Below are 144,179 nucleotides of genomic sequence, written 5' to 3' on the forward strand. Positions count from 1 at the left end.
CTGATAGTAAAGAATATGCTATTTGGTATTTAAGAGTGCTTATCATAAAATTTGATTAAGAAATTTATTTGTATTTTGGAAGTAGTGACTGGACTTTGGATTAGATTAGAATTTCAGTTTTCCGGTTTCTGTAAGCAAGTAGAAAATACAGAAAGTGGAACAAGTATCATTGTTCTGTAGTCACATTGCTCAATGTAGAACAAGAGCTTATATACACTTCAATAATTAGAATGTAATTGTTGAACTACAAATATATATAGTTATGTATTGCTACTTGATACTTGAGCTACAAATGTATGTAGTTATGTTGGTGTCTTTGAGAAAGAACAGGAGTTGGTCAGATGCAGAAACTTGCATCACTTACATATAGTGAAAACATTGAATAACACAATTTCCTCTGCTTTCTTTCACTTATTAGGCCTTGTATTGTAATTGTGTGTTTCTTACTTTTGTGTCCTTAACATAAAGGAAAGTTTAATAAAGGCTTCCTAGGATACAAAAACAGAGAGAGAATTTTTTTTAACTGTTGGCTTTTGCTGTTGACAAAAGAGTTTGGAAGTGATAAAGGTACACCTACTGACATCCATAAACACAGCAGGAGATAAAGTATATGGTATTGTACTTCAAATTTTTATTAAATAAACTATATTAAAATAATAGGCATACACACATTGTGCTGTTGAGATGTGAAGAAACAATTGGGATGCTTAGTTTGGGAATTTCAGATAGATTAATTTGGTAGAATTTTAGTAGATAAAAACACAGTATTTCAAAAACAGAATTATGCTGGATTGATATATGAAATCCTAATTTATAGATAGTCCACTGAAGAACATGAATCCTTTGTAACTTGGGGATCATCAAAATATGCTAGTAGACCATTAAAAGCTGTGGTTTGGGATTGATGGCTTAGAACTGCAAATGATAAGACAAGAAAGAATGAGTAACAGACATTAAAAGAAGGGTCACTAAAAAACAGAGGTCTAGCATTCTAGAAGACTCCTTCACCAAAGCAGAGATCAGTTCTTCAATCACAGAAGCAACCAGGAGCAAGCTGTGGAGTCTTTTCTTAGTTCATTAAGGGTCTGGTAGACATCTGAGAAGCAGTTACACGAGGGGCCTCTCTGTAATGTTCTGTAATGGTAAATACCGTCTCCCTGGAACTGAGTCCCAAGTCAGGAGAGGAATCAAGCAGAACTGGGGCTGGGAGGATGCACTTTAGCAGAGAAGATGGTGCTCCTAAAGCGATCTTGTTCAAACCAGTTCTTGATAGGTCTGAAAAGGGTGACTCTATTGACTTGTTAACATCAATTAACATCAGATGACAGTAAAGAAATGGTGGACCTACAACTTACTGGCTTCGTGACACACTATTATAAAAGCATGTTAGCCAGAAGTGTATTTCTTACCTTCAATTATTACAATACCCAGAAGTCCCTGACTGAGTGGAATTTTTAGTAGGGACTCCAGCTCTCTCACCAGGCATGTTCAGTATTTGCCAGCAGTGCGTGGATTTGTGATTTGTAACAACACTTTCTTTCCAGCCTTTTGCTTCATCTCCTAGCCTCTATGTTACTCACCCAACTCCACTGAGGGTTCTGGTGCCCAGCTCATCAAGTTTTTCTCTAGTTCAACTCCTAAAATGACCTTGGGTGGACACAGCTGATGCTGTCAGTGCCAGAGCTCTATCCCTTGGCACTCTCTGCTCTAATGTCCACTGGTCATGCTTACTACAATCTCCTGTGCCTCTCCTCTAGAGCCAGAAGTGCCAGGAAGTTACTGCTGCGGAGAACTGCCCTCAGTCCATGACAAAAGGGAGTTTGAGAAAGAAATACTCTAAAGCTTTCTTACTTTTAGAGGGAGTGTGGATCACTGTGACAGGTAGTCTGTGCTCTCTTCTAGAATTACCCAGAAGGATTCAGCCCCAGTTGCCCACAGCAGGAAACTGCTCAATAATGTACCCTAATACTGGCTTTCTTCCTTTTCCTCTGTCAGTCTCCCATTCTCCTACCACTGCTTCCTGGGATCACCTTCCAAACAAACTTCTTGCACTCAAATCCTTGTCTAGGATCTACTTCAAGGGGAACCCAATTAAAGAGAATAATTTCAAAGTCCATATAGACAACTCCTCTAATGCACTTGGATCATATGAGAGCCCTTATCGTCCAGTTACTTTGGTCTTCAAGGTCATGGACTCTCTTATCCCCTGGGACTGCTCCAAATTTGAAATCTTAAACTTCAGAACTCCACTCTGAACAAACCTGTGGAACCACTTCTCCCCTACTTAACTATTCCAAACCTACTCCTTGAACTTAACAACACTTACAGCCTGAGTCTCCCCCATTTGATGTCACTTTCTCCCATATCTACATCCACTGTTGGTTGGTTCAATTATGCTCACTTGTGTTCATATCTATTCTCTTAATCCCTTAATCGCTTTCTACTCTGACCCTGAAAATCCTCAAACATAGATTAACTGAACCATCTTATTTAGATTCAACTTCCCATCACCAATCTCACCCATGTGCTCAATACATTCCAGCTACATAGACTTTCTCATTATTCACCAAAAATGCTGTGTTCTTGCATGCCACTGTATTCATGTTACTAGTGTGTTCTGGTCTTTGGAACTCCCCTCTTCCTCTGCTTAAAAAACACTCTCTCAGTGATGCCTTCTCTGATATTCTCAGGCAGAATTAATTGCTGTCTGTTGTGGTTTTCATACCATTTTATAGAACAATCATCACATAGAATTGTAATTACTTGTATGTCTGCCTTCTCAACCAGAGGATGAACATGAGGGCAAGAATAGTCTTTAATCTTCAATATCCTGAACTCCTAAGGCTAGATTGGCTGGAAGATAGCCGGTAGTAATTTAATATGTGATAAATGAATAGAAGTTACTCATTAAAGTCACAGCCCTCTTTTCCCAATACTCCATCTGATTTTCACAGAAAATAAATTTATTGCCTGTTATTTCTGTGGGACCTAGTTTTGCAAAGTCCTTTTAATAGCTTATCTTAACAGGTTAGTAGGTGTCATCCACAATTCTGACATGATCTGCCCGCTGGTTTCTTCCGCCCACACGTCTTCCACTTCAGCTAGGTGTTTTCAGTTACTAACTCAGCCTAGTCTGACAGTAATCAGATTGGTTTCTGCCACCACAGAAACCATAAAACAGCTTTGGGTCTAATTTGATCTGCTGCCTCCCAGGCACAGTCCTACCTCCAGACTTCTGTTTAGGTAAACAGTAGATATCCTTATGGTTTAAGTGACTGTTAGTTTGGCTTTTAATTAATTATGCTAAAAGAAATCCCAAATGATGAGCATATGAAATAATAATTTTAAATTGCTTTAAGGGAAGGACATATTATTTAGAGAGGCAGACAGGAAGGAGGGGTAGAGGAAGGAATTATTGGAGTGAAGAGAAGTGAAGAATGAGGAAAAATTAGCCTATAGAGGTTTTATGTCATTGACAAGTCTTAAACAGAGCATTAAATAAGACAGAGGCATGGTTTGGTAAAAAGAAGAAATGAGCATTCTTAAATAGGCACGTTCAATGACCTAGAGTTAGGAGAGAGTAAGGGAACTCATTTTCCCATATAAACAACAAGCTACTTAAAAACAAACATTTGGAACACAAGTGTACATGAGTTCCAGAACTCATTGTTTCTGACTTATGGAGGACGCTATTTATCTGAATAGTAAAACATTATTTCTGCATAAGGGAGGGACAATTTTATTAGGCACCATGATGGTGTTATTAGGGAACAGAGTTCAATACTGCTATGGACAGTGACTTAGGAACAGCCCAGCATCACCAAGATCATATGTACAGGCGTGTATAAAGCAGATCTGAACAGTCCTGGTTACACCGACAAATTACGGCATGACCTAGAGCTAGCCACTTAATACTGCTCAGTTTCTTCATTTTTGGAAAAAGGAGAATGAGTCTGAAGATTCAACATCCTTTCAACTCTACGTCCATTGCTTAAGGGTCCCAAAGTTGAAGATTTCTTTCCTACAGGTCTATCTTAATGCCCTTATATTTTCTGAATCTTTGTCAAAAATTTGCTAACTAAAGTTGTTAAAATTACAAAATAAAAGTGTAAGAGTAGGGCCTTGGAGAAGGTTATCAAGAAAAATTATATTTCATATTCAGTAAATTTTCTGAACCAAATTGCTTCTGACAGAGAATTTTCTACTTTTACTACTTTTACTGTTTGTTGCTTTTAGCCCAATAGATAGATGATTAATGCTCTGAGTTGTATTTCAAGCACTAAGTTTTGTCAATACTAAATAAATAATGACAATATTTCCTTTCTGCTTCTGGGCTTACGGACCATGATCATAAAATTTTTTAATTTTCAGAAGAGTCAAAACATGTCCTTTTCTCAAAGAGAAGACAGTTTCAAGGATAACATGTGCAATATGCAGTACACTCTTTTAGAAAAATAGCTTCTTTGTAGTAGAGAAAAAAATGGTGGCCTATGATGTGGTAGACAAGGTTCTGGTTCCCGTGGAAACCAATGTTCCCAGATTCTGACAGCGCATGGCCACCTGATAATCTTGGATCAAATAGCTGCATAAAATCTCAGTTTACACTGTCAAATGGAAAATAACCCAAAACTTACAACTGAAAATTCATGAGGCAACTTGACAGATGTTGACAATGGCCTTGGACACACTAGTGCAGACATGACTTAGAACCACCTATGAGCATTAGAAGATCTTGAGATATTAAATCTATCTGCCTCCCAAATTGTATTTGTGAGAATAAATAAATTATACTTTCTCTTTTTAAATTATATGCATTAAAATTTATTTGACTGGTTGGCTCTATTTAGAATGTCCTTTTAAAAGCAGGATGTGTTTCTCTGAACACCAGGTGTCTTCTTAAGGACTGCCCTGTGTACTCTTTGCTAGTATTTAGCTTTGTAATGTATATGAACTACAAATATTTCTTAGACTACATAATAATATGAATGATTAATTCCAATATGACTTAAAAGCTTTTGGTTTTAACCTTAGGGAACATACTTGTATTGAGGGTTATGCTTAGTTGTTATTGTTTTGTTGTATTTCCTTTTGGTCTGAACTTCATCTCATTCTTTTACCCTTATGGCTATGGTGTGAAGGATAATTAAATTTGTATTGAGTTTTGTGAACCCTGTGGAGAAAAGATTTATATCCACCTAGGAAATCTTGGAAGCATGAAGTTTGGTACACAAATTCTGGGATTTCTGTTGTTAGCTTGTTAGAAATCTTGAGATTTAGCCAAGAAATAGAAATATAGAGCACATCTAGAGAATCTGGGGAAAAACTGGCAAGATTGAGATGGAGAAATGTGAAATGTTTAGGCTTTTACAGCATTTACCCTGAGATAGCTGAAGTCAATTATCTAGATAAGATTGAATAGAAGCACACTAAGAACTGATTTTTGAAATGAGAAATACAAAGACTCTGATGGTATATAGTCATAAATGACAGAGTTTATACATAACTGTTTTAAATATTTAATCATGAACAATATTTTTATCAATCATTTTTACCATTGGCGAAATTTGAGGTAGATATACAATCAGATTCAGTAGGAAAAAACTATAAACTGAAACTATAGTAAATTCCTTAAGCCTTTTCTTGTGTATGAAATGGGAACGCACATTCAGTACGACATTTGATGGTTAAATGACCCACTAAGTGGTGAATATACACACACAAAATGTTTCCAGAACATTTAAAGAACACTAAAACTGTGTGTAAACAATTATTTTGTAGAAGCTGACTTTATTAGTCAGTGAAACATTTTTAAGAGTGAAGTGATTCATAAGAAACATTATTGTTAATTATTAATAAAGAGTATCATCTGGAAAAACACAAAGTTTTCTATGGAATACTGAATATATCGGTGTAATGGTAAGCTGGGTCAGCATAGCCATGTGTTAAATTGGAAGGCAGGAAAGAGCATACGGGTAAAAAACAAAAGCTCTTCTTTCCCAAAAAGGTTCATATGCAACTTCCTGCTGGCTAGCTATTGCCAGAAAGAAGAGCTACAGATTGATCCTGTTGATTTGTATTTTGGTGAAATTCCCCAACTTTTTACTGGTTTATTAAAGACTAGCCTTTTGTGAGTTACTTTGATTGATATTTTTGCAAGTGCACCTTCCTAGTGATAAGTTAAGCCTTGGAAAACATTCCTTTCCACTTAAAACAAAACAAAAAGATTAGAGAGTCAGCACAGACCATTTTCTCACAAAAGCTGTCCTTGTCTGAAATCTTTATTGAGTATAAAACTATTATCATACTCATCACTCCATGTTCGTGGATTGGAAAACTTGGTGTCAGTTTTACCGAAACTTGATTTCAATGAAAACACAATAAAAATTTCAACAGGTATGTGTGTGAAAATGACAATCTGATGCTAAAATTTATATGAAATGCAAAGAACCAAGAATTACCAAGACAGTCTTGAAAAAAAAGAGCAAATCTGGAAGCCTTCCACTGCCAGATATCAAGACTTATTGTAAGGCTACCAAAATTAAGACAGTGTAGTATTGCAGCAAGAATAAACAAAGGGTCCACAGAACAGAATAGAGTTTCCAGAAACAGAACTAAACTTATATGTCACCTGACATATGATTGCTTGATTCATGACAAAAGTGACATTGCAGTGCAGAGGGAAAAGGATGGTTTTTTTCAACAAATGACAAGAGGTCAATTGGCTATCCATAAAGGATAAAAGTTTATCTTAACCCCTACATCACACTAAACACAAAACTAGAGACACAAAAATCATCTCAAAATGAACTGAAGACTTATGTAAACATAAGACCCGAAACTGTGAAACTTCTAGAGGAAAACATAGGGGAAAGATTTTTTAAATAGGACACAGAAAACAATAACAATAAAGGAATAATTTGAAAAATTGGGTTGCAATAAAATTACAAACTTCTCTTCCTCAAAAGACATCACTAAGAGAGTGAAAAGGCAAACAACAGAGAGGGAGAAGATTTTTTTCAACATGTAAAACTTCTGAAGAGCTCATATACAAGGTAATCCCAATAAATCAATATGAAAAAGATAATAAACCAACCCATTAGAAGAATATGCAAGCGACTTGCACAGGCATTTCTCAAAAATAATATACAAATGGCAATAAATATATTAAAGATTTTAACCTCGTTAGTCATCAGGAAAATGCAAAAAACAAACAAAAAAAACCAACCATAGTGATTAAAACAGCTTCACACCTGCTGGAATGGCTAAAATGAGAAAGACTAATAATATCAAGTGTTGACAAGGATATGGATAACTGGGACTCTCATAAACAATTGGTAGACACATAATTTAGTAGTATTTAATAAACGTGGATATAATCATACTCTATGACCAGCAATTTTTACCCCTCGATATATGCAAAAAAGAAATTTGTATATATGTTCACCAAAATACAGGTACAAGAATATTCTCAGCAGCAGTATTTGTAATAATGTAAATGTGAAAACAATGCACTGTTCATCAACATTTGAATGGACAAATAAATTGAGTCATATAATGACAACAGAATAAGAAAACTGTCACTACATGCAGCAATATGGAGACTATCACGAACATAATGTTTAACAAAGGCAGCCACAAAAGAGTTACACGCTCTGTGATTCCATTTATATAAAGCTCAAAAAGTGACAAAGCTAATGATGGTGTTAGAAGTCTAGATGATGGTCACCTTGTTGGGGTAGTGGCTGAGAGAGGGCATGAGAAGGACTTCTGAAGAGTTAGTAATACCGTTTCTTCATCTGGGTGCTGGATACATGGGTATGTTCACTTTGTGAAAATTCAATGCTGTACATTTATGAGTTATTTACATTTCTGTATTATGTTATATTTCAATGAAATTTCATTTTAAAAAAGTCATTATCCTATCTGCACATAATTCAAGGTTTATGGAAGAAAGCTTGGCAATCTCTATTAAAATTTTAATACATTTATAGCCTTCAATCAAGCAATTTCACATTTAGGAAATTACTCTACCAATAGACTTGAACAAAGGCACAGAAATTTGCTCACCACCCCATTGGTCATTCCCTTCTATTGGCACACTGTCATTTCCCAACTTTCATGGCGGCACATTCCTCTAGTTCCCCCCTCCCTCTCCAGTATTTCTTCTTGGTCTTCTTTACTGGTTCTCCCTCCGCTTCCACCCCTCTAAACATAGGAGGGCCCCACAGCTCTGCTCTGCGCCCTCATCCTTTCTTGTCTAAGCTCTTTCCCCATCTGACCTCTTTCAGTGTAATGGCTTTAAGTGCCATCTGGTTGCCAGTGGCTTCCAATTTTATTTCCCTAGTCCCTATCTCTCCTCTAAGCTCTAGATTCATATATCCAACTTCCAATTTGCCATTTCTACTTGGCTTTCTATTAGGTATAGCAGATTTAATATATCCAAAGTGGCATTCTTCATACCTAACTTAGTGAAAATTTGTCTAGTCTTCCTCATCTCAATAAACGGCATCATCACCCTCCCAGCTGTTTGGCACCCAGATCTAGGAGTCCTTCATTACACATCCCCTTTTCTTTACTGTCCACTCAATCCTTCACCAAGGTGATTGTTGTACTTGAATTTGTTCACCTCTCTTCATCTCCACTGCCATCACAGGAGTCATTAAATCCCAATTATGTGGTTTAAATAGGCCCTTAGCTGGTTTCTCTAATTCAATTCTTCCCTTTTAATAGTTCATTTTCTAGCCAAAGTAATCTTTTAAATCGTAAACCAGATCATGCCACTCCCTTCCTTGGGAACTTAAATGGTTTCCCATTGCTTTTAGATTAAAATCTAGACTGTTCCCCTCAATGGCCTATGAGGTGCTGCCTTCTCCAGTTCCTGCCTTACATGATGCACCTCTTAGCACCCACTTTCCCTCTTGCATTCTGTGCTCCAGTCACACTGGCCTCCCTTCTGTTCCTCAAGCACCCCAAGCCCTTTCTCTCCCCTGGGTCTTTGCATTTGCTTTTCCCTTTGCTCAGAATGGTCTTGCTCTGCAGATAGCTGGCTCATTCTTATCCTTTAAGCCTCGGCTCAATTGTCCCCTACCCAGAGAAATCTTCCCTGACTGCCCTATTGGAAGTGGCCTTGCCAGTTTCTCGTTGTCTCACCCCTTTATTTTCTTCATGGCATTTATCATTAGCTAAATATATAGCTATTTACAATCTGTAATCACTTTATTTATTTATTTACATATTTTCTTCCTCACCGAGGTGTAAGCTGAACAAGGGCAAGGTCCATGTTTGTTTGCATTATTCACTAGTACCTAATACAGTTGCTGGTAACGGTAGACATTCAAAAAGGTTTTGTTGAATTAACGAGTACATAAATTGCAACACTATTTGTAATTATGAAAAATTGGAAATAACACAATGTATAGGTTAAATAAACTGTGTGTATTCATATAACAGAGTACTATGAAGGCGTTAAGAAGAATAATATCTGAATATACAGAGGTGAAAAAATATATATATATGGGTTATATCATATCATACAGCTGAGAAATTCAGAAAGCAATATCCCTAAAAAGAATTGAAATGGATTTGGTTAAAAACATATTCTACCACAGAGAGTATGCACATAGGTGGATTCCAGGGCCTCAAGTCGTGAGTCCAAGTTTTCTGTTGGTCATGGTTCTCATCTGGGGGTGATTTGGCCCCCCCAGGAGACATTTGACAATGACCAAACACATTTTTGATTTTCACAACTTGGGGGAAGGGAGGAGGTGCTATTGGCATTTAGTGGGTAGAGACCAGGGATACTGCTAAGCATCCTGCAATGCACAGAACATCTCCCAGGAAAAAGAATTATTCAGTTGCCAATAATGCTGAGGTAGAGAAACTCTAGGTGAGGGGATGCGATGTATCTATCTGTTACTATCTGATGTCTGCCTGGAGACCCGAGCTATATGGAGCGGTGGTTCAGCTTCAGGTCTTTACTTTTTTAAAACTGCCCACATCCAGCAGCCATCATGAGTGATAATTGACATTTTACTACCAACTATTACAATAGCCAGGATTTTCCTAAGTTACTCAACCTGAGTAATTTCCTAATTTTTAGTAGTTTTCTGCATAGTTCAGACTTGGGACATATTTCTAAAATATTTTAGGAGGTATTTGCTTTGTGACGGCCCTTCTGCTTCTCTTCTCTAGCAGATAATTAGAAGGATTTATTCTCTGGAGATGTCAAGTAGGCACCTTTCTCATTACCCCAGTTCACTTAGAGAAAAATAAATCAGCATCCACATGAAAGTGCAGGAAGTGTCCAAGGGAGCTGTTTCAATCCAGAGAAAATAATTTCTATTAAGTATAATCAGAAAGATGCTGAAGAATTCTTTACCTACTCTCTTTATAATAACCTTCCTACATGCCCAAAACTGTGTTGAGGCAGAATTTATAACTTGCTTAATTTACAGTGCAAAGAAGAGCCTCTACTCCCTAGTATTTTTTTTTTTTTCAATCAGTGCAGGCCAAGTTCCAGGGTCATGTGAGGTGGGAGAGGATCATATGTTTCCCAAGATAGAGGGAAGATATCAGTTTGAGTAGAAATAATGTTTTCATCTATCTTTTAGAAGGCTCCAATGAGAGAAAATCAAATAAGTGCCAGGGAACAGCACATTCTGGAAGTTGCTGCATAAAGAGAAGAAAAATACTACAGAAGGTGGAAAATAAGACTAGAATGATGCTTCTCCAATTCAAAGTCATGGCTCTTGAGTTGAGAGGGACATGTCACAGAAAGACTCTTGCAATATGTGGATGTCACACCCCTCCGCATCTTAAGCATGGCCAGGGAGGAGAGAGGGCAAGAAGCTCTCTCTCGGGTGAAATTTCATTCAGGGCCCTTGTCTTAGTCATCTTAGGCTGCTATAACAAAGTACCATAGACTAGGTGGCTTATAAACAACAGAAATTTATTTCTCATGGTTCTGGAGGCTGAAGTCCAAGAGCAGGGTGCCAGCATGGTCGGGTTCTGGTGAGAGCCCTGTCTCAGGTTGCAGGTGGCTGACATTGTTGTATCCTCACATGGCAGAAAAAGAGGGCAGCAGGGCTCTCTGGGGTCCCTTTTGTGAGGGCACTAATTCCACTCACGAGGGGCTCCACTCTCATGACCCAATTACCTAAAATAAGGGCCCCATATCCTAAAACCATCACATTGGGGGTTAGGATTTCACAGTGGTTGGACACAAACATTCAGTTCACTGCAACCTCAGCCCTAGGTTTTGGGCCCTGGGTTAGGGAAGAAGCACCAGAGGGAGGATCTTAAAATTTGCTAACATGAGACAAGATAGTAGAACTATACTTTTCTGTATCCATTCCCACAAAGCAACTATTTGGAACTTCTTTTTCCTTTCTAAGATGGTGGGAACACATTGGAGGTGGTGAGTGTAGGGTAAGGAATCTCAGTTCTGAAAGTCTCTTGGAATCAACCTGAGCCCCTCATCCTTCTCAGAGGGTAGTGGAAGCATTACCTCCCTACACATCCTCATTTAAACATGCCTGCTCTCCACCATCTCCAAATAGTGTGGGCAAGTCAGGAGGCCTGAGCTGAATGGGTCTAATCTCTCTAACAGGGAGTGAGTGCAGGCTTGGGCACCAGGCTCCTGTGGTCAGCGCCCGCTTTAACACTCATGCCTGTTTGATCTGGGGGAAGTTACTGCCTCAGCTTCCTTATTGTCAGTGATCGTTATCTACCACTCTGGGTTTAAGGAGGATTAAATGAGTGAATGCATGTAAAGCACCTAGCACAGTGCCTGGAACAGAGTAAACGCTCAATAAATGTTATCTGCTGTTCTTATCATTATTAATAATTCCAATGGAAACAAAGTATCTACTCCCAGATGGTGAATAGGAAGTCAAGGAGGTAAGGATATGTCAGTTCTACTACAATGCAAGTGGGCTCAGCGGTTAAGACCAAAGGGGGTTAACAATAACAGAGAACAGTCCGTCCTCTATCTTAAGGGCTACTGAGCTCATTCATACCAAGCCTACCTTGGAGAAGACTTGAGCCACACCCACCTCACTACTATGCCAGTTTAGGGTCTTCCAAAGGCACGCTGCTCTCTGGAGCTATGTGTCCTCACTGGCTGCCAGCCTCGAGCAGCATCCTCCCTTTTCCTTCTCTGACTCCACCACTTAGATGCCTAAATCCTACTCCCTCTCTCTTTAGAACATCACTCAAAGCTGTCCCTGTTCCCTCCCCCTCATTCTGATCAGCCGGCCCTTCTTGACACAACACTTGACTCTGCTCCTCTGGCCCCAGGTCGCTTAAAGGCAGAGGATATACCTTTACCCACAGCAACTATCTCAGCACACAGCAAATAGTTGGTTCTCAACAGGCATTGGTGGAACATGGTGCCCACATATCATATTCCTGAAGACACTGCCTCAGATAATCTGGTATTGTAATTTAATTCTTTACATACATGTCGTATCCCTCTAGCCAGAATGGAAACTCCTTGAGAGAAGGAAAATATGTTTATTTGTCTTCGTCTAATGATACTATACATATGCCACCAGTGCCCTGCTCCTGCATCCTCAGACATTACCATTGTGTGCACTCAGGCCCAGCTTCCAGATCCCAGCATCTCATCTCTTTGCCTGAGGGCTTTCTTTGGTAGCCGGCACCTAGTCCACCAGATCCCAGTGTGCCTGTGCACATGGCAGGCCAGAAATGTCAGAGGATTAATATTCACCATCCAGGACTAGCCCTCAACCACTAACTGATGGAATTGGTGTATAAATACCTCATCCCTTGGTGAGACAATTCTAAAGTGAATGTTCTTCACCAGCTGCCAGAAATCCCAGAAAATTAAGCTCCAGTTACCAAAAGGGTAACTTGATATTGCACAATTCATTGGCTATTGTCTTAGTCCTTTCAGGCTGTTATAACAAAATAGCACAGAATGGGTGGCCTATAGACAACAGAAGTTTATTTCTCACAGTTCTGGAGGCTGGGAAGTCTAAGATCAAGGCACCAGCATGGTCAAGTTCTGGTGAGAGCCCTCCTTCTGATTCATAGCCAGGGCCTTCTCACTGTGTCCTCATGGCGGAAAGGATCTCTGTGGGGTCTCTTTTATACAAACACTGATCCCATTCATGAGGGCTCCACCCTGATGACCTAAGCACCTCCCAAAAGCCCCACCTCCTAATACCATCATGTTTGGGGGTTAGAATTTCAGCATATAAATTTGTGGCAGACACAAACATTCAGATCATAGCAGCTGCCTCCCCTTCCTTGACTCCCCTCCCAGTGTTTACCAAGATTACCTTCCAAATAAACTACCAGCACTGAAGCCTTGAAAATCAGGATCTGCTTCTGGGAAGACCCAGACTAAAACAGACATGGCGAGAGATGTACAAGAATCCTGCCTTCCAGGCCGGTGGGTTGATGGTGCCAAAGACTGAGAAAAATAGATGGAGCTGCTCTTCTATGAAATAAGAAAAACAAAGTGTTTGCTCCAGAAAAGTCATAGGAAGGGTGAGAGAGTGCCACAAAGCTGTGCACTGGGATAATGGAAAGAGAAGAGGAGGAGGAAGCTTGAAGGACTGAGAATCTAGAAGGGCCAGGGAGAAAAACCGTGTCAAAGGGGGTATATTAAACTGAGGGCTGTGATAGGTGTGAAATAAACTCTTTCTCTGCCTCCCTGATAGGATCTTCAGTAAACTTGACATTGCTGGCTAAGGAGCTCACTAGAAGTGGATTCTATTTGCGGGTGGTCAGAGGTGCTGAGTGCTATTTAGTGGTGGGGGGTCACGTATCCACAGCTGGACATCTGACTTCTATTTGTTTCATTCATAATATCTAGCTCAGGGCTAAGGCACGCAATAACTACTCCCTGAATTCTTATTGAATGACTGCATAAATAGATGTACCTTTTTATCTTTTGATAGGCACATCAATTATTAATCACTGATAACCATTTTCTGTGCTCTTTGGTTGAAATTGCCTCAGCTTCAAAGCATAACTATTTATATTCATTTATTTCCTCATTCATTCTACCCCTAGATCAGCACACACACCCCCACACACACCCCCAGACACAGACAATATAGCACAGCTCTCCTAATACAGTCACTTGAACACTCACAGAATTTCCTTTTGGTGCTGCTCAGGAAAGCCCAGGAGAATAAAACTCATTTAATCACTCAACAAATATTTATACAACAAATATTTATAAGTTATTGGAGACTCAAAGATGCAAAAATAAGGTTCTTGTCTTCAAAGAGGTCTCAGTCTGAATTATGGTCATTTTTTTCTCTCCAACACTCTTCCTTCAGTGTGAACCACTGGTGAGTCATCCTGTGGAAAATGCCTGAGTCTCATTCAGTTCCGCTCTTTGAGGACACACTTGCTGTGCCATTAGTGTATCTTCCTTCTTTAAAGAAAACTTTTGAATACACATATCTTTATCCTGGGAAGGTAGGGGTATGTGCCAGAATGTAAGCACATTTATTATTATCTTTCTCATCCCCAGGCTTTCTTTCAACCATCCACCTCCCCTGATATCCTACCCAAAAGGAACAGCAGAGTTTCTGGACATTTTGTAAAAAGGAGTTGGGTAACACACAGGTTTATTTATTTGGAAAGCACAGCCAATGTGTGTTGACGGCTATTACAATGTAAGGCAGTTACAGGTCAAAATTGAGTCAAGAACTCTACGCAGGGCTGGAGGAAGAGGAACGGAGAGCAAAAGGGGATGGGGACAGTCTTGAAGTACAGTGTGAGAGCTTTGTGAAAATCTATAAGCTTTCTATAAAGAAAGATAATTTCACAATGTAATTTATTACTGGCTTTGGGAACTGTCAGTGTCATTCCTAGGAAATTACCCATTTGGACTTCTCAGAAAATCAGATGGATAAAATGAAAAGTACAGAAGGGAAAATAGTAAAGAGGCTTAAGCTGTAAGTCACAAATATAGTGATTCTGACTTAAACCTTCAGAGAAACAAAAATAGTTTCTAGCTTGAAAAAGAACAGTTATACACTCCTGCCTGTTTTACAGACTCAGTTCTTCTGTAAGCCCTTAAAAGAGAAATCCAAGTATAAATCACCTTGGAAAATGGGCTTGGAATCTGAGTGGGACTTATTGTTTGCTTTTTGCTCCTTTCTACACTTGATTTGTGTTTAAAGAAGAGTTATTTGACCCTAACAAATTCATCTAATGGATTTCAAAGTATGTCTCACTAATGTACTATGATTTTTTTAACCCCTATATTTAACAGTAGTTGTTTCTTTGAATAGCAAATATATGAAATATATATGTTTAAAATATATTATATGTTTATATATATTTAATATATTTATATATATAAAGGCAAGCCAACGGATATTAAAGCAGATACTAGGTTCTTTACCATGTAGTATAGGATGCCCAGGGTTGCCTTCCTTCTCTCTCTCTCTCTGATTTTTTTTTAATGGTGAGGGAGATTGGCCATGAGCTAACATCTGTTGCCAATCTTCCTCTTTTTCTGAAGAAGACTGGCCCTGAGCTAACGTCTGTGCCCATCTTCCTCTATTTTGCATATGGGAGGCTGCCACAGCATGGCTTGATGAGCAATGTGTAGGTCCACACCCAGTGCCTGTGCCGTGAACCCTGGGCTGCCGAAGTGGAGCATGTGAACTTAATCACTATGCCACTGGCCGGCCCCGGTTTGATTTTATTTTAATGCCATTTAAAAAGACACATACAACATTGTCCCTACCTTAAAGGAGTTTACAGTCTTATTGAAGAGATTATATTTTATTTACACATAACAAATGGAAAACAATTCAGGGCTCTTTATGTTTGTTTTGTTTTTTAAATTAAGAACTACAGGAACTCAAAGAAGGGCAAGATTGTTCTAGCTTATAGGAGTTTGTCAAAGATTAATTAATTCAATATTCATTGATGAAATGACTAATAGAGGATGATGGAATTGGAGCTGGGCATAAGCAAGATACATAAAAAAGGTACTAAACATGTGTTTACTACAGGAGTGTGTTGGGGGGTGGCGGGGGGTCAGGGTAGGCTATGGTTAAGAAAGGCAAGTCCAAAGAATGAAACATAATCAGAGAGGGAAGGTAGAGCTGGTGACAAAGGGACTTGAAGGAGTGAAGTGACAGGGTCATTTTCCTTGTTGTATCTGAGGCAAGTAGTAACTCATGTCTTCAAAGAAGCTATTATTACAGTTTTTATTGATGTAAGTGATTAAATCAGTAAAATCTCGTCTTTAATGAAAAAAAAATCTGACTTTCTCTAAATGAAAAAAAAAATTTCCTGAGGTTTAAGTAAACACTGAGGTGAGAAATCCAGTCATTTTTCCAGCCATGACTAAGTGATGAGTCATTCTCTTCAAACATCATAATATATATTAAATAATATAGTATGGTTTTCAGGCATCTTAAATATATGAAGAGCTAGTATTTTTCAACCCTACCATAGGAAACTAAAGTACGTATGGAAAGAGGATTATTTTAAAAATACAGGCCCAGACAAATGCTGTCTATCTCTGCTTTCTAAGCTAATATAAAATTAATGCAACTTTGGCTAGGGATGAGAAATGTGCTATATACAAAAGATTAATTAAGTTGTATTGTAGAATCAGATGACTGATTTGAACATTCATGTTACCCAAACCAATTTTGTTTGATTATGGAGAATCTTAGGTAGAAAATTCAACTAAATAAACCCTAAAGTATTTTGGAATTTTTCAATATTTATCTTTACCTCAAGTTTCCCCTGTATACAAATCTAAAACCAATAAACCTAGTTAACTGTTATCTTTAAATCTATGTAAAATTTGTGGCTTCATTTTAAAAATATACTGCTAGAACCAGCCCCAATGGTCTAGTGGTTAAAGTTTGTCTGTCTCACTGCTTTGGTGGCCTGGGTTCATTTCCTGGTGGTGGAACCATGCCACTCATCTGTCAATTGCTATGCTGTCAAGATGGCTCGCATAGAAGAACTAGAAGGACATACAACTAGAATATACAACTATGCACTGGGGGTTTGGAGAGGGAAAAAAAAAGGAGGAAAACTGGCACAGATGTTAGTTCAAGGCGAATCTTCCCAGCAAAAAAAAAAGTTGTTTTAAAAAATAAATTAACAAAAATAAAAATATACTGCTAATTTGTTGAAGGGAAATAACAAGAAGCATCATCATTTAAGCCAGAGGTTGGCAAACTTTTCCTTAAAAGGCTAGATAATAAATATTTTAGACTTGCAACTATACAACTCCACTGTTGTGGAGTCAAAGTAGCCATTTACTAAACAGAAAAAAAAATGGGTATGATTCTGCTCTAATAAAACCTTGTTTATAAAAACAGGCAGCTGTTCCAGGGTCATAGTTTGCCTACCCCTCATCTAAATGATATTGCCACCATTAAGATAATTTCTAAGCCTCTTCCATCTTGAACACCAATATAAGCTCTCTCACCTCTACAACTACTGCTTGGGGTAGGGAGTTAATACATGGAAATGGGGGGATAGAGGTTATTGTGATAAACAACTGACATTTTATCAATAAATATTATGTAATCCCCTTCAATTTTTCATATTTTAATTTTTAATTCTGAAATATGTCAAACATGTAGATAAATAAGAAAATAATATAATAGACACTATTATATGTACTACACAGATTTAATAATAGTTAATGTTTTCATATTTGCTCCAGATCATTTTTTACAGAAACAAAATGTTACAAATATAACTAAATGCTTATTCCACTTCCATCCTCCTTCTCCATGTCAAGATGTTAACTCTTCCCTTGTAGATCATCTGTCTTTTCTCTCTGGTTGCTTTTAGGATTTTCTTATCATCTTTGATGTTCTGAAATCTGTGGATTCATATCTTTCATCAACTCTGAAAAACTATTCAGGAGTGTCTCTTTGAATGTGATATCTTCCCCATTCTCTATTTTCTCTCCTTCTGGAACTCCTATTTTAATATATGTTGAATCTTCTATCCTCTTTGTTTCTACCTCTGTTTTCTACTTTTTCTTTTTTTTTTTTTTTTTTTAAGATTTTATTTATTTATTTTTTTCCACCAAAGCCCCAGTAGATAGTTGCGTGTCACAGCTGCACATCCTTCTAGTTGCTGTATGTGGGACGCGGCCTCAGCATGGCCGGAGAAGCAGCGCGTCTGTGCGCGCCCGGGATCCGAACCCGGGTCGCCAGCAGTGGAGCACGCTCACTTAACCACCAAGCCACGGGGCCGGCCCTCTACTTTTTCTTTATCTCTCTGTGCTGCAATTGGTGTAATTTCCTTAGGTCAGCTTTCCAGTTTATTAATTCCCTCTCAAATTGTCTAATCTTTATGTCAACTGAATTTTTAATTACAAGGATTTTTCTTCATTTCTAAAGATATATTTTTATTTTTCAAATCTACCATATATATATATATATATATATTTTTTTTTTTTTTTTTTTTTGCTCAGGAAGATTAGTCCTGAGCTAACATCTACGACAATCTTCCTCCACTTTATATGTGGGTCACTGCCACAGCATGGCTGACAAGTGATGTAGGTCCATGCTCGGGATCTAAACTCACGAACATGGGCCACCGAAGGGGAGCGAGCTGAACGTAACCACTACAGCATGGGGCCAGCCCCACCATATATTTTTATGGTGTCATATTCTTTGAGATTTATTTCTATTTCTTCTCTTTTTTTCTTTAATCATTTTGTTTTATAGATTATTTCATTGATTATATCATGTTTGATTGGGGGGAGAGAGGGTTACATAATTCTCATATTTATTGTGTGTACTTACGTTCCCTAATGGTTTGTTATTTATTTGTGTGTGAGAGCTCATTATAACAGAAGAATTTTCTTTTCTTTATATATTTTGTTTTGTTTTCCTGCTGGAGTCCTTGTACTTATGGAAGTGGTATGCTGGAATTGTTTTGTGTTTGTTTTTGCTGGATGCTCCAAGGATTTCACCAAACCTGGGTCAGTCTTATTGCTAATTTCTCAGATTGGGCATGTCCACACCCATGGAAAATAAAAATTTGGACAGGCTTAGAGTTTTCATTTTTCATAGATGAGGTTTTTTTTTTCTCCTCAGAATCCAAGACAAAGACAAGTTTCCTTCTTGCTTTCTTGTGCCAGTGGGTACAATTGTTCTATTCCCCCTTTCACTGAGAGAATAGCCCTTCCATTATCCCAGCTTTATAGAGGCTATTATGCTTTAGCTCAGCCACCTTGCCTGAACCCAAAGACATGTCTTCTCTACCCATATGGGCATTAAAGCACTTTTAGGTACACCTAAAGACTTCAATCTTAGGCAATTTTACTCTTGGTTGCTGCAGTACCAGGTCTTGAATTTCCCACTTTAATTTTCAGTATCCCTCTTATGTCTGTCATTGGCCTGCTTTTGAACCCAGGTATGTAATTACACATTATGTTATTATATTTATGCATCATTTCTATATGTTTGTAATTGAACTACAAAGCTCTGACTTATCTTATTCTGTCATGTTGCTAGACCCACTTTTTAAGTTGCCATGGTATCATTCCCACGATTTGTAGATTTATGATATAGTTTTTAAATTATGAAGCTATTTTCTGGTCATTTTTTAAACATCGTAAAAGATATTTTTAATGTTTGAATACAAATTATATGTTTTCTCATAGAATTTGTCCATTTGGGTTGGGTCTGAACAAAAAGCTCTGTTTACTAATTATTTAACAACAGAAGGGTCATTTGAAAAAATTTTGAGTTTAGGTACTATTTCCCATGAGTATATAATATATAGTATTAATGATGCTATACATTCAACTCTTCTTAAAAATCTAATAGATTTCACAATTTTCTCTTGATACGTAATTGAAAATGTTATTTACTGTTGTGCCAAAAGAAACACATTCCATGATCAAGGTTGCTTTTGAAAGTATATTTGGAAATTGCTTTTTTATGATGTAGGAAAATGCGTGGCATTACACATTCACAAATTACACCCACACTGCCAAGAATCCAAGTACTTAACGTGACTTGGAAACAGATTTTGCATATTATATGTATAATTTTGCTAATTTCATCCCAAATAAAGAACAGCATTGCAGCTAATTTTCTGCTTAAGCACATATTAAGGCGCTTCTTTCCAATGACTAGACCACATACCATAGTCCCCTGAAACTGTGAGCACAAGTAAAAGTTGCATGCTAGTAGTCCTTAATATCCTCTCCTCTTCATCATCCTACAAAATAGGATTTTTAGAAAGTGCTTCTGAATTCAATTGTTGTCACGTGGTTGGGACTGTGCCTACGGAGTCACCCTGTGCTGAAATGCTAAGCCCAAATGAATGTTGACGCTAGTGTCTTCCTGGAGGAGGTAACAGAAAAATACTACTTCCTCCCACCCCCGCAAAGAATTTAAAAGAGCATCTAATAAACATCACAAGTGTAAGCATTTTCAAACCAGAAATTAAAAAATCATGTGACAGCTAGAGTCAGTTTGTTAATACATTTAGGCACTCGTGGTTGTCTGATTATGGCATGGATAAAGCAGATCATCTATCTGGGTAATTCAAGTCAACAGCCAGCATTTCTGGCAAAGAGATTGGCCCAATCCTCACTTGTTAAAATTTGTTCCCAACTCTTAGCTCATCAGCTTCTACTTTTCTCCTGACCTCATCCTTTTGTGTTTTCTTGATCATTGTAACGCCTCCCTTGGAAATTCAGATTTCAGTCTGCTCTACACAGAGCTACAGAGAAAGGGGTAATTCTTTTATCATGTTTTCTTTAGTCACTGGGTGAGGCTCAATTTTTCCCCTCCTCTTGATCTAATTAGCAATGTTTTAAGAGTGACCTTTCTTCTTTATTTCTCATAAGACTCACTCTACCTTGGGTATGCGTTGAGAGGAGGCGAACTAGGGCAACAGATCTCTGCAATCTGGATTAGGGCAAAATACTTTCTTTCCTTTGATTTTTCTCAAGAGATTTTAGTTCCTTCCACTGAACTGTATCTCATCTGATACCATAAAAGTTTTCAAGCTCTACAATGCTAGGAGTTTACAGAGGTGAGTGATTTATCAATTTAAAACGTTTTAGAGTTATTTCTAAGTCATGTCTTTTCTGCTTTAGAAGTGTTTCCTGATGTAGTTCCTGCAAGTGAACTTTTCCCTTTCTCTTTCTACCCCTAAACTCAAACCATAGCTCTATCGCTATAAAAGACGGCACTGACCTACTTCCCTTTTTGCATACAGAATCGTTTGAGCTTGACCTTGACATAAAGAGTAGGTAATAAACTGTGCTATAAGCTGGTTATTTTAAAGGAGTTTGCAAAATAAGTTATTTACCAAACAGTGATGGATGACTGTAGAATGACCTTACTAAACGATCAGCATCAATATTTAGATGTAGCTATCCTGAGTCCTGCAAAATGCATAGCAAAATAAAAGGAAGTACAACCTCTCTTAAACTTATCAAGATCAGTAGATGTACACAAATGTATATATCACTTTTCCTCTAAGAGGCAATTTCAATTCACAGATCAAAAGTGTTGCTTCCTATTAGTCACAGATTTCTTCTAGTAATTTTCCTTCTGAGGTTGGCAAAGTCACCCACATTAGTGGTTATACTTTCTCAAATGTTGACTTATAAATCAAGGGAACCAAAATGGATCATGAATATTTAAAGACAGTGAAAACTGCAGAGCAAGAAAAGTCACTTGAAACTTAAATAAGAAGAATAAAAACGATATATGTGGATCTGGGCTTCTGACCACTTGGGTTTATGCTTTTTCAAGCCCAGGAAGAGAATGTGTCAGACCAGCATCACATTTAGCACTCAATCAGGGAAGAACTAACCACAAGGAAATGAAAATTTCTTCACTGTCACCTGCAATTCTAGAGAAAGTGTTAGGGTTAGAACAGTCCTCAGACAGATGGACCATTAAGCAAGTGTTATCAGTGGTGGAATATCTGGGGAACAGGGCGGTATATCTTCAATAAGATAATTCCATTAAGCAGGAAAATCTTAACCCTTGAAAATATAATTTATGGCTTTCAAAAAAAATATTAAGCCAAGTTTAACTCTTACATTGGATTGTAGGTAGGACACATTTTTCTGAGCCTTGTCCAAGCCCAGTCTTATTTTTTTTCTAATTAATTATGTGTCAGTGCAGTGTTTCCTACACTTTTCTAATGAAATTTGAGGTAGTGACTATATTTTTTGATCCTTGTGGGCATAAGCATATGTTATATTTTTGTGACTCGTCACTCCTGGAACAATATGTGAGGCATATACACAATAGAAGTTTCATAGATACTTTGTGATCATTTTGTGATCAATCATTCATTGTCACAGAACAAATTAATGTTAGAGCTGAGAATTCCATGTCCCAGTTCAGAATTTCTGTTAGACAATGAGATCACCAATAAATACAATTTGGGGGCTGGCCCAGTGGCGTAGTGGTGAAATTCGCACACTCTGCTTCACACCCCAGTGGCCTGGGGTTTGCAGGTTTGGATCCCGGGCGTGGACCTACGCACCATTCATCAAGTCATGCTGTGGCGGCATCCCACTTACAAAATAGAGGAAGATGGGCACAGATGTTAGCTCAGGGCTAATCTTCTTCAGCAAAAAGTGGAAGATTGACAATGGATGTTAGCTCAGGGTCAATCTTCCTCACCAAAAAAAAAAATTGATTGTGAAAAAGCAAATTGTATTAACCTGAAGAGTTTATATGAGAATTTTGTGTCTTAACGTGTAGTAAAACTTTTTTAAGATCTGAAAATCAACATCTTTCCACTAGAAATAAATGTAGCACTAAATAGTCTTGGTGAGTTACCATTCAAATGAAGAATTTTTACACTGACTTTTTTCGTGATTTACTTTAATGAGTGAATCATCAGCTAGGAGTGCTGGGACATTCTGACATCCATTCATTGCTATTGCTGCTTTCTCAATAAACTCTGAAACATGAGTATTAAATTTGATTAAGGTGGAATGCAAGGGATTGGGATTTTAGTGAAAGATAGCAATTTATGTATACTTGGGCATAAAACCAAAATAAGGAATATTTTCCAGCATTAGCTGCTATAACTACATTGAAACCTTCAGGAATACTTGACATGTATGAAGCAAAGAATCGTTATATGCCCATAGTATCATTTAAAACAAAAATAAGATCATATCACTCCCCTGCATAAAATCTTCTGATGGTTTTCCAAAGGACTTAGAATAAATTTCAAACTCCTTACCATCACCACGCAGACTCTAAGTGGTCTAGTCCCTGCCTACATCTCTTATCATCCTCCTCTGCTCTTAGCAGGCCTCAGCCATTTGCTCCTCAAACATGCCACACCCACACCATCTTAGGACATTTGCACTTGCTCTTCCTCTGCCTAGAATCCTCTTCCTCTTCATCCTGCCTCCTCCCTATTCCTTAGATATCAGCTCAGATGCCACCTCCCCAGAGAATCCTGCCCAAACCACTAAAGCTGAACTTGTATCCCTGCATGTACATGCACACATACACATGCACACCTTCACTCTATTGCACTGCTGGATTTTTATCACGGTACTCATATTTTTCAGAGACTGTCTGTGTTTACTCTAATGTTTCCACTCAGGGAAGCTGCCTCTGGGGCCACATGTCACATCCCCTTGGCCCACCCTGTTTCAACGGTAGCTGCAATAGACAGTTCCCTGCAAGCTCAGACTTACCTCCCTAGCAGCATCCCTTCTCAGCATACTCCACTTGTCTTGCTACTTTCTGCTCCAGGGCTTTCTCTGGCCCCACATGTGCCTCCTCAGCCCAAGCGCAAGCACAGCCTGTGGGACATGGGAATCAATGAATAAATGCTCCAGTCTCCCAGTCTTCAGGTGGACCAGGCAGGCAGGCCTTTTGCAGTTTCTCAGGAGGTTCCAGCAGAAATCAAGCCCCTGTTCCCACAGCAGCACCTTAATATTGCCTATTTTTCTCTCTTCGCGACTCACGCTCTCCTCTCCCTCAATCCATTTTCTGGGATCACCTCCAAATTTACCATCAGTAATCGGTACTCAAGACTTTGTCTCATGCTCTGCTTTCAGGGAAACCCTAATTCAGACATTTCCTATTATAGATTCTTATAAGATCCTTAGGAGCCAAGGACCTTATCTTTTTGTATTTTGCTTTATTCACGATATCTAGGCAAGGACTTGGCATATAGTGACTGCCACATATATGTGTGTATGTATATTTACTGAAAGAATCATAGACAAGAGTAGAGAATATGAGTGAGTTTAGGGAGGAAATGGTATACACAAGAAAGGGGATGATCAGAGAAAAAAATGCAGAGGGTATAGGATAGTATGCTGAAGAATAATACTAACGGAACATAGAGAAGATGTAATACACGCATAGAAATTGCTGGAAAATTCTAATACATTCAATCAGATACAAGAGGATTCAGGATTGGAAAAATCTGGGAATCCTCTGTTATGTGTCAGAGAAGTCAAGTGGTGTTATTGTTTGAGCACTGAAAATTTTATTTTCTTGGAACTTCAAAGCTTTGTTCATGTGATAAAAGGATGATGTTAAATACAAAAATTCAATTTGCTAACTAGTACTTTTTAGAGAAAAGTGCAGGGAGTTCTCTTTACAGCCATGCCAGAGTAACTGGTACCAGACTTGTCCTGCCATAAACAATGAGACAACATACATGAGGCAAGTGTTCTCAGTAATTGGACACAGGGACTACAGGATTGTGAACTTTGAGAGAAGGAAAACACATAAGTTGAGCCCCATATTTGCCCTGGCTTTCTGCCTGGAGACACTTACCACCTGGCACAGGCTGCTGGAGGCAAAGCAAAGAGGGCAGTTTTGCTGAACTGAAAACGCTGAGCTCAGGTGAGTGGAATTAGCAGGAAAAGGATATTGAGAGAAGGAAGCTGCATAGGGAGGAGGCAGAGCCTGGAGAAGCTCCTGCATGGCTGACAGCTAAAGGATGCCAGAAGTCATGCAGTGCTGGATGATGTTGGAGTTCCACTCCAGCTACAGTGGAGAGATCTCATTGTACATCTCAGATAATCAGTTTAAACCTTAGGAAGGCCAAACCTTACAGGTATGCACCATACCCTAGAGTAAGAGCCACATCCTAGGACTAAGTCAAAACCAAAATAGATCCAAACTAACAAAGGATAACATTAAGCTTGACAGGATCAAAATGATCCAAAAGTAACTTAATTAGTCGCTAAAAAAAACCTCAGCACCCTCTAAAGGAAGACAATACAATCTGGACTCCCTACAATGTATTATACATAATGTCCAACATCCAATAAAAAAGTAGTGTTTTGAAAATAATAATTACCCTGAGAAAACCCTAACTAGACAGATGAAGAAAAAGAGAGAAAACTCAAATTACCAATAGCAGGAATGAAACAGGAGATATCTTACAGATTCCACTGACATTAGAGAGATAATCAGGGAATTTTCCAAACGACTTTGTACTAATACATTTGACAACTTAAATAAATGAACAAATTCCTTAAATAACAAAACTCACAAAGATGGACACAAAAAGAAACAGGTAATTTGAAATGGCAGGGGCCTGCACAGTCAAAATTATTCCTATAATAATACTAGGAACTTCTTTGTCTTTTCTACTTTTAGTCTCTCACAAATGGAGTTTTCCATAGGCTACATAATGTGTAGTATTGCAATAGACTGAATACAGATGCAGATGTGAGAACTAGCTGTCTTCTATTAAGCTACACATTAAAGAGACTGGTAAAAAGGTAAAACAGTGCCTCTCTTCTCACAAAATGTTTTTTTTGGAAAGTGTACTTATTTTTCATAAAAATGTTATTATAATTCACTATTTTTTAATAAGTTGATAAATAAAAATATAAATTTTTTTCTTTTAATTTTTAACACAATATATAGGTAGATGTAACCCACATAAACGAAAGCTCTTTAGGGACTCAGTAATTTCCAAAAATTTAAACAGATCTTGAAGACAAAATGTTTGCAAACCACTCATTTAATAAATCTGACATATGCTCTTTCAGAAAATAGAGGTGAAGCAAAACTTCCCAGTTTGTTCTATGAGGTCAGCGTCACAGTGATACCAAACCCCAATATGTTACTACAAGAAATCTACAGACCGATATCTGTTATGAACACACATTCAGTAATCTTTTTAAAATGTCAGCAAATTAAATACAGCAATAATTAAAAAGGATAGTACATCATGATTAAGCGAGCTTTATTCCAGGAATGCAAGCTTGGTATAACAGTTGAAAATCAATCAATGTAATTCACCACATTAACAGAAAAAATATGGCTATGAAACATATGATCATCTCAATAAATGCAGAAAAAGAAATTTTACCAAAATCAACATCCGTTCCTAATAAAAGGTCTCAGCAAAGTAGGAATTGAAGAGAACTCCATCAATCTGATAAAAGGCATGTACAACAAAGCTACACTTCACATTACACTCAATGGTAAGATTGAACACTTGTCCCCTAATATTAGAAACAGTGTAAGAATATCTTCTCTTGCCATTTATAGTTGGCATTGTACTGGAGGTATTAGAACGTTCAACAGAATAAAACAAACAAAAAATAAAACGAAAAGCAAAAAGAGAAGTAAAGGTACCAAATTGGAGAGGAAGGAATAAAATTGTTTTTATTCTCATAGAACATAAATTTAATTTAGCAAATCCTCAAGAATTTGCAAAACAGTGATAGAGCCAATAAATAAATTAAAGCCACAGAATATAAGGTCAATACACAAAATTTAATTGTAGTTTTACATATTAGCAGCCAAGAATTAGAAAAAGAAATTTTAAAAATACCAGTGATAACAGCCTCTAAACCATGAAATTTAGCTAATAAAAACCTCTGTACTGGAAGCTACAAAATATGGCTGAGAGAAATTAAAGAAGAGTTAATAAATGGAGAGATATACTATGTTTACAGATCAAAAAGTCCAACATTGTTAAGATATCAATTTCTCCCACATTGAACTATAAATTCCATGCAGACCCAAACATTTCAGCAGACTTCAATTTTTTTTTTTGGAGAAATCAGCAAGTTTCATTCTAAAATTTATATGGTAATGCAAATGGCTCAGAATTGCCAAAACGATCTTGAAAGAAAAGGAAAATATTAGAAGGCTCACATTATCTGATCTTAAGACTTAGTATAAAGCTACAACCGTTAAGACAATAGTGTTAGAGCAAGTCTAGACAAAAGGATTCATGGATCGTGATGGAGAGTCCAGGAATAGTCCCACACACATGTCAATTGATTTCCAAAATGACACCAAGGCAATTCATGGGGACAAAAAAGTGCTAGAGCAACTGGATAAGTGTATGGCATAAGATTAAATTTGACTGGTATCTCACACCATACATGTAGCAGATGCTGTGGTACACAGCCCACATTCCCCTTTAGGACTGAGGCACTCATTCCTACAGATTCCGGGAGTGTTGCTGTTGTGGGTTGAATTGTGCTCCCCTCATATTCATATGTTAAAGTCCTAACCCACATTACCTCCTCAGAATGTGACTGTATTTGGAGAAACAGTATTTAAAGAGGTAATTAAGGTTAAATGTGGTCATTGACATGTACCCTAATCCAATGTGACAGATGTCCTTATAAGAAAATTAGGACACAGACATACACAGAGAGAAGACCACGTGAAGATACAAGGATGGCCATCCTCAAACCAAGGAGAGAGACTTCAGAAGAAACCAACTCTGCCTACCCCTTGGCCTCAGACTTCTAGCCTCCAGAATTGTGAGAAAAGTTTCTGTTGCTTAAGCCACACAAACTGTGGTTCTTATTTTATTAGTTATTAGTTGCCTATTGATGGCTTAGAGCTGAGTTCTTCCCCAGGAATTGCATTCAGTTTACAATTGCTTCCCCACCTAAGTTTATGTTCCTGCTCAGAGAGCAACTTGCTTCCAATGACTGGATGGCGTGATGGTATAATAGTCCCCAGGTTTCCACTGGGGACAACTTTCTGCACACAATTCTCCATCTCAGATCAGTTTCAATGCCACTAGTTGTAAGCAAATCCTAAAATGGAATTTTGAAGCTGGGTCACTCACTAGCAGACTGGTCATGAACATCCCGTTACTAATCACAGGTGAAGTGCAGATGTCCTTGGGCATGCTGAAGCAATGCAATTGTACTTCTACTGGTTGTGAATTGCAACGTGATACTGTTGGAAAGGAATGCACTGGGGAGGTGGCAGGGGTACAATGTTTCAGGCATTTGAGAGGTTGGGGAGACGTAGTAATTATAAAGATGATAGAATTTGATGGATGTTGCTGAGGGCTATTAATGCATTGGAGAAAGAGAATGAATGATTAAGTGTGATTAATCACTAATTTAAAAGGCAGAAGGCCTACTTGGGAGCATATAAAAAGACTCTTATTTCCCATAGCAGAGATCAGAAATGCTGAGGAAAAGGCCACGACTGAATTATAGAGAACATTGGCTTCTCAACCTGGGCAGGACTGTTTTGCTCAACTCATGGAATTATTGTTGAGAAGGAGTGGAACCTTGAGACTTGGAATACAACATTCAGGTCAATACACTCAAGCACCTTGGAATCCTAGATTCTCTGAACCTTCTGGGCCTGCAAAAGGGGATCTTCCTTCCTCTTAAAGGTCAATGCTCTGTACTTGCTTCCAAGCAATGTAGAAGCCTTTCTTTTGCAGATCAGATGCATTGCCTCCTCTTTCCTTCAGTTATTTCCCATCACCCTTCTTGTCTGAGAGACTAATAACTAGGGTTCTTCACAACATAACCCAGCTAAGAATGTGTCGAGTCTACTAAGGGAGGAAGGGATCAAATATGCTGAAAGGACTGCAACATTTAGCCCACATGCGCCAGCAAGAACCGGGAGAGTGTGTATGGGACTGGATCTCGAATGTGCTGGATTGAGGGAGAGAGAATATAAAGTTTACAAAGGGAGAGTTTATTGATATGGGAACTATCTCTCATGGTACAGTATTTGACATCCTGGCAAGAATCCTGGGAGATAGTGCTATTAAAGATCAGTTCTTACAAGCTTAAAAAAAGTGAGATTGCACATTAAACAATGTAGAAATGCCAGAACTACCTTGGCAAATGGTGGGGAAGGGATCAAAAGGCTTAGAGAAGTAAGCATGCTAGAGTGGATACACTATTTCAGGCCTTGAAGCTGCCAGCAGACTGCTAGTTTGGAGGACCTGGAAGATGCTCCATTTACCAAAAGAGGCACCAGCATCATTGAGGAGGTCAGTGGTAGCTACTCCCTGTTGGCCAGGGCTAATGGTAGGAAATGATGATAAAGAACTAGGATTCTTCACATTAGCAGGGAAGATAGGGTTCAGAAATAATAAAGGCAAGGTAGTGGCATTTAAACTTCAGAAACAAGGTAGCCATAATTATTGTAATGAGAGAGTTATAAAGATGATTAATAGAACATGGCACTACAGAGGGTGAGATAGACAGCCTGGCAACAAGGATACTGCTCAAATCTATACCTACACTATCCAATACAATAGCCCCTAGCCACATGTGGCTATTTGAATTTAAATCAATTAAACTTAAATAAAATAAAAAATGTAATTCTTCAGTTTCATTAGCCACATTTCAAGTGTTCAGTGACCACCTGTGTCTAGAGGGCTATATTGAACAGTGTAGGTATAAAACATTTTTATGAGTACAGGAAGTTCTAATGGCTAAGTTTGGATGATTGGGAGGCTAAGACAGCTGTTCCAATTTTTTAAAATTACAATTCCTTTCCTAATTTTAGCCAGCTTTAGACCCAGAATCTATTGAATATAGGAGAAGTATGTCTCCAGAAAGAAGGGCCCAGCCACATCAAAACAATGTATAGCATAATGATTTACCTAGTCCTTCCCCAAAGGAACATTACAGCCATTTACTCGGGTAACTGTCCATTAGGGAAAAGGGAGTAATCATACATTTCTGACATTTTGAGAATTATGAGACACAGGGTCTAAGTTGACAATGATACCCAGGACCCAAAGCATCATCGTAGTCTTCTTGTTAGAGTGAGGGCACATGGGGTCAGGAATAGATGGAGTCATGACCCAGGTGGATCCACTGGGTCCACGGGCCTCAGTCCCAAACTATATAATTGAAATGAAGATATTTGGTAACTGACTGAACCCCCACATTGGTTCCTTGGTTTGTTGAGTATGAGCTATAGTAGTGCTGGAAGCCAAGTGGAAAACCACTTGACCACGATAGTAAATAAAAAAATAATTTTGTATTACAGGGGTAATGGCAGACATGAGTGCCATCTTAAAGACTTAAGGAATTCAGGGGCAGGCAGTAGTCCTGTTATACGTCCATTTAGCTCAGCAATCTGGCCCCTACCCAGATCAGATGAATCCTGGAGGATGATAGTGGACTAGACAAGCTTAACCAAATAAAAGCCTCAAAAGCAGTTGCTATACCAGATGAAAGTATTTTCTTTGTTGCTAGTGCTCTTGAGTCAATTCCAACTCTAGTGACCCTGTGTACAGCAAAGCTGAACCCTCTCTGGTCTTTTTGTGCTGTCCTCTCACCTTCCAGCATTATATCAGACAATGCTCCCCTGCTACTCATAGGGTTTTCATGACCAATTTTTTGGAAGTAGATGGTCAGGTCCTTCTTAGTCTGTCTTAGTCTGGAAGCTCCACTGAAACCTGTCCACCATGGGTAACTCTGCTGGTATTTGAAATACCAGTGGCATAGCTTTCAGCATCACAGCAACACGCAGCCACTACAGTATGACAACCAACAGGTCGTGTGGTTCCCTGACCAGGAAATGAACCCAGGCCATGGTGATGAGAGTGCCAAATCTTAACCACCAGACAAGGGCTGGCAGTTATTTTCTAGAGAAAATTAATCTGGACTCATGTACATTGTATGGGACCACTGATTTGGCGAATGCATATTTTTCCATTCCTATCAGAAAGAAGACCAGAAAAAAAATGACATTCATGTAGACTGGACAACAGTACTCTTTACAATCTTTCTCCAGGGCTGTTTTAACTCTCCTGTCATCTGTCATATTATAGTATTAAAGGATCTGGACCATCTGGACTTTCTGCAGTATATCACAGTGATCAACTATATGGATGACATCACATTAATTAGACCAGATGAATAAGAAGTGGCAAATATATTGGAGGCTATGGCAATCCCCATGTGCTGCAAAGGATTGATTGTAAACTCTACATAGATTCAAATGACCACCACATCAATGACATTTTTAGGTCTCTTGTGGTCTGTGGCATACCAGAACATTCTTTCCAAAGTGGTGAACAAACTATTGCATCTTGTCCCTATCACCACTAAGAAGAAAGCATGACACCTAGTAGTCTCTCAAACTTCTGGAGGCTGCATATTCCACACTTTGGAATACTCATCTGACTCATCTCCTAAGCTATTTGGAAGGCTAGCAGCTTTGAGTGGGGCTCACAGCTAAAAAAGATTCTTACAGTAAGTCCAGGCTACAGTGCAGGCAAATCATATAGTACTAGAGTTATCTGTGATCAGGAAAAACATCATGAGGAGTTTATGGCAAGACTACAAATGAGAATCACAATGTAGACATGTAGGTGTCTGGAGCAAAGTCACCCCATCTATTGTGGTTAAGTTGACACCATTACAAAAATAATTCCTTGCATTCTCTTGGGGTCTGGTAGAGATGGAGCACCTGATCATGAAATATCAAGTGACTATGCAATCAGAACTGCCCACCCTGAGCTGGGTTCTGTCAGAACTTCCAAGTCATTAGATCAGGCAGGTCCAATAGTAATCCACTGTAGAGAAAAGTAGTACATTGTCATTGGGCACAAGTAGAATCAGAGGGCATATGTTAGCTGCACAAGCAGTTGGGACAGATCATGGTACGTATTCTCATTTCTCCCTTTCTTCACACCCATAGCTGTTTTGGAGATTCCCTATGACCAGTAGACAGAAGAAGAAAAACATCAAGCTTAATTCACGGGTAGATCAGTTTGGTATATAGATGCAAACGAAAGTTGGACAATAGCTGAACTACAGCCCTTGATCAAGGTGAAGGGAAGACCGCAAGGAGGAAAAATTTTCCCAATGGGCAAAACTTAGACAGTAAACCTAGTCAACTATTGGTGAGGAAGGAGAAGTGGCCCAAGGTAAGAATATATATGAACTCATGGGCCAAGGTGAATGGCTTGTTTGGTTGTTCAATTGCCTGAAATGAGAAAGATTAGAAGATTGGGGATAAGAAATTCTGGGGAAGAGACACGTGGATATACTTGTGAGAGTGGGCATAAAGTGTGAAGATCTTTGTATCCAATGCATGAGCCCCCATTTACCAAGCTAGCTACTGCCATTGTAGAATGTCCAATTTACAGGAATAGAAACCAATTACTGAGCCCCTGATATGATCCTATCCCTTGAGAAGACCAAACAGCCACTTGGTAGGAAGTTGATATTCCTTGGCTTGTCTTTCCTGCATGCAGGACCTCAGCCAGCCCCTGAGGAAAGGTTACAACTGAAAGGTCACAACTGTATTGCTCATTATATGTATCTGAAAGGTTATAACTGTCTTCCTTATTATATGAAGTAGGTGAATCCAAGCTATACAAAAGGTAAACTATACAGAGTGCTGCATTATGCACACCCCAATAAGCCTCTTACACGGAAATCTCCATTTAAGAGTCAGTTTCCTAAGGAACATGATCTAAGAAAATACCCCCAAATTAATTTAAGATGATAATAAACCTAAATATAAATACTAAAACTATAAAGTTTCTAGGAAAAAACCCATAAAATATCTCTGTGACCACAGTCAAAGATGTACTAGTACACGATAAGCACTAACGAAAAAAGAAAAAATTTGATAAGCTGACCTTCATCAAAACTAAAAACTTCTAATCGAAAGACCTGTTAACACAATGAAAAGGCAAGCCAAAGACTGGGAGAATATCTTTGCAATACAGATATGTAACACAGGGCTTACATCTGGAATATATAAATCTGGATATAAAGAACTTTTAACAAGTTAATAACAAAAAGAAAAACATCCCATTAGTAAGATAGGCGAAAATCCTTAAAATACACTTCCCAAAAGAATATATACAAATGGCATCTGAAAAGGTGTTCAACATCTTTGATATCGAATTATAAATTAAAACCACAATGAGGGGCCGGCCCTGCAGCTTAGCGGTTAAGTGCACATGCTCTGCTACTGGTGGCCCGGGTTCGGATCCCGGCTGCCAACAACGCACCGCATGTCCGGCCATGCTGAGGTGGCATCCCACATACAGCAACTGGCAGGATGTGCAACTACGACATACAACTATCTACTGGGGCTTTGGGGAGGAAAAAAAAAAAGGAGGAGGGTAGGCAATAGATGTTAGCTCAGTGCCGGTCTTCCTCAGCAAAAAGAGGAGGATTAGTGTGGATGTTAGCTCAGTGCTGATCTTCTTCACAAAAAAAAAAAAAAGAAGAAAAAAAAAAAACCACGAGATACCACTTCACATCCACTAGAATGAGTAAAATTTAAAAGACTGAAAATACCAAGTGTTGACAAAGATGTGGAGCAACTGGAAGTCACATACACTGCTGATGAGACTATAAAATGGTACAATCATGTTGAGAAACTGTTTGGCAGTTTTTAGGAAACCTTCACGTACCCAAGAATTCCACTCCTAGGTATTGACATCTGAGAAATAAAAACAAATGTCCCCCCAAAAGGGAGCTTTATTTATAATAGCCCAAACCTGGACACATCCTACACATATATCAACATGAGAATGAATAAACAAATTGTGGCATATTTGTACAATGGACTACTACTCTGCAATAAAAATGAAAGAATAAACTTATGATGCACATGACATTGATAAATCTCAAATCATCATGGTGAACAAAGGAAGCCAGTTATAAAAGAAAACATATATGACTCTGCTTATATGAAGTTCTAGAAAAGTCAAAATTAATGTGTAGTGGTAAAAATAAAGACACTGATTACCAATGGATGGTGAATATTAACAGGAAGGGAGCATAGGGAACTTTTTATGGTGAGGAAAATTTTCTATATTTATTGGGGTGATAGTTACATGAATATAAATATTCATCAAAACTCACTTGAACCATACACTTAAAATCTGTGCATGTCACCTGTATATAAATTGTGCCTCAATTTTAACAAATAAAAAAACTCTAAAAAATATAATCAAACATTTTGGGGTTTTTCCATCCATTTAATGTAAAACATTGCTCTAGATGTTTGGTATGACATTGATAAGAAAAAATAAAAAATAAAAGCATGGACCAGGTCTTCATGTAGTTTACAGTTAAAAATAATCAGGGGTCAGTGCCAGCCCAGTGGCGTAGTGGTTAGGTTCGCATGCTGTGCTTCAGTGGCCTGGGTTTCACCGGTTTGGATCCTGGGTGAGAACTTATATGCCGCTCATCAAGGCATCCTGAGGTGGTGTCCCATGTAGAGCGACTAGAAGGATATACAACTATGACATACAACTATCTACTGGGGCTTTGGGGAGAAAAAAGGAAAAAAAGGAGGAAGATTGGCAATAGATGTTAGATCAGGGCCAATCTTCCTCCAAAAAAAAAAAAAAGTAATCACTTAAAAAAAAGTGGAGGAAGATTGGCACAGATGTTATCTCAGGGCTAATCTTCCTCAGATAAAACAAACAAAAAAAGAATAGGAGTCATTTGATATGAAAGTCAACCATAAGGAAAATCTTGTGGTATAAATAAGTCCCAAATCACCCCTTCATAAATCACAACTCCCCTAAAAATATTCTTAACTCCACTTGAAAAAGTTAATTGATTCATATATAATTTTAGACATTGGTTCACCAAATCTCTTTGATATGTTTTTAGCCCAAACTAGTTTGGTATATAAAGAAATCTACAATAGTATCTAATAACTCAATAAATTTTAATTTGTGTGTTGTTAAAAATATCTTCTTGTTCTACAAGTATTTGACCAGCATCTTTGTCACATTCCATTGACACATGTAAACTCTCAATGACCCTGGTTAACAAGTAGAGCAGCATAATTTCTGAATGATAAAGGCTAATCCAAAAACTGTTTCTATATGCTTATGCAATGTATTATTTGACTATTTCAGGAAAGAGAGAATAAATTCTCATAATTTTACATTTTTAAGATTATTATTAAAATTCATTTATATTTCTTAAATTGGGGCAGGAGTGGGTGATCCAAAAATGTCCTGGAATATGACATTCAAAGTTTGATATGCAAAATACTTAGATAATTAGGGATTGACTGTACTAAGTATCACCATAATTGGTGAAAGGCAAATGTTCTGATTGCTTACTTGGGTGACATTGTTGAACAAATTTTCCATGCTTTGAGGTTTCTATAACTTATTATTAAATGGTTTGTTAATGCTATAGGTTAAGTCTCATTCTTTGGAACAGCACTGTTACATTTAGAAATAGCAGAAAGGTTATATTAAATGTGAATGTCAGACCTGAACTACAAAGCTATTTATGCAAAGGCAAAGCATTGAATTTAAGGATGAGAAGAGATCTAGAAAAGGTCAAATGATGGAGGTATTTTCATAATTGGAATGATTTTTCTGTAAGATGAGTAAAAACACAAAGATACATGTAAATTGTTCAAAATAATATTTTTCTTCATGTACATAAATCTGTAAATACTAATAGAAAGAGTCAAGAAAAGTGGGAAGAGATGTATTTCACTATCTTCCATTATATTAGCATACTAGCTAGAGAAAAGTAAATGGAGGAATAGTGGAGATGATCCAATTATGATGACCAAAAGAAAACAATATTAGATGATTTCCTTGTAAGTATAATTAAATTTATGTTACAAAAAATATAGTTTATAATACATAATCTTATTCTTTCATTCTCCATCAGCTGGCATTATAGAGAAGTAGTGGCTGTTGATTGAACGCAATTGGAATTAATAAGGATACCAACATGTTAGAAGGGTGACATCTTGTTGGCATGGAATGTTTTCATGTTTACTTTTTCCTGAAATTAACAAAAATAATATCACCCCAATGCACATCACACATTTAACATAGTGGTATTCTTCTAAGTCAAGCTTTGGTGAAAACATCACTTTGAAAAATGATGAAGAAGGAGAGACTTGTGGCATGATAGCTTGAGGAGTTCAGTGGACCTGCTCTCCAGAGAAACTGGTAAAAATTATAAATAAAAACAACCATTTAAAATATCTGGAAATGGTTTTAAGGACATACGGCAGATCAAAAAACATTTATTCAAGAAAATCTAAAATTCATCAAGAACAAAATGAGTCTGTGGTATCTGAAAAACAAGACCTGCTCACTACCTCCCACTTCCTAACTCAGTAAGATGGAAACTCCACTTTAGACTGGTGAGCCCAAGTACATGGGCTCATGTATTTCCCCAGCTCCCATTTAGAGGGCTATCTTCTATGAGGGCAAGACATCAGCATTTCTCATTCTGCCCCCAGCCTACCTGTTGCTGAGGCTAAATTCAGGGTGAATGTGGTGAGACATGGGACTCTCTTCTTCAGCCCAGCCCCTACTCATGGAATAGAGGCTCTAGCTTGGGCATGGTACTGCTGAGAATACCAGGACCCCAATTACCCTCTCCCCAGGTCATAAAGTGGTGATTTTGTGTTGGGAGAGGTAAACTGAGAAGATATGAGGCTACTATACCACCTCCACTGAGCTCTCATCTGCTAAAGCAGGGGTGTGACTCAGAGAGAAGCATGCTATTGTCCCCACCACTCAGTGCCATAGCTGAGGCTCAGAAATTTTGTCTGTGGACAGAAGAGGCCATAGAAGAGATACTTTCTAATTTCTTTCAGAAGGAATTTACTTCATTTGCAAAAGAATATGAAGAAGTTCAAGCCTCAGGACACTCTTAAAAACTGTGGAGGTTTTGGTGAAAGGAAATAAAGAGGAGATTGATATATTTATTAGGCAAATATAGGTTAAAGTATAGGCCAGCTGGATTGCATAAAAGAACTGGGGGAAGAGACAGTTGGAGGGAGTTGCCTGGGGTCAGAACAAATCTCAACACTGACTCGGGAACAATCTCTTCAAAGAAGCCCAAATTTTATTGACTTAGTGTGTGGAGCAAATTATTCCCCAGGAAATCTTTGCAAACAATGGAACAATCAGTGGAGCTTAAAATCTAGGGGTGGTGAGAAAAAGAGACAAGTCAAAGAGAACAAGTTTGTGAGAATTGGTAGACACCTTTTTAGTCTAATGTGCAGACACAGACACAGAGATTCAAGGAAAATGAAGATACAAGGAAATATGTTCCCAAGAAAAGACAAAGTTAAATCTCCAGGACATAACCCTAATGAAATAGAGATATATAATTTTCCTGACAGAGAATTCAAAATAATTGTCATAAAGATGCTTGCCAATCAGGACAGCAATGTATAACCTAAATGAGGATTTCAACAAAGAGATAGAAAATATTAAAAAGTACCAAACAGAAATTATAGTGCATAAGAATACAATAATTCAACTGAAAAATTCAATAGAAAGTTTCAACAGCAGACTAGATCAATCAGAAGAAAGAATCAGAAAATTTGAAGACACATCATTTGAAGTCATCTAGTCAGAGGAGCAAAAGGAAAGAGTGAAGATAGTTTAAGGAACTTGAGAGAGACAATCAAGTGGACCAATATACACATTATGCATGTCCCAAAAGGATAAGAGAGATATAAAGGACCAGAAAGCTTATTTAAAGAAATAATGTCTGAAAACATCCTAAATCTAAGTAAGGAAATAAACATCTAGATCCAGGAAGCCCCCAAAATCCCAAATAAGTCAATCCAAAAAAATCCACACTGAGGCACATTATAACCAAATTGTCAAAAGTCAAAGACAAAGAGAGATAGAGAGAGCAAGAGAAAGCAGCAAGAGAAAAAGACTTGTCTCCTACAAGGAAACCCCCCAACTCATATCAGTGGGTTTTTCAGCAGAAACCTTGCAGGCCAGAAGGGAGTGGGGTGACATATTCAGTGTTGAAAGAAAAAACCTGCCAACCAAGAATACTATAGCCAGCAAAACTGTCCTTACAAAATGGAGAGATAAAAATTTTCCCAGACAAACCAAAGCTGAGGGAATTTATCACTATCAGACCTGCCTTACAAGAAATGCTAAAGAGAATTCTTTAAGTTGAATAAAAAAGACATTAAACAGTAACATGGTAGCATAAGAGACTATGAAACTCACTGGTAAATGTAAATACATAAACAAACATGGAATACCGAATTACTGTTATGGTGGTGGGTAAATCACTTTTAATTCTAGTACAAAAGTTAAAAGACAAAAGTATTTTTAAAGGAAAAACACACTCCTCATCTATTTCCCCTCTACTCACACACTCACAATACTTCTAACATCGGATGTGTGGGTTTTTTACACATCAACTAATTCTCTGCAATGCCAGCAGGGTGTGCTACAATTTAACTCAATTCTGACATTTTCTACCTGGAGATAGTGTCAGAATGCACAGGTTAAGGGCCCAGTCCCACAATGTTGTCTCCCCCCAACTTCAGATGACAATCACAAGTCCCAGGTTGTCACCTGCACTTCTGATGAACCAGCTATAAATCAGGGTTCCTATGACCCTCTCCGTGGGGTCAACAATTTGCTAGAATGACCTGCAAAGCTCAGGGAAACACTTACTTACATTCACTGGTTCATTATAAAGGATATAATAAAAAATATGAAGGGACAGCTAGATAAAGAGATACATAGAACAAGCTCCAGAAGGATCCTGAGTACAGGAGCTCCTGTCCCTGTGGAGTTGGGGTACACCACTCCCCAGCATGTAGATGTGTTCAATAACCCAGAAGCTCCCCAAAACCCATATATTGGGATTTTTATGGAGGCTTCATCACATAGACCTGATCAATTATTAACTCCATTACCAGCTGCTCTCTCCTCTCTGGAGAATGGGGGAGAGGGACTTAAAATTCCAAGCTTCTAATCATGACTTGATTTTTCTGGTGACCAGCTTCCATCCAGGAGCTCACCAAGAGTCATCTCACTAGAACAAAAGACACTCCTATCACTCAGGAAATTCCAAGGAATGTAGGAGCTCTGTGTCAGGAGCCCAGGTTGAAGACTAAATATTAAAATCAAAGGATGCTCATAGTGGTCTTATCATTTAGGAAATTATGAGTATTTTAGGAGCTCTGCATCAGGAACTGGGGTCAAAGACAATATGTTAGAACAAAAGATTCTCCTAGTACCTCTATTTACAAGATTTTTAGGAGATCTGTGTCAAGAACCAGTGGCAGATACCAATATATATATATTTCATATTACTTCACAGTATTAAAAATAATTATAATTAAAAATATGTTAATGGTCATGCAATATAAATAGACGTAAATTGTGACATCAATAACATAATGTGTGGTGGGAGAAGTAAAAGTATAAAGTTTTTGTATGCAAGTGAAGTTAAATTGTTATTAGCTTAAAATAGACTGCTATAACTAAGAGATATTTTATGTAAGCCCCATAGTAACTGCAAAGAAAAGACCTATAGAAGTTACACACACAAAACAGACAGAAACCAAAGCATATCAATCCCCCCCCCAAAAAAAGCGATGAAATACAAATGATGACAGCAAGAGAGAAGAAGAGGGACAGAAGAACTACAAGACAAACAGAAAACATTAAACAAAATGGCAGCAGTAAATAATTCCATATCAATAATTACTTTAAATGAAAATGGATTAAACTCCCCAATCAAAAGATATAGAGTGGCTAAATGGATAAAAACCAAAATCCAACTATATGCTGTCTGCAAGAGGCTCACTTTAGATTCAAGGACACATATAGGCTGAAAGTAAAGGGATGGAAAAAGTTATTCCATGCAAATGGTAATCAAAAAGAGAGCATAAGTGGCTATACTTATATGAGACAAAAAGAAGGAAGGAAGAACATTATATAATGATAAAAGGGTCAATCCACCAGAAAGATATAACAATTATAAATATATATATATATATATATATATGCACCTAACATCAGAGCACCTAAATATATAAAACAAACATTGACAAAACTGAAGGAAGAAATAGAAAGCAATACAATAATAGTACAAGACATTGATACCCCATTTTTGATAATAGATAGATCAACCAGGCAGAAAATCCACAAAGAAACAGTGGATTTGAATAACACCATAGACCAAATGGACCTAACAGATGTATACAGAACTTTCAAGGCAACAACAGCAGAATATACATTCTTTTCAAGCACATATGTAACATTCTCCAAAATAGATCACATGTTAGCTCACAAAATAGGTCTAAAGAAATTTAAGAAGATTGAAATCATACCAAGTATTTTTTCTGACCACAGTAGAATGAAACTAGAAATCAATAGCAGAAGAAAATCTAGAAAATTCACGAATAAGTGGAAATTAAATAACATACTTTTGGGCTGACCCTGTGATCTAGTGGTTAAATTCAGCAAGCTCCACTTCAGTGGCCTGGGTTTGGTTCCTGGGTATGGGCCTACACCACTTACCGGCAGCCATGCTGTGGTGGTGACCCACATACAAAATAGAGGAAGATTGGCACAGATGTTGGCTCAGGATGAATCTTCCTCAGGCAAAAAGAGGAAGACTGGTAACAGATGTTAGCTCAGGGTGAATCTTCCTCAGCGATAAATAAATAAATAAATAAATAAATAAATAAATAAATAAATAAATAAATAACACACTTTTGAACAACCAGTGGGTCAAAGAAGAAATCAAAAGGGAAAATAGAAAATATCTTGACACAAATGAAAACAAAAACACAGCAAACCAAAACTTATGGAAGGAAGTTTGTAGCAATAAATGCCTGCATTAAAAACAAAAAAGGTCTCAAATAAACAAACTAAATTTACATCTCAAGGAACTAGAAAAAGACTAACAAAATAAGCTCAAAGTTAGCAGGAGAAAGGAAATAACAAAGACTAGAGCAGAAATAAATGAAACAGAGAATAGAAAAACAATAGAAATAAATGAAACTAAGAGTTGGCTGAAAATATAAGCAAAACTGACAAACCCTTAGCTAACTAACTAAAGAAAAAAGAGAGAGACTCAAAAAAAAAAATCAGAAATGAAAAAGGAGACATTCCACCTGATGCCACAGAAATACGATGGATCATATCTTAGTCAGTTCAGGTTTCTATAACAGAATATCATTGATTGGATGGCTTATCAAAAACAAAAATATATTTCTCACAGTTCTGGAGACTAGAAATCCAAGATCAGGGTGCCCACAAGGTAGGGTTCTTGTAAGGGTCCTCTTCTGTGTCGCAGACTGCCGACTTCTCATTTTACCTTCACATGGCAGAAAGCAGAGTGTAGGAGCAAGCTGTCTCCTGACTCTTATAAGGGCACTAATCCCATTCATGAGTGTTCCATCCTCAAGATCTCATCTAATCCTAATCACTTCCCAAAAGCCCCGCCTCCTAATACCATCACATTGAGGGGTAGGGTTTCAACATATGAATTTTGGGGGGGACACAAACATGGACTCCATAACAGATTATAAGAGACTATTATAAACAATTATACATGAATAAATTGGATAATCTAGAAGAAATGGATAAATCCTAGAAACATATGACCTATCAATAAGTATGACCTTTTCAATAGAAAACTTGAATAGACCAATAAAAAATAAGAAGATTGAATCAGTAATAAAAAACCTCCGAACAAAGAAAAGTGCATGATGAAATGGTTTCATTGGTGAATTCTACCAAACATTAAAAGAAGAATGGACACCAATCTTTCTTAAAGTCTTCCAAAAAATTGAAGAGGAGGGAACACTTCCAAACTCTCGTTTTGAGGCCAACATTACCCTGATTCCAAAGCCAGGCAAAGACACTACAAGAAAAGAAAACTGTAGGCCAACATTTCTGATGAACATAGATGCAAAAATCTTCAACAAAATACTAGTAAACTGAATTCAACAACACATTAAAAGGATCATACCCATGACCAAGTGGTATTTATCCCTGGAATGCAAGGATGGTTCAACACACTCAAATCAATTAAAGTGATAAACCACATTAACAGAATGAAAGATAAAAATCACATGATCATTTCAATGGATGCAGAAAAAGCAGTAGACAAAATTCAACACCATTTCATGATAAAAAATCTTAACATATTAGGTATAGAAGGAATTTACCTCAACACAATAAAGACTCTATATGAAAAGCCCACAACTAACATCATATTCAATGGTAAAAAACTGAAAGCTTTTCCTCTAAGATCAAAAACAAGACAAGAATGCCCACTCTTGCCACTTCTATTCAACATAGCACTGGAAATCCTAGCCAGAGCAATTAGGCAAGAAAAAGAAATAAAAGGCATCCAAATCACAAAGGAAGAAGTAAAATTATCCTGTTTACAGATGACATGATCATATATGTAAAAAATCCTAAAGACTGCACAAAAAAGCTATTAGAACTAATAATCAAATTCAGTAAAGTTGTAGGACCCAAAATCAACATACAAAATCAGTTGTATTTCTATACACTAACATCTGAAAAGGAAATTAAGAAAACAATCCCACTTACAATAGCATCAAAAAAGATAAAATACTTAGGAATAAACTTAACTAAGTGAAAGATTCGTACACTGAAAACTAAAAATCATTGATAAAAGAAATTAAAGAAGACACAAACATGTGGAAAGATATCCCATGTTTATAGATTAGAAGGCAATATTATTAAAATGTCCATACAAACCAAAGTGATTTACAGATTTAATGCAATCCCTATCAAAATCTCAATGAAATATTTTACTAAAATAGAAAAAACAATCCTAAAATTCATATGGAATAACAAAAGACCTCCAAAAGCACAAGCAATCTTGAGAAGGAAGAAGAAAGCTGGAAGTGTCACACTTCCTGATTTCAAAATATATTACAAAGCTATAGTAATTAAAATAGTGTGTTACACACTACTCTAACCACTTCTATTCAACACTGTATTGGAGTTTCTAGCCAGAGCAATTAGGCAAGAAAAAGAAATAAAAAGCATCATAGATTGAAAAGGAAGAAACAAAACTATCTCAGATGACATGATCCTGTATATAGAAAATCCTAAGAATCCACTAATAAACTATTAGAACTAATAAATGAGTTCATTAAGGTTACAGGATATAAGATCAATATACAAAAATCAATGGTATTTATATACACTTGCAATGAAAAATTAAAAAATGAGATTAAGAAAACAACTACATTTACAATAGCATCAAAAGGAATATATAGGAATAAATTTAACAAAAGAAGGGCAAATTTTACACTCTAAAAACCAGAAAATGTTAAAAAAAATTAAAAAACAATAAATGGGAAAATATTTTATGTGAATGGATTGGAAAATGGAACATTGTTAAGATGGCAATACTCCCCAAACTGATCTACAGATTCAACTCAATCCCATCCCAATTGACATCTTTGTAGAAATTGACAAACTATTTCTAAAATTTATATGGAATCGCAATGATCCTAGAATAGCCAAAAAAATCTTGAAGAAGAAGAATAAAGTAGTAGAACTCACACTTCCCTATTTTAAATCATACTACAAAGCAATAGTAATCAAGACAATGTAGTACTGGCATAAGAATAGACATATAGATCAATGGAATAGAGTTGAGTGTCCAGAAATAAAATTATGTGTACATGGTCAACTGATTTTCTATAAGGGGTCCCCAAGACTATTCTATGGGGAAAGAAGTCTTTTCAACAAATGGTGCTGGGACAACTGGATACCCACCTACAAAAGAACAAAATTGAACCTCTTCTTCACACCATATAAAAAATTACTTTAAAATGGATCAAAGACCTAAATTTAAGAGCTAAGATACAAAATCCTTAAGAGAAAATCTAGAAGTAAATCTTCATAACCACGGGTTAGGCAAAGCCTTCTTACATGCCACCAAACATATAAGCAACAAAAGAAAAAAAAAGATAAATTGCACTTCATCAAAATTAAAAACTTTTGTGCATCAAAAGACGCTATCAAGAAAGTGAAACACCTGTCCACAGAATGGGAGAAAGTATTTGCTAATCATATATCTTGATAAGGGACTAGTGTCTAGAATATATAGAGAACTCTTATAATTCCAATAATAAAAAGACAACCCAATTAAAAAATGGACAAAGGATCTGAACAGACGTTTCTCCAAAGAAGATATACAAGGCCAAAAGTCACATAAAAAATGCTCAACATCATTAATTATCAGAGAAATGCAAATCAAAATCACAATGAGATACCACTTCACACCCACTAGGATAGCTAGGATTAAAAAGTCAGCTAATAACAGTTTTGCAAGAATATGGAAAAATTGGAACCTTCATACACTGCTGGTGGAGATGTAAAATGGTGCATTCACTTTGGAAAACAGTCTGACAGTTCTTCCGATGGTTAAACACGGAATTATGACATGACTGAGCAACTCTCTTCCTTGGTATACATGCAAGAGAAATGAAAATATATATCCACACAAAAGCTTGTACATGAATGTTTATAGCAGCATTATTTATGATAGTTACAAGGTGGAAATATCCCAAATGTCCATCAATTGATAAATGGGTAAATCAAAAGTGGTATATCCATTCAATGGAATATTGTTCAGCCGTAAAAAGGGATGGAGTACTGACACATGCTACAACATGGATGAATTTTCAAAATACTATGTTAAGTGAAAAAAGTCAGTCACAAAAGACCACATATTGTATGATTTCATTTATATGAAATGTGCAGAATAGGCAAAGAGAGACAGAGAGTAGATTAGTTGTTTATTAGGGTGGTGAGCACAGGGGATAGGAGGATAGGTGGGAGATAGCTAAAGGGTAAGATGCTTCTTTATCAGGTGATGAAAATGTTCTAAAATTGACGATTATAGTTGCAAATATCTACAAATAGAGTAAAAACCTCGGAGTTGTATACTTTAAATGTGTGAATTTCTGGTATGTGAATCTCAAAGCTGTGTTTTAAAAAGCAATGGATATTATCTTTTGCACTTTGACACAAATTTAAAAAGTCGACTTGTTTTAAAATTGTGTCAGATATCATCATTATTTATTATTTCAAGACTGAAAATAACTGTTTCGATACTAAATAGTGGAAATCAGGGAACGAAAATCATCAAATAGCCTAACCAAACAGAATTGTAGTCTGTGGACTGAAAATTGTGTCTACTTTATTTCCTTCCATAAAAACTGCAAACCCTATCAATGAGAGGACACACTGGAGATAGTTGGTCATAGAATCATAGAATGTTAGAGTAGGAAGGAAACTTGGAGAGAATTTCTAAGACCAGGGATATTTCGCATGAGGACTCTAAGACACAGGCAGCAAAATGCTTAATGTCACGTAGTAAATGTACGGCATAACTGACTATGGAACTTTTATTTTGGATCCCATGCCATCTCAAATAACTGGTGAGACTGGGAAGAAAATGTACCCCAGTGAAGCAAAGCCAGGTGTAACTGAATTTTCGTACATCCTCAATATAGTAGGAACCAGAGAATCCAAGCTCCATCCCAGAAGAGTAGCACAGCTCAGCCCCTACTGATGGTTTAAAGCAGGACTGCAGGCTCATTGTTGCTTCACCTCCAGAACTGCCGAGAAGCACTAGAAATCCAGATTCCTGTATGAAATCTCCACATTTTTAAATTTAAATAAATTTAAAGACACAGGTGTTGGTTTTGATCTAGAATCTAGCTGTTTTTGACCTTTGGAAGTTTCTTTTCTTTAGATATTGCCCAGATTCTTTTCCTTTGCCTTGAATTATCTCAGGAAACTAAGAAGACTCAATTTGGGTCTCAGTGTTGTCATGGGGTAGATAAGAACTATAAAGGATATGTTCTTATAGGACACACCCAAAGAGTGTGTATCAGTGATTCATTATTATTAAAAGAGAAGATTCTTTTACTTAGATATCTATTACTTAGGATCCCACAAAGGTCTATTTTTCCATTTTCTCCCCAATGGTACATACTTATTAAGTGAGTAGGCACCAAGGAGTTATTTGTAAAGAACTAAATTCCTACTTAGCCTTATTTTTCTTAACCACTTTAATTCCTTGGAGTCAATATGTTGACTTACTTCTGGAAAATTCTCCTGTATACATAATAATTTAAAAAAAAAATTTAAATAGAGATGTATAAAGATGAGTCATTACAATTAACTCTTGCACAGGATATGGATATCCACAACCATACAAGCCAATTCAGCTTTACCTGCTACCAGGCAGGTTAGGATGAATGAAATTGGTAATATTTCAGAAAACATTTCAAAGAGATCTCATGAAATTAGACAAATGATTCTTTACTATGTAAATGGGTCGGTTATTAAGAAAACTCCTAAGGACCTAAAATCAATAAAGGAGATACAAGAAGGAGAAATAGGACCTTTCCTTCTATACCAGACAATTTGTTTCTAAATGCGGAGTGTGTGCAACGCCTCTGCATTTATCCTAGAACACCAAATCCTGTGTTATAGGGTAGCTGGGAGGCTGGGGAGTGCCAAATGCTGAAGCGGAAACAAATGAATCTGTCATAATCCTTCATTTCATGGACTCCATTGCATTAGAGTCTGCTGTCCTCCAAGTAAAGGTTGATTTTATAAACTCTTCTTTTTAAGGCCAAAATCCCCTTTGGAATAAGAAAATATTCCTTAGTTCTGTCTATTTGGGCAAAAGAAATGCTTCTAGCTTATGATAAATTCCTGTATTGCACAGTGCTTTACAAAGTCAGCCAATTTCTGGCCTCTGAAGAATTTCTCCAATAACCTCCTGAGTCCATTCCCTTGAATACGCAGATTTGCCTGACTCAGTCAAAAATGTCATCAATCAGGATTGTGGAGTAAATAATAGTGTAGAGATTGTTCCCTGAGCAGCAGTGAATGATTGTGTCAACACACGGCATCCTGGATTATTAGATGAGAAGAGTCACGGCAGGATGAATTTTGCCTATAGCTACAGGCAGGTGCCTCCTGCTCACTACTGGCAGGAAGCATGTCGTGGGGAAATGGCTAAAATAATATGGACGTGAATTTCACATTGATTTTATTCAACAGGTATAGGTGAATAGAAAGATTAGCAACACATGTCCTTGCCTTTGAAAAGGCTCCACTTTTTACAAATCATAAGAGCCATAGCTCTTAAAAGATGTATTTTCTCTACAGAGAAAATGAAGTATTTTCTCTACAGTTTTTCCAGGTTTGAAGTTAATTTGAAGTTTTTTTTTTTTAATAACATAAAAATTTTATCAACATATTTAGACATCACTGTGAAGTTCTTTTGAATAAGTTAGGTCTGTAAAGTTCCAATTACAACAGTGTTCTCCCTCTCCCTAAATAAGGTCTTGTCCACTTGGCAAACTTCTAATCAACCTTCAAGACTCAGCTTTTTTGTCACTTTCCCTGATTTTGTTTCTTTTCCTCTACCCAAGAGGATGAATTGTTCCCCCAGCTTTGTGCCTGTAATAATAGTGATAGCAATAATAGTTCACAGTTTTCAAGCACTTTCTATGTGCCAAGGACTGTGCTCCAGAGTATTGTCAGTTAATTTCATAAAACTGTGTGAGATGGGTACTGCTGTTATGCCTATTTTACAAATGAGGAAAATGAGGCACAAGGAGGTTATATATGTTGCCCAGGGTCACACAGCCAGTAAGTGGCAGAGCTGCAATGTGGACCCGGGTAATTTCACCCTTTACCACTACGCAATACTCCCTCTCGTTAGCGCTCATATACATCCATCACATAGTATTAAGTTACTGTTGGGGAGTCTATTTTCACTATAGATTGTGTTTCTGTAAGAGTAGGGCTGTGCCTCATTGGCATTTGGGTGCCTAGGGCACAGCAAACCCATGGAAAGATCGTTGTTTGGGCCAAAGCATAGATTTATCATTTGCCGTCCTCGGTTACGTTTTAACTTCTGCATTCTTTTCAAAGCGATACTTTATTAACGCAAAGTACTCTTTTTTAAAAAAAAAAACAGTATTCAGGATGCATCTTGAACTAAGCAGTGCTTCACTGAGAATTTATCGCCGTTCTTCCTAATGGTTCCATTGCTAATTAAAGGCTATGCAGTTTCCTCACTCTTTAAGTCATGAGCCACCATGTAGAAATCGGACTACCTTGAGGCTGCCATGCTGGAGGCGCCATGAGTAGGCACTCTAGGCCACAGCCCCAGCTGAGCCCAACTTTCCAACCATCCCACCAAGGCACCAGACAAGTGAGTGAAGGATTCTTGGACCTTCCAGACCAGTTCATTTACCAGTTGAACGCCAGCAAGTGACTTGGTTTAGCCAAGATGGCTCTGCTTGTAGCCATCTTAAAATACTTAATTTTTGAACAAGGGGCCCCTCATTTTCATTTTGCATTGGGCCCAACAAATTGTTTAGCTGATCCTACTTACACCATTGGATTACTCTTCATTATATATTCTTTGGAATTGTTTGCTCCTATCTCTTGTTCATTACTCTTCTCTCCTCACCTTGATTGTTGATTGTGAGAGTCTTAAAGGCAGACCAAATGTCATCCCTGGCCTCCTCTCTAGTCCTAGGTGTAGGTACCCAGACAATATGTTTTGAGAGAATCAACATAGAAGAGAAAATGGCATTTTCAGAGTGTACAGCCCTCAATGGAGAGCATGCAAAGGAGCCAGAGAGGACCTAGTAAGTGTATTTACTTGCTCTTCTCCACGGCACACTTTCTGCTCGGGTCTCCTGGTGGCTCTTGGATGTCAGATGAGGTAGAGGGTAGATGTAAGCAAAAGCTATGTGTAAACCTCAGTGTACGAAGAGAGCATTTGCCCTCTCTCCACTCCCTTTCCCTTACAGCCCTAGTTGATGAGTTTTATTACTTGGAGGGTTTGAACCAAGCTAGTTGGTTTAGCTGTCCAGGAAGTGATGATAAGAGACTAGGTAGAGTGTCTTACGAAGTGAGTTAGCAAGAAATACCAATCTAAAAGGCACTGAGGTGAGTCTGTTGCCTCATCTTACCTTATAACAACAACAAAATTTTTAAATATTTCTTATAAAAATATCAATAATGTGAATAGAACTGTTGTCAGAAATGTTAACAGAAAAGAATTCAAAAAACAAACTGAAATCACAGAATTAAAGGAAGAGAAGGGAAAAGAAGGGGAGATATGTTGTTATGTCAAAAGAATAAAGTTTCACGTCACTTTGAAATAAGTTTACCTAAAACTCTGTTATATATGGTATCAATCTCCCTTTTTAACTACTTGGCAACATAAATAGACAATAGTAAGTGGGTTCCCTGCTTTAGAGATTGGTTTCTGACATGGTGTGAAATATTTCATTTGGTAGTATCTCCTTCATTAAGGAGGTAACTAGATATTATTTCCTGGTGTACTGCAAACATTTGTGAATGAACTAAGAGCTTGCCCAACTTTCAGATAACAAAGACATGTTACTAAAGTACCTAATAGCTAAGAGATCTGATTCTAGCACAAAAGGATCCATTCTGTGCTTCATTTATTCCTTCACCAAATATCCAAGAGCCTGCTCTGTACCTGGAAATAGTCTAGGCGCTGAGAGAAATGCCGAAACACAAATACGGTTCTATGCCTTTCATGCCCTTCAGATGAGGAAAATAACTTTCTCTGTGTAATGTTCACAGTCACAGACACCTTGTAGAGGACAATTAAACCCAGCCGGGGCAATGAAAATTGAGTAGCATCTGTTGTTCGTTTTTACTTATTCACAAGTCACTGTTTACCCAATTTATTCAACGACCCTCTCATGCCTGACCAGACAAAAGCACTCTTTGTCCTGCCTAGAAGAGTCATCCACTCCAGCATTTTAAAAACAATACACCATTTTCCTCCAGAGAGATTACAGGTTGGGTTTTAATGACAAAGGAAGCACTTTGTGCGAATATTTGAACAGTACCACCTGTTGAAACTTGAAATGTTGCTGCTTGAGACTCTTCAGAATTCAAGATTTAAACTTTCCTCTAGTCGCAGGAGAGCTGGGGTGAGCACTGCCAACAAAATAACGACAAGATCTTCTGTCCCCGAAACCCAGACATTTCTGAGCCCAGCTTCAGAGAGAAACAGCTCTCCACACCAGCAGCTGAGGAAAGTCGTGTCAATAAGATGGAATGTGCCTGATTTCACTTTGCAGTGGACGCTGGAACCCAAACCATGGCAGGATGACTGGCGTGTGCAAAACTCGGGAGCAATGGTAGCATCCGTGCGATGTGCTTGAACGGGAAACAGCTGTCAGATTTGAAGCCACTGTTCGATATGGCCGTTCTAGATGTGTTCAGTGACTGCTCTTGTTCAGTTCCTGTTGGTTAACTATAGCGAGGGTTGAAATCCTTTTTTTCTCAAAAAATGATTATATACATAAGAGATTTTCTGGGAGAGACAAGTTCAAGAAAAAAGAACATCAACTGTTACTGCCTATTATTCAAGAAAATCCAGTCCTTTGGCCCCGGAAAAGTGGTGTTGACCATAACTCTCCAGTGATCATGCTGTGGGATTGTCTTGGAATCCTGACTGTTCCTACATAAGAAGGGCCATAGGCTGGGGTTTGTTCCTTATTCAACCTGTCTATCTTGCTCCCACCAGCTGGTTCAGAAAACATAGGTGTTACTAATTTTAAGAGAAATGGCTTATATTCCTTCAGTTTATAATCGACAATTCCATGGGAAATAGGGAGGAGATCATGGAAAATGAGGGAGCCAATCATGGTGATAAAAAGTGGAAAGGGTAAAATGTCATTTAATTTATCTTAAATAAATGAGAAAATGGGGGCCGGCCCCATGACTTAGCGGTTAGGTGCACGTGCTCTGCTACTGGCGGCCCGGGTTTGGATCCCGGGCGTGCACCCAGGCACTGCATCTCCGACCATGCTGAGGCGGCGTCCCACATACAGCAACTAGAAGGATGTGCAACTATGACATACAACTATCTACTGGGGCTTTGGGGAAAAAAAAGGAGGAGGATTGGCAATAGATGTTAGCTCAGCTCCGGTCTTCCTCAGCAAAAAGAGGAGGATTAGCATGGATGTTAGCTCAGGGCTGATCTTCCTCACACACACAAAAAATAAATAAATAAATGAGAAAATGAATAGAAAAAACAGATGTCATTAAATCTTCTTTCAGGTCCCTTATGGTAATAGAAATAAGGGGGAGGCGAAACTCAAACCATTATATTGTATTTTAATCTAGCTAGCTAGCTACCCGTCTGTCTGTCTGTCTGTCTATCTATCTATTTATTTTTGGTCCTATTCCATGATTCACCTCGTCAAATCCCAAGGACTCCTTTGCCTTTGCATTTAGACAAGAACAAATTTTCATTCATTTTCCCATGTTTTTGAGCATTTTTAAATGATAGCTGAGTTATGAGTCATTGCCAAGCTCTTCGACATCACTGTACCAAAAGCACACAACATGTTTGCTACCTGTCAATGTAAATGATTGCCTGCATGTAGAACTCCAGGAACAATTTGGCTTCCTGCCCACACAAATGCCTTCTCATCGTTCAGGTTTCAATTTAATGCCAGTATGTACTGTAAGATGTATGTTCAATCCTACAAATGAGTTGCATGTGCATTTCAATTTCAGAAAACCTGGACTGAATTTTAAAAGAAGGCATTTGGGATCTATTGTATTAGAGATGCTTCTGAGCTAAGTGAATTCTAAAAACACTGTAGAATCAAAAATAGTGCTAGACTTTGGGTGCTACACTAAATTTTAAAAAAGATAAAAAAGACAAATTTGCCTTCTTTCATCTTCTGACCACTAGCCTACTAAGTCAAATGAACTTGAAGAGAAAAACATCTTAAATAGAAAGCTAAGGATTCAGAAAGCGTTTGTTGCATAGGCAGAATCTACTCCAAGTACAAATCAGAAAGATACTTTTAGACCTCCTTGCTTCCTGTTAGTGGTTCTGTTGGTGGATGAAGATGTATGTGAAGTATTTTAGAATGCACTCCAATTTAATGAATTAAAAGTATTGTCAAATAAGATGCTTTTTTAAAGCGTGGGAAGAAGCATTTATTTCTGCACAGATATGCTAGAAGAAAGGTCAAAGAACATGAAAAAAACATGATTTCCCACAAAAAGAGCATAAAATATAGGATAAATTGGAAAAAGGGGTGTTCTCAGTGACTGAAAAGAAGGAATGTTGCATGTTGTTTTACATTAGCAAAAATAGATGCAGCATTCTACTGATCAAAAGGACACCAGTAACAAGAATCAAGGCAACCTCCTTCACTAGAATTTGTGCACCTCCTGTAAAAGCCATCATCTACTTCTGTCATGTAATCACACAGGTAATAAATATTACATGTTATGCTCATTTAGGCTAAATATGTTTTAATGACTCCTCTTTCCCTCAGCTGTAAAACAGAACCAACAAAGTAAAACAGGGTTTGTAAGTCACCATTTTCAATGTATGAAACTTAAAGAAAAAAGAAAATATTGGCATTACTTAATATAATCCTTCCTTTATTTTCAATTATTTTTCCTTTTAGGAGAATGTTAGTTTAAAGTTTGAATACTGCTGGTGAATACTGGGTTGCAATATTTTCTACTCACCATCATTCTATTTGGTTACTGGGAATCAGTTGTTCCACATGGTACCAGTCTTACGGACAAAGAAAGAGATGCTGGGGCCATGATGGCATTGTTAATTGCAGCTGTTAGTTGTCGGTTATAACCTGAATGCCCTCTTCTGATCCTTAGAATTTAGGTAATGTTTATTCTTACACTTCATTATGTATTGTCATTTGTTTTTATTTCTTTACGTCTGTGATATGGCCCAAACTAGATGACATGTTTCTTGATGATAAGGACCATTTTCTTAACTACTTTTATAGTATGACGTCAGACTCTGATACATCGCCAAGGCATAGTTTTGGCTTTAACTCTGTGTGTTCACACAGAGTTTTGAGTCAGGTCTTGTGCTAGTGGTATCAATATAATTTTTCCCTTTGCTATCAATCATATGTCCACAGAATTGTCGAACTAAAACTTACATCTCATATAATCAAACTTTTTACTTCACAGACAAGAAAACCAAGTCTCAGAGCCATTAAATATTTGGCCCAAAGTCAAATGGAGGATTCATAGCTTTCAAACATAGGAAAAGGGTTCATCTTATATTTGAGTAAACTCTGGCCCAGACACCTGGTGTTTCTTGGCAGCCTGCCTTAACATGGATTATGATCCATGATGAATGGACATTTATGGTTTATTCAAATTAAGATAAATCTCACTCATCAGTTGGCATAAGGTAAATTAATTCCTAAGCATAATTTTTAGAAACCAAATGCTTTGGTGCAAATAGGGAAGCAAGATCAGTAGCTTAGGTGAAGGTGCCAAGCTTTCTAACAAAGTGTCTCTGTAAGGGTTTAGCAAACTACCTAAGGATCATTTAATTACTTTATTCACTCATGCACGCACATATGTGCACACAGCAATACGTCTGACAGCCTCCTTTCTAGAGTTTAAAAAGAGTCATCAAATTCTCTAAAACATGACTGTCAGGATTTTCCAGGGTAAAGAAATTTGATTGAAATGGCATTGACAATGTTTCAGAAATACTTTTCCTTGATATTGAACAAAAATGTTTGCTGAATTAATTGATATATGAATTAGTAAAAGGACTTTGGATAACAGGCTCCTGAACTAAAATTCATATATACATATATAAATAAGTATTAGAAGAAGATTAAGGGCAGAGGTAGAGATTTATAATAGGTACCAGGAATACTGCTTTCTTTTTCTAGGTGGTGCAGGTTGCCTATGGCAATCCAAGAATTTTCGTAACGTTCCACTGGTAAGGGTAGACACAGAGAATTTGAGCTTGGAATTCCTGTCTTAATAGATTTTCCAAGAGAAGGCAAAGCGGTAAGAAGTGATGAGCAGAATCAAGCTGAAAATTATTATAGCACTTTCATTAAATAATAAGTTATCCATTTTTACTTCTGCAATATGTATGGTGTATATTTATGCTCCACATTTTTTTTTTTTTAATTCAGAGCTATATCTTGATGTGAATTGAGACCAAATTATCAAATTAGTTTGTTTGGACTTTCTGTTCTCAAAATCATAACTTGAAATCAACATCAACAATTACCTTCTCAACATTGCTCTCATCAGATCATTTGTTCTGATTTCCCTTCTATAGAACAAGAGAATACTTGACAATGGATTAGGCTTTTTGTCAAACTGTCAGGATAATGGAGGGCTGCATTTTTCTTTGCTAATAAAGTGAGAATATCTTCTCCTCCCACCCATACTCTTTTTTATTGAGATACAATTTTACATATAATGAAAAGCACAACTTTTCATTATATAGTTCAGTAATGTTTGAAATAATCACACCTGTGTAATCCACAGTCCAGAAAATTCCCTCCTATTCCTTTTCGGTTCAATCTCTTTTCTGAGAGGCAACCATTGTTCTGATGTTAAATTTATTTTGTTCATTTAGAACTTTATATAAATGGGATCATACTATATGTACTCTTTTTTTGGTCTGGTTTTTGCTCAACGTAAATTTTTTGTGATTCATCCATGCTGTTGCAGGTATCAGAAATTTATTCTTTTTTGTTGTTGAGTGGTATTCCATTGAGTAAATACACCACAATTTGCTTATCCATTCTCATTTTGATGGTCAATGGGTTGTTTCCAGTTTGGGAAAATTATTTTTTAAAGATCTGCTATGAACGTTCTTGTACAGGACTTTTTGCAAAAATGTTTTTATTTCTCTTAAGGTCATGACTACCCTTAAAATAGAATGCCAAACTGCTTCCCACCAACAACGTATATGGTGTCAGTCATTCTACTTCCCCACTAACATCTGATATTATAAGCTTTCCTAATTTTTGCCATTTTAGTGGATGTAAAGTGGTATCTTGTAATTTTATTTGCATTTCTCTGATGTACCATTTCATGTATTTGTTGGCCATTTGTACTCTTGTTGATTTATGACTCAGCATGAGGTCTCTTTTGGTAATGATCCCATACACAGTTGAGGAGAATCTATGTTCCGCAATGATTGGGTACAGTATTCTGTGTCAGTGAGGACAAGTTGGTTGGTAGTGGTTGAAATCTTGTACATCCTTGCAGATTTTTTTTTGTCAATTTTTGCTCTCAATTACTGATAAAGTAGAGTAAAATCTCTAATTATGATTATAGATGTATCTACATTCTCCACTAATTCTGTTAATTTTTGCATCATATATTTTGGTGTTCTATTATTAAATACATGTACCTTTAGCATTGTTATGTCTTTTTTTGGAATTGATCCCTTTATCATTGTGAAATGTCCCTTTTTATCTCTGGTAATATTCCTTATATTGAAGGCGACTTTTGTCTGATATTAATATAGCCACACCAGCTTTCTTATGCTTAGTGTCTGTATGGAATATCTCTTTACATCTTTTATTTTTTCAATAGACTTTAATTCTTTGAGCAATTTTAGGTTCACAGCAAAATTGATTAGAAGGTACAGAAATTTCCCATATACTCCCTGCCCCTACATGCACAGTCTCCTCCACTACCACTATCCTGCGCCCAAGTGGGACATTTGTTACAATTGATAAACCTACATTAACACATCAGTATCACCTAAAGTCCATCGTTTACATTAGGATTCACTCTTCATGTTGTTCATGCTATGGGTTTGGACAGCTGTATAATGACATGTGTCCACCATTATAGTATTATACAGAGTAGTTTCGCTGCCCTAAAAATCCTCTGTGTTCCACCTATTCATCCCTCCCTTTTCCCTAACCTCTGGCAACTACTGATCTTTTTACTATCTTCATAGTTTTGTCTTTTATAGAATGTCAAATAGGTGAAATTATACAGTATGCAGCATTTTCAAATTTGTCTCTTTCACTTGGTAATATGCATTTAAGCTTCTTCCATATCTTTTTATGGCTCGATAGCTGATTTCTTTTTAGCTCTGAAGAATATTTCATTGTCTGTATGTACCACAGTTTATTTATCTGTTCATCTACTGAAGGACATACTCATTGCTTTCAAGTTTTGGCAATTATGAATAAAGCCGCTATAAACATCTGTGTGCAGGTTTTTGTGTGGACATAAGTTTTTAACTTCTTTGGGTAAAACCAAGGAATGTTATTGCTGGATCATATGGTAAATGTATGTTTTATTTTGTAAGAATCACCAAACTGTCTTCCAAACTGGCTGCACCATTTCGCATTCCCACCAGCAAGAAAAGATAGTTCCTGTTGCTCCGCATCCTGGTGTTGTCAGTGTTTTGGATTTTGGCCATTTTAACAGGTGTGTAGTGGGATCTAATTGTTCTTTTAATTTGCAACTCTCTAATGACATATGATGTTGAGCATCTTTTCATATGCTTTTTGCCCTCTGTATACCTTCTTTGATAAGGCATCTGTTAAGATTTTGTACCTGTTTTTTAATCAGATTGCTAATTTTCTTATTGTTGAGGTTTTAAAGTTCTTAATATATTTTGGATAACAATGCTTTATCAGATATATCTTTTGCCATTATTTTCTCCTAGTCTGTGACTTGTCTTCTCATTCTCCTGACAGTCTCTCAAAGAGCAGAAGTGTTTAATTTTAATAAAGTCCAGCTTATCAATTATTTCTTTCATGGATCGTGCCTTTGGTGTTGTATCTAAAAAGTCATTGTCATACCCAATGTCATCTAGGTTTTCTCCTATGTTATATTTTAGGAATTTTACATTTTGGTCTATGATCTATTTAGTGTTAATTTTTGCAAAGGGTATAAAGTCTGTATCTATATTCAATTTCTTTTCTAGTGTTTGTCCAGTTGTTGCAGCACCATTTGCTGAAAATATTATCTTTGCTCCATTGTATTGCCTTTGTTCATTTGTTAAAGATTGGTTGACACTATTTATGTGGGTCTATTTCTATTACTGTAGCTTTATAGTAAGCCATAACGTCATGTAGTGTCAGTACTCCAACTTTGTTCTTCTCTTTCAATATTGTGTTGGCTATTCTGAGTTTTTTGCTTCCCCATATAAACTTTAGAATCAATTTGTTGATACCCAAAAATAACTTGCTGGGATTTTGATTTGGACTGTATTGAATCTATAGATTAAGTTGGGAAGAACTGACGTCCTAATGATATTGAGTCAACCTATCCATGAACATGGAATATCTCTCCATTTATTTAGTTCTTCTTTGATTTCTTTCATCAGAGTTTTATAGTTTTCCTCGTGTAGATATTGTACATATTGTGTTAGACTTATACATAAGTAGTTCATTTTTATAGGTGTTAATGTAAATAGTATTGTGTCTTTAATTTCTAATTCTATCTGATCATTGCTGGTATATAGGGCAGTGATTGACTTATGTATATTAATCTTGTACTTTACAACCTTGCTATAATTGCTTATTAGTTCATAAGTTTTTCATTGATTCTTTCAGATTTTCTACACAGACAATTATTTCACCTGGGAACAAAGACAGTTTTATTTGTTCCTTCCAAATCTGTATACCTTTTATTTCTTTTTCTTGTCTTAGTGCATTAGCTAGGACTTCTAGTATGATGTTGAAAACAGATGATGAGAGGGGACATCCTTGCTTTGTACCTGATCTTAGTGAGAAAGCTCGAGTTTCTCACCATGAAGTATAATGTTAGCTGTAGCTTTTATGTAAATGTTCTTTATCTAGTTGAGGAAGTTCCTTTTTATTCATTTATTTAATTCTCTTGCTGAGCAAGATTAGCCCTGAGCTAACTTCAGTGCCCAGCCTCCTCTGTTTTGTATGTGGCTTGCCACCACAGCATGGCTTGATGAGTGGTGCATAGGTCTGTGCCTGGGATCTGAACCTGCAAACCCTGGGCCACCAAAGCAGAGCATGTAAACTTAATCACTATGCCACTGGGCCGGCCACAGGAAGTTCCATTTTATTCCTAGCTTGTTGAGAATGTTTATTATGAACATGTGTTGGATTTTGTCAAATTCTTTTTCTGCATCTATTAATATTATCATGTGATTTTTCTTCTTTAGGCTATTGATATGATGGATTACATTAATCGATTTTTGGATGTTGAACCAACCTTGCATACTGGGGATAAATCCCACTTTGTTGTGCTGTATAATTCATTTAATACACTGTTGGATTCAATTTGCTAATATTTTGTTGAGGATTTTTGCATGTATGTTCATGAGAGATATTGGTCTGTAGTTTTCTTTTCTTGTAATGTCTTTGTCTGGTGTTGGTATTAGGGTAATGCTGACCTCATAGAAAATATTCTCTCTGCTTGTAACATCTAAAAGAGATTGTACAGAATTGGTATAATTTATTTATTAAATGTTTGGTAATTTTTGGTTATTTCTACTTTGGAAGGTTATTAATTATTGACTCAATTTCTTCAATAGATATAGGCCTATTCAGATTGTATGTTTCTTCTTGTGTGAGTTTTGGCAGATTGTGCCTTTCAAAGAATTGGTCCATTTCATCTAGGTTAACAAATATGTGAGCACAGAGTTGTTCATAGTATTCATTTATTGTTCTTTTGCATCCATGGGATTAGTAGTGGTGTGCTTTCCATTCATATCTGTTATTATTCATTTGTGTCTTCTCTTTTTTTTTTAATTATCTTGACTAGAGGCTCATTAATTTTATTGATATTTAATTTAGAGAACTAGCTTTTGGTTTTATTTATTTTCTCTTGATTTCCTGTTTTCAATTTTATTGACTTCTGCTCTTATTTTTATTATTTCTTTTCTTCTGCTTACTTTAGATTTAATTTTCTTTTCTTTTTCTAGTTTCTTAAAGTGGAAGTTTAGATTATTGATTTTAGATCTTTCTTCTTTTCCATTATATGCATTCAATACTATAAATTTCCTTCTAAACACTGCTTTCACTGCATACCACAAATTTTGATGTGTGTGTTTATTTTTATTTAATTCAAAGTATTTCTTTACCTTAAAATTTCTTTTTTAACCCATGTGTTATTTAGAAGTGTGTTGTTTAATCTCAAAGCATTTAGGGATTTTCCAACTATCTTTCTGTTATTGACTTCTAGTTTAATTCCACTGTTGTCTAACAGCATACAATGTATATTCTTATTTTTTTAAATTTGGTAAGGTGTGTTTTATAGCCCATAATGTGGTCTATCTTGGTGAATGTTCTATGTGAGCTTGAGGGATATGTATATTCTGCTGTCATTGGATGAAGTAGTCTATAGATGTCAATTTTATCCAGTTGATTAATGGTGCTGTTGAGGTGATCTATATCCTTAATGATTTTCTGCCTATTGGGTATCTCCATTTCTGAGAGGAGTGTTGAAGTCTCTAACTATGATAATGGATTCTTCTATTTCTCCGCGCAGTTCTATCAGTTTTGCCTTATGTATTTTGATGCTCTATTGTTGGTTGCACATACTTTAAGGATTGTTATGTCTTCATGAAAAATTGACTCTTTTACTGTTTTATAATGCCTCTCTTTATCCCTAATAGTTTTCCTTGGTCTAAAGTCTGTTCTGTCTGAAATTAATATAGCTACTCAAGTTTTCTTTTGATTAGTGTTAGCATGATATATATCTCATATATATCTTTTTCCATACCTTTATTTTTAATCTATATGTGTCTTTATATTTAAAGTATTCTTGTAGATAACAACTAGTTGGGTCTTGCTTTTTGATCCACTATGATAATTTTTGTCTTTTAAATGGTGTATTTTGACCATTGATGTCCAAAGTGATTATTGACATAGTTATATTAATGCATATCATTTTTGTTATTCTTTTCTATTCATCGCCCTTGTTCTTTTTTCTATTTTTGTCTTTCACTCTTTTTCTGCCTTTTGTGGTTTTAATTGAGCACTTTTTATGATTCCATTTTCTCGCCATTCTTAGCATTTTGGTTACACCTTTTTTTAAATTTTTTTTTAGTGGTTGCCCTAGGGTTTGCAATGTATATTTATAACTAATCCAAGTCCACTTTCAAATAGCACTAGACCACTTAATGGATAGTGTGAGTATCTTTTAATAATAAGATAATCCCAAATTCTCCCTCCTGTCCCTGTGTCATTGCTGTCATTCATTTCACTTACACATAAACTATAATCCTTGAATACACTGTTGCTGTGATTATTTTGAACAAACTGTTTGCTAGATTAAGAATAAGAAAAATAAAATTTTTTATTTTACCTTCACTTATTTCTTCTCTAATGCTCTTCCTTTCTCTATACAGAACCAAGTATTTGATATCATTTTCCTTCTCTCAGAACAACTTCTTTTAACATTTCTTGCAAGGTAGGTTTACTGGCAACAAATTTTCTCAATTTTTGTTTCTTTGAGAAAGTTTTATTTCTCCTTCTCTTTTGAAGGATAATTTCACCATATACAGAATTCTAGCTTGATGGTTTCTCTTTCTTAACACTTTAAATATTTTACTTCACTCTATTCTTGCTTGCAGGGCCTCTGAGGAAAATTCTGATGTAATTCTTGTCTTTGCTCCTCTATAAGTAAGTTCTTTTTTTCCTCTGACTTCCTTCAAGATCTTTTCTTTATCTTTGATGTTCTTTAGTTTGAATATGATATGCCTATGTGTAGCGTTTTTGTCATTTATCCTGCTTGGTGTTCTCTGAGCTTCTTGTGTCTGTGGTTTGTTGTCTGACATTAATTTCCAGGGGGAGGGTGAGAGATTCTCAATCATTATTGTTTCAAATGTTTTTCTGTTTCCTTCTCTTTTTCTTTTCTTTCTGATATTCCCATTACACATGTGTTTCATCTTTTGTAGTTGTCCTGCAGTTCTTTGATATTATGTTCCCTTTTTTTTCAGTCATTTTTTCCTTTGCCTTTCAATTTTGGAAATTTTTATTGACATATCCTCAATCTCAGAGATTCTTTCCTCAGCCGTGTCCAGTCTAGGGCCAATCAAAGACATTCTTCACTTTGTTATGGTGTTTTTTATCTCTAGCATTTCTTTTTGATTCTTTTTTAGAATTTCTATCTCTATGCTGACATTATCCATGTGTTCTTTCATATTGTCTACTTTTCCATTAGAGCCCTTAGCACATTAATCATAGTCGTTTTAAATTCACAGTGTGATAATTCGGCCATATCTGGATCTGGTTCTGATACTTGCTCTGTCTCTTCAAATTGTGTCTTTTGCCTTTTAATATGCCTGGTAAGTTTTGGTTGAAAGGTATAAACGATATACTGGGTAAAAAAATGGCTGTAATAAGACTGTAGTGGTATAGTGGTAAGGTATAGTGGAGGGAAGTTTTCTACACTCCTATGATTAGGTCTCAGTCTTTTAGTGAGCTTGTGCCCCTGGACTGTGAACTTCATAACTACTTCTTAGTTTTTTTTTTTTCTTGCCTCCATAGGTGGTACAGGATAGCTAGAGGGGACTGGAGATGGGTATTTCTCTTCTTTCAGGTAGGTTAGGCTTTAATAAAACCAAGTAGGTTAAGCTCTGGTAAATAGTTTCTCTTGAGGGTAGGTTTTGTTAAGAAGAACAGAATGCTCTGGTGTATTTCAAAATGACTAATGTCCCCCTTCCCCTGTGGAACTCCTCTGAGGATTTTCTCTTATCTTCACTGTGAGAACGTAGAAGAGTTCCTAGAGGCAAAACTCACAAATTTTGAGGTGGTTCTTCCTGAAGTTTTTATCTCTCAGGCTTGTCCACACTGAGCTTCCAGCAATTCATCAATTACAGTTTAGGTTTTCTATCCTGGTACTGGTTCCAGAGGTGGATTTCTGCTCAAGTAAGTTGTGATTCTCTGTATCCACCTGTCTGTCTCTCTAATTTTGGGGGCAGTGGTTTGTCTTGTGACTTCAATTCTCTGATGGATCTAAGAAGAGTTGATGTAGGATGACTCTCCAGGATGGAGAGATGACTTCTAAGCTCCTTACATAATGGACTGGAAACTGGAACCATAATTTTATTTTTAATCTGTCTGTGTCTTTAGCCTTAAAGTGTATGTCTTGTAAACAGAGTATACTGGGTTTTGCCTTTTTATTCAGTCTGTAATATCTGCCTTTTAATTGGAGTGTTCAGTCCTTTAACATTTAATTTAATTATTGACGTGGTTAACTTTAAATCTAGCATCTTGCTATTTGTTTTATATTTGTCCTCTCTGTTCCTTGTTCCTTTTGTCTGTTTTTGTATTTATTATCTTATTCCATTTCTCCACTGGTTTTTTAGTTATACTTCTTAATGTTATTGTTTTAATGGCTGCTCCTAGGGATTGCAGTACACATCTTTACATTATTCCAATCTACCTTGAATTAATATTGTATCACTTCACATATAATGTAAGGATCTTCTTATAGTTTATTCTATTTACCTTCCTTACAATCCTTTGTGCTTTTATTGTCCTACATTTTATTTTTATGTATATTATATACCCCACAACACATTTCTGTAATTTTTTGTATTTAATTTGCTATTTAAAAATAATTAATTGTTTGTTTAAGAATTTAAGAAATAAAAGAAAAGGCATAGATATGAATTCTTATCTGGTATCATTTTCCCAAGCCTAAAGAACTTTGTTTAGAATTTCTTGTAGTATGGGTCTGCTGGCTGTGAATTTCCTCACCTTTAGTTTATTTAAAAACATCTTGATTTCACCTCAGATTTTCTCTGGCTATAGAATTCTAGAATAACAATTATTTTTTCTGTCATCATCTTAAAGAGATTGGTCCAGTGTTTACTTGCCTCTTGTTTATAATTAGAAATCAGCCATAATTATTAAGATTCCTCCATCTGTGATGTCCTTTTCTTTGATACTTTTAAAAGTTTTCTCTTTAGCTTTCATTTTTAGCAGTTTGGCCAGGATGTGCCTAGGTACAGTTTTCTTTGAATTTTGTGGTTTGCTAAACTTCATGAATGTGGATTTGATGTTTTCAATTGCATTCAAAAGCCAATATTTCCTCAATTTTTTTCTACATATTCTTTCTCCTCTCTTTCTGGGATTCCATTTGTATGTGTATTATATCACCTGATATTGTCCTAAGGTTGAAATATCTTAAGGTTTTTTCAGTCTTTCTTCCCTCAGCTTGTTAGTTTGAATCATTTCTATTGACATATCTTCAAGTTCACTGATCATTTCTTTCTTAGTATCCAATCTTCCAGTAAGCACATTTAGTGATTTTAGGAAGTTTAGATATTGTATTGTACTTTTCAGTTCAATTTCCATTTGGTTCTTTCTTAGACTTTCCATCTCTCTTCTGAGATCCCAGATCTTCATCTACCTTGCCTATCTTTTCCTATATATTTGTTAACATATTAATAATAATTATTTTAAAGTCCTGTATGTTAATTCCAACATCTCAGTCATCTGTGGATATGCGTCTATTAACTTTTCTCTTGCCTATAATTCATATTTTCCTGCTCTTTTCCATTCTTAGTAATTTCTGATTGTATGCTGGTCACTGTGAAGTTTTAGAGATTCTGGATTCACTACCCTCCTCTAAATAGTGCTGAAATTGTTCTACTAGGTAGTTAAATTCCTAGAGGGCATGCTTGTTCCCGTAGAATCTTGGTTTTTGGCTTTGTAAGAGCAGGTGTATTTCAGCTGTGCTTTTGGTTCTAGTGTATATCCCCTAGTCCTGAAACATGGTCCTTACTCATAAATCACTGCTCTCTGAGATTTTATTGGAAAGCCCAAGGTTTTTATAAGCCACTCTAATTTGGCAGACCTTGAGCTCCAAACTCTGTCTGCTCAGAGGCAGGCAGTTTCTGAATTTTGCCCTGCTCTGTCAATCTTCTGTCTGTTGCTTCCCGCAGGGATCCTTGCATTTTGGCTTCACACATGCGCAGCTCGAAAGTCAGCCAAAGTCTCTCTCTCTCTCTCTCTCTCTCCCACTCTCGATATATATATACAGAGAGAGACTTGTTAAGACATTGGCTCATGCAATTGTGGAGGCTGGCAAGTCCAAAATTTGCAGGGCAAGCCAGCAGGCTGGAAAGTCAGGTAACAGTGTAGCCTTGAAGAGAATTCCTTCTACTGCAGGGAATCTAATCTTTGCTCTTAAGGCTTCAACTAATTGGATGAGTTCCTCCCACATTATGGAGGATATGCTACATTACTCAGAGTCTATTGATTCAAATGTTAATCACACGTAAAAAAATACCTTCACAGCAAAATCGAGACTGTACAACTGGGCATAATAGCCTAGCCAAATTGACACAAAAAATTTACCGTCACATGCACTTTGACAAATTCGTAGTTAAAGATATTAACTACTTGTAAAATCACCAAAAGAGGGACAGTAGGAAAAAACCTTAACCAATTACACTTTTTCTGTTATTCTTTCTTTTCTCCGATCTCCAGAGAGTGTTACTTTGTAATATGCTTGTTTCATGTATTTGTTTTATCTCTTCAACTTGACTTTAAGCTCTTTGAGGGCAGAATCACCCTTTTATACCATTGTACATAGTACAATACTACATGGTAGGTGGTATATAAATGTTATTTTAGATAGCTGACAGCTGATGAGTTTCTGTCCTAAAATCTTATTATATTAAATAAAATATAGAAAAGATAATCTCTGCATTTCTTTTCAGATGTTTCTTTCATGAAGTTCTGATATATGTTTGAAGACCTTTGAAGACATAGTCCCAATTATAAGCATTAAAACCAATAATAATTAATATTCTCTATTTCCTCTTTTATGATTTATTTTGTGCTGTGAAATGAACTACTAAATGATGACTTGAAAATATTCTGACACTTTAATGAAGATCTCACAATCATTTTAGGAGTAAAACTGGGCCTGCTTGGGACATACTTGCTCCAGTCTCAATAGGAAGTCACAGGCACCGTAAGTTTCCTTCCTAATGAAAAACTGCTTCTCTTAAAACTTTTGATAAATTATCTAAAGTTTGAAACAACAAAGAGAACATTGGGAAGTGTGGGGGACAGCTTAAGAGAGGATTTGTAGGTAATCTCCTCACGTGGTGTCCCTGAACTCCAAACAGGAATCCTAAACAAGTGAGGCCGTCCAAAGTCAGCTTCTTTTAGCTACTGTGTGAGAGTGAAAGGCTACACTATTGATTTACAATATTGGTTTACCCGAACTCCATCTTGATTCTAGCCCATATTGAAGCCATCATGAAATATTGTCTGAAACCTAAAGATTATGCTACTGACCCTTAAGATCTATTTGAGTGTGACTAGGGGTGTTAGAGATATAAATTGGTTTGTGTATACTTTAGAGATTTTTGTGAGAATGGTTATTTTGGGAGAGGGTATTGCTAAATATATGAAAAATTGGTTAGGCAATGCGTATTGACTGGAGTGTTTTACTAGTAAATCCTTGACATTTAATGTTCAATCTTAGGCTTTACTCTGCAACAACACTTGTACCTAAGGGCCAACCTGATACTGTGTTATGGCAACTTGTCCCTGCTTTGAGTATTGACATGTAGCTTTGGCTGATATCCACTATTTTGGTCCAGGAAGTAGTGGAGGGTACTCACATTTTGGCTGGGTGCAGAGAACAGGTGTCATGCTCCAGCATTGCAGCAAGCCAACAAGGCATCTCTTGATAAAAAAAAAAAAAAAAAAAAAAATTCCCCTTTGCCATCCTTGGTTGGGACAGGTCAGATCTGACATTGCCAAAACCTGAGGGTTTTTTTCTACTCTAATGGTTGCTTGCTTCACAGAATTTTATCTGTAATTAAATCTATTCTGTCTAACTTAAGAACAAACTCTGATAAAGATTATGGCTTTAGTGCGAAAGACAGATAGAATTATTTTTAGCTGCACACACTTCAGAGCTGTATAATCTTTTACTCTCACTCTGTTTAGGTTTTCCAGCTTGACTTTGGGCACTTGCTTTGTGCCTCAATATTTTAATTTTTCAAAGAGGCAGCCAATTTCAAAAGCCTTTGTAAAAGGATATAAATATGTTTTAAAATAAATCTTTTCTAGAGTATTTAAAAGTTGGCTGAACTGTAATGAGATGGATGGCTTAATTTAAGTGCCATAAAATTCAGTTAACCTCAAAGTCACTAAATCTGATGTATGAAAAGAGCATAATTCTACATAAAAATGGTGTTTTACACTTCATTAGATTTGATTGATCTCAATCACAGTTATGTATATACTACAGATTAGCTTAAACAGGATTTAGACTTTTAGGTGGTTCCAGCTTTATATCCCTTAGATTCTAGAATATCTTCATAATTACTTGCCTCCTGATAGATTAAAAATCATTGTACATTGAAGAGATTAAATATTACTGTGCTTTTGAAGAGATTAGGTTCTCTCTGAGAGAGAAAAAAATGGAGCTATTGAAAAATGAAAGCTTATCACTCTGCCTGAAATGTAATCCGGTCCCTGTGCATAGAAGAGTGAGGCATACAGAGCAGTTTAATGAATGTGCTCCTAACAGCATTTTCTTGCAGTCGATCATGTCGGAAAATAGAACTTAGGTTTATTTTTTAAACACCCACATCTAGTTTTAGTGAGTTTGAGTCTGATGTGGAGGGACCCTCAGAACTTACCCCCACAACAGATTTTGCTAGCTCAGAACTCAAGGCCTGAGAAAGAACTAGCTAGTCTACAGTGCACCACAAGCTTGAGGGAGCCAGAGAGGTCTTTTTGCACGGGCCACTATAGTAGCAGTGACTTGATCACTATTTGCTTTTAGTTGCTTCACCGACCAGTATCTTAACAATAAAATCTGTAATATTCCCTTAGTATGCTATCTTCTTAAGTGTGGTGAGCATCCCAAAATTCTTATTTGTAAGATTGATACACTTTCTTGAGTTAGTCCTTCTTAAACCCAGACTTTTGGCACTCTTCATAAAACCCAATAAAACAGCATACTTGGGTTAAAATTCTTTTAGGAAAAAAGGGAGAGATTGTCAAATTAGAAACTTAATAATCACACCATTTTTTATTCCTACATCCTCCTTTGAAGACTTTATTCTTTCCATTCCTGCCCTCTTTCTCCTGATATAAGAACATAAACAAGCAAACCCTCCAAATTGGTCAGAGTTGCAGAAAAAATAAAAATTCTAAAGCATAGAACAGTACAGCAAAGGTGGTTAATGGTCCACCAATACAAATTTTCCTCTTTTTCCATGGTAGTTCAATCACTGATTTTTGTCTGGGAACATGGTTACTCAGAACAAAGATTACTTTTGCTAGCCTTGCTTTCATCTAAATGTGGCTATGTGGCTAAGTTCTGGCCAGTGAGAGTTAAGTGGAAGTGTCACGTAGCAGCATTTGAGAATCTTCCTTAATAGAAGCTAGTGTGCACCTTTTGCTCTTTCTTATTTATCTCTTACTATCTTCTGGATGGAATGCAGATGTGATGGCTGGACCTGATATAGCCAAGAAAGAACCGTGGTAATGGCACCTGTTTTCTTGAGGATCCCTTCTTTGATCCCTTCTTTGCCTACTTCTAGAATTCTACATGAAGAAAAATAAACTTTTATGTTGTTTCACCTACAGTTTTTTGGGGACTTGTTACTTGCAGCGAAACCTATCCTTAAATATTTAGTATTTCTCATTTTTATTGGAAAGATTTCTCCCAAAGGTGTTAATTACAATTACATATTTCAATTACTGTAATTTGCAAGTAAAAAGGTCAACAAATATTTGAAATGTCAGTCTTTTTTATTTTCATGCACCAAAAAGAAAATTTGTGCATTCTGTACTCCAATTGTATTTGTATAAGAATTTTCATCTTTAAAATAATCTTGACAAATAATCAATTCTTCCATCTTCTGAAATATCACTATTGATTTAACAATGACCACACTGATACAAGTGATCATTATATATCTAATACCTCACCCCAACCTTGTAGTCTGATTCTTCTGTGCCTGTATTATTATTTTTCTTTTTTTTTGAAACATACAAAAAATTATGGTCTGGTTTCTGGTTCTACATGTAAGGATCATAGAAGTTACCACTGCATCCTAACAACAAGTAAAAAGCTGAACAAACTGAAAAACCAACAACTCTTGTTGGATTTGTAAGAGATGTGAAGACATAGGACAAACTGCTCCTGATATTGAAGAGAAAGACAGGTAAATACAGGGAGTCACAGCTTACCAGGGCAGAGACTCGTCAGAAACTATTGTGAGAACCAGTGTCAGGGTAGAAAAACCTAAACCGTAATTGATAAATTGCTGGAGATGCAGTGTGAACAACTCTGAGAGTTAAAAATGCCAAGGTACCTGGTCGTGGAGGGGCCCACAATATTGAGATTTACCTCCAAGAGTTTGATTGGGCTCCCAAAGTAAATACCAGAGAAAAATCCCCTTGAGCTTCTGGCAGGGGGAGGGGAAAAAGAACCATTTTGAAATATGCAACAGCCTGCTTTTTTGTTAAGTCTGCCCTCATGAGAAACTGGTTAACAAGAGCCTAACCTGTTGGGTATTATCAGAGCCAAGCAGAACTGGAGGAAGGGAAATACCCTACTCCAGGCCACTCTAGCACACTCTAGCCATCCCCCGACAACTAAGGGGGGAGGGAAAAAATTGAGAAATACTTGTGAGTTTCACAATCTGGAGGCACAGGCTCACTAGAAGATTGAGAGCTAAGAATTGGACTATAGGACATTTCCTTCTCCCCACACCTCAGCACCACATTACTAAATCCACATTTACAGCAGCTCTTTTTACCTGATACACCATGTCTGGTTATCAAGAAAAAATTACAAGGCATATCAAAAGAAAAAGAACACAATTTGAAGAGAAAGAGCAAGCATCAGAACCACACATGGCAGGGATGTTGGAATTATCAGACTGGGAATTTAAAACTTTTGTGATTAATATGGTAAGAACTCTAATGGATAAAGTAGAAGGCATGCAAGAGCAGATGGACACGGTAAGCAGAGAGACGGAAATCCCAAGAAAGCATCAAAAAGAAATGCTAGAGACGAAAAACACTAACAGAGGTGTAGAATGCCGTTGATGGGCTTCTTAGTAGACAGGACATGGCTAAGGAGAGAATCTCTGAGTTTGAAGATATCTCAGTAGAAACCTCCAAAATTGAAAAACAAAGAGAACAAAGACTGAAAAAAAATCCAGAAAGGAATATCCAAGTACTTTTGGATAACTACAAAAGGTGTAACAAATGCATAATGGGAATACCACAAGGAGAAGAAAGAGAGAAAGAAGCAGAAGAAATATTTGAAACAATAATGACTGAGAAATTCCCTCAAATTAATGTCAGACACCAAACCATGGATCTAGGAAGCTCAGAAAACACCAAGCAAGATAAATGCCAAAAAAACTACACATAGCCATATCATTTTCAAACTACAGAAAAATCAAAGATAAAGAAAAAATCCTGAAAGAAAAGAGATGAACCTAGAGAAAAAAAAAGTCTCATCTACAGCAGAACAAAGATAAAAATTACATCCAACTTCTCAAAACCATGCAGGCAAGCAGAGAGTGAAGTGAAATGTTTAAAGAGTTGAGAGAAAAAAAAATCACCAACCTCGAATTTTATACCCTGTGAAATTATCATTCAAAAGTGAAGGAGAAATGAAGACTTTCTCAGACAAAGAAAAACTGAGGAAATTTGTTGCCAATAGACCTGCATTACAAAAAAAAAAAACTAAAGAAGGTCTTTAGAGAGAAGGAAAATAAAATAGATCAGAAACTTGGTTATATGTAAAGAAAGGAAGAGCATCAAAGAAAGAGTAAGTAAAGGTAAAGTAAAAACTTTTTTTTATTCTTAGTTGATCTAACAGATAACAGTTCATTCAAACTAACAATAGCAACAATGTCTTCAATTATGTAAACTTATGTATATATCATAGATTTGTTTATAAACGTAAGCTAAGAAATACTTAGGTATAAATCTAATAAAATATGTACAAGGTCTTTACGAGGAAAACTACAAAACTTTGATGAAAGAAATCAAACAACTAAATAAATGGAGAGATATTTCATGTTCATGGATAGATAGACTTAATATCACCAAGATGTCAGTTCTTCCCAAATTAATCTATAAATTCAATGCTGTCCCAATCAAAATTCCAGCAAGTTATTTTGTGGATATCAACAAACTGATTCTAAAGTTTATATGGAGAGGCAAAAGATCAATCTAGTCTTGTTTCTATGAGTTAAACTTGACCTCCCCCCACCACCCCAGATTTCAAACTTAAGTGATACCATGCAGTATTTGTCTTTGTCTGGCTTATTTTACCATTTTACTTAGCATAATGCCCTCCAGGTTCATCTATGTTGTTGCAAATGGCAGGATTTCATTCTCTTTTAAGGCTGAATAATATCCTATTATATGTGTTAAGCCACCCATGTGCGGCTTAACAACAAGGATGCATTCTCAAAATACATCGCTAGGCAATTTCGTCCTTATGTGAACATCATAGAATGTACTTACACAAAGCTAGATGGTATAACCTACTACATACCTAGTCTACATGGTACTAATCTTATGCGACCACCATCGTACATGTGGTCCATCATTGACTGAAACATTGTTATGTGGCACACGACTATACCATGTTTTCTCTTATCTATTCACCCACCAACAGACACTTAGGTTGTTTCCATACCTTGGCTATTGTGAATAATGTTGCAATGAACATGGGGTATATCTTCAAGGTAATTATTTTATTTCTTTTGGATACATACCCAGAAGTGAGATTGCTGGATCGTGTAGTATTCTATTTTGCATGTGTGTGTGTGAGGAAGATCAGCCCTGAGATAACATCTGTTGCCAATCCTCCTCTTTTTTGCTGAGGAAGGTTGGCCCTGGGCTAACATCTGTGCCCATCTTCCTCTACTTTATGTGGAACTCCTGCCACAGTGTGGCTTGATGAGCTGTGTGTAGGTACGCACTTGGGATCCAAACCTATGAACCGCGGGCTGCCAGAAACAGAGAACGTGAACTTAACTACACCACTACACCACTAGGCTGGCCCATAGTATTCTACTTTTAATTTCCTGAGGAACTTCCATATTGTTTTCCATAGTAGTTGCACCAATTTACATTCCCACCAACAGTGTACAAAGGTTCTCTTTTCTCCCTGTCCTCACCAGCATTTGTTATCTCTTGACTTTTTTTAATAGTAGACATCCTAATAGGTGTTAAGTGGCATCTCATTATGGGTTTGATTTGCATTTCCCTGATGATTAGTGACGTTGAGCACCTTTTCTATGTACTTGTTGACCATTTGTATGTCTTCTTTGGAAAAATGTCTATGGAGTTCCTCCAACCATTTTTAAATCGGATTGTTTGTTTTGTTCTATGGTGTGAGTTCTTTATATATTTTGTATTAACCCCGCATCAGATATATGATTTAATGAAATTTTCACCCATTCCATAGCCTGCCTCTTTATTTTGTTGATGGTTTCTTTTGCTGTGCAGAAGCTTTTTAGTTTGATGTAGTACCATTTGTTTTTGCTTTTGTTGTCTGTGCTTCTGGTGTCAAATCCAAAAAACCATTGCCAATACCAGTGTCGGGGACTTTATTCCCTTGTCTTCTCCTAGGAGTTTTAAGGTTTTAGGTCTAATGTTCAAGTCTTTAACCCATTTTGAGTTGATTTTGGGGGGTGTGGTATAAGACAGGGGTCCAGTTTCATTTGTTTGCATGTGGCTGTCCAGTTTTCCCAATATCATTTATTGAAGAGATTACCCTTTCCCCATTGTATATTCCTGCCTCCTTTCTCAAGAATTAATTAACTACATATGCTTGTTTATTTCTGGGCTCTCTATTCTATTCTATTGATCTATGTGTCTATTTTTGTGCCAATATCATACTGTTTTGTTTACTATAGCTTTGTAACATATTTGGAAACCAGGGAGGATGATGCCTCCAGCTTTGTTCCTCCTTTTCAAGATTCCTTTGGTTATTTGAAGTCTTTTGTGGCTCCATACACATTTCAGGATTGTTTGGTCTATTTCTGTGAAAAATGACATAGAAATTTTGATAAGGATTGCATTGAATCTGTAGATTGCTTTGGGTAGTACAGATATTTTAATAATGTTAATTCTTCCAATCCATGAACACAGAATATCTTTCCTTTTATCTGTATCTTCTTCATTTTCTTTCATCAATGTTTTATAGTTTTCAGTGTAAAGATCTTTTACCTCCTTAGTTACATTTATTCCTAATAAATTTTAAATTTATTTAAAATTGCTATTTTAAATGTGATCGTATTCTTACTTTCTCTTCACAATAGTTTGCTGTTAATATATAGAAACGCAACTGATTTTTGTATATTAATTTTGTATCATGCAACTTTACTGAATTCATCGATTAGTTCTAATAGGTTTTGGTGGAGTCTTTAGGATTTTTTATATATAATATCATGTCATCTACAAATAGTGACAGTTTTACTTTTTCCTTTCTGATTTGGGTACCTTTTATTTCTTTTTCTTGCCTAATTTCTCTGGCTAGAACTTCCATTGCTATGTTGAACAAAAGTGGTGAGAGTGGAAATTCTTGTCTTGTTCCTAATCTTAGAGGAAAAGATCTCAGTTTTTCACCATTGAGTATGATGTTAGCTGTGGATGTGTCATATATGGCCTTTTTATATTGAAGTAGTTCCTTCAATTTGGACAGAGTTTTTATCATGAAACGATGTTGAATTTTGTCAAATTCTTTCTCTGCATCTATTGAGATGGTCCTAGGATTTTTATCTTTCATTCTGTCAATGTGATATATCACATTGACTGATTTGCATGTGTTGAACCATCAGATGATGGAATATTACTCAGCACTAAAAAGACATATTTACCACTCCATAAAAAGACATTTAGAAACTTTAAATACACATTACTAAGTGAAAGAAGTCAATCTGAGAAGGCCACATACTGTATGATTCTAACTATGTGACATTCTGGAGAAGGCAAAACTATAGAGATGATAAAAAGATCAGTGGTTGCCTGGATTGGAGATAGTGGGCAGGAATGATTAGGCAGAACATAGAGGATTTTTAGGGAAGTGAAATACTCTGTATGATACCATAAAGATGAATACATGTCATTGCATATTTGTCTAAACAAGGAATGTACATCACAAAGAATGAGCTCTATGTAAACTATGGACTTTGGGTGATTGTAATGTGTCAATATAGGCTCATCAGTTATAACAAATGTACCTTTTGGTGAAGGATGTTAATAATAGGGGAGGCTACGCATGTGTTGAGGCAGGAGGTATGTGGGAAATGTCTGTATCTTCTGCTCAATTTTGCTGTGAATCTAAGACTGCTCTAAAAACAATGATGGTAAGAATGAAAGTAGTTTGGAGTGAGTAGATGATTCTAGCACAAGCCATGCTGTTTGGGTATCTCTACCTGCAGTAACATTTTTACCCAGATGGTATCTGGTTAAAAGTTATGTATCAAGATAAAACATCAATTAGTAGGTATTAGTGACGTAGGGAAGAGTTATAGTCAAGGGCAACAAGCTGTCAGAGGAGATAAAATCAAGGTGAGGGTTGGAAGGAATATATAGGCTGGTAGCAGCAGCTGAGTTTTAGTCTAGCTCTTCTAGCTATTGTAGATCTGGCCCCTCTCCCCATCTCTTTCAAAACAGGACTGTGGTGATTGTCCCCATCTACCAATCCATATAGATGTCTTGGAATACTAAAAATGACTCCCCTTAAAGTCCAAATTCTCAACCTGTCCTACCTAGTCCTTTATGATATGATTACTGCCGATTTTTCCATTTTCCATCTGGGTAACCCCAAGCAGGCTATGTGTCCTCCGAATATACCAAGCTCTTTCATAAATTGGATCCTTGTGCATATTGTTCCCTCACCCTTGAATGCCCCGTTCCTCCTTTTCTTCTGGGTAGATGCCCTCAAATCACAGCTCAAACATCACCTTGTGGACTAATGCTTCTTTCTGTTTCCCTTCGCGTGTCCTTCCCAGGCAGAGGAAAAAACTACCTTCTCTGTGTGCCCACAACGTCTTGTATATATCTCTATTACAGCACTTATCACATTTTATTGTTATGAAGTGTGTATTTGGCTTTCTCTTCCACTAAACTGTGAATTCCTTGGAAGCTGAGATGGTCCTATTCCAATGCCCGTTAGGCTTTCGGAGATTATCTCTGTGGGCTCCATTGCTACAGAAAGTGAAACACGACCCATTGACAGAAACATACAACAGCAACCACATTATTTAATATTGCATTCCTTAAACGATCTGATTCTGGGCAGAAAGTATTTGAAGAATAGGCCAGAGGATCTGGAAATACTCTCTCAGATGATTGTTGGCTCTCCTTAGGGTATAACATCAGAAATCACGGAGCTCTGATAGGGTTGGATATGACCAGATTCCTACCTCATATATTTTGTTTCAGATGCAAAATCCTATAGGAGAAAAATGTTTGTGCAGGTATGTATTTCTAGTATATCCTAACTGTAACCAACTGGGTATCCCCAAGTCCTTCAACTTCAGCAGTCATTTTTGTCTTTAATGTTCAAATGAAGTGGCTCAAACTCCCCCTCTTTCTTCCTCATATCTCTAAGGATTCTTGAGTGCCTGATATTTTTCCTGATTACCTCTGATTCCAATTTCTTATGTTGCGTTTTGATCTCTGATCTGAAACTAACCTTCTATATCCCTTGTCTTCTCTCCTCCACCCCTACACAATCTTCCTCTTGTTGGTATGACCTGGAGTTCTTCACTTCCCTAGTGAACCACTAGCATAGACTTTTGTGTGAATCAGGTTTTACTAAAGTTTGAAGAAAATAGCGTAGCATATTCCAAGAAACAACTTCAAAATTAATATTAGACATCACTGTCCTAAAATAACAGCATCCTTTCCCTTCCAGGGTAATTCCTCACTAGCCAGAATTCCTTAGGCCAGAGCTTGCCACCTTTTCTGGTCTCCATTTCTCCCATCAAGATACTCCAGGTACTGGCTCACAATTTTCTGATATGCTTATATTTATACAGACATATTTAACTGTCTCTATACTCACTCAACCTCCAATATGTTTTCAGTCTGCTTTTGCATCTCCAAAAACTATTGGGAAACTCTAATAAACAAAGAGTGATTATCTCTAGCCTTCAGCAACACAAAGAATCAGCAGAAACATTGAAATTCCAGAGTCTATTCTAATAGAACTAAATTCTTAGGCAGGACTCCTTCCCTACCAGTATGTAAAAGAGAAAAAAATTTCTCTCTTTTTGTACAAAGTAAGTTCCCAGAGGTCATGATTCTCTCTCTCTCACACACACACACACACACACATTACCTACTGTAGGTACTGAAATACTTGGTCAGGTTCTTTCATACATGATTTCCAAATGCTTGATGAAGTGATTCATGATCTTTATTCTAGTCATATTTAACAAACAGATAGTTTCAGACTGGAGGGAGGGTTTTCTTAGCCAGGAATCAGAGACTGAGAATTTCCTTTTCTTTCCAGGAAAGGTGTATACACCAAGCCACTCATGAGGGTATACAAGATCCATCTTCTTGTGTAGGCTTTTCAAGAGCTCACACAAAATTGAGAATATTGTGTACATTCCCAAAGGCTTAGACCCAGAGCAGCCTAGAATTGAGCAATATTATGCCTTGCTATTTTGTACTAAAATTGTGGTCTTGTTTAAGCACCAAGGTACTACAGGACAAGCCTGCTTTGTTTGGCTGCTTCTGTTGGAGAAACATGTTGAGTATTATGACTCCTTGTTCTCATTGTCATTGTCTACATAGTACAAGGAAAGTGCAATCAAAAAGAAAAACAATGTTTTTGTGAACCTCAGCATCTTAATAACAGCTGATTTGATGGGTATACTAGCAGGAATGTGGCTTGGCTAACTCAGAGCGCTAATGAAGACAAGCCTGAGGCCTCTCTCCCTTGATGAGTCCTGTATCTAACATATAAACATTAGCTATTTATTTAACACATGTGAGCCAGTGTTGTGAAGACAAACTAGGTACATATGTACTAATACAAACCTCATAATTATCAAATAGAAAAGCAAGCCAATGAGCAAACTAATGAGGGTATGGAGTGAGCATATTCTTACAGGTTGTTGCAGAATTGTCTTACCAGCTCCATAAATTAATAAGTTATACTGGAGCAGGAAGTGAGGAGAAAGTGGGGAAAATGACAACATATATTAACCCAGCTATTGTTTTACACTTATGCAGCCCTATAGAACTTAAAACTTATATCACTGTCATGTAAATCTTTTCATTTAACCCATGCTATCTCCAATTCAAAGTGGAGGAAAGTACGATTCAGAGAAGTGAGGTAACATGACTTAGTCCACATAGCTGCCAAGCAATGGAGTATGAACTCAGACAGGTGTTATGACCCTTGCCCAGATTTTCTTCCATGGGACTTTGCTGTTTCTGAAACCAGGTTTACCCTTCACATAATACAGAAAATTCTGTTGTCATCTCAACTAATGTCAGCAGTTTCCAGAAACCTCTGTGCTGAACCGTATGTGCAGCTCTTGGGTAAGCTTCTTCCCATCCTTCTTGTTTTTATCTTATATTTTTTCAGAAGTTTACAGATCATTACAGAGTGTTGGAGGATCTTGAATAGATGAAGAAAATTATGGTTTCAAAGAAAATAAATATTTGTTGATTCAGAGCTGAGTTAGAATTGCCCTAGGTAAAGTCATACTTCAAATATGAGACCGTGCTAGAAAAACAGTCATCTCCTTGGTTGTGAGACTTCCAAAGGAAGTGAAAGACACACTAGTGACAGGAGGTGCAGCCCTTATCAGAGCCCAGGTTCTCTGCCTTGTGAATAAACAGGAAAGAAATTGTCCTCTTTTGCACTTGAATCTAGGAACACTTGAAGCTCTTCTATATGTGGATGATGTGGGAGGAGAACGAATTCAGCTGTCTCCCTAAATCTCATCTTTTAAATGAAATTTTTGCAAAAGCAGTCACTTCATAGATGATGTTCCTTGAACTTTGCATATATTCAGGATGGGAAGTACCTTTCTTTTATTGCATAATTCCACTTATTTTAAATATAGTTCTATGGGGGAAAAATAGTTCTTTGAGTCCCAGAATCAACATGGCAAGAAATTTGTCTTCATTATTCTCTTCTAAGAACATTTATTTTAAGGTAAGTTAAATGTGGCAGGGTGGGGCTTCCTGTCTATTCTCTTTTAGCTTTAAGAGTAAGAGCTCACAGCATTAGGAACAGGTGGGATGGGGAGGGGGGCACTAAGGGAGAGAGAGAAGTGAGGAGAGGAAGGATTAGGGCAAAGGGGGATTTACTGACTTGACCACAAGTCACAGGAGCAAATTAAATTTGAATATCCCCTGAGAGAGGAGTTGAAAGGAAGAAGCAGGGGGGTTTTCTGGTATATGTGTGATGAAAAGACTGCTTGAGGCTAGCAGGGAAGAACTGTTCTTTTTTTTTTTTTTTTTTTTTTTTTTTTTTAAAGATTTTATTTATTTATTTTTCCCCCCAAAGCCCCAGTAGATAGTTGTGTGTCACAGCTGCACATCCTTCTAGTTGCTGTATGTGGGACGGGGCCTCAGCATGGCCGGAGAAGCAGCGTGTCGGTGCGAGCCCGGGATCCGAACCCGGGTCGCCAGCAGTGGAGCGCGCTCACTTAACCACCAAGCCACGGGGCCGGCCCCAGGGAAGAACTGTTCTTAACCATCCTATGGACTCAGAATATATTTATGGTCCGTTCCAATGAAGATGGTGATGGACTGAGCTCATGCATTATCCAAGTCTGTTCAGTGTGAGAGCAGGATTATGAATATAACGTTTGCGTTGTTTTTAATTTATTAAGCATTTATTCTCATGGAGGCATTTGAACCCAATAGAATGGTCATCCTAGTGAAATGGTAAGTACCTGGATTATGGAAGTATAGCACCTGCCATATGGTAATGTGTCAGTTTCTCTCCCTTTCCTACAAGTAAAGCCAGTGTTGGATGGCCTCAACAGAACACTAAACATGTGCTAAGGGCAATCAATAAATAGCAGGAGCTAAATTTTCAGCCAGACTCAGGTGTTTGATATGTTTTTAAAAGCATTAAATGCCAATAGGCACGCAAAAAGATGCTTAACATCACTAATTACTAGAGAAACAAATATCAAATTCACAATGAGACACTGCAGATCCCATGAACATAAAAAGATAATAAGGAATATTATGAACTACTCTATGCCCTCAAATTTGACAACTTAAATGAAATGGACAAATCCCTTGAAAGACACAATCTGCCAAAACTCACACAAGAATAAATAAACAATATGAATAGGCCTGCATCTATTAAAGAAATTGAACCAATAATTGATAGCCTTCCAAAACGGAAATCCCCAGACATAGATGGATTCATTAGTGAATTCTACCAAACATTTAATGAATAAATTATACCAATTCTGTACAATCTCTTTCAGAGGATAGAAGCAGAAAGAATACTTCCTAAATTATTCTATGAGGCCGACATTACCTTAATACCAAAATCAGGCAAAGACATTACAAGAAAACTATGGACCTATATCTCTCATGAACATATGTGCAAAAATCCTCAGAAAAAGATTAGTAAATCAAATATAAAAATGTATAAAAAGAATCATATACCACAATCAAGTAGGATTTATCCTAGGTATGTAAGACTGGCTTAACATTCAAAAATCAATTAAAAATCAATCCATCACATCAACAGGCTAAAGAAGAAAAATCATATGATCATATCAATAGATGCAGAAAAAGCATTTGACAAAATCTAACACCCTTTCATGATAAAAACTCTCAATAAACTAGGAATAAAATGGAACTTCATCAAATTGATAAAGAATGTCTACAAAAACCTACAGCAAACATGATTCTTAATGATGAGAAACTTGAGCTTTACCATTAAGATCAGGTATGAAGCAAGGGTGTCCCCTCTCACCATTCCTTTTCAACATTGTACTGGAAGTTCTTGTTAATGTAATAAGACAAGAAACTGAAATAAAAAAATGTACAGATTTGGAAGGAAGAAATAAAACTGTCTTTGTTCACAGATAACATGATTGTTTATGCAGAAAATCTGAAAGAATCAATCAAAAAACTCCTGGAACTAATAAGTTATTATAGCAAGGTTGCAGATTGCAAAGTTAATATACACAATTCAATTACTTTCCTACAACCAGCAATGAACAAGTGGAATTTGAAATTAAAAATCATTTACATGTATCATTTAAATGTATCATTTACATTAGCACCTAAAAATGAAATACTTAGGTATAAATCTAACAAAATATGTACAAGATACATGTGAGGAAAACTATAAAAATCTGATAAATGAAATAAAACAACTAAATAATGGAGAGATAGTTCATGTTCATGGATTGAAAGATTCAATGTTATCAAATTGTCAGTTCTTCCTTACTTGATCTATGGATTCAATGCAATCTCAATCAAAATCCCAACAAGTTGTTTTGTTGATTTTGACAAACTGAATCTAAAGTTTATATGGAGAGGCAAATAACCTAGAATATGCAAGGCAATATTGAAGGAAAGAACAGTGTTGGAAGACTGACAGTACCTGACTTTAAGACTTACTATAAAGCTACAGTAATCAATATAGTGTGGTATTGGCAAAAGAATGGAAAAATAGATCAATGGAACAGAATAGAGAGCCCAGAAATAGACCCATATAAGTATAGTCAATTGATCTTTGACAACGGAGCAAAGGCATCACAATGGAGCAAATGTAGTCTTTTTGACAAATGGTGCTGAAACAACTAGACATCCACTTCCAAAGGTGAATCTAAACACAGACCTTAAACCCTTCACAAAAAGTAACTCAAAATGGATCAAAGATCTAAATGTAAAATGCAAAACAATAAAATTCCTAGAAGATAACATAGGAGAAAATCTAGATGATTTAGGTATGGTGGTGACTTGTTAGATACACCACAGAAGGCATTATCCATGAAAAAAAATTGATAAGCTAGACTTCATTAAAATCAAAAACATCTGCTCTGTGAAAGACACTGTCAGGAGTATGAGAAGACAAACCACAGATTGGGAGAATATATTTGCAAATGATATATCTGATCAAGCACTGTTATCCAAAATATATGAAGAACTCTTAAAACTCAACAATAAGAAAACTAACAACTCACTTTCAAAAAGGGAAAAATACCTCAACAAAAACGTCACCACGAATGGATGAAAAAGCTGTGGTATATATACACAATGGAATACTACTCAGCCATAAGAAACAATGAAATCCAGCCATTTGTGACAACATGGATGGACATTGAGGGCATGATGCAAAGTGAAATAAGTCAGAGGGAGAAGGTCAAATACCGTATGATTTCCTTCATTAAGTAGTAGATAATAACAACAATAAACAAACACATAGGGACAGAGATTGGATTGGTGGTTACCAGAGGAAGGGGAGAGGAGGAGGGTGAAAGGGATAATTGGGTACATGTGTGTGGTGATGGGTTGTAATTAGTATTTTGGTGGTGAACATGATGTAATCTATGCAGAAATAGAAGTACAATGATGTACACCTGAAATTTTTACAATGTTATAAACCAATGTTACTGCAAAGGTTATATGTTAGTTATATGTCAATAAAACTGAAGAAAAAAAAAAAAAACAAAAAAAACAAAAAAAAAACGTCACCAAAGAAGATACACAGATGGCAAATAAGCATATGAAAACATGCTCAACATCATATATCGTTAGGAGACTGCAAATTAAAACAATGAGATACCATTACACGCTCATTAAAAAAGCCAAAATCCAAAACACTGACAACACAAAATGCTGATGAGAATGTGGAAAAACAGGAACTCTCATTCATTGCTGGTGGGAATACAAAATGGTACATTCACTTTGGAAGACAGTTTGGCAGTTTCTTACAAAACTAAACATACTTATATCATACAATCTAGCAATTGTGCTCCTTTGTATTTACCCAAAGGAGTTGAAAACTTATGTCCGCACAAATCCTACACAGGAATGTTTATAGCAGCTTTATTCATAATTGCCAAAACTTGGAAGCAATCACAATGTCCTTCAGTAGGTGAATGGATAAATAAATTGTAGTACATCCGGATTATGGAATATTATTCAGCACTAAAAAGGAAAGAGCTATCAAGCCATAAAAAGACATGGAACTTTAAATTCATATTACTAGGCAAAAGAATCCAATCTGAAAAGGCTACACATTGTATAACTCCAACTATTTGACATTCTGGAAAAGGCAAAACTATGGAGAAAGTAAAATGATCAATGGTTGCCAGGGATTAGTGCGGAAGGACGGATGAACAGGCAGAGTACAGAGAATTTTTAGGACAGTGAAACTATTCTGTTTGATACAGTAATGGTGGATACATGTCATTACACATTTGTCAAAACCCACAGAATATACAATTCCAAGAGTGAAACCTAAGGTAAACTTCGGGTGATACTGATGTGTCAATGTATGTTTATCAGTTGTAACAGATGTACCATCTAGGGAGGGATGTTAATATTGGGGGAGGCTATGCATGTGTGGGAGCAGGGGTTATATGGGACTCTCTGGGCTTTCTGCTCAATTTTACTGTGACTCTAAAACTGCTCTAAAAATAAAGTCTATTAAACACACACACACACACACACACACACAATGAGATACTACTTCATACCCATTAGCGTGGCTATTATGAAAAAACAGAAAATAACAAGTGTTAGTGAGGATGTGGAGAAATTTGAACTCTTGTACACTGTTTGTGGGAATGTAAAATGGTGCAGCCATTGTGGAAAAAGGTATGGTGGTTCCTCAAAAGATTGAACATAGAACTACCATATTATCCAGCAATTCCACCTCCAGGTTTATACCTAAAAGTATTGAAAGCAGAAACTTGAACAGATATTCATACACCAATGTTCATAGTAGTATTTATTATTCCTAATATCCCAAAGCTGCAAACAACCCAATTGTCCAATACATGTAAAATATTATTCAGCCTTAAAAAGGAAGGAAATTCTGACACATGCTACAATATGGATGAACCTTGAAGACATTGTGCTAAGTGAAATAAGCCAGTCACAAAATGACAAATATTGTATGATTCCACTTATATGAGATAACTACAGCAGTGAAATCATGCAGATAGAAAGTAGAATGGTGGGTATCAAGGCCTGGGGGGAAGGGAGAACAGGGAGTTAGTGTTTAATGGGTATAGAGTTTCAGTTGGGGAAGATGAAAAAGTTCTAGAGATAAATGGTGTTGACTGTTGCACAACAATGTGAGTGACCTTAATGTCACAGAACTGTGCACCTAAAAGTGGTTAAAATGGTGAATTTTATGTGATGTATATTTTACCACAATAAAAAAAAGAAGAAAGGAGTTAAAATAGTTATCATGGGGGAAAAATCAGAAATTTGTTGGACTTCCTTGCACTTATTGTACAGTGTGGTATTATTTTATTTTGATTTAAATATGGGTTGGTGGGGTATCAAATATTTTCTGGACTTAGAACTCCAAAGATTTAATTTGGACCTGAATAAATCACAGTTTTCTGGGTGTACACGGGAATGCTAACAGGTTGTCCAGAATCACTCGCCCTGGGTTGCATGGGAACTCATGTCCTTTTCACTTCAAGACTCAAGTAAGTGAGGGCAGTGTCTAGATATCCTTGGAGGTTTCTCACAAGCTTTGATAGTTTGAGAACAGTGCCACACCGGTGTCAGGATGCTTTGTATACTGTTTTCTCAGCTTACAGAGATCCCATCAGAGAGAATCTTTGGTGATGGAGCATACAGGGAACACATCTGGTGGGGAAAAGTTCAGGAAAACAGATTGAAGCTATGCCCAACAAAGTATTTCATACAGAAATGCGAACATTATTCTATTGACGTTATAACACACGTGTGCATTCCACTAATATTTATTGAGCTACAAGTCACCAAGAATAAAACAGTGTACAAGACGCAGTCCCAATTCTCAAAAAGTCCACAGTCCAGGAGGAGAGAGTATCCTTTGCGAAGTGTCTGTGTCTCCGTACAAAAGCAGGGGTCTCCTCTCCTAATTCCAGCATGACTAAGGGACTATTTCCTGCCTCCCAATCCATGTGGATCTTCATGGATTTTCATTTGCAACTACGGCCATTTAAAAGAAATTTATTATTTTTAACTGCAAGTGTACTTTGGATAATAGGAACAGATAATAGGAATACTGTCCCTTTCCACTGTAGTTTAGTGTCCACTGGTTTCATGGAGGGATCCCCAAATGGTCTCCCCAGGTTGGGTCTCTGACCTCCGCGGTGTGGCCAGAAGAGAGAAACAGGGGCTCAAAAAATTTTTCCCCTTTCTCCTTCCTCTTCACCTGACTGACACATACTTGTTCACCTTTAGGTCTCAGACTAGCTGCCACTTTATTCAGAAAACCTTCTCAGATCTAAACTGTGTCCAATGCCCCTTCTAGGAGCTCCCACAGCACCTCACACTTCACCTAATGCACAGAAACTTCCCTGATGATGAGACTCACCTGGGGCATCTATTAAACACTCAGGCTCCCAAAAACCTCCTCTAGAGATTCAGATTCAGTGAGTCTAGGATGGGACTTGGGAATTTATGTCTAACATGTGATTTGTATCACCAGGGAAACAATTGCACTGCATTATAATTCCTCGTCTAACACTCTCTCTCTCTCCCCCTCTATGTGTGTGTCTCTCTCTCTCTTTCTCTCTCTCTCTCTCTGAGGGCAGGGGCTGTTCTTGTTTTGTTTACTGCCCTTTTCCCAGCACGTGGAACAGTGTAGGCATTAATATGTATTTGTTGAATGAATAAAAATGGGCCCTGCCATTCAACCACTGGTTGAGAGGTGCATGTGATCCTATCACCAACACAAGAGAAGGTGGTGAAGTCAACCATTGCAACATTAGTTGGAGATCACTACAGCACAGTAAGATAGGGACATGCCTAAAACACATGGTAACTAATGATCTGAAGTTGGAGAGCAGTGTAGCAGAAATCGTCGGTTCTATAAAAGGTGCATTTGAATCCAGAAGAGAGGAATTACATGCTGGGAGCTTATTACAGTTAGCTACTTCTTTCCTGGAGCCTTACGATAGCCTTCTAACTGGATGCCTCCACACTATCTTCATTGCTGCCAGTGTTTGCTCAACAACAAATCAAATCATGTAATTTCTATATTTAAAATTAAATGATTAAATGTCACTTATTCTCTCTGAAGCCTAGGTTGTCTAACCATAAAATGGTAATTTAAAAAACCACCTCACAAAATTGTTCGGAATATTAAGAAACAACATGTGTAGCAATAAGTGGTAAACAATGCTCATCTTCATTTGGGCTCAATGCCATCTTTGTCTCCACCGCTGAGGGCAATGCTGACTTCCTGATGGTGTCTGGCATCTTCTCCCTTGTTGTAGCTGTATCTTCATCCCTCTTCCTTCACTTATTATTAAAGGAAGGTCAAGAGTCGGATGTAAGTTTGAGTATGAAGGTAAGACTCCAAGGCTCAGAAGACGGTGAGCAGCCCACTTAGGATGGGGGCAGTTGGGTCATGAGATGTAAACTGGCTCAGAAACAAGCTAAACTCATGACACACCTGTCGCTCATTTGCAGCTCCCCAGTCTGCCATGGTACACTGTTTGGGAAAGTGGTATAGTGCATCCGTCAAGGGTTTTTTGTTGTAAACAGCAGAACTCACTCTAGCTGGTTTAAGCAAAAAAGGAATTTATTAAAACTCGTTAAACTCCAGGAGGACAACACTCAGGCTTGGCGAATACAACCAGAGACCATGGCCAAGCTACTACACTGAGGATTGCTCTAGCAAAGACCCCACTGCTTCTGCTGCTGTGGGGTTACATTGCTTGTACCCTGGATTCCGGGCACTGGAAGCCAGAAACTCTTCCCATGAAGCCACCCAAACCAGATGTTTCCACCACCACCTTTACCAAAAATGGATTCTGTGTAGTACCTGCAGATTCACACTCTTCGTCAAATTGAAGTCTTAGTGCATGCATCTAATTGGCAGTACCCGCACCCTCGCTGGAAGGGAAAATGAAAAAGCAAAATCTGGCTTCTAACTTGTGGAATTGGGAATCATAATATGGAAAATTCCCAAACATAAGGACTCTGGTTGGGCATAAACACGATAGAAATCTCTTCTATAGACAATATAGCAGAAGAACCTTGGATTTGGAGTTAAAGACAAGTTTAAAACCCAGCTTAGTCACCTATGTACTATATAAGCTGAGGCAAGTAGTCTTTTCTGAGCCTCATTTTCTCATCTGGAAGATGAAAATGATACCTACTACACCACAATGCATTGTCTACTGTGCTCCGAGCCTGCATAGCTATTCTCAGCTCAACTTCAAATAAACCCTTCTGTAAAATATGTTTCCTGTTCATTCACTGGAAGGACCCCAGAAGCAACGAGCACACCCCAGGGTTCAGACTTCAGTTTCTAAATATCATTTCCCATGAAAAGTAACCAAGGACCAGGAAAGAGAGGTCAGAGGCAGGATAAAAGGTGATCCTGGGATATCTTTTGCTAGAAAATAAGGAGGTCCTAACAGACTAATGAGAACGTGACAATAAGGACATTTGAATAAAATTCCACTGGCCAAATTTTGTTTACTGGGGAGTCATAGGTTATTACTTACATCAGAAAGAATAATGAATGTAAATAATAACTTATGACTGTCCAGTGAAAATTCAAAAAGAAAGAAAGAGAGAGAGAGAAAGGAAGGAAGGAAGGGAGGGAGGGAGAAAGGAAGAGAAAAAGAAAAAAGAAAAGAAAGAAAAATTTTAATAACCTGCTTTGTCATTTTTGGATCAAGCCTTAGGTTAACGCATTACACTGAAAATTAGTAACTAATGAAAATGAATTAAACATTTGCCGTGCCTTTTTTTTTAGGAGTAACAGTCATTCATGCCCAGTTGATAAGGAAAAGCTCTTCTTTACAGAAGAATCTCAGCAAACATATGTAGAAGGAATGAGAGAACTAGAAAAATCACCTTTTTGTAAACTGCAACAGAATAATTGATTCAGGCTAGGAACATCAATGGATGTTAAAACCATTAGGTGTCAGGTTGTTGAGAAACAGGATATGTGCTTAGTTTCAAAGCATTATATAACCACAGTTTACTTGCTAGTGACATAGGAATACATTGCATCTTTACACTAGAGAGGGCTGGAGGTCACCACCTCAACCCAGTCATCAAAACTTGCATGGGAGGCAGCCTGACATTAAGAGCCTCCTGATGATACAATATGAAGGACACAGTATCAAATGTGAACTATTTTTACCAAAAAGGTTTTATCTGAATCTATTCAAGCCTTTGAACCAAATTCCTGTACAGAAAATGCAGTGGAGAGACAAACAAATTAAATGACATAAAGAGAAAATAATCAGGCAATTCCAGAACATGAGGCATGTTACAAAAAGTCAATATCATGAAAAGAAATGTTTGGGGAAAGTTACAGATGAAAAGAGATTATAAAGATAAAACCAAATGCAATGAGCTGTCTTGATTCGATCTTGATTTGGAAAAAAAAAATCTATAAAAAACATTTTGGAGACACATGGAAAATTTAGAAAATGGACTAGATATTAGGTATATTAAGGAATTATTTTTAATTATTGTTATAATGGTATCGTGGATATGTAGAAAATATCCTTATTCTTAGGAAATATATGCTGAAATATTTAGAGAAGAAGTGTCACAAGGTATAAAAATTACTTTACTTTTAAATGGTGTGCAAATAAATGAAGCAAATATGACAAAGCTTTAATCACTGAATCCAGTGATGGGTATACAGTGTTCGTTGTATCATTATTTTAACTGTATGTTGAAATTTTTTAAATTAAAATGTTGGCAACAAAAGGAAACTGAGTTCTAATTCTGGATCCAATATGGATCCAGAACCAAGGGGTGCGTGCCATCCTGGACCTCAATTTCCTCATCTGTAAAGCAAGAGAATTGGACTTGAGTGCATCTTTGGTCCCTTCTAGTGTTCACATTCCATAAGTCGAGAGAAGTTGGCTTCCTTTATGACAGATTGTATTTCCAATAACAGTTTTCTACTTTGAAATCTGTCACTCTAAGATCATGGGGTGATTCATCCATCTGGATAACTAAATGAAGGACCACTCTTTCCCTCACAACTCCTCAGATGTCTCAGCCAAAATAGAAGTCAAAGAGGAGGCCTCCCAAGACAGAGAACTGTACTATGGTCATAACCAATTCTACTTTCCAACATAGGTATTTCCCAAGGAGCTTAAGAGGTTGTTTCAAAACCCAGTTCATTCTGTCTAATTTTTTCCCTCATTGTTTTTAAAATAGTTTTAGATGATCCAAAAAGTCACCAAGAGGTACTGAGCGTTCCCATATACTTCACATCTGATTTCTCCTATCATAAATAAGGTACATTTGTTAACAATAAATGAACCAATATTGACACATTGTTATTATTATTATTATTAAAGTTCATACTTTACTCAGATTTTCTTAGTTTTTACCTAATATATTTTTCTGTTCCAGGATCTCATCCAGGATACCACATTACATTTTGTCATCATGTCTCCATAGGCTTTTCTTGACTCGGACAGTTTTTCAGACTTCCCTTGTATTTTGATGACTCGGACAGTTTTGAGGAGTACTTGTCGGGTATTTTGTAGATAACTCTCAAATGGGGTCTGTGTAATGTTTTTCTCATGATTTGACTGAGATTATGGATTTTGGAGAGGAAGAGCACAGAGGGAAAGTGCCACTCTCATAATATCATATCAAGTATACATACTATCAAAATAACTTTTATAGTTACTTTTCCCCTGGGTATATTTCAAAATGGTTACATTTACCCTCCCCCTCCCCAAAACACAAAAGGATTTTTCTCCAGTCATCATGGGCAGAACCTAGTGGGTTCCTGGAGGTAAAACCCATGAAAGTGTGGCTCCCCTCACCCCCTAAAACTGGGCCTCCAGGAGTTTTTAAGTCTAACTGGTCCACATTCAGCTGTCAGCAATTCCAGAAAGTTACCATTAAGTGTTCCTATCAGTGTGTGGCTCCAACACGGCTTCTGCTCCAGGTAAGCAGATTAGGGCTGTGTCTTTCTGGATACACCTGTCTCTACAAATTTTGGGGTGGCTTTTTGCCTTGCAACCTTAGTTCTCTGATGGGTTCAAGAAAAGTCATTGATTTTCAGTTTATCCAGCTTTTTCTTGTTGTAAGGCTAGGAGTGATTCCTTGCAAGCTCTTTAAACGTCGAAGCTGAACAGTTCACTCTGTTTTAATGCAAGTTTATGCAGCATTGCTTTTAAAGGAAATAAAATTTGTGGTCTAAAACCCTTGCTTTAATAGGCAGGTAACCTTTGAATTGAGTTATCAGCTAAGCTGGTTTCACTGTATGAAATTTAGAGTGCCTTGGAAACCAGCTTTCAACAAAAATGTGTTTCTCTCTTGACTAATTTGACCTCATTCTGTTTAGAGGTACATGGTAAAGGGATAAAAGCATCAGATTTTGAGCACAAAGATATAGATTTTGGGGCTCTAGAGTAAAAATTTACTAGACAATCTCTATTTCTCTGAGACTCAGTTTCCTTCTTTGTAAAATTTCTTGGCTACAGGGACTTTGTCTAATTTATCTTTGTATCTTAAGTGTCTAGCAGAAAACCAGGCCCAGAGGAGGCTCACTGAAAATTGAATTGAAATGCCTGCCCAATCAATCTCGTAGTGTTGTTACAAGGATTAAGCAAAATAATGTACATGAAAGCTCTTACCAAACTTCAAAGAGCCTTACAAATGCTACTCCTTTATTTATTTATCACTCCTCAATCTTGAGTGCCTGTCTACATGTAAGCCTGTTTGTGGAAAGGTTTTTTGTTTGTTTTTTTGTGTGTGTGAGGAAGATCAGCCCTATGCTAACATCTGCCAATCCTCCTCCATTTTTGCTGAGGAAGACTGGCCCTGGGCTAACGCCCGTGCCCATCTTCCTCCACTTTATATGGGGCGCCACCACAGCACGGCTTGATAAGCTGTGCGTCAGTGCACACCGGGGATCCGAACCGTTGAACCCCGGGCCACCGCAGAGGAGAGCACGCACCTAACTGCTTGCATCACCGGGCTGGCCCCATGGAGCGTTTTTTTGTAATTTTTTTTTGTTTTTGACGTTGTGTAGATAAGGAGGAAGGCACTATAAAGAGTTAATTTTTCTTCAAATTGTGGGTTGATTTCTGTTATAACAACAATATACATTCCTCAACTTGTTCAATTTAAAAATCTGGCAAGTGTTTTGATACTTGACAGCTCTGCTGTCAAGTAATTCTGTTCTACAATTAATCACGCCATAGCCATTTCTTCCATTACTGCCACAATATAATGGCATCACTGTATATGCATACATAGTACACTCGTATACTGTTTAAAAGGAGGCAGAGAAAATGAACTTGAAAAATTTACTACGCTGTAGATCGCAATTATATTGCCAAGATTTATTATTAAACTCATTCTATTTTAATGCTATTACTGCTCCAATCTGAGCTTAGATAAAACCATTCAGACACTGCAGTTTTCTATTTCCTTGCTTGGGAAATTGAGATTCTGCTTTCTTTGAGATGGTTTGTGTGTCAGGGAGGTGGTGCACTGTACAAACGGCTGGGATCTTTAATGATTGAATGTCAGCTCCTGGGTTTTGATTGCTGTTTTGTCTGGATCAGTGCTAGACACAACGACAGCATCTACTCCCTCGCCTCCCCCACTGTAGTGACTTCCTGAGGCAAATGAGTTTGCCACAAATCAAGATGCTTGCAACAAACATCTCTATGAACCTGTTTCATCTCTCCTTGGCAACTCGCCACTTTGCCTCACTCTTAGCATTGAAACCCTTACATTTGCCAAATGTCTTGGCTTCTTTAGTAGATTAACCATTTCATGGGAATTCTAGCGCTCTATCAGAATCATGTGTTTCTCATAGAGACATCTTACTTTTTAAGCTATCTCAGGCAGTTTTGAACAAATCCATCACCACAGTTTTTCATTAGGATCATTTCCTGTTTACATGTCTAATTTGTCAAGAAATCAGATAAGAAATTATATAAAAGGCAATCCAGAAAGTACAGCTATGTTGGTCAAAAATTCATGTAAAAATAGATTTAATCTTTTACCTTCAGAGGTAATTGCAGCTACTCATACTGATGACATTTTTTGACTTTCAAACTTTCATCTTCATGAACTTTCGTGTGGAACTGTCATGGTCGATACTTTTATGCAACTGCATAAACCTCTGTGACAAGAATGCTGTGAACTGCTATTGAATTGCTCAAGAAAAATGTGATACAAACACAATCACAACTTCATTTTAAGGGTTAAAAAAACCTCATCAACTGAAAAGTGCACTTTAAATACATGCTGATAAACACTGCAATAAGGTACCACAGTCACTTAGGGAAGCAAGTGAATGTAATTATTGAGTAAGCGTAGTCCAAACCACATTGACGAGTGGGTCAGGAAGGAGGGGGTGGCAGTGCCTAAGATTGCATATGCACTGTCAGGATTTTCAAGCTCCTAATTTTATTTTTTTCCCACTGAGTCTGATCTTAAATCTGTTTTGAGCTTTCTTTTTTTAATTAAAACAGATTATTTCTTAATCTAGAAATGCCAGAAATATGTGACATAATTTCATACTTAGAGATTGCCAGCCTGCCTTTGTTAAGAGAAAATGAGCTCAGTTTCATGCAGAAACCTGGCCTGGTCAGAGAGGCTGTATGACATGGTAGACTCACGAGATAATAATAATTCTGGGTAAGGTTATTCTTGCTACGGTCCCTGGTCCTGATGTCTAGTCTCTTCATACCTGTATGCACAACTGCTCATAAACCAATGTTTCTCTAGCTCCACTACTGAAGAAGAAGAAAAAATGAAATTACTCCTATTTTCAGTTTTGTTTTCCAATAGTGAAGATTAACTTTCATTGTTGTGCCCTCTCATTCAGCCCCTCCTGTCACCAACAGCACTTAGTTGAGTGATAACCATACTTTGTAGTCATGGAAAAGAGCAAATTGAAAAGGATCTCTCAAGAGTCAAGTTTACACACATAGCATCATCAGTGCTGATGTTTGTCTACTTAAGGTAAGTAGCAATTTATTAAAATACTGCACTGATTCAGCAATGGAGTCAAAGTCCTTGCATATACCTTCCTAGCTACTCTTTCATCAAGAAAGTGATGAAAGGTGGCTTTAGAAACTTAAATCAATGCTGAAGAAATGATTGGACCCAAAGTAGGTTATACTTAACGTTATCCTAGTCACATAACTTCTCTGAGTCTGAATTTTCTCATCTGTAAAACGAGAAGCCTAATATCTACCCTCTCTGATAATATTAGCTGTCACTTTTTGAGCTTCTGCCTTGTGCTGGACACAATGAGACAGTCGACATTTATCATCTCCACAATCCACTCCATTCTGTAAGCTAATGCTATCTCCATTTTGCATATGAGAAAACTCAGGTGGAAGTTTAATAAATTTCCCCAACGTACAAAGTTAGACAGTAGAAGGACTGGGATTTGAAACAAGGTCTATCTGATGCCAAACCATCATGCTATCCTATGGGATTATTAAAATTTGAGGACATATTGAAGGAAAATTAATATGGCATGTATAAAGTGTCAGAAACATTCTATAAGGCAGTGTTTCTGAGATTTCAGTCTTTTCCCCTCCACCTTTCATGACTTTTGCTAGATCTACTTGCTACATATGTATTACGTATCTAATATTTTCCTTAAATTCACTCGCTTTTGTACTTGAAATTTTTCTAATTTGTTTTCTCTTCTTTTTTTTTTTTTTGAGGAAGATTGGCCCTGAGCTAACATCTGTTGCCAATCTTCCTCTTTTTTTTTTTTTTTTTCTTTTTTCTCCCCAAAGCCCCAGTACGTAGTTGCATATCCTAGTTGTAGGTCCTTCTGGTTCTTCTATATGGGATGCCACTTCAGCACGGTTTGATGAGCAGTGAGTAGATGGGCGCCCAGGATCTGAACTGGCAAACCCTGGGCCTGAAGCAGAACGTGCAAACTTAACCGCTGCACCACCACCGGGCCGGCCACCAATTTTTTTTTATTTTGAAAGGAAATGTTACGACCTGGAAACAAAAAACCCAGCATTAGTGCCATAAATAAAAATAAATTGTAGGAGCCGGCCCAGTGGCTTAGTGGTTAAGTTTGTGCATTCCGCTTCGGCGGCCCAGGGTGTGCTGGTTCCGATCCTGGACACCCACCTAGTCACCACTCATCAAGCCATGCTGAGGCGGGGTCTCACACAGAAGAGCTACAACTCTGCAACTATGATATACAACTATGCACTGGGGCTTTGGGGAGAAAAGAAAAGAAAAAGAGGAAGATTGGCAGCAGATGTTAGCACAGGGCCAATCTTTCTAAAAAAAAAAAATTGTAAAAATAAATAGAATAAGACAAAAACAATATTATTAAAATTTAACTAAATGCCATTGCCTGCCTGCTGAAGGTTCTAAGCCTCAGTAAGGTCTGCTTTTTTTGTTGTTAAAAAGGGATATCTGGGGGCCTGCCCGTGGCATAATGGTTAAGTTCGCGTGCTCTGCTTCAGCGGCCTGAGGTTCACAGGTTCAGATCCTGGGTGCAGATGTAGGCACCACTCGTCAAGCCATGCTGTGGGGGCGTCCCATATACAGAATAGAGGAAGATCAGCACAGATCTTAGCTCAGGGCTAATCTCCCTCAGCAAAAAGAGAAAGATTGGCAAGGGATGTTAGCTCAGGGCTGATCTTCCTCACCAAAAACAAACAAAAAAAAAAGGGATATCAGCAAGGGTTAGAAAACTGTTAAAAAAACACTGATATAAATCTGACTTTATCCTAATATAATCAGAATTTAAAGAAGTTAAAAGGAATGCATTTCTCAATATGGGTTCAGTGTTGTATATGCCACGATCCTGTACCACCTAAATCATCTTGGGTGTTGGCAGAGGAAAGTGTCTCATATTGAGAAACATTGCTGTAAACAAAGCAGGGAGAAAAGCATCCCTCATGCTATCCTCTAGCGTGGATAGTGCCAAATGTCATGCATTGGCTTCTGTGGTGTTTTTGCTAAAGTAGATCCCTCTTTGGCTGTCTCAGAGATTTCTGTGAGTGATCTGATAATCCTTAATAGATCCCTTTCTGCTTAAACCAGCTCTCATGGATTCTGTTATTTGCAAGAAAGAATCTTGCAGACATAAGTAAGTAGAATAGAATATCCCATGTATTTATAGAGAGCTTTATCTTCTTCCTCTTACTCTAGAATGCCAAAAAAGCATACTAATCTATGAGACTAAAATTTTATTTCCTCTATTGGATGGGATGGGGATGACTCATGAAATCATTTAATAATTTTTCACAGGACCACTTGTGAACAGCAGACCTTTAACCATTTGTGGAGCAGCAAGTTGATGGAATAAAATGGGGGAGGGGAGAAAGATATGTAAAAAAATATTTCTTTAGGTGGCCCTAATTCAAATCATGAATAGTGGGAGAAAGGTAAATTTCTATGTCTAAAATAATGTGTCTAACTATTAAGTGTTCCTTGATAGATTTATAAGGAAAAAAATAAGATTACAACTATACCATGTGTAGGACTATGTGAGAAGGGACAATAATGTGAAAATGAAGTAGCTAAATTCATACACTAATGTATGTGAGTGGACTTTCACATTAATATCTTTCAGATGAGTGTAAGTCAGATAGACTGAGGGATCTTCTACCTCTCTTATATATAGTGTCTTTTAGGGACAGAAACTTAAAGAAAGGAGAAAAGATCTTTTCTCTGACACATACCAGTGAGATACAGGCCCATATTCTTCCAAATCATTAAAATTTTAAAGGAATTAACAAATCTAAATTATCTCTTTTTTGTTCGATTAAGACTTGTATTTCCTTCTGAATTTTCTTTTTTAAGCAATAATCCTTTTGGAAAACTTCTGCAAAATGGAATCTCTATGGTTAAAAAGTCATAAGCCATCTCCTTCAAGTGTATAGCTCAACTTCTACAAGCTAAAAGATCAACATTCAGAGAGAAGATTGGAACCAACAATTCTCATCTGCTTCTTCCTTCCTAAAGCTCTTCCCAACAAACCAATATTCTGATACCTAGGTATACTGAAGTATTAATCTAATGCCATATCTGCTACAAACGGATTTGGAGATTCCTTGCTCCAACAGACTTTTCTTCTAGGACATAGTTATTTCTTGGTTAGTAAATATCTACTTTTTAGAGTACTTTGTATTCTTTGGCTCATTTTATTCTCACAGTCACGCTGGGAGGCCTAATAAGTATCTTACTTCCCTATTTCACAGATGAGCAACTTAGGATGACTGGCCCAGTTTCACAGAGCAAACTGGTGATTGGACCAAGTCTAAGTGCAGTTGTAGCTCTAGGTCCATTCTCTTTCTACCACATCACACTGGGTGGTCTAGAAATACAAAAAACAAGTTTCTTCTTTTTTGTTATTTGGGCTGTTTTTCTCCTGTCAAGGCTTTTTAAAAGACTGTTTCTCTGTCCCGAGACTAAAGAAGTAGCAGTCACAGTCCTGAGGCCAGTATAGACATTGTAAATGTCTTCTCGATAGCTCTAGCCTGTGGGGCAGGAAAATGATATCCTCTTAGTACTTTGACCAGTGAGAAAACTTTTATTTTGATGAATTTAAATAGCTTAGGATTCTTAGCATGCTGAAGGAGCCAACTCAATATTTCGATTGACTAGCTATTCCTCTCTGGAAAATCCAGTCATTAGTAAAGAGCAGACTGGAGACCTGAAAGAGTTAATATTGCTTCCAAAGGTGAATTTATAACCTAGAAGTAATTCGCGCAGCAAGAGAAAATGTCTCACTTCGAAGATGGAAATGCCGAGCCATGCATACAAATGTGATTGCTAACTCGTGTGTGACTCAAAATCAGCAACCATGGATTCCAGGGGCTAAAAAGGACCTCAAGAAGCCATCTGGTCCGCTCTTACTTTCTCATACTTGAAGTCTTCTCTTCAGTTTAAAAATGTGGCACCTGAAGCTTAGAGATGTAAGTGACCTGATAGCAAAATGCTAGGGTCAGAGAAAAGATGTCTAGAACCCAGGTCTTCAGTTCCCCAGTTGTAATACATTTCTTTGCTATGCACTCCGTCTCTTTGTCAGCCTAATTTGTTTCAAGAATGAGGGAATGGACAATATATCAGATGGGTTAAATGGTCAAGTAAGAAAAGACCTCAGGGATCCATTACATTTAGCCATGCAGTTTTCCCTAGTGACCTTCGAAAACACAGTTTTAGTGATAGGGTAGAGAACAGAAATCAGAATAGATAATTAAAGACAATTTTTTAAAAACATTGCCTCTGAAGATAAAGGAAGAGAGAGGGCAGCAGTTGGAGGAGGATATGGAGTCCAGGGAGGTTTCTATGAGAATTTTTTTTTAAGAGGATGAAAGAGGGAAGGTTTCCTTTAAGATTGAAGAGCCTACAGTATTTTTAAATGCTACTGGAAGGAATCCAGTAAAGAGGAAAATTTAAAGATTGGAAATACATGTGAGACAGAATAAACTAAGAGTTCCTGAGAAAGTGGCCACGTGTAAGGTCCAGAGAACACAAGGAAGTACAGAGGGAGGGATGCCTCCTGCATTGTAATAAGAGGGAAGAAAGGGGTTGCAAAAACCTCACAGATGGGACAATAGATCTGGTAGATGGTAAATTCAGCAACTCATTGTCTAAAGTCTTCTACTGTTCCTTTGACACAGGAGACAATGTCATATGCTGAGAGTAGGGAGGCACGTGTTGTTGGGGAGTGGTCAAAGGTTTGAAAGGAGTAGAAAAGCTTTGAGGTGGTTGTTGAAGAGAGTAGTAATGTGTCATCAGGCTGCGTGGGAGCCCAGTTTAAGTCAGAGACCATGAATATATAGTGACATCTGTACCCTCAATTGCCTGGGCATACACATGAGGAGAATGTATGGTAGAGTTCCTCAAATTGCTTTTTTTTTTTTTTAAAGGTGAGTGGGATGGAGGGACAAGGTGTAGGAAATTATAGTACATATAAATGTGTTTTTAAATAGAACATGGAATCTGAGCTGTAGAGAGAGGGAAGTAAAGACAAGAGGAGTTTGATAGATTAAGAGAGAGTATAGTTATCAACGCTTGGGAAGTCCTGATGAGGTGAGAGAATACTTGCAGAGGGGGTCCTTTACCAAGCAAGTTGGAAGTTTAGGAAGTTGTTGTCAGAAAGGAGAATGTTCAAATCAGTAATTTCAGAGGTGGAGCAGCAGTGATGACAAGTTTCAAAGTGTGACTTAGGAAGAAGTGGCTGGAACGGAATGGAGGAGACAGGCATTGTAGACGAGGAGTTCAAAGGATTCAGAAACAAGGAGGTTGAGTGGGTTGCCTATATGAAAGGAGTCTTTGGGGAGAGGAAAACTGAACTGTGGGTGTTCAGTGAGTAAGGATATAGGAGAATGACAGAATGAAGGGTGTGGGAAAGAGTGTTATGGTCAAATGATCTGAGTCTCCTGGGAACAGGCATTGCTTGTTTGTTTGTTTAACCAAGGAGTGAAGATCTAGTCTGGGGTAGAAAGTCATTGATCTAGTAAAGGCAATGAAGGAGAGAAGAGAGCACTGACTTTGCCTCCTAACCCTGATGGATGTGGTTTGTGAGAGGACAAGCCACCTCAATCTGAGAGGAATCTCAAAGGGACAGTCAGGTTTTAGAGAAGACAGAAATAGGTCAAGGAGACTGTGAGGATATGAGAGAATTTTTTGATCATGAAGGTCTACTTTAGAGGGTACAGTGGAAGGTTCCAGACAGAGGGGAGGAGAAGCTGGGTCAGAAAGGAGACCCATCAAGGTCCAGTGCAAACCAGGTTTTCTCATGGCTGCCTACTTGAAGCAGTTCATTAAGCCCTACTTTAGTGCTTGGCTGGCACTGGACTCAGCCTCTCTGTATCTCTGCTTCCTTCTCTGCATATTTGTAGCAATCACTTCACCCTTTATTTATGTCAAATTTGATCAGAGAGGGGAGCCCCCAATTGGTCTCCATAGTTTTCATGGGCAGAGCTTTCATGTTAAAGCACCCATTGGCCAGGGACCCATCCCTGGTTCAGCCCTCCAGAGTGGAAAATCACTTGCACTAGCATGGGGAGTTCTTTAACTTGAATCCCATAGAAAGAAACTGAGAAACTGGAACCCTCATATTTTGTTAATGGGAGTATAAGATGGAAGAGCCACTTTGAAAAAACATTTTGGTATTTTCTTAAAAAGTTAAATATTTACTTATCATGCAGCCCAATAATTCTATTTCTAGGTACCTACCCAAGAGAAATGAAAATATATGTTTACACGAAGACTTGTACATGAGTGTTCGCAGTAGCATTATTCATAGTAGTCAAAAACTGGAAACAATCTATATGTCCATCATCTGGTGAACAGGTAAACAAAATGTGGTCTATCCATATAATGGAATACTACTCACCAATAAAAAGGAACAAACTACTGGTACATGCAGCAACATGGATGAACCTCAAAAACATGATAATAAGTGAAAGAAACCAGATACAAAAGACTGCATATTTTATTGTTTTACTTATATGAAATTTCTAGAAAAGGCAAATCTATAGGGACAAAGAGTGGATCTATAGCTGCCTGGGAGTGGGAGTGAGAATGAGGATTGACTGCAAATGTGTGGAAGGGAGCTTTTTAATGTGATGGAAATGTTCTAAAAGTGGATTGTGGTGATGGTTGCACAACCGTATAAGGTTATTAGAGATCATTTATCTGTATACTTACAACAGGTGAATTTTATGACATGTAAATTATACCTAAGTAATGCTATTTTAAAATTGTTTTAGAATTTTTTTAATGGGTAAAAGGTTTGAACAGACAATTCATCAAAAAAGACACAAGGATGGCATTTAAGTATATGAAAAATGCTCAACATCCTTAGTTGTTAGGGAAATGCAAATTAAAATCACACATACCTATTTGAATGTCTTAATTAAAAGACAGACAATGCCAAATGCTGGTGAGAATGATCAGCAACTAGCACTTTTATACACTGCTAGTGGGAATTAATGGTTCAATCATTTCGGACAACAGTTCAGTAATTTCTTTAAAAGTTAAACATAACATCTATTATACAACTTAGCTATCCCATTCCTTTGTATACACCCAAGAGAAATGAAAACATACATCCACATAAAAACTTGTACATGAATGTTCAAAGCAGTTTTATTTTTAATACTCACAAGTGGAAACAATGCAAATAGCCTTCAACAGGTAAAAGGATAAACAAATTGTGGTATATCTATACAATGGAATAGTCTCAGCAATGAAAAAAAAAAGACCTATGGATTCACACAAAGATATAGATAAATCACAAAATAATTATGCTGAGTGAAAGAATCCAGACTCACAATAAATTAATAACAAAAGAGTACACACAGGATAACTCCATTTACATAAAAGCAGATCACTGTTTTCCTGGGATGGGTGTGGGTTGTTAGGATGTGACTGGAGAGATTACAAAGAATCACATGGAAACTTCTGAGAGTGATGGATAAGTTCATTACTTTGATTTTGGTGATGGTTTCACGGGTGTATTACTATATCAAAACTCATCAAATTGTACATTTAAATATATGGAGTTTATTTTATATCAATTATACCTCAATAAATTTATTATGAGTGGTGCTCAGCCACCACTACCTTTCCCTTCAGTAGCAGTGTCAGCATGTCATAGGGAAAGCTGAAGCATCCCTGCTCAAAGTGTCCTCTGCCCAAGAGTTACAATATCTAAAACTCCATTGACTTTTCATTCCCTTTGAGATCATTACTATCTCTCAAGGCAGGACTCTTGGCTGCATCTTTCAATCCCAATTTGAAACTTAACTTGAACTATCTTAAAAAACGGATTATATTGATGAGACCAAAGACAGAACAGACTTGGAAATGGCCTCAAGAGCACATCCTACACTCGTTTGCAGTTGTTGACTGTCTCATTCTCCTCTAACTCTCTCAATTGCTCTCACTCTCACAGTCTCTCTTTCTGACCTTCCTCTAAATTTCTGGAATGTTCTTGTTTGGCTTTATTCTCTCAAACTGGCTGTCCCCAAGAGGCCAGAAGTATGACCCTACTCACTTTTTGCTTACCTTCTTAAAGCTTCACAACCAAAGAAGAAAGAGGGCTCTCTCGACAGCTTCAGCTCAAAAACTCCCACAAAACTTGGATCCAAGGGTTGTTCTGATGAGTGGGCAGTCTCACTGTGATTGGGAGAGTAGCGTTTGAAAATTCTATACTGTATACTCGAGGAAGTAGAAGTAATGGTAGCCGAGGAAGTGAAAGTAAGAGGAAAGTGAGTTCAAGTGAAGAGCCATATACAACGAATTTTCTACTTCATGAGATTGCCTAGCACCAGCCTGGATCCCAAATTCTGGTAAGATACAAAACCTGTTGTTTGCTTGTTTTGCTTTCTTTTGTTTTTACTGGCTGTGGCACCAGGCATGGCTTCCTCTTCCAGAAGTGCCTTATCAAGTAGGTAACACTGCTGACAGATCCCTTGAGATCACCTCCCTGCCTATGTAGAATTGTCTTTTCTCATTCTCTTTCTCTCATTCAAAAATCAGAAAACTAAGGTAATGCTCATCCTTCCCAGCTTGCTACAAAATGGTGGTTGTGATTTTTCATCTTCCAAATAGATTTCTCATACTCTCCCCATCAGATGAAGCCAAGGATGTTTGCATGCAAAATGACTCAGGAAGGAAGTGAGTCTTGGCAGAAGGCTGCTAGCTTTTTTATCCCAGGTACAAGTTCCCTCCCCCATAGAGAAGAAAGACAGCTCAATCTACTCCTGTGGGTAAAGAACTAGTCGACAAATAGTTGAATGTGCTCAGGCTGCATTGCCCAATAACAGTGAAAATGATGCAACCTAGTATTGTGTTACTAACTGTCAAGTTAGGAATGGGGGACTATTTAGGATTATGCAAAAGTACAAAGATTTTTCATTTTAAAAATGTCAAAGCTTTTACATTTCAAATTCTGTTTGGTTTGGACAAAACTCAAGTTGAAAGTTGCGGCTTTTAAAAAATTTTTATTGTGTTCCCCATTAACATTAGAAGCACAAAAAATCCAGCCATAATCTTTTCATGTTTTATTTTAAAGTATGCTTATTTACCTCCAAAAACAGTCATGAAAATGAAAGCCATTTCTGCCCTTGTTCAACCCCCCACTTCCAAAAGGACATTCTTTATAAATTATTTTTTCAGTATTTTGAATTCACTTCAAAGAGTCTGGCTAATATTTAAAAGGTTTTTTCCAAAGTCTTAGACATTACCACACACACAATTTTTATCTTCCCATAAGCATTACCACTGCAGGCCAGTTGGGAATTCTATTGGAAGAATTCAAGTTTCTCTTGTTCTGGACCATATCTACCAACATTTTTTGAAAACATCACACACATACACACACACACACACACACACACACACACTCCTGGCACAGCTATATAATTTCTAAACCATGCAGCATTCAAAACTACATTGCACAATTTGGCTTTTAAATCTTTAAGGTTATCTAAACCATTGTGCCCCAAAGGAATGAATGGATGTAATTCACAAATGTGATAAAAAGATCTCCAGGATAGTCATATATCTTTTTCAAATTCGTAGACAATGGAGCCAGTATAAGCCTGAATTGTTTATTTGTTTTTGCCATACTCACCATTATTCTTATCAGAAGAAATTAGAGTTTAAAAAATCTTAGATATTTTTATTTTCACAAAAGTCATATATCAGATAATACTAAAAGACTGACAAGAAAAACAACAATCCCCTCCTCCAGTCCCCACACTTCCTAAGTTCCCAGTTCAACTTACCAGAGGCAGCCACTTTTTGTTCTCTCAGCTATTTCATCAGAGAGTTATCTTCTTATTTCAAAATAATTGTATACTGCTGTTCCTCAATTTGTTGATTTTAGACATTAACTTCTTTTTATTATATACAGGATTTAGCTCTCTTAACCCATTTTCTAAGTAGAATTATAGAGCTATTTTTGGTTTACATTTTATGACTATGCAATTATTTCTTAATTTTTTTTCTAAAAGCGCCATAATACCTCCCAACTATTTATGTTGTTTTTGTTTTGTTTTCTTTGTTTTTTCAAGTGACCTCTCTTATCAGATGGTTCTCTTCCTGGTGGCCTCCTCCTGGCACCTTCTGTCTTCTGGCGCATCCTGGACCAGTTGCTCCCCAGGCCAGTTGTTCAGCTGTCATCCTGAGACATCTCTTTCCTGTGCTGATGGGTTTGATACACTGCTTTCTGGAGCCCATGTCTCCCTCTTGCTTAGTTTAGTACTTCTTTTAATTGGGACCTACCCAGCTTCTCAAGAAAGGGACATGGGAAGTAAATTTTCTGAGTCTTACCTTGTCAGGAAATGTCCTTTTCTGCCCTCACATTTGATTAATAACTTGGCTGGATATTGCATTCCAAGTTGAAGATCATGTTCTTCTTGGATTTTTGAAGTCATTGCTCCATTATTGGCCAACATCCAGTGGTGTTGTGGAGAAGTCTAATTTGAATTTATTCCACAAATATATTGCTTGCTGGCAATGTAACAGGCACTGCTTGAAATACAGCGATATGAAAAGAAACAAATCTCTCACCTTCATGGAGCTTACATTCCAGTGTTGAAAATTGACAAAAAACACCAAGTAAAAATTAATGAGATAATTACAGATTACTAAAAGCCTATGAAGAAAATAAGACAGCATAAAGTGGTGGGAATGGAAATACTGCTTTATGACAGTGGTCAGGGGAGTTTGTACTAGGGAGGCTCCATTTGGGCTGAAACCCGAACAATGCCCGAAGGGTCTCAGGGTGGATTTTGAGGAAGAGGAAGCACAAGGTGTGAAGGTCAGAGGTGGAACCCGATTGGCTTCTTTGAGGTGGCCTCAGTGATTGGAGCCTGGTGAAGAAGTGGTGAGTGATGAGCTCTCTGAGGAGGCCTGAGGAGGCCTGAGACCTTCAGGTCTCACTTCATGAAGATTCTTGTAGAAGGTGGATTTTTTTCTACATTACAACAGAAAGCCACTGGAAGGTTCTAAAATAAGGTAATGAAGCAATCTGATTTAAATTTTTAAAAGATCATTGTGCTGTATGGAAAACCAACTCTAAGAGTAGAAGCAAAAAGACCAGTTAGGAGATTACTTATTGCGCTAGTCTTTGTGAGAGGTGACAGTGGCCAGGGGTGTGGTGATAGCAGTAGAGGTTTGGGCAGTGACCAGATCTGGGATATATTTAAGAAGCAAATCCAACAAGAACGCCTAAAATTAGCATGTGGGATCTGAGGGAAAGAGGAGGATTTCAAAGGGGTCTTCAACTATATATGTGATATTTTAGTTCTTTAAAAAACATATTCAAAGAGAATAGGGGGAAATGTTAATATAGTTGATAAGTCTGGGTTGCATGTATTAGTAGTATTCTCTGCAATTATCTGTGACATATTTCACTTTAAAAAAAAAAATCGTGGTATTAAAGTGTTGGCTAGAGCTCCACATTTGTGGAATAAGGCCTGCAGACTTGCAGCTTCCATTTTGGGTTACTGAGCAGAGGTCAGTGCAGACAGGTCAGCTGGTCCTCTGTTCAGCCCTGCACATCTTTGTGAGCCCCAAGCCTGTCCCTTTCAGGACGTCTTGAGTAGGGACAGACACAAGATTTGTGGAGTCTGAAGCTTTTACAATATGGCCCTGTCTTCAATGACAAGGGTACCAAACCATGAATCCAAATTTAGTATGAAAGTGACTATTTATAATGAGAAAAAAAGTTACAACAAATAGCACATTTGAAGAAGCTGACAAATTCCACAATTGTCACAAAATCCAGGAAAATGACAATTTTTATTAATTCACTTTTTCTATTTAATACTTTTTCTCTTAATTTTTTTTTTTTTTTTTTTTTTGCTATAGACTCTGCCTCTTTATATAACAATCATATAACATAATCTCTGTACAGAGACTGGGAAAATAAATCCTCTAGCTTGATTGAATTTTTAAAAAAATATTGTTAGTTTAGAGACATTTCTTTCAGCTTCACAATTCATTGGTAATGTCATGTAAATTGAGATTGCTGCCAAATTTGGGGAGCTTTCTATTACATTTCTTTCATTATAAGCTGAGAGATTTCAGGGCATTTCAAGGTGTCCTGTGTAATGACTAGTCTTAAAAAATCTTTAAATTGATGACATTCATTAACCAGCTTGTCATCAGTGTCTTCATCATGGTGGCATATTATGAGTTTCATGTTATCTTTACAATGTCTATATTTCATGTAAAATAGCCAGAAATTAAATTTTTTTTCCAGTGCATTCACGATTCTCACTTCTTCATTAATTGAATTAGCAAATTATCCAAAAACCATTATTTCTATTTAAAACTTTTCTCTCCCTCTTAATGAATTACTGCCTTAGTATAACCTGAAAATTGCTTGTTTCAAGTTGCTTCTTTATCTCAGAATAATTTCTACCAATTTTAGTAGTCATTGTTTTCACTTTTGTTTCATATTCCTTTAAATGTCTAAATTTTCGATCAGTTTCTAAGTAAATACCCATACTAAATATTTTGTCTTATTCTCCAATATATATAAGAGTTTTGGCACCAGAGCCACTTGTTGTTTTAGGCCATTTTGCCTTGAAGGCAATCTGATCCATTAGGATACATAAATCATGTGACTTCACACATACACCCTTGCTGTGTGTGTGTGTTTATGTCCCTACACACAGGAATTTGGACTTATTCTGTTTTGTGCAATTCTCATAAAAATACGTTTGGTGCCTTTATAATTATACACACTGCATTATCAGGTATGTTTCTGACAGGAGAGAATTTCCATTTTGACCAGACATTGATGAGAACCAAATCCTCTGCTTACTATTTATAAGTCTGATGATTGGAAGAATTTTCCATAGACTAGCTTGTTTATTCTCCATTATTTACTTATTCCTTGTGCTGGGCACCATAGGACACATTTGTACCATTGTGTAACCTTTGTCTCCGCACCTTTGGGCCATAATGCAGATTTAGTTGGTACATTGGATGGTAGTTGATACAATGGGTAGCCCCTTGTACCTTAGGAGGGCTAATGACACTTTAACTATACACAGAAGTGACTGCAAAACATATAAACACGTCCCAGTAAATCCAAATTAAATGCACCTCCAACTCAAATTTCCCATAGATATGTCCCCAAAATGCACATAGCTACTCCAAAGCTATCTGAAATGAGAGAGAGTATGATGGAGAGGAAATTGAGTTAGAAAGAGATAGCAGTCTTAAATAATTGTGGTTAAAATATATACAGCAATAAGAACATATTGGAGGGCCCCTTCCAGGCCTCTCTCTTAGAGGGCCCCATAAGATGAGGGACTTTGAAGTCAAAGCTTTATAACCTTCCCAGTAAATCTGCCTCTGCTCTAGAGAATAAAGCTCTGGTCTCTTCCTGCATAGAGTGGGGGCGCGTAGGAGATGAGCATCAATCTCGCGCTCTGTGCAGAGGGGCTGGTATTGGGGATGAGTCTTCTTGTATAGTCTTTAACTCAGCTCCCGTTTGCTCCATCTGAGGCCTCACCTCCACCTCTGGTCCCTCCAGATGCTGAGCTTCCCGCCAGTTCTGCTGTGCCAATCCATTCTCTTTATCCAGCCTTCCTCTCTGTAAGCACTATAAATCATGGCTCCTCAGCCTGCTCAGTCAGTTACCATCTGCTCCTTGACTGCTTTACATCTCACATGCGCCTTGGATGCCTCTGCAGGTGATAGGCTGCTCTAATAGGACTTATGATCCTAGGCTGACCAAGAAGAATTATTTATAGCTTAGTCTTTGGAGTCAGCATTTTTGTTCTATTATGAATAGACATAATGGATTAAGTTAGTGTATGTGAACTTGAAGAAAAAGAGAGTGATGTATATGTAGTCTCCCAAATACAAAGCCCATTCCTATTGCAAAGTAAATTTTAAAAAACTCATATTCACTAACGTCTTCCTTTCTCTTGTTCTAAAAGATTTGTGCTTTTCTTATTCCTTCTTATCATTTTAGAGAGGTGCTGGAAGGAAAAATAAATATCTTTATCTGATCCCTAAAAATCTTTAGTGGAATCATCTCTCCTGTGAGTCCAAATAAAGTTTTCTGTCTCCAAAGCCATGATTTCTTCTTCGTTCTGGTTACAGAAGAATTTGTGCAAAATGCTGTTTGGAGTCAGTCTTACTCAATAGAAATTTCTGCTTGAGAATCTAAGAAGTCCTCATGGGATAGGGGCTGGTTCCCAACTCTTTTAAGAGGTTCTCATTCAGTAATCAGATATATCCTCCCAGGGCCAGGTCTATGTTATTCCACTCCTCTCTTTCCATGGTATCTTGTCCTCTTACTAATCTGCTTTTCTATAAACTGCCTGCAGCTCAGATGAACTGCTCTTAACCTTAAAATGGAATCTGAGAGAACTTTAAGTCTCAGAATTGTGAGCCTGAGCCTTGTGGAAAACCAGAAGATTAATGTCTACTAAGCAATTAGTCAGTAGTTAGATTTTTAGCTTGTGATAGGTACAACACTGAGAAGAAAGGGGAAGGTCATTTAGAAGGTCAGAACCTATTCTGAATATCTCTGGAAGATTCTTAGATTTATCACTGAAAAGTAAAAAGCAATATTTATTCTTTGTGTTTACTGTACAGTGTTGATATATTGGTTGTATGTCTTGGTCACTATGAAAAGTGTCAGCCCCTAAATATGCTTCTAAAATTCTGTGAGAGCCCACCCAATTATTTACTTGTTTGGAATTTGTTCTCAGGGTAGTCTACAGGGTAAAAAAAAATAGCACAAAATTTGATAAACCAAATAATACAAAGTTTCATCTCATCAGCCAAGTTATAATCACCTTGGATCAACTGCATGTGTAATATGTATAGAATTCACTCTGATGTGTACGTCTGGTTTTACAGGAGCTGAAAGAACTGATGATAAGAATTCCAACTCTCTATGAATTCCTCTTTGTTCAGAAACAGTGGTACAAAACTTACTTTGGTGTGAAATTTGGGCGTGGTCTTACCATCTCTGATGAACTACAATAACATCATTTACTGTAGAATTTTTACTTGAATAAAAGTGTTCCAAATCATGTCCATAATTATAAAACCACCTTGATTGATTCCAACAAACGTTTTTAAAAATCCATTATGTGCCCAACATTGGGTTGTAATCTCCATGAGATCAGAGACTTCAACTGTTTTGTCCACCATTGTATTTCCAGCACTGTGAACAGTATCAAGCCCAGAGAAGGCCTTCAATACATAATTGTTCTTGTTTAATAGGTAATTGAATAGGTAATAGATAATTGGAGGGCATAAATAAAGGTAGTACCTATAAGAGAAACCAGATAAAGATATATCTAGTATATTACCTTATTATTGCTGCTATTAACAAATTACCACAAATTTAGTGGTTTAAAAAACACAAATTTATTATCTTATAGTTCTGGAGCTTAGAAGTCCTAAAATCAAGGTGTTGGTAGGAATTCCTTCCAGAGGCTCTAGGGAACAATCTGTTTCCTTGCCTTTTTCAGCTTCTAGAAGCCATTCACGTTCCTTGTTTGGGGCTCATTCCTCCATCTTCAAAGCTAGCAGTGTAGCATCTTCAAATCTCTTCTCTTTCTCTCTCTCCCCAACCCCCACTCTCCTCTGATTGCATTGTCACATCTTCTCTCGGTCTGACACTCCTGCTTCCCTCTTATAACGACCTCTTGTGTTTATATTGAACATACTAGATAATTCATAATAATCTTTTTATCTCATGAATTTTAACTTAATCACATCTGCAAAGTCCCTGTCACCATGTAAGGTAATGTATTTCAAAGGTCCCAGGATTAGAGTGTGGACATCTAGGAGACCATTTATTCTGTCTACCACACCTAGGGTACAATGGGCCATGCATGAAGGGAGCTTCATTTCAATCTGGGGAGACAGGAAAAGGTTTATAGAGAAGGTTATTGTTGACCCAAGTCTAGGAACATGAACAGATAAGAAAGAAAGACTTTTATAGTACAGGAAACAGCATAAGCACAAGTAAGAAGACAGGAAACAGCAGGTCTTGCCTGATGACCTCAAGAGGTTTGGTAGGATTTGAGTGTAGAACAGGATGGATAATTGGGTAGCAAGTGCTAAACAACAACAAAAAAGCTGAGAAAGTCTGCGGTGACTATTTCATGGAGGGTCTTGTAGGATGTACTAAGGCATTTGGACTTTATCCTATAGGCAAGTTTAACCAATGAAGGATTTTAAGCAGCTTAAAATGTTTCAATGGTTTCTCATGGTACTTTGGTTAAAGTTTAATATCTTTAACATGGTGCCATCTTGGTCCCCTTTGGGAGTCTATTCAAGCCTATGAACCCTTTCTCAGAATAATATTTTTAAATACATAAAATTAGGTACAGAGGGTTACAAAGAAAGCCAATTTTATTGAAATAAAAAGTTCTACCCATCAGCCCACTGGCAGTCTATGGATCCCAGGTTACGAACCACTCAAGGATGCCGGCTTCTGTTCTCTCTCTCTCTTTCTCTCTTTCCTCTCCCATCTTGAGCTCAAAACTCCAAGAACAATGGCCTTTTCTCTGCTCCATCAAAATGTGAAGTTCCTCCTGCCTTGGGTCTGTGCCTCATTCCTTTTGTTTTCAGTGTTTTCCTTCTCCTTAGTCCCTTCCTCACCCACACTTGGATAACTCCAACTTGGTTTGAATGTCACTTTATTGGGAAAATTCAGATAACTCTCAGACTAGGGTAAATCTTCCATTAGAATATCATATCATTCAGTAATTTTCTTTTACAAAATTAATAATATTTATATAGTTATTTATATAACTATTTGCTAATGCTTGTCTCACTGACCAGAAAATAATTTCCATGAGTGCAGGTGCTATTGTCTATATTCCCAATGCCTAGCTCAGTGCCTGGCACATAGTAGACACTGCATTTTTTTTTTTTTTGAGGAAGATTAGTCCTGAGCTAACACCTGTTGCCAATCTTCCTCCTTTTTTCCTTTTTTCTCCCCAAATCTCCAGTAGATAGTTGTATGTGATAGTTGTACATCCTTCTTGTTGCTCTATGTAGGATGCGGCCTCAGTATGGCTTGATGAGCTGTGTGTAGGTCCTCACCTAGGATCCGATCCGGTGAACCCCAGGCTGCCAAAGTGGAGTGCACAAACTTAACTGCTACGCCGTGGGGCCAGCCCTGACACTGCATTTTTTAAAATAAATTTTTCATTTTAAAACAGCTTTAGAATCACAGAAAAATTACAAAAATAGAATGGTGAGTTACCATATACCCATAGCCAGTTTCTCATGTTATTAATATCTTACATTAGAATGGTTCATTTGTCACAATAAATGAATAAATATTAATACATTATTATTAACTTAAGCCTATACTTTATTCAGATTTTCCATTTTTATCTAGTGCTATTTTTCTGTTCCAGGATCCCATCCAGGTTATCACATTACCTTTAGTCATCATGTCTCCTTCGGCTCCTCTTGGCTGTGACTATTTCTCAGACTGTCCTTGTATTTGATAACCTCGAGAATTTTGAGGAGTTCTGGTCAGGTATTTTGTACAATGTCTCTAACTGAGATTTATCTGATGTTTTTCTCATAATTAAACTGTGATTTTGGGTCTGGGGGAGGAAAACCATAAAAGTTAAGCGTCATTTTTATCACATCATATTAAGGAAGCGTACTATCAACATGACTTATCAGTGTTGATGCTAACCTTGATCACCTTGCTAAGGTAGTGTTTGTCAGGTTTCCTCACTGTGAAGTTATTCTTTTTTTCACATTTTGTGTACTATATTTTTGGAAAGAAGTCACTATGCACCGCCCACACAAAAGGAGTAGGGATTTATGCTCTACTTCTTTGAGATTAGAGTATCTACATAAATTATATAGATTTTTTCTGCATGAGACATTTGTCTTTTCTTGTACATTTATTTATTCAATCATTTATTATATCCGTATTAACTCATGGTTATTTATTTTACAGTTTGTGTTATAATCCAATACTATTTTATTTACTTTATTTGTCTTTTTGCTCAAATTGTTCCATTGGGAGCTCTTTTAGTTTGCTCTTGTGTTTCTTTGGCACACCCGCATCATTGTGTGGTTGTGTGTGTTCCTCCTCACTTCCTTACTTTCTGGCATGAGAAGATGCTCGAAGCTCATCACACGTTATTTCCTGTCCCAGTTCTAGAATTGGCTATTTTCCAAGGAGCTCTGGTTCCTTTTATTGGAGAATCAGATTAGAAAAAAGATCTGGGCACTAGGTATGCTTATTGCTGCCAGGGGTTCATTGCTTCTAGGTCCTATCAGCTGACAGAGCAAGGAAATACATTCGTATAATACCCCCCGTATATAAACATTTCCATAAATATTTCTGTATGTGACTATCTGTACCTATACAGAGCTAAACATGAGTTCATACTCATGTCTCCAACTCTAATCCATTACCACAAAATCATTCTAGCCTTCTCCCCCTTGCTTATCTGTAACTTCCCACTGCAACAGTGAGAATCCTGGCTCCCACCATCTGCCATCCATTTACTAAGTTGTTCAATTCCATTATGTATAGTAGTTTCAGAATTGTTAACCCATACACCCATGGGAAACAACTTCATTAACTAGATTACAGCGCTTAAGTACAGTTCCCTTCGCCTTTAATCTTGCAGATTCCAATCATTTTCAAAATTACTTAAGTTAGCATCTTTTTCCTTCACCTGCTTCATTGAGGTTGTTTCATATATTTGTAATACAATTAGATTCATTTGCCACAGTCTGCATTCCATCCTGGGACTTCCCCGACCTCCTAAATGATTTTAAAATTTGCATATATTAATATTCTGTCACTGTAAAGTTCTATGGGTTTTGACAAATGAATAGTGTCATGTGTCCACCATTACATTATCAAACACAATATTTTCCCCATCGTGAAATATCTCTTATGCTTTGTCTATTCAATTCTTTCTTCTTCCCAACCCTTGAACCCAGACAAGCATTATTTGTTTACCATCTCTATTGTTTTACCTTTTCCAGAATGTCATATAAATGAAATCAAATAATACAAAACCTTTTCAGAGTGGCTTTTGTCACTTAGCAAAACACATTTAAGATTCATCCATGTCTTTGCAAGGTTTGAAAGCTCATTCCTTTTTATCTCTGAATGGTATTCCATTGTATGGATGTACCACGGTTTGTTTATCCATTCACCTGTCGAGGGATATCTTGGTTGCTTTCAGTTTTGGGTAATTGTGAATAAAGCTACCATAAACATTCTTGTACAGGTTTTTATGTTGACGGAAGTTTTCAAATCAGCTGGGCAAATACCTCAGAGCATAATTGTTAGATTGTATGGTAAGACTACGTTTAGCTTTGTAAGAAACTGCTAAACTGTCTTCCAAAGTGTCTGTACTTCAATGCATTCTTTAATGAATCATGAAGAGGTAATTCTGGTGGCAGTGTACAGATGTCAATAGGATTAAAAGCTGGAGGTTAAATTTAGTTAAGAGACTGCTGCAATGGTTCTGGCCAGAGTTAATGAATGTCTGGAAAGAAGAGCAGCTAGGAGGATAGAGGGTAGTTTCATGGCCATGAAGAGTTAAGGATATAGAGTCCACAGGATCTGGCCACTAACTAGATATGGATTATGATGATGTGTGGTGGCTCCCCGGTGTCTAGTTCAGGTAACTTAGCAAATAGGAATAGAGAAGAGGGGCACTTTGGAAGGAGTGGGGGCTTTGGGAACATTTTCATTCATCACATGAATCCAAAGTGCCTATGGGACTTGCAAGGGGAAATGTCTAGGAGGCAGTTGTGTACATGAGTCCTGAGATCAGAAGTAAAACCTGTTTATTAGGATAGAAAGAAATAAAATTACTCACCGTTGTAAAGGGAGGCCTGTAGTAAATTCTAACTCAGTAAACCGTCAATTTTAGTTTAAGAACCACCATTTCCATTAAATTTAAATCTTTGCCGTGCAATGTATTTGTCTGTTAGGTGACAGTAGTTTCAAAATGAAGATAGATATCTGCATCTCCATCCTTGTATGTCTGGTTGCTAAATTATTCTACCTGCCAGCCTGTATAATTCAACCTCTATTCACCAACTCTATTCTGAATATTCTCTTAGGTTACCAGTATTTTGTATTTTAGAACCAAGAAAGAGCTTGGAGACCTTCTAGTTCAACCACTTATTCTTGACTATGAAGTTAATTGTGTATGCAGTTGAACCTAATCAATTTAAATGCTATCATCTTACTATGCCTCCTTGATTTTTATTAAATCAAGTATCTAGGTTTTCTTACAGAAAAAGCAACATTTATATTGTGACTCACAGGAATAAGTTGTTCCAAACCCTAGGATGAAGGTAATGTAGCTTTTCTTTATTTTTCAAAGTCTAATCAAATCTAACTTCAATTCTCTGCCCAATAACTTGGCAAGAAGTCCAGTTCCAGTGTCAATGATTTTTTGGGACTCCCTCTCTCTCTCGGGCATATGAGGTCCTAGAAAATGGCAGCAGGCCTAGGCCTCAGGTTTTGGAGGTTGCTCTGCTTTGCAGAGGATGCTGAGGGCCGGAGAAAGATGACAGCTCTGTAGTGGCTCTAGTCTTTTGTGGCAAGCTCAGTTACTGGAGACTCTTACCAAGACAGAACAATTAGTTTGCAGGGCTCACAAGCTCTTGTCCCTTCTGCATGTGGCCATCTCAGACAAGTGTCTTCCAGAGGCTCTTTACCACCCTTCCCTTGTCCCTATTCCATTCCTGGAGGATGCAACTCAATTGGGGTTAAACCTCCCTTATTACCCTCAAAGCACAGACCTCCATTCCCTTTGCCCTTCCAGACAATCCACCTTAATTATCTGCATAGGCATAGACTACAAATTGTCATTTCTTTTGACCGGAAAGAACCTTGAAAGGAAATGAGTAAAGCTGACTAAGTGTAAGACCGACAAGTTAGAGACTACATGCCCTGTCTATAAGATACAGCATTACCCAACAGTACCACGTCTTTTGGTTCAACAAGAGAAGCCAAGAGTACATTCTTTTAGGGGAATTCTCCCACATGTCAAAAGTTGGGGACTATTTCAAAATATTTAAAATGTCCTTCAGACCAAACTAAAAATGTCTATAATCAATGGGCCACTGTTTTTAAACCTTTTTCCTAGATCTTCCAAATGCACATGTATGTTAAGGAAAAACAAATTCTTTCTGGAAAATTCCACTTTCCAATCCTAGAATCAAAAAAAAAGATAAGTACTCCTAACTAGAGTTAAGGAAAATTCACCATACCTTAGGAACAAAGGCTAAGTAGTAGGCGAGGGGATAAAGAAAACGTTTCCTTTTTTTCTGAGTCTTCAGGAGAAGAATTCATTCAAAAGTTAAATTTTCAACCTTGTTAAATATATCTTACAATGCTTCACATACAGGACCTAATTTGGACATGTAAATGATAAATATCTGTGTTAGGACATAAGGCATTTGGATTAGGCCGAATCCTTGGTTTCTCTTCTATTGACTTTTTCCAGCGCTTTGCCCAGTGAGTTCGATAACTATCCCAATAATTGATGAATTAGTAGAGAGGAGGAAGTGGATGATCCAGTTCCTATTTCCTGGTAATATGGCAGAATGAGTTAGTTCTGCATTTCTGTTTGAAGCCGTATAACCGTTTGGCAATGGTGTGTGAGTGTATATGTGTGTATATGTATGTGTGTATGAAAAAATTTGGTCATGACTATTTGTCTTAGTCCGTTCAGGCTCTATAACAAATTACCATAGACTGGGTGGATTATAAACAACTAAAATTTATTTCTCACGGTTTTGGAGGCTGGGAAGTCCAAGGTCAAGGTGCTGGCAGATTTTGGTGTCCGGTGAGAACTTGCTTTCCAATTCATAGACGGCTGTCTTCTCTTTGTGTCATCACATGGTGGAAGGGAGTGAGGGAGCTCTCTGTGGCTTCTTCTCTGTGGCTTCTTTTATAAGAAGGGCAATAATCCCATTCATGGGGGCTCCATTCCACTCTTATGACCTAATCATCCAAAGGACCTACCTCCTAATCCTATCACATTGGGGGTTAGGATTTCAACATACGAATTAGGGAAAGGGGCACAAACCTTCAGTCTATAGCACTATTGAAGAATTTTATGAAAATCATTTTGAGGCACAGGCATAAATCCAATCATAGGACTCATATAGCAGAGAAATCCTTGCAAAATGAAGGTGCCTTTCTCATGAAAGTAAGGAGTAATGGGGCCCTTCCTTCCAGTTTCAGTTTGGGAAGGTCTGGCTTTTCACTTAGTGAAATGAATAAGTATCTCTGTGTCCCGAATTTTCAGGAAGTAAAAACTCATTCAAATTTACCATGATTATAAAGACAGCAAATCACCATGCACCTTCGTCTCCTTGAAATACAAAGAGCTCCACGCTTAGTATTCAATGCAAAATGATTCTGAATGACAGCCAATCCTAGGAGTAACACCATATTCCACATTCAGAGGCCTCCTTAACTCAATGATATGCATAGTGCATTCATTTCCTCATCATCTAATCAACTCTCTTAGCATTTTACCCTACTTCACCAAGTATTCTTCCCCAAAGCCCATCATCTCATTCTAATCATGAGAAAAATATCAGACAAACTCAAATTGAAGAACATTCTACAAAATATAAAACCAGTACTTTTCAAAACTGTCAAGGTCATGAAAAACAAGGGAAAATGGAGAAACTGCCAAAGACCAAACGAGATTTAGAAGATATGACAACTCAATGCAATGTGGTATCCTAGATGGAATCCTGGAACAGAGAAAGGGTATTAGTGGAAAAACTTGCGATATCCAAATAAAATCTGTAGTTTAGGTAATAGCAATGTACCACTGTTTTGACAAGTGTGTCATGGTTATGTGAGATGTTAACAGTAGAGGAAACCAGGCAAAGAGTTTATGGAAAGTCTATGTAATGTCTTTGCAATTTTTGGTAAGTATATAATTACTCCAAAATAAAAAATTTATTTAAAGCAAAAAAAATTTTAATTGCCCTAAAGTTAGCTTCCTGGGTACCCTGTCTAACCTGGCTCTTTAGTCAAGCAACTTAGTAGCAGTCTTTGGACATCAACACAAAGCTCCAGGTAAATACTTTTCTTTTCCATTACCTTGTGGCCCCTAGTGGGTCTGTCCTGAGTCAATATGTCAGTCAGGAAGGAATCTTTTGGTTGCAAGTGACAAAATTTCAACTCAAAATAACAAACAAAAATGGGAATTTGTTGCTTCACATAACTGAAAGTCCAGGGTTGCACTGGCTCCCTGTGCTCCCTGTGCATTCCCCTGAGGGGAATGATATCACTAATTCTTCCTAATCTCTTGACCCTGTCTTCTGCTCTGTGGCTTCATCTTAAAGACCTTTAACACGACCCTCTGAAATTCCAGGCTCATATCTTCTGGGTTCAAGTTCACCAGAAAAGGGAGTATGCACCTGTTCCCAATAATCACAGCAAAATTTAATTCCTTGTCATTGATTCTGATTAGATCATGTGCCCAACCACAAACAAATCAGTATGACTAGAGAATGCAATGCTTTCATTGTCAGGCTTGTCCCTGAGTTGAGGGTGGAGTCAACCCCACTGGAAGCTCATGAGCTGACAGTTGTTTCTTATAGGGAAAGGCAAGCATTGTTACAAGGAGCTGAGTAAATGGATGTAGGATAGCAAAATGAACAGATATTTACTCTCCCCACAGTGTATTCCCCCGAACTAGGCCACTCCTCCAGGCTTCCATCCCAGGCTCATAACCAATGCTTTTCCATAGACAGGGAGGCAGCTCCACTTCTTCTATGCCCTTCTCATAGCCACCTGTAACTCACTCACCATAGTATCAGGATACACCATGGGTTTACCTGTCCCAGGAGGGTCAATGCTCGTGTAGTGTAGTTAAACCTTCCTTGACTCCAGCCACATTTTTTCCCTTCTCTTGTCTGCTCTTCAATTTATTTGTAGTATCTGAAGCTGGTGCTAAAAGCAGTGACAGCCATGTAGATGTGGTTTCATAGCCCTACAATGAACCAACAACATGTTCCCTCCTATGAGCATAGAGACTGCTATTTTCTATTAGTGGCTCCAACCCTTCTCTAGAAAAACTTGAACTATTTCTCAATCTTATTATCTGTCTGAAACTTGATCAAAGAAAAAAAAGTCATAGTTTCACATTGTGTGTGTCAAGAAGGCTTTGGTGTTTGATGGCTTTTCAGCTTAAAGTGTTTCTTCTGCCCAGAATTTTTGACTTCAGCTCATTTGAGCCACTTGAGCAAAGCATGATCATACATGATTCACAGATGCCCAGACCAAGAGTTGGTGTTTGGGAGAGGCAAGCAGAATGGGCATTTTTGTCACCTGGTAAGCCATGTGTAGTAGTCAGTGTCTGTGCCTTGACCACATCCTTTGAGAACTCATTGTTCCTTACACTCTGATGACTCCTACTGAAAGCACCTGAAACTCTTTTCCAGAAGTTTCTCTTTAACCACAGGAAGATGCTTGACTAACATTTGGGGTAGGCCAAGTGTACCAGGGAATTAATGCTTTCTGGAATAGGTCTCAACAAATTACAAGAGTTGGTAGATAAATACCCTTATCCTTTGCTCCTCAGAACTCTTCTCTCCAATGAAGAAAATGCCTTAAGCCTCTGAGGGAGGACAGCAAACCCTCTCATCCTCAGGGCTCAAATAAAACACCATTGCTTCTAGGGGAGAAGTAGAAACAAAACCTGTGTCCCTCTGCGGTGTGTAACACAAGCACAGATCCATTGCTGCTAGTGGACATACGCAGCAAAAACCCTTTGCTCCTGAGGGAGGGGCAGAAAAACATCTTGGGTGCAGGATCCTGCAACAATAATCAGAAGTTGGCTACTAGTATGGTGGAGAAGAAAACTCTATCCCACCCAAGACCAACCACAGATACAAGGCAGAGTTTGTCAGCAAGAGAAAAGGGGGGCAGGAATGCTGAAAAAAGCATAACTCCCAAGGACAAGGTATAAAAGCCTGCTCAAGATTCAGGCCAGGAAAAGAGAAGCCCTTCTGTCTCCACTAAGATATACAAACAAGTCAAAAAGAAAGAGAGAGAGAAAACAGTCAGTCGAACCAGATTCAGAGATGACCCAGATATTGAAACCATTAGCCAGGGCCTTTGAAATAGTATGTTAAATGATTTGTTGGAAAATGTGAACAAGTGTCATGAATACATGGGAATTCCAACAGAGAAAATTTTGCAGGCAGCAAAAGCAAAGAGAAATATTACATACGGAAGAAGAAAGAATTACAGGAGACTACTCATTAGAAACTTTGCAAGTCAAAGGACAATGAACCAAGTGCTGAAAGAAAAAAATTGCTGACCCAGAATTTCACACACACTGAAAATACCTTTTGACAATGAAAGTGAACTAAAGACGTTTTATCAGATAAACAAAGGCTGAGAGAATTCACTGCCAGCATATCTGCACAACAAGAAATGTTACAGGAAGCTCTTCACATGGAAGGAAAATGATACCAGATGGAAATTTAGATCTACATAAAAACATAAAGAGAATCTTCAATGGTAAAAATAAGGGTATATGTAAAAGACATTTTTCTTAATTTTAATATTTTTGAAAGGTAATTGATTAAGACAAAGGTGGAAAAACATTTTCTGTAAAGGGCCAGATAGAATTTTAGGCTTTGTGGGGCATGTAATTTCTCTGTTGCACATTCTTCATTCCTGTTGTTGTTTACACAACCCATTGCAAATATAAAAATCATTCTTAGTTCACAGACTGTATAAAAACAGGCCCATGGGCAGGATTGGGGCTGCAAATCATGCTTTGCTGCCCCCTAATATAAAGCAAAATAATAACTTTGTATAGTGGGTTATACATAGGAGTAAAATGTGTGGCAACAATAACATGGGAGGAGGAAATAGACAAGAGTGAGAAAAGGATATACAATGTCAAGGTTCTTACACTACAGGAGAAGTTGTATGTTTGAAGGCAGACTGTAATAAGTTAAAGATATGTACTGTAAACCCTAAAGCAATCACTAGAAAAATTAAAAAGTAGATATAAAATGGAATTATGAAAAATATTCAAATAATAAAAAAGATAAGAAAAGAGGAAACAAAGAACAGATAAGACAAATAAATGCAAAGAGGGTAGATTTAAATCCAACCATATCAATAATTACGTTAAATATAAATTGTGTAAATGCCCCTATTAAAAATCAGAGATTGTTAGACTGAATTAAAAAACAATATCTAACTATATGCTATATGCTATACAAGAAACCCACTTTACATATGAAGACATAGGTAGGTTAAAAGTATAATGATGAAAAAAGATATACTATGCAAATCTAATTTTTAACAAAACTGAAGTGGCTATATTAACATCAGACAAAGTCAATTTTAGAACAAGTAATTCTATCAAGGGTAAAGAGACACATTACATTATGATAAAGTGGTCTATCATCAAGAAGCCATAACACTACTAAATGTTCATGTATTATCAACAGATAGTCAAAATACATGAAGCAATAACTGATAAATTTGAAAGGAGAAATGAAAAAATAAATCCACAATTATAATTGTAGACTTGAACACTCCTCTCTTAGTAATCAATAGAACAAAGAGATGGAAAAATCAGTAAGGATGTAGAACAACAGTGTCAATTAGCTCAACATAATTGCCATTTATAGGGCCCTCCACCTAATAACAGCAGAATGAACATTCATTTCAAGTACACGTGGAACATTTACCAAGATAGACCATAATCTAGGCCATAAAACAAATCTCAAAAAATTTAAAAGAATTAAAATAATACCAAGTATGTTCTCTGACCACAACAGAATTTAACTAGAGATGAATAACAGAAAGCTATCTGGAAATTCCTAAATATTTGGAAATTAAACTACACACTCTGCATAACTCATGGGTCAAAGAAGAAGACACAAAGCAAATTGGAAACTATTTTGAACTGAATGAAAATGAAACCAAAACATATCAAAATTTGTGGGAGGCTGATATAACAAACATTTTTTGAGTTAATACTATGAGCCAAGCACTGTTCTGGGTACTGGCAATATACTAGTGAAAAATCAAAGATCCTTACACTTAGGTGTTTATAATCTAGTGTGGGGGGGTAAGACTGGAAACAATAAACATATTAAGTAAATAATATAGAGTGTTAGTGCATTATGCATGCTTTGTACAAGGAGAAAATGGAGCAGGGTAAGGGGAATTAGGAGAGCTGGCAGGGAGAGAACTTGCAGCTTAAATTGGATGATCAGAGTAGGCTCCATTCTGAAGGAGACTTTTGAGCAAAGACTTCAAAGAGTTGAAGGAGTTAGCCAAATAGTTATAAGAGGGAAGAGCATTCTAAGAGCAAGAACAGCTAGATCAAAGGCCCTAAAGTGGAAACATGCTTGGCATGTTTTAGGAACAGCAAACAAGTCAGTGTGGCTGGAACAGAGTGAGACAGGGGAATAAGAGGAGGGAAGGTCAGAGGGATATCAAGTAGCCCCCTCATGTATGGCCTTGCAGACGATTGGAAGAACTTTTGCTTTTACTCTGAGTGATACAGGATCCATTGCAGGGTTTTGAGCAGAGGAGTGGCATGCTGTGTTCTAGAATAAACTATAGGTTATAAGGGTAAAAGAAGCAAGACCAATAAGAAAGCTCCAGCAGCATTGCAAGTGGTTATTGCAATAAATGAGGGGAAGAAATGCTGGTGGCTTGGGACAGGGTGATAAGAGCAAAGATGGTGAGAATTGACCAGATTATGGATATATTTAGAAGAAAGAGCCTACAAAATTTCCTAATGTATTAGATGTGATGTTGTAGGAAAGGATGACTCAAGGTGTTTAATCTGAGCAATTGAAAAGTTGGAGTTGTCATCAATTAGATGGTGAAGGCTGCAGACAGAAGAGGTTTGAAAGTGAAGTACAGAGTCTAGTTTTGAACACAATAAAGATGGGGAGGAGGCAGTTGGATATAGCAGTCTGGTGCTCAAGAAAGAGAAGTCTGGGCTTGGAAGTGTCAGCATATAGACCATATATGAATCAAGGTTCTGGCAAAAAACAGACGGCATATTCAAATTGAATAATTGAAAGGAGAAGTATTTACAAAAGTGTGGGCAGGATTTAGGGAACACAACAAGGAATGGTAGCATACTTATTCCGAAGGTGTTAACATCCCTACTGTGAAAAGACAAGTGGAGGGAGCACGCATCAGTCCTCAAGAGGGTGGCTGTGCAGAAAGGGCACCCCGACAAGAGATATGACTTTCAATAGAGGAATTCAGCCATTGTGGCAACCTGGCAGGGAATAAATACTCCAATCTGGCTTTCCTTCTACCCTCCTATCTCCTGCCAGTGCCTCCCATGGGCCAAACCCAAATGAAGATTAAAGGTCAAGGGAGCATGTTTCTGTGCCTGCAGGAGAGCAGGGTGGAAAAGAGTGGAGAGTGAATCTAGAGAGGCCAACAGAAATATGAAGCATAAATATTATTTAAAGCTATGAGTCTGGATGAGATCAGCAAAGAAGTATATGTGGATAAAGAACCAGGAAGACTAAAGACTGAGTCCTGGACATTCCAACATGAAGAGGAGCTGAGGGACAGTGGTGAGCAGGGAAGCAGGAGGAAAGTCAAGAGCGGTGTCGGGGCAAAGGTGATTCAGGGAGAAAGAAATAATTTTGTTGAAAGCTGCTGGTAGTGTCAGGTAAGATGAGAACTGAAAACTGGCCAGTGGATTTAGTAGCACGGAGGTTATTGGTGACCTGCACTGGAGCAGTTTGTGCAGAGTAGTGGGGGCAAACACGTGGCTGGAGTCAATTTAAGAAGAAATGGGATGAGAGGCATTGGCTGAGCTCAGTGCTATTTCAAGGCATTTTTCTGCCAAAAGGAATAAGAAATGGGATGGTAGTCAGTAAGAGAAGTGGAGTCAGGAGAAGGCTTTGTTGTCGTTGTTTTGTTTTGTTGTTTTGTCTTTTCAAAGGGAAGAACTAACGCCATGTTTGCCATCTAATGGGCATGATCTAATGGACAGCTAATAATTGATGACGTAGGAGAAAGACGGAAGAGATGCTGGACCAATGTCCTCCCACAGGAGAGAGGGGAAGGGATATGGTACAAAAGCACATATTAAAGAAAATATTAGTACAGAACTCACAGGCCTGCTGTGAGGAGTGAAAGGAATAATGCATGAAGAGCTGGTGTTGCCAGCATGTAGAAAGTACTTAACGCATGTTAGCCATTACTGCCACTACTTATTATAGTTATTATTATTAACTTTTCTAAGCCTCATCTTTCTCATCTATAAAAAGGAGCTGGCATATATTTCTAAATTGCTGTCCAGTGCTAACAAGCTGTGAGATGAGGTTACTCAAGGAGCTGCACATGATGTCTAAAGAAGCCTAATCTCCAAGCTGAGATCACCCAAGGTCACCTGGAGATATTTGAAACGAAATCCATATACAACTTAAACATATATAGCCATATGTGAAAACTCAAGGACATGCAGCAGGAGGAATTATAACGCCTCTGGGCCTATGCTACGGTAGGAAAGCAGTTAGGAAAAAATTCTCCTAACACCTAAGTCTCTAAGACTCTAAAAGCAATTGAGTCGTGCAACTCCAATTGTAGACCGGGTTGCTATGTAAACTGTGTTCCATAAGGCATTTAAAGACTTAGCACAAGTGGCTTGAGGTTTAATCCTTTAATTCCATTGCTCCATAAGTTCTTGTAGGTTCAGTGAACAAGGAATTTAGACATAATATTAGAAACCCATTTTCAGGAAAGGGCTTAGGCATGGAAAAAATGTGCTGCATTTTAGTGCACAAAAGAGATTCTAGACTAATCTCTAGATTTACTCAGTCTAAGGGTAATTTTCGTGCAGGGATCCTGCTGCAAAGACTCCTGCTTACACGGTAAATTGTCTGAGGTATACTCCTCCATCATCAGCCCTCCTCCCCCAGCCCTCTAAAGGCCTCCTTTATTAAAGGGCTTGTATAGACGGAATATGTTCACAAACATGCCAATTTGGGTCATTTGCTCCCTGATAAAAGCCCCAATTCACTGTGAAACACTATGTGCCACTTACGGACTTGGGGACATTTGCACTTTAGAACAGTAGAAATAGTCACATGACCACATTATCAAACACAGTGTGGATGCTCAAACCACTTGTCACCTAGCCACGCAGAATGAAAGCTGCCGCCTCTCCTGAGGTACCCTGCTACCCCAGACACACATGCGGTGCTCTGGCTGTGACGCTATTTCATGCTTGGCAAAAGCCACACACACAGAGTTTAAGCAATTCTTTGACGATCTCAGAGATTGATGGTATATAGACTAATTAAAGTCACGTAACCCACGAAAGCAAATAGGCCCATCTGAATGACATTTAGGAACCATCTCACTCATTGAATATGTGTACCTTGGCAGCACTGTAATAATTGGAGAAATATAGTGTCAGGAAAAACAAGTCACAATTTATCCAGCCTGAATAACTGGAGCTAGTTTACATATATCAGATTTAATTTTATTTTTCACGAGTCACTTGAGGGCAAGGCACATTTTATATCTGAGCTTTGAGGAAGTGCTGAATTTGCTCTTCTCATTCTTTCCCTCCTCCCCTTGGGAACTTGATGAGTTACTAAATAGTCGTGATATTCCTTGACACTTTTCTAAAATAACTTACCAGCATTTTCTCTAGTTTTTAATTTTTGGTTCCTTTAACTGTTTAGTAACTCTAGGCAATTGGACCAGGAATTATGATGCTGGGGAGCCATGAGTTAAGTGACTGGGACAGCAGAGGTTGTAGTGAGCTTGTGGCTAACACACGGTGTCCCAAATTTCTTGTTTGGACAAAAAAGATAATTATATGCACTTACATTTTTCTATCTGGAAAATGCAGGCAATGATAATCCCTTTGAAGGAATGTTACAAGAATTAGTAAAGTGTTCTAAAATCTCTTGGCATTTCTAGACAACAAATTCCACTACTATTATTTTACATTATCATAAATATTATGTTTTATTTTGATAATGGCACTGTCAAGGACTTTTCTTCTTTACCCTCTAATTCTAGGTATCATAAGGTTTTTTTTAAAAAAGAAAAGACAAACTCATGTGAGGTTGCAGTCAGAGAGAAAAGCACAAGAAACGTATTTTTGATATAGTAAGGCAATTTTACTATGCATGTCATCAAGGTATAAAGAAGAGAGACAAATTCTGGCATACTTTATCACTTTAGGATAATTAAGCTGATTTTCACTGATGCTTATAAAAGTTTGACACTGAAACAAAAAAATTATTTTAAAATAAAGTTTTCTACTAGAACCTTTATTTTATGTATTCTGCTATGACAAGAGTTTGGATTTTTCATCTCCTTTTTCCCACATTGATGCTCAGACCTGCCTAATCTTGATGACTAAGCATGGTATGGTTGCCAGATTTATCAAATAAAAATACAGGACTCTCAGTTAAATTAGAATGTCAGGTAAACAACAAATAATTTTTAGCATCAGTATGCAATGTTTGGGATGTACCTAAGCTAAAAAGTCATTCCTGTTTATATGAAATTCAAATTTAATTGGGCATCTTGTGTTTTATCTGCCAACTCTAAGCACGCCAGGATTTTCTAATAGACCTTTTCTAATAGAGAGAGGGGTTAGCTGGGTTTGTCAGAGTTAAGGGGACTAGGGCTGGATGCCCCTCTGAGAAACATGAATCACAGTACCTAAGGGCTATAGTTACCATGGTGAGATCTGACTTGATACCAATACATAAGAGAGTAGAACTGGTGTGGGTGGGGCGGCAGAAGCAGGGAGGAAAAGTAGGAAAGATGGAGCTGCTTCTCCATCTCTGTGTTCACGCTCGCGTAGGTGACCTCACACAGCATTCCAAGGACCTGTGTAGGTTTGATGCCGGGGCCCAGCAAGGAGCAGGGACTCACCTGGGAATTCTGGCCTTGGACCGTGGAACGAATCCAGGCTGATTCTCATAGAGGTGGAAACTTCAGTCTTGCAGCTAGACACAGGTAAGGCAGGCCTAGTGGATGATAACAACTGTTCTCACATTTTAAACTTCAGCGAGGGATTATTATTATTCTCATGTCATGTTTGATATTTCACCAGCATAAAATCAAGATTAAAAGCACTGGCTTTCAAATCAAACTGACCTAGGTTTGAATCCTGGCTCCACCTTCTAGCTGAGAGACTTTGAGCAAGTTGTGAGAACTTCCTGAACTCAAGTTCCTCATGTGTAAAATAAAGGTAATAAATACTACTACTTCACACGGATGCTGGGAGGATTAAATAGGTAATTTCTAAAATTATTTATACAGTGGCTGCCATGGAGTGACATCTCAGTAAATAGTATCAACATGTTATTATAAACTTTTATAAAGGTCAAATCCTTAATCTGAACTGAATATTACACAAGAAGCCCTACCATTGTGGGCCTAATAGTATTCATTGACAATTTCTGATGAAAAGTCCATAGCAAGTGTTAGACTGGCCCTTAATCATTATCCACCTATTAGGTCAAAGAAGCCATTAGAGTCTGATGATTAAAATTTCTATTACTTAAGCTATAACCTCATAATTACTGACAAGGCAAAGCTTCTCTGTTTAACTGAATGTATGAGCTCCAAATGAAGAAAATCCTTCAACTCACTAAAGGTATTTGTATTGATCAAAATGAGCTATTTCACTGATTCTTCAAGAACATATGTCCAAATGTGAATACTGCCTGCCCACGATACTACTGTTGCTTTTTCGACACTTTTTGGGTTCTGAGTCAGTACACATAGAGCAGTGGTTCTCACCCTGGCTGCACAGAAGCATCATCTGGAGGGCTTCAAAAAAAACAAAAACCCAAGAAAGGGCTCCCCTCCCAGACCAATTTAATTAGAATCTTGAGGTAAGGCATGAACATCAGCCTAAAATGTTTTAAAAGCTTCCTAACTGATTGTAACAAGAAGCCAGTTTGAAAATGTTGGGTAGAAGAAAGAAGAGCTTTTGAGTCACACCAAGTTGGGTTCAATCCCAGGTCTCTGTATTTGTTAGCTGTGTTGCCTTATGCAATTTACTGATTTCTCACAGCATCAGTTTCCTTTAATAGAAAAAACAGAAATACTTAATCTCCTAAAGGATCCAAGAGTTACTACAAAAATGGAAGTTAGTATTCTAGGGTTTATGTAAAAGAAGATAGTCTTGTTTAGACATCTCCAGCCAACCAGAGCATTTCTTTCTTTCCATGCAAAAAGACTGGCAAATCACAGCATAATAGTTATAATTTCTTGCAGTATTTGTATTTCTTGACTTTTACTTTTTATTGCATGCTTGGAATTTGGTTCTTGTTGTAAAAAATCTTAATTGTATTTTATATATATATATATGTTTTTTGCTTTGCTTTGTTATTTTGGCACTTTCCAGAGCCATTTCTGAAGCCTGAACCTGAAGACCTGAAGATTCTGTTAACAAAATTTTATTAAAAGAAATTTAAATTGGTTTCACCACACTATTTTTATTATTTCACTACGCTTCCTGTCTTTGGTTTTATAGCAGAAGAATTTCTCCTGCTGTGCCATGCTTACCGAAGAGCTTCCACTTTCTTCTCTTAATCCCAAATTTCTCACAAATTTCCAAAGTTTGAAGGTTGATTCTCATACTTACTATTTTACTTCATGGTAATCTCCCTTGCTAACACTGCTGTCTAATATAGGTTTGTTTTTTAACTTTTCATCAATTTTGTTATCAAAATATTTTTGCAATTCTCCTCACAGCCCTTGAGATTCTGGTGACAAAACAAAAGTGTCACATAATTAGAGTTAGAAATCCTATTTCCAACTGTCTTAGAGATAAATGGATGTAATGGTTGTAAACGGAGTTGATCAAGGTACTTAAAAACCAGTACTATAATATAAATTATAATACAAATAATACAATTAAAAATATAATCCCTTTTTTAAATGTAGCCATATTTATTGTAAAACTATTATTTTTTTTCTTTTTTTGAGGAAGATTGGCCCTGAGCTAACATCTGCCAACCCTCCTCTTTTTGCTGAGGAAGACTGGCCCTGGGCTAACATCCATGCCCATCTTCCTCCACTTTATATGGGACGCCACAGCATGGCCTGACAAGCGGTGCGTCGGTGCGCGTCCAGGATCTGAACCAGCAAATCTCGTGCCACCACAGCGGAGCACACGCACTTAACCGCTTATGCCACTGGGCTGGCCCCTGTAAAACTATTACTAATCAAGTAACATGAGATGTTGCACAAATTATTCACCAAGTCATTTTGATGATTTCCAAATCATTTACTGATTTTCAAAAATTAGTGTTGTTATCTTTTTTCTCATTTAGTTTTTTTGTTTTGCTTATTTATTTGACATGGCTGTCACTAGCTAAATAACAACCTCGTCTGAGCCATGATTTGACATAAAAAACTTCATCAGACTCCTCCAATGGCTTCTCCATTAAGTAGATTGTCATTAAGTCTCAGAAAGAAGAGAATTTTTCTTAATATTAAAGATATTGTCTATGGGGCTGAGTCTCACAGCCTCAATTTTTCTCATTTTAGTATGTTTTTATAATACTTTTAAGAAAAACAGTTAATATTTCATTGATTATTATTATAATTTTAATGCCTTGATTTATAAGCTTTCCAAAAAGTTATTTTCTCATTTTGGTGGATAAAGGTTTTACAATTACTAGGAACATAATTCCTGATTGTAATGATCCTTTCATATCAAACTCACTTTTTAAAAATTCCTTTAAATATCTCATGACTGTACTTGCTCAGCTTTTTTTAAAAATAGAGTTTTTAGCTTGGAATAATTTTTGATTTGTAGGATAGTTGCGAAAATAGTACAGAAATTTCTCATATACCCTTCACCCAGTTTTCCTTAATGTTGACATCTTACATAACCATGGTCCATTTGTCAAAAATAAGAAATTGACATTGGTAAAATACTATTTACTAAACTATAGACTTAATTTGAATTTCACTGGTAAAACTCAAGTTCCCTTTCACTGTAAATTCCACATCCCTCCATAAAGTTAACTATTATTACCAGTTCAGTTTGTGCAGATATTATATACATATAGATGGACAGAAAGAAATATAGAGTTTTGTCACCTGTTTTTGTAAATTAAATTTTATTGGATCACCGCCCACTCATTCATTTACATATTGTCTCAATCTGTTTTCATGCTACAGCAGCAGAATTGAGTAATTACAGCAGAGACCTTATGGCCCTCAAGTCTAAAATATTTACTATCTGGTCCTTTAAGAAAAAGTTTGCTAACTCCTGTTTGACACAATTATCTTTTAAGTTGATTAAAATTAAGAAATATCTTTTGTACTTGCTCCTATTTTTACCCTTTTTTAAATCCTTTGCTGTTTTTAAACACTTTACTTCTTTATGTAGATCTAAACATTTTTTACCCTTTACATCTTTATGTAGGTCCACCTTTCTATCTGGTGTAATTTTAGTTCTACTTGAAGATCTTTCTGTAACATTTCTTGTAGTGTAGGACTGCTGGCAATGAATTTTCTTAGTTTTTGTTTATCTGAAAAAAATATTTATCATACTTTCATTTTTGAAAGATATTTTTGCTGGCTATACAATTTTGGATTGGAAATTTTTTTCTTCAGCATTTAAAAAGTGTTCCCCCATTGTCTTCTGGCTTGCAAAGTCTTGGACAAGAAGTCTGATGTAATTCTTTGTTCCTCTGTGTTTTGCTTTTTTTTTTTTTGTTTTGGTTGCCTACAAGATTTTTCTTTATCTTTGATTTTCAGCAGTTTGACTGTGATGTTTCTAGTGGTGTGTGTGTGTTTGTGTGTGTGTGTGTGTGTAATTTATCCTGCTTTGGGTTCTTAGGTCTGTGATTTGTTGTCTTTTTATTAATTTGGAAATTTCTTGATTATTATCTCTTCAAATGTTTCTGTTGCACAGTTCTCTCTTCTTCTGGAACTCAAATTACATGTAAGTTAGACTATCCAATATTGTACTTGAGCTTTTGGATGATCTCATCTCTTTTTTTCACCTTTTATCTCTGTGTTTTTCATTTTAGATAATTTCTATTGGCTTATCTTCAAGTTCAATGATACTTTCCACAGCAGTATCAATCTGATTCTAAGCTTATTAAAGGAATTCTTCATCTCTAATATCATGTTTTTTATTTCTAGCATTTCCATTCAATAATTCTTATAGCTTCATCTGTCTACTGAAATTCCCCGTCTATGTATGTACATTGTCCACCTTTTCCACTAGAACCTTTAATATTAATTATAGCTATTTTAAAGTTCCAGTCTAATAAATAGTTCCAACATATGGGTTATCTCTGAATATGATTCTGTTGATGCTATATCTCTTAATGATGAGTCCTGGTTTTTTGTTGCTTTTTTTCTGGGTCTTGTAATTGTTGATTGAATGCTGGATATTGTATGTAAAAGGACAGTAAAGACCAAGGTAAATAGTATTTGTGTCTGAAAAAGTCTTTGTCTCATCCTCTGTCAGACTTTTAATATGAGAGTTGAGTTATTCAAGCAAACAGTTGAGCTTGTTTGGGGTTTATTGTGACCATTGCTACTCACAGTTCACCACATTCCTCCCACAATGGGCTGCTGATATGTTGGGTTTAGCGTGAGGCTTTGAGTACTGGAGGGTTTCTCTCAGTGTTCCTGCTCTACCCTTAGCTTTCAGCTAAGGTCTTTGCAAGCCTACACCACAGAAGAGGGTCCCTCCCCATGTTCTTTCCTCTCCCCAAGAGGCTGCTGCTGCTTGTTACACAATACTAGGCTCACATTGGGGTCAGTGGGGAAATTTTAGGTGCTGCTGGTCTGAATTAAGGCCAGTCAGCTTTGGGTATGGGAAGTTGGACCTTCTTAGTATTCCTGCTACTCCCCCACCTCACCCCATGGCAGCCAAACTCTGCCTTGAACATGTAGTGTGTCTTGGGAAGCAGAGAGTTTCCTGTCCCTTCCCCAGCAGTAGAAGACTTCTGCTTTGTATTGGTTTGGAATCCTAGGTCCAAGAGGTTGGGGTTTTTTCTTCACTATGTCAAAGGCAAGAGAATTTTTCTTTTACCCTTTCCCCAGAAGTAATGGATCTTTGCCTGGTTAGTCAGGTTGGAAAGAAGAGTATCCTTCTCTGCTCTTAGAAGTAGATGGCTTTTATTTCTATCTGTCCCCCAGAGGCCTTGGAGGTGAGAGTTATTGCTGCCTAAACCCAGTGACTTAAGGCTTTTGGTTCACTTGAAAGAAGGGTACAGGAAAATGGACAGGGCTTCATGGCTTCTTTACCCAGTGGCAGTCAAGCACACTCTGCAAACTAATGCTGCTGAGGAGGGCTCTCTTCAGTCATCTTCCCTACCCCCAGTCTTTCTCATGAGCTCATAGGGGAGGCCTGTGGAGAAGAGCTTGAAACTGAGTGTAAGCTTCCCTTGTGTCTGGGGCTTTCAGGTATTTTAAATTGACATTCTTGGCTTACACTTGCCTTTAGGAATTCACAACAATTATGGCCAATTTCTTCTTATTCACTTCTGTGGTGGCTACCTCTTCCTCATATGCTCTGCTAAAGGTGCAATAATTCATGTTATTCATGTGCACTGCTTCTGAGACCTCAGCCCTCTGATAGCTTCAAGAAAAGTTATGATTGTGTAGATTATTTGACCATTTTAGGCTTTTATTCATTGCTAGGATGGAAGTGAAATTTTCTTGTGACTTTTACATTCTAAAAGGAAGCAACACTCTTGTCTCTGTGAATTTGGTAGAACATTCATGTATGTATTATTCTTTTAAACTGTGGCATTGGATTCTAGAGTGAGATGTATCATGGCCCAAAAGAATTTATCCCAAATGGTTCAAATAAAGAGACTTTAAAGAAGAACTAGTCACAGAGGTGTGGACAGGTTTAGGGGAACAAGCAACTTCCTCGAGGATTCTAGTATTTGTGTTTCTTAATCCCTAAATGTATGTGGAAACAGGGTCATCATAAGCATGAAGCCAGTGAGCCTGCTGTTGATTGGATTTTTTTTTTTTTTCAAGGCAGTTGTATTAGCCAGGCTTCTCTAGAGAAACAGAACCAATAGGACATGTACATATATAAAGAGATTTATTATAAGGAATTGGGTCACATTATTATGGAGGCTGGCGAATCCCAAGATCTGCAGGGTGAGTTGCAAGCTGGAGACCCAGGAGAACTGACGGTTTCCGTCTGAGTCCAAAGGCCTGAGAACCAGGAGAACCAATAATGTGTTTCCAGTCCAAAAGCTGGCAGACTTGAGACCCAGGAAGAGCAAATGTTTAAGTTCAAGTCCAAATATAGGAAAAAAGCTGATGTCCCAGTTTGAAGACAGTCAGGCAGGAAGAATTCTCTCTTGCTTGGGGGTCAGCCTTCATATTCTATTCGGGCCTACCACTGATTGGATGAAGCTCGCCCATACTAGAAAGGGCAATCTGCTTTACTCAGTCTACCAATTTAAACATTAATCTCATCCAAAAACATTCTCGCAGAAACACCCAGAATAATGTTTGACCAAATATCTGGGTATCCTATAGACCAGCCAAGTTAACACATAAAATTACCCATCACAGCAGAGAATAGGCCATCTTTTTTTTTCAATTTGTGAGGCCCTTTATCTTTGAGGATTCTTATTCTTTCAAATCTAAGAGCTGATGATGATGTCCTATTCAGGTAATATATGCATGTATATGTGCACATGCTTGTGTGTGTGTGATACATAATATATATGCACACATAAATAATACACTTTTTTTTTTTTTTTACAGGAAACACAAGATCTTGGGTCAGAGAACAAACCATTTATTATTCACTGAGCATCTTAGCCATGAGCTTCAGTCCCATGGAGCAATTCAGTGAGGGCCCAACGTCACCCCGCACATGCAATGAAGTTGCACCACAGGAGAGGAACACTCAAATGATGAAACTCAGAGCTTTCATAGGTTGCTCACACATCTTCTCATCCTCCCATAAAGAGAGGGAGAGAGACCTTTACTCTGGAATATAAACAAATCTTCTCTGGATAGAAGAGGGAAAGGTCTCTACCTTTTATTCACTATCCTGGAGTGTAAACAAATAGTGCCAATGGAGGTAAGTCTATGATTTTTCCAGGGCAATACACTGTCTCTAACTTCCAAGACACATTTGTCTTTCAAACTTTAAATGCAATGATCTTTCTTGATTTCCTCAGAGTGATTATTAATTATTAAGATTTCAGTTCGGTTGTCAAAATAATCGACTGTAAGATGCCAGAGATCTTTATAAAAATCATAAACAAAGACAATTTTTTTCTTTTGTTGGTTTTTGTAATCCTCTTCTCCATTAATGAGCAACAATTGTAGATGGCCTTAGAGTTCACTCCTTCTTTCTTTCAATAGCTTAGCTGAGAGCTGGCTTAGCTAGACTGAGCCATTCTGCAGAGGGACAGTAAAATGTTGATAATGTCAACATCCTTGGTAGGCAAGCCTGTTCCCATGGTCCAATATACATATTCCCTAAGGCTTTTCTTGTACCTAGAGGTCCCTTGACGTATTTATTGCAATTTAGGAAAATTAGATCTTCCCAACCCCTTCTAGGCTAACCTACAAATAGGTACTATGGTATCGGGGTGGGACTTATCTTTGTTCTTGGAGTGTTCTCTGACTGCCAGCCAAGTCAGGCCTTTCTGCTGAGACCTTGTGTATGGTGGATACAGAATATTTATACCAGGAATGTGCTGCGGAATAATCGAGAGGTCAGGGGATTGCATGTACTTTGCTACTTCTCTGTTTTTAAGTTTTTTCTCCCCATCAACATAATCTTATATCTGCACTGTGAATTGCTACTAGTATACAACCTTGACCACTCTGCATGACACTAAACAGTGCATATCTGTATATTTTGAAAGCCAAAGATAAGTTTTTTCTTTAATCGTTTTTCCCAGGAGGTAGTTTCCTTGTGATCAGACAGCCCATATTCATTCTCTTCAGGCTGAAACTGCCTCATTCCACTTATCCTAAATGGAAGTAATGAAATTACTCTTCTCTCTGATATTCTCATTGAAATACTTTTTCATTTAGCTTTCATCAGTTTCTAGAAAATTCTGTAAGTGAGATTTCATCCTTTTGATTGTCTCATTTTATGGGATATGGTTTTTTTAAGTAGAAAGTTTTTCTTCTTCATGATTGCAATTATTGGCTATCTAAAGGGGCTACACATAACTGAAACACAAATACCTGTATCATATCTTAGACTTAATATTCTTCTACAACAGAAAATATACTTAAAATGCTAATGTGCTCACCAAGCAGGTGGTGTTTGATAGCATTACAAAGAAGTATCATGATAATCATGTCTGCCCAGTAGAAAAGAGGAAGGTCCATTTTTCATCTTATATCCCAAATTGGAAGCTACTTTTTCTGTGAAAAGGAGAGGGTTTATATGATTTTTCCACAGTGGCAGCCAGAGAAAAGGGACTAACTTAGGTTTAGAGCACCAAGGCAACTTGCCCAGGACCACTGAAACCTCAGAGCAGCAGAAAAGATATCGCCAAAGACAAAGTCTCTCAAACAGAGAGGTCCCAGGAGCATAGTGCAGACATATTTACAGTATCTTTGAGGAAAGCATAGCCCTTTTAGCGATAAACTTCAGCTTGGAGAAGTGCATTGAATAACATTCCTCCTGAGTCCCTAGCACCTAGCACAGTGGCTGGGATATGGCAGATACTTAAAAAATGCCAGCTGAATAAATAAATGAATGAATGACTAAACCTGAACAAATGGCCCAAGGGTAGCCCAAGTCTTTGTATTGACTCTTCAAGAGAGATTATTCCAGATTCCTTACCTCTCTTAGGCCTCATTCCAAGTGATGTGGTAAACTTCACCATTCACCTACTTTTCCAGGAGGAAATAATCCATCATTGGTTTCTCATTACTAGCCCAAGACCAAGGGTAGAAAGATCCTGCGTTGTTCTAGGAAGGCTGCAGAGAGTCCTGGAGGACTAATTGGTTGGGGTGAGTTAGCACAACTAAGTGACTCAGGAGTAAGCCTGGAGGAAGAGTCTGGACCCTGGCTAAGCCTCTACTACTGCTGTATTCAGTCTATTCTGAGATTAAAACGGTGGCCTTGGCAGCAGTAAGTACAGCACCCTACCAAAAGGGGTAGTTTTACCCGCTTGGTGATAGAATAGGACCCACTGGATAATGAGTACCTGACTAACGTGACATCACAACCACCCTGGAGAGCCAGTTCTGCCTTCTACTACCAACACTAGAGCTATGTGAGTATGTAGTTGGGGCATAATTGTTGTTATCACTCACTATCATTCCCACTGAGTTGCAAGCATACCACTCTGATAGTCATTCTCCCTCATCTTCCTGAAGGCATTGGTTTCTCCGAGTTTAAGTTTTTTATTGAGTGCCAACTATGTGCCAGCTACTGTTCTAGGCTGTTTCCAAGGAGTATACAATCTAGTGTAGTGTGAAAAAAAATAAGATAATATCATTTAATGATAAATTCCATGAAGAAAATGAAAAAGGTATAGAGGATAACAAGGTAGATATAAGAAATAATATTAAATAAGGTGTTTAGGGAAACCTTCTTAAGCTGGTGACATTAGGACTGAGACCTGAATAACGACAAGGAGGCAGCCAGAGAGAGCATTTCAGACAGAGGGAGCAGCTAGTGCACAGGCCCTGAGACAGGAACAGCCTTCTGAAGCACCTCTGGCTATGCTGCCCTTCCCCTCTACACGCACCCAGCACTGTCTCCAACCAAAACTTATTAATGCTCCACCTGCTTCCAGGATACCTTTCCCCATCCATGATACCCATCCTCCTCATCCCAGAATCCCAGCTGAGAAGTCCGCCCACTTCTATCAGGAAGTAGAAGAGTTGCCCCACACTGGGGGCACAAAGGTATGCCCATTGGACAGTTGCTTTCTTCTCAGATCCTGATCCTTCTGGAAACATACAGAGAGAGGCTGGCACTTTCCTGGGCTTCCTGGGTTCCATGAGCTACGCCAAATGCTTTACATTCCGTATCTCATTGGAGTCTCACAACCCAATGAAGTTGTTTCTTTTGTTGATTCCCTTTACAGACAAAGAAAGCAGGGGACAAAAAGATTAAGCAATGTCATGAGCTCAGAATAATAAGTGGATGGGGCTGACGTTCAAAGCCATGTAGCTGATTCCAGAGCGTGTTCTCCTAACTGCTACACAATTCTCTCATCGATGAAGCCTGGGGCAACGGTTCCTTAGACACTCCACTTCTCCCATAGGAACCTGGGTTTTCTCTTTTGGTGCGGTACCCACTTCCCCTACATCCAGATCTTCTGAATCATGTCTTGGAAGTAGAGTTTTCCCTAAAACACAACCTTATCTGTGTCTAGAAGGATATTATACTATCTATTTAACTCCATTCCTTCAGATTCAAATCCATTTTTCTGTATTCTGCTCCGTAAAGCTGAAACTGGGACTAGGATTCTGAAGAGCACTTTCTCCAAACAACTTGGGACCTGGTTCTGCCAACAGGAGGCACTAAGCAGTGGATTGCAGCCATCGCTCTGCATCAGAATACCCTGGGGGCATTTTGCAAACTACAGATGACTGAGATCATACCCAGAGATCTGCTTTTAAGTGATCCCAGGAAGCCTAGATATCAGCAATTAACATCTCCCACAGGTCATTCGAACATGCCAACAGGTGTCAAAGCCACGGCACCAGAGGGAGATTGGAAAGCAGGAGGAGGGGAGAAGGAGGGGAGAAGGGACTTCCCTCTTTCTATTTGCTTAGTGTTCCTGACAACATGGCCCCAGCACTGACATTTGGTCCTAGCAGCATCAGTGATTTCAGTCTCCAGCCAGGGCATCCACATATTGTGAACAAGGCATCCTCTGTAGGAGGGGCAGCCCCCAGCTACAGCATGACATCCAGTTATTCCTGAACTTGAATGGCTCCTACCAGAGTTTTGTGTCCAGGTTTTCCACCTTTAAACCCTCTCTTAACAGATCATCTTCTCAAAGAAGGGACACTGACTACTCCTCCTGCATTCTAGGGATGTAAAACTTATCTGCCTCTGTCCTTACCTTGCTGTCCTTACCTTTGCCTTTCTCAACCCACTTCATTCTTACAGCATTTACACCAACAGTTTCTCCGGCAGTGATAGAAGTCTCCTACTACAGGAGCATGTCAGCCCAGGTTGCCTCCACATGGATTGTTTTGGAGAAACTGGACCCTGCCCCATTCCACTGCGACTAGAAATTATTAAGAACCAATAGGACAGACAGCAAATAAGAGTAGTGATCCAAAGGAAGGAAAATTGCTGAAGTTTGTGAGGTCAGGGAAGGCTTCATGGAAGAGGGAGCCTCAACTGAGTCTTGCAGGCGGAAAGGGTGTTGATAAGGAGGGGGAGGGCATTACAAGCCATGGGAATGGCGGAGGCAAAGGCAGGATGAGGAATTTTGTCTTCTGAGGGCAATCAGCAGCCAGTCTGACAGAAGATGTAGATGTAGGGCAAGGAAGGGAGAGACAGTGGGTGATAGGGTAGAAAAGGTTAAGAGTGTGCAGCTCAAAAAGGGCTCCAAATTTCAAGCTAAAAGGTGAGACTTTATTTTGAGAGCTAGAATATGAAATTTTCAGGTGACTTCCATGACTAAACCAACTCCTTTAGCAAAAACAACAGGATATGGTTAATGCAATTAGAAAAAAAAATCCAAACATCTTGCCATAGCCTACAAGACCCTATGTGATCTGCCTACCTCCGCAATTGCATCTCTCCCCAAGGAAGGTGGTTGGCTGAGAGACTTCTTCCACAGTCCTCTCAACAGCTGGGTGAACAATCCTTTCCTAAAGGGCGATCAGGGTGGGATACCACATCCGGGTTGGGTATCGCAGTGTCCGCCACACACATCAACTTCAAGATAGTGTTTACCATCAGCTATGGGAAAAAGGGATGGAAGAGTGTGGAACATTAGTTGGATCTTTTTTTCAAAAAAAAGACTAGAAGGTGATCTGAAGCATGTAAGTGTGGCAAACTGCTAAGACCTTTTAGGTTTACTGATTGATTTATTGGTGTCCGTTATATTATTTTCTCTACTTTTCAATATATTTGTGTACTTGGAGTATTTTATAATTATAAATATTTTAGTGTTCAGTCAAATATGTTTTGATCACATTTCTAAGTAGAAACTATTGGTGAGTAAGCAAAATGATTCACCCTTATAATCAATATCACAGCTATTTTTAAGGAATAAATATTCTTCCCAATTTTAACTTTTTTTAAAGCTTGTATCAGAAAATCTGAATAGTTGTTTCTAATCTTGAGTTTCATACAACTGGCACCTCTTTCCCCACAGATGTTCCATGCTCCCCGGGGTATAGCTGTACACCTGGGATGGGAAAGGCTTGTTATAGGCCAAATGTTTGTGGCCCTCCCAAATACATATGTTGAAACCCTAAACCCCAATGTAATGGTATTTAGAGGTGGGACCTTTGAGAGGTAAGTAGGTTTAGATGAGGTCATTATGGTGGGGTCCCCCGTAGTGGGATTAGGGTCCTTATAAGAAAAGGAATCTCTGTTTCCATGTTGGTACAAAGAGGATCTCTCTGTCTTTCCATGTTAGCACAAAGAAGAGGTCATGTGCATACACAGGGAGGAGGCAGCCATCTGCAAGCCAGGAAGCAGGTCCTCATCAAGAACAGAATCTGCTGGCACCTTGTTCTTAGACTTCCCAGTCTCCAGAACTATGAGAAATAGATGTCTGTTGTGTAAGCCACCAAGTCTATGGTATTTTATTACAGCAGCACGAGCAGACTAAGACAACTGCATTGGGGTACAGTGGGAGAGAGGGAGGACTGCATTCTTTCTCGCTCTTTTACACACACACGTGGTTCTGCTTTTTAAGATTAAAAACCTCCTCCCACCTTCTCGCCATCAGCCTTCTGCTTTCTTATTCTGTTTTGCTCCTCTTTCTTTCTTCTTCCTTCTTGATACCCCTTTCTCTTGTCTTGCCCAAAATCTTGGTGGATGTGTTTAGGATGGGGAGGTGGGAAACATTTTAATTTTTTTTCCCCAACCTCCAGTACAGTCAGGTTGTCCTTGAATTTGAGTTAAGGTTTCAGCATTATGAGAGAGTCATATTTGGCATTTGAAGATGCCACCAAGTATTTCATGGACTCATTCTCATTCATCATTGTCAGCTATTTATTGAACACCCAGAGTTCATAATATTGTACGAGAGAGCCTAGCACAGGGTCTTGAGCAAAAGACAATAAATCCCGACAGCTTTTAAAGAGTAACTTACAGGCTGCAATCTCTTAGGAAAAGGCAGAATCCTAAAATATTTTTCTTTCCAAATAAGTCCACAGCAATTGTCCCAAGTATCATAATTATATCATTAATTTATGATGATGCCACTTTTAAGTCAAGTGGGATCTCACAAATTCCACCTTAATTTGTAGATGTAGTATGTGTGTTTGGAGGGGAAGATGTAGGTGAGGAAAACATGAAAAAAATCTGCTGAAAAAGAAAAACTCAATCAGCACAGGTGAGAATAGAATTAAGTCTCACATTTACTTTTAAAAGGTCATTAAACCCTCATTTGAGACTAGTTAGAAATTAGTTAATTCTGCCAGCAGTTAAAGATTTAAAGCCTAAAGCATTTTATTTAACACATCTATTTAAGATGGGGGATGGGAGAAAGGACTAGGGTTTAAATACCTCCCAGGTAGCTTGTGTGCTGGTGGGTGGGTGTGGGGGGATAGGTAGACACCCAAGATGTTTATTTTATAATTAACAATGTTATAGGAAGTCTTTTGAATCACTAACTGGGGGTTCAGGCATTAAACATTGGCCTCAGCCGGGTAGGGTTTTGCAGGACAGGAGATTCAGTTCATTGATGGAATTGTAATCAGGGTGAGTGCTGGATGTCCTCAAGCAAGATTGGAGGGTCACATGGCCTGAGGGTCTTCAAGCCCAAGAGGATATTGGAGCCCTGGAGGATCTTGAAATCTTAAAATTCTGTATTCTTTGCGTTATTTGGAACAATGCAGAATCCTAAAATAACAAAATATCAGAAGCAGAAAGAAATCTGAGGACTGTAGGACCCAACCTTTTCGTTTTGAATATAAACAGACCAGGGCCAAGAATGGGAACGAACTCACCCAGGATAACTCTGGTAATTACTGCCAAGTCAGGCCTAGAAACCAAAATTGGTGTTTCCCAGGCCAGTGTTCTTTCCAGTAACCCACAATAGGTATGGCGGCACGTGCAGTCTCAATTCCATGTTCATGGCACTCACTCAGTGTCCAACTTTAGCTTCATCCTCCTCTTAACACCTGCTTTGTCTCCTGAGTGTAAAATGTATGTGCATATAAGAAGCACCTAGAATGGGAAAAAAATTCAGAATTTTTTCTTTAAATCTAACGTGAGGCATCTACCTGGGTAGCCTTTTAATCTCATTATGATGCTACGACTTGTTGTGATCCAAGTGTATCTTAATGTGGTTATAACAGAGTAATATTCTGGTGTGATGAGATCATCTTAACTCACTGTAAAACATCTGTGTGTGGTGCATTGTCTGATGCTCTTGAGTATGAATATTGCTTCTCTAGGTAGAATTCTCAGCATCTCAATTTTCTGTCTGGCTTTTAAATTGTGTCTAATTAAAGGATTTCACATTCCTTCATAATATTGCCTCCTCAAGCAGAAACAAAACGACGGAACCACATTTTGTGTTTTTTCTTATGAAAGACATTCTGTTAATATTTGGGTGGGTTATTTTCCCTGAAATGTGTTAATTACATTAATTAGCCTTACTTCAAGAACAGTAGCTAGGAGCTGGTGAAATGAAACTGAGCGAGATCACTGTCATTTGAAAACCTCCCTTCCCTTCGCTTCCCCCTCCCCTCATCCCTTCCCAGCTTTCGCACTACAAAAATACCCGGATATTGGAAAGCCCTACTCACTTGGAATTGATATCACATGTGTCATTCTTGAGATGAAAGTGTAGATGCCACAAAAATAATATTCAGTAATTTTATTAACCTCATGAAGAATAATGAGGCTCAGAATAACAGCTCCTCAGGAATTATGGACACGTAATACAGTATTCTAATCTTAATGAGCAAGGCCATGTTGTTCTCTTATTTTTTCTCTGTATGTATTCTTTGGGTCACCTACCTGGAAAGGAGAAGAAAAAATAACATTCTTTGTGGTAGTAGCAGTGAGCAGGCAGGAGACAGTGAGCTTTCAACCACTTCTATTGAAGCAGAAAATTCTGTGGGCTAAACTCCCTCCCCAGACATCACTATTTTGTGGAAAGTAAAAAGGACCACAAATTTTTTTGGTACCCTGGCTACTGATGGAAAACAAAATCCTGAAAGAATAAAGAACTTGCCGATGTAAACTCGGTCGTGGTTTCCGCGGCAGCCATGCCTTATGGACCCTCCCAAGGGTCACCTCCTATTAAAGCAGGCAAGGAAAAACAACCATGATGCCAGGTCTCTATTCAAACTTTGCAAAGGTCATTGCCCTCATTCCAGCTCTCAATGAAATGCAGAGATTGTATTTTACCCTCTTGCAGACTCAGTGAAGCTGTCTGCCAGGATGGCGCTTCTCAGACTTCAATGTATGCGTAAATCAATTGGGGATCGTGTTTTAAAATACAGGTTCTGGTTCAGTAGGTTTGGGGTGGACCTGAAATTCTGCATCTCTAACAAGATCCCTAAAAGCTGATGCTGTTGGTGCATAGATCGTCTTTTGGGAAGCAAGGGTCTGGAACAGTGGCTTCTAAAATTTGTTGATCATGACCCATAGTAAGAAATACAATTTATGTTATACATTATATTTACACATTTTATGCCATAATTTTATATACACACATGTAATATATGTGTGAATATGGAAATAAATAAATGTAAAACTGAAACAACAGCTTCATGAAACAATTATCACCTTTACTAGCAGTGATATTTTCTAGACTAATTTTATTTCTGTAATTATCTTGATTGTGTTGGTGCTTACGAGAATCTACACAATGTGATAAAATTGCATATTATCTACACAATAGATAAAATTGCAAATAAGTGCATGTATTGCTAAATCTGTAATGTGATTACCTGTAATGTAATGTAATCCTCGTAACTCTGAGGATTGTACCAATGTCAAGTTCCTGGTCTTGATATTGTACTACAGTTATGCAAGACATCAACACCGGGAGCAGGAAAGGGTGCATGGGGCCTCTCTGCACATTTCTTTGCAACTTCCTGTGAATCTATAATAATTTCAGAATAAAAAGTTAAAAGATAATAAGTGGGTTGGGACCTACAAAATTGGTTTCAAGACCACTAAGGCATGGAGACTTAGAGTCTGGAAAACTCTCCTCCCGGATATTATGAACCTTGATGGGTTGTTTTACCAGAGCAGCTGCTGTAAGTGAGTGAGGCTAAGATGACTCTTCGACTGGGACGCGAAGGTGGCAGTGGTATGAGTGGAATGTGAAGAGGAAGAGAGGAGCCTGGGAAGAGGCTTTCTGAGGGCCTGCTGGGTGGAGGGTGACACAGAGACCTTATCACAGAGAGTTAGGGGTTAGCCCGCCAGTGAAGGGAAAACATGAAACACTCACTAATATCAAATGGCTGTCAAAATTTGTCTCTTGAGACTTCCAACCTTTCAGAGTGGAGCTCATCCAGAGTGTTGCTTTTGTTTTTGTTTGCATGTGTTTTTTAAAGTCTGTGGTAATGCAGTCTAAACACAGGGCCCAAGAGGACTTGAAGGAAATGTTTGGGAAGGAAGGAATGTGGAGGAGCTTTGGAGCATGACGAGTGGGAAATACTTGGATAAAGAGGTCAGGACTTGGGGAACGGCCATGATTTTTAGCCCCAAATTCAGACTAAGGAATCCAGGAGGCAATTTTATGTATTTAACTTGTTAGGCATTATAATAGAGCAACAGTACCATGCAAACCACAGAGCTTATGGCCTCATTTTACTCAGAGTAATATAAATCACAAGAAAAATATAGAGGAAGGAAAAGCACATTCCTTGGCCAGAGGCTCATGAATGTTGAATGGATGAGGGGTGTGTCTTAATCTAATCAGCCACTACTTTAATGTCACAAAGTGCTGAAAATATGAATCATACAATTGTTTCAAATTAATACCTAAGTGATTTGTCTAAATGTAAGAATGAACTTATACCATTTTTGTAAGGTTTCCTTTCTGTCATTCATTTCGTTTTTGCTAAGATGCATATTCCTTTTCTAACTAGATAGTTCTGAAGCGTTATTTTGCTCTCGTAATCAAATTGCAGGTGAATCAGAGATATCCGCAAAGTCTAATTTAGAAGAGAAGAAGGCTTTTGCTGCATGATATAATTCATTTCAATTAGCACAATGAAACAAACTGCAGAGCCATTTTTCACTGAAAATGTTATGGTGGAGTTCAGGGAAATATTAAAGACATTTCCAGAAGCACAAACAAGCTTACACATGCACTTAGTTGCCCTAAGGAAAAAGAGAAGATTATGAATTATCTCATCACACAGATAAGAATGCTCTGTCCTCTTCGACACTTTAGGTGAAACAGACTCATATGTGGCTTATTTATAGTCACTTAGCATATGATCCCGGGACATGTTCCATAAAAATGTCCCTTTTATTTGCTTTATTCTTCTTTAATGCACTTATGTAAGAAAAAGATAAATTAGAGTCTATTGTGCGTTTTAATAAAAATATGATAGAAAAATAATCATAAGAACAGATATTGCTTCCAGGAACAGAATGATATTGAATAAAACTGATATAATTAAGGGTTATCAAGAAATTTCTGATATAAGCTTAAAGGGGTTTCAAATTTTGTAAATAACAAATGTAGAAAAACCAATATAAGACAGGGTTTGTTTTATATGTGAGTGTACGTGTTCATGGGGATTGAATGTGTATGGCCAGTAGACTTGCAACAAACTAAAGAATGAAACAGTAGAGTATGAAGAGCTGTAAAACTAATTGGGGTTCACTATGTTTTGGGCTGCATTTAATTTTCTTGAGGGGAAAAGAGGTCAGGAAAGGAATGAAGTCAATGAAAACTGGAATAAGACTGACGGGAAAAAGTAAAAAGCAAAATGGCCAACATTGAAAGGTCAGTGAATATCCCAGAGACAGGAAATGAACTTTAAACAAAATAGAAGGTAATATTTGTATCTGTGTTTGAGAGTTATTAAAATTGCTATTTAAAAAGGCAACTTAAATCGCCAGGTGTTGCTTGCATAGAATCCAGTTTGGGTATGTATTTAACTTACTAGAAATATCAAGAAGATAGATGTTTTGCACTGGGCAATAAAATAAATGTTTAAACACACAGCAGAATTATTCCTATTTACCAACACTTACTTCCTGTTTTACTGTAATATCTTTTCTTAAAAGGAAAAAAAACAATTCCTGAATCATCTCTCCTAAGAAGTCTTCATTATGCTAACGACTGTTAGTATAAAACTTTACCCATAAGTGTGAAATCAAATAAGGTAATCTCCTTCTTTTGTTAAAAAGCTGCTGCCAGTCAAAACCATTTGGGGTTGATATTTTACATGCAGCATTTTATACAGGAGAAACGTGATTACAAGGTTGGTTGATGTTCTCATGCATCCACTGTCTTAAGAGTAGCAATGACTGAATAATGCAAATTCTGAATTAGCATCCAAATGCATTCCAAAGTAAAACTAAAGCAAATAGTTGTTACTTTGAATTGCCACATCTAAGGGCTTCTTTTGATTCTACAAAGCCTGATTTTTAGAAATAAATGTTCAGGGTTTTATTTAGGTTAATAACCATTAAAATTAACAACAATTGTTATGAGGGATTCTCTCCTTAAGGAGGCTTCATAATGGGGATGTATTGACGCCCTTGTCTTCTCCTGCCATCCTGCCTGATGCTGTGAGATTCTGGGAAAGACCATATGATATAGCAGGATGATGCTGGGGTAACAGACAGTATAAACAAGCTTGTAAAACTCAAACAGGTCGCCAACAAACCCGGTGTTGTGCCTAGAGCTTCCTAGTAACACTCTCGTTCTCTCTTTTTGCCCCAAGCATTCTGTTAAGCTTTTCCTCATATATCACTATTGCATGTAAATATTTGGACTGGCCCTTTCTGGCACTATACACCTATGTTATGCTTTTAAAACTGTGACTTGTCCTCTTCTACCCACTTGTGGGAAAAACTGTTTTGCCTACATTTTTCCCCCAGTCACATGTATTCTGAATTTTTTTGGCATTGCTGCACGACAGTTCACTCTAATTTGGCTCTGCAGTGGAGTGTTACCAAGGCTTTCTTTCCCCCCCTTTAAGTAAAGGAATGAATTGGAGTATGTGCTAGACTTTGTTATCTTGGCAAGAGAGGAAGAGGGTCAGAAAGGAACCAGGAACGTTCTTTGCCCACGCATGTGGCGCTCTTGGCCCTGCTTCCAGAAGCTAAATAGAAAGTTGGAATAGGCTACCACTTCAGTGGAATACTGGCCCGGGTGGCATTCATTATAAAGACATACCCCAAACTCTCCATAGCTGCTTAAGGGCATCAATCTGATTGTTGAGGAGACAAAGAGACTTGCCTTGAAGCTGTATTTGTTGGCAAATGTGTTTTTTACTTTGATTGTATGTCTATTTGGGGAGAAGGATGGGGTTTGTGGGGGAGAATTAAAGACCTAGAGATCTCCCTTCCCCACCACCACTGCAAAATAGACTTCCCCCTGCCCCAAATTTGGCCATCACAAAAATCTACTGACATGTATTTACAAGGTATTTGGACTATGAAAGTGCAATATATGTTTACAAACCATATATATTTTTCCCCTTTGGTCCTTTGTTAAGCACATGAATGGCAAATAGAAAGAACTTATCTTAAAAATCAGCAGGGTAGCACTAGCTGGAATGTAATTTTACAAAACCTGGCCATCTTTCAACAAGAGTGGGTGGATTTTTAGCGCTACAAATGTTTGTGTATTATAAAGTATTTGCCATGGTGACAAAGCTGGGAGAAACATCCCATTAGCCACAGACGGGCTACAGATTGTTCTGATTATCCATGTCCAAAACTAAGTCTGGCTATAGCTCTGTGTTATTTTCAGTGTTTATAAGTGCTTCATTTTTTTCAACATACTAACCTACAACTTAGTAAATATGGATGTATGTAGGCATTTAATTTAAAGTTACCTTTAAAAATGTTCTTAGGACTTGCTCATATAATCCATGTGTAGATTATGTGTGTGTCATCATTGCATTTAGAGTGAATGTGTTTATAGTGTTAAAAATAATAAGCTTTGAAAGAATGAAAGACTTGTGAAAAGTATCCTGGAGCACTTATTAAAAATAAAAAGGGTCATGGAGAGAGAATACGAACAAGAAGCAACGAGTGTCTGCCCTAATTTATTTGCAGGGATTTCTGACTATTGATTTCAGTTTTAAAAGTTATAGCCTCTATTTTTAAAAGTGACTTTTATCTCAAGAACATGGGGAGAAGTGTGAATTATAAATAGCCAACAGAAAATATCCCACTGCATGTAAAGAATCCACATTTTTCCTCTTCCAAACATTTCCTTGCTAAGAAAAACATGGGAAAAATTTTAATGACTCCTTTTGCCCCTGTGTTTGGGGAGAACCTTTATAAGCAAATGGTGTTTTATGTAGTGGAATGAATCGCCACGCAATAAAATCTAGTATCAGACAGAGGATTGCTTTGAAGTTATCCATGGCTGTGCAAGGTAGAAGGCAGGCAGAATAAGGGAAAAAGATAGACAGAAAAAAAAAAAGCTTTAAGGTCATATAAAGGTTAAAGAAAATAGGTCACAGAAAATTAATCCTTATCATCTGAGTAGCATTGCTGCTAAATTGAACTGCAGTGAAAGCTGGAACAGTCTGAAAATTTAGTGAAAAGACATTACCCAATTAATTCTGCAACTGTGACATCTCAAACTTATTCTTACTTTTCCGGGTGACTTTCAGTGGAGATGACATTGATGTTTGTTTCCTACATAAACAAGGAAAAAAATCCGATTTACTTATTTATCATCCAGTCTTTCAGGGCAGCCAGTATAGCACATCATTTCACTAAACAGAACCGAGGAGAGACATTTTATTGAGGAAGTAAAGTGCCTGTTACAGGTATTTGGAGCCTATAAAGTTTTGCTGACTCCTTCCAAAAATTATGC

The 144,179-nt window shown here is 37.5% G+C and overlaps 2 long non-coding RNA genes across 2 annotated transcripts; both read left to right on the forward strand.

The window, feature by feature from the left end:
- The first annotated feature begins 20,899 nt into the window (after positions 1-20,899).
- Positions 20,900-95,366, forward strand: LOC147916278 (uncharacterized). Its single transcript, XR_015553207.1, has 3 exons — positions 20,900-21,036; positions 90,859-90,995; positions 93,825-95,366. It is a non-coding gene; the product is annotated as an uncharacterized LOC147916278 (long non-coding RNA).
- Positions 95,367-97,112: 1,746 nt separating this feature from the next.
- LOC147916279 (uncharacterized) lies at positions 97,113-102,258 on the forward strand. The gene is made up of 3 exons (XR_015553206.1): positions 97,113-97,325; positions 99,055-99,328; positions 101,057-102,258. It is a non-coding gene; the product is annotated as an uncharacterized LOC147916279 (long non-coding RNA).
- Positions 102,259-144,179: the final 41,921 nt, after the last annotated feature.

Source organism: Ceratotherium simum, chromosome 9 (genome assembly GCF_057802395.1).
Source record: "Ceratotherium simum simum isolate JZ-2026a chromosome 9, ASM5780239v1, whole genome shotgun sequence".
NCBI lineage: Eukaryota > Metazoa > Chordata > Mammalia > Perissodactyla > Rhinocerotidae > Ceratotherium > Ceratotherium simum.